At 35.0% G+C, this 140699-nt stretch overlaps 4 protein-coding genes across 14 annotated transcripts; 1 reads left to right on the top strand and 3 right to left on the bottom strand.

The window, feature by feature from the left end:
* The first annotated feature begins 689 nt into the window (after positions 1-689).
* On the top strand, positions 690-26323 carry LOC143228939 (protein PALS2-like). Its single transcript, XM_076460442.1, is given in 15 exon segments — positions 690-1305; positions 4312-4433; positions 5616-5768; positions 9186-9335; positions 10659-10734; positions 11487-11635; positions 12226-12357; positions 17593-17668; positions 17671-17700; positions 18208-18273; positions 19459-19620; positions 20843-21045; positions 21393-21524; positions 22295-22366; positions 22969-26323. Coding segments are annotated over 15 exon segments (1788 nt in total). The 5' UTR covers positions 690-1217; the 3' UTR covers positions 23146-26323.
* Positions 26324-31816: 5493 nt separating this feature from the next.
* Positions 31817-46354, bottom strand: LOC143228942 (uncharacterized). Its single transcript, XM_076460443.1, has 2 exons — positions 46156-46354; positions 31817-34189 (listed from the first exon to the last, which is right to left on the bottom strand). The coding sequence occupies exon 2, from the start codon at positions 34158-34160 to the stop codon at positions 33717-33719; it is 444 nt and encodes a 147-aa protein (XP_076316558.1). The 5' UTR covers positions 34161-34189; positions 46156-46354; the 3' UTR covers positions 31817-33716.
* An 8473-nt stretch (positions 46355-54827) lies between these two features.
* Positions 54828-60793, bottom strand: LOC143228943 (uncharacterized). Of its 2 annotated transcripts, none has more exons than XM_076460445.1 (2): positions 60543-60793; positions 54828-57308 (listed from the first exon to the last, which is right to left on the bottom strand). In XM_076460445.1, exon 2 carries the CDS (start codon positions 57208-57210, stop codon positions 56656-56658), a length of 555 nt encoding a protein of 184 aa, XP_076316560.1. In that variant the 5' UTR covers positions 57211-57308; positions 60543-60793; the 3' UTR covers positions 54828-56655. The 2 variants fall into 2 exon arrangements, with proteins under 2 accessions (XP_076316560.1, XP_076316559.1); XM_076460444.1 differs by lacking the exon at positions 60543-60793 and adding an exon at positions 57922-58440.
* A 10954-nt stretch (positions 60794-71747) lies between these two features.
* On the bottom strand, positions 71748-121992 carry LOC143228944 (uncharacterized). 10 transcript variants are annotated; one of them, XM_076460450.1, is made up of 5 exons: positions 121548-121710; positions 95897-96078; positions 91243-91440; positions 83231-84084; positions 71748-78660 (listed from the first exon to the last, which is right to left on the bottom strand). In XM_076460450.1, the coding sequence occupies exons 4-5, from the start codon at positions 84010-84012 to the stop codon at positions 78264-78266; spliced, it is 1179 nt and encodes a 392-aa protein (XP_076316565.1). In that variant the 5' UTR covers positions 84013-84084; positions 91243-91440; positions 95897-96078; positions 121548-121710; the 3' UTR covers positions 71748-78263. The 10 variants fall into 10 exon arrangements, with proteins under 10 accessions (XP_076316565.1, XP_076316564.1, XP_076316569.1 ...); XM_076460449.1 differs by lacking the exon at positions 121548-121710 and adding an exon at positions 108317-108579; XM_076460454.1 differs by lacking the exons at positions 95897-96078; positions 121548-121710 and adding an exon at positions 121857-121992.
* Between the last annotated feature and the right edge of the window lie 18707 nt (positions 121993-140699).

Below are 140699 nucleotides of genomic sequence, written 5' to 3' on the forward strand. Positions count from 1 at the left end.
TGCGAGGTCGTGGGCCTATATGTCACTAAAGTTTGAGAACCGCTAATGAATAGTGTTTGAGGCACATCATTTCGAACAGTTACAAGACGTAAATAATCCATCAAGGAGAAATATTAAAATAAATTTCCACAGCTTTATTATAATTAAATAACGGATGTTAAATGACGTTGTTAACTTTGTTTATGTCTGAATTATATTTATGTATTTTAATTTAAAAAAACAACAACATGCATACAAATTGTGTAAATTGTACAGTTTTAACACGTTGCATACACGCTGTTAAATTAGTAACAAAATGTACTTCCCTTAAATGGAATGAAATCTTAAAGGACGTCACAGACACACGTGATTGCTTTGTGATTATTGAATATTTTCCCTCATATCTTTCCGAGTAAAAAAATGCATAAGACATTGTAACTAAATGGAAAAGAAATTTTTTGTGTCTATATCTTTATTCATTATATTCTAACTTAAGATATTTTGAAAATGTGCGAGACACTCTTGACAAAATCTCACTCTGTATTGACGAGTTTGTGTGATTAAAAAAACAACAACAAAGTTTAGTTATCGCCTGAGGTCAGGTATATACATTTTGAATTAGAACGTTCAACCAATGAACGCCAACTTCAAGTTGTCGATCGGCCAGTGAAATGCTCATCTTTGTCTCTACGTCCTAGAACGTAAACGAAAGAACGAAATTAGTTGTGAGCGGTTAGAAGCTGTTATAAGTTAACGAAGAAAAGCGCTATCTCTTATTTTCTAGTTAGTACATGTAAACTGTAAGTTTTGATTAAAGTATTCGGTTTAGTGGTAAGTTGTAGGTGTAGTATTTTTGTTTTTCGACACTTGCTTGTAAGTTGTATGCGTGACGTAAAGCAGGTGTCCATAATATGAAAGCTTTCAGTCAAGCAAGGCGCGCGCAGGTAGTGGCCACAACCCATCTGTTCGTATAGCTTGATCTTGTGTAGCATATCGTAAGCACTGTTTTACGCTTCTACTGATGTTATTGGATAGATGGTACTGTTGAGTCTTGTGACAAAAAACTAATACACTGTTGTGACATTAGAAATTGTATAGATTCTGCAATGCTCTCGCAGCTTAAATATATTTCTTTCTCTTGAGAACTCAGAACTACAGGCCAAGGGCGTTGACGCTGTTTGCAAGAGCTGTAGCATTATTTCGCCCACTTCTAGTTTTAGGTATAAAATTGCGTTACCATGGTGATCTGTGGTAGTCGACATAACGAAGATGATGGACGGATATTGCTGAAAAGCACGGAACAACTGAATAATGAAAAACAAGGAAGTAAGTGGGATTCGAAATGTTGGATAAATATGTAAACCGATTTTCTTGTTCGATAAAATCAACTTCTTTACCAAACACAGTAGAACGGGAAGGTATTTAAAAAGAATTGTGGCAATTCCTAATTCTAGACATTAATAAAATATCTAAAACAGCAATATTTTTTAAGGTCCTTTGAGTCTTTTCTAACTTTGAACTTTTGGTTTCTCAAATACTTTTTCAATAAATATAATAAACTTATATTTTTATATCAAACTTCTTTCAGCTTCAGAAAACATAATATTGAATTACATAAAGTACATTGGTTTATTTATGTACAATTATAAATATAACACGTTAGGCCCAAATGTACTCCTACTAGGTTATTTTTTGATATGTCTATTTTACAGCTAATAAGTGTGTGGCATAATTATATAAATCTTTCAAAGATAGACCTGCATATTTCAATCTTTTTAAAATAAATCACCTTTGAGTGATGTGAGAGAAAAAAAAAACACCTTAATTTTTCACTAAGGAGGATTTGCCACTCTTAACATTTCAACAGAAATGTCATAGGATGTGTTCTTGTAGAATGCCTAGCAAACAGCTTTCTTTTCTGTTGAATTAAATGAATATGGTGAAATGAATAGTTGTATATTTTTAACAAGATTTAAATGAACTAGTCATTGTGATGCATTAAGCAAAATAAGTTACATTTACAGATTTGAACATGAACTCCAAGAAATATGAAGCAGTATTTCTCTAATAAATGTATCAAGGAGTGAACCTTGGGTAGTGATTAGAACTAAAGTAACAAAGTACAAACACTCATGCGCAGTAATCTAGTTCAGTGGTTCTCAAACGTATTGTTTGTAGAGCAGACCACCTGTATTATGTATCTTGACAGGCCACAGTAGAATCTATACTCTGTCACTGCCTTTTTCTGTAACTGTGCAACTATTCCATTGAACACCAGTATTCTGCAGCCTACAAATTAAGAACCACTGAACTAGGTGTTAAACATTTTCTGAAGCTCTTTTCCAGATGTAGTGTATATGTATATACAATCCCATTTTTTTTTGAGGTAATAATTAAAATATGTACAATGATTATTAAAAATATTAAATTTATTTTGCATCATACAGGACAAGTTTTAATTGGTGGATAGCAGGTTTATTGACTTGCACCAGGAAGGATTAATGCTGTGTTTTTGTTGCATGAAGTGCATGACCAAATTTGGCATGATTTGTATAAGGTAAACTGTTTTACAGGAAGTGTTAGTTGCAGTTTTACTGTTGAATCGTTGATCAAGTTGAAACTTTTATATAATACTACCTCTCTTAAAGTTTGAGTTTGTGAATGACTGTTGCTAGCTGAAGTTAATTTGTTATGCTCTGTGAAGCATGTTTTGTTATATTATGTAATTAGTAAAGACAAGACAGCTACCTTGGGTATGATTTTAAATGTGTGTGTGTTAGTTTCTATGTGAAAAATGTTTTTTATTAAAATGAAATTGTTTTGTGAAGCTGTCGATACACGGATCATCAAATACTCTTAAGATAAAAATATATTACTCATAAAATAAAATGTACATGAAAATGTTTAATTACAGCAATTTAATACTGAGTTACTTATACACATTAGTCACAAATCTAATATTTTAATAAGCTATAGCTCAAAATGCTACACGGTGTTCAATTGTTGTAAATTGCTGGATAGTTGTTCGTGGCAGTCTTTGGAGCTTTTGTAAAATCTTGTGTAGCAGAGTTTTCAATTATAAATATATAAATTCAGTTTTATAAATAATGAAAATTAAAAATGATTTTGACAGAATTCTTGGTGTTTATTCATAAACAGTGGCACAAACGTTTAATCAGTGGGATAGCAGTTAGTCTTTGGAATCAAAACACTAGATACCCATGGTGAGCACAACAGAGATAGCCCATTGTATAGCTTTTTGCTTAAGAGCAGACTGACTTTTACAATAGGCTTATACTTTTATATTTTTTGTAACATTTATGTTTATGGATGGTGTGCACTATGGAAATACATGATGAAATTAGTCAATTATGATTGTTCATTAATATTGACAGAATTTAACCAAAGAGATAAAAATGTTTTATTTTTATTAGTAATATTCATTCTTCAAACAAGTTATATGCAAAAGAAAATGGTTGTTCTGTGTAACATTAGAGAACAGTGGTATACTCTATAACCAATTTGTGTACGTGCTGTATGGGTCATTTTCACACGTTAACTGTTAGCAGTATATTATTTAGTAGTAGTAATATTTGTATGGTAATTTTTAAAACTTCTTTGTCTTTAAATATGTATTTTCAGATATAATTTATATTCTTGTACTTGTACCTGACCACGCCTCATAATGGCTTTGTGACCCCTTTTCTCACAATTTGCATACCATGACTGTAGTAAAATGCAGTGTGATAGGAAATTGCGATAGATACAGACATGAGTGTTTTTCTTCAGTATGCAAAGTTGGACCTTTTTTTTTTTATCATTCTTGGGGAAGAAATTCTGTTTATGGTATGAAATTGGAAAAAGTAAAATAGATGTGACACGAATTATGTTCTTTTCATCCTCCTGATGTACCCTATCTATGATTAGCCAATTATCAGAATATCCTGTAGTTCTTTCCATTCTCATGATGTACCATATCTGTGATTAGCCAATTGTCAGAACATCCTGTAGTTCTTTCCATCCTCATGATGTACCATATCTGTGATTAGCCAATTGTCAGAACATCCTGTAGTTCTTTCTGTCCTCATGATGTACCACATTTATGATAAGCTAGTTGTCAGAATATCCAACTAGCAAGAAATGATTTTAGGTTTTGGTAGTTGAGTGTCAGTAAAATGACATTTGAATGTCTTTTCTTTCCCCACATGCCCATTCTCATGCCTGCACATAAAAATGTTGTCACTGTTCCTCTACTTCAAGAAGATTGATGGACATTTCTGTGTTACTTCATTTTCTTCACTAACTGACTAAAAGCATTCAATTTTCTTTCAGCTGCTTTTCAACATATCTGAGATAATATTGAAGACTTGAATGGAAGAGTTGGAGCTTGCGATACTGATTTGATATTTCTGAAAGGACTTATGGATTCACCAGTCATGAGCTCCTTGATAAAGGTAAAGCTATACTACATCGGAATTTTATTCAGATATGTAAACAAGTACTCAACATTTACAGGTATAAATATTTAACAGGTTGCTGCATTGTTGTGTAATTTCATATCTATTTCAAAGTCTTGGCTATTGTAATCATTAATTATTTAAGAATGACTCTGCAATTTAAATTAGAATCTATCTTAAAATCAAGGATATCTTGTAGGTGTTTGTGTTGAACTCCTAGTTTGTTTAAAGATAACATTTGGACTTCAAGGATTAATTCAACTTTATAAGGTCCAGATGTGGCTCAGGAAAATTATGAATATATAATGTAATTTCAACTTTTAGGTGCTTGTGATATGGGAGAAATTTTGTGTTTGTTGTGATGAAATGTGTTTTTACCATGTTTTAAGTCCAGAACCCAGTAGACTTCTGTAGATGTAAGTTCACTATAGGTGTGAAACATTAAAATTGAAAAAAACATTCTAAGTGTCCTGGTTAACTGTGTCGCCTACAAGACAGTTTTTATTATGGAATGCAATTTATATGAAGGGGTAATAGCTATTTAATGCTCTCATTTGGAATGATATGCAAAAATACATATTACTATTTATAGCAATTGCTATGGATTACTAGGTCAGCATAGTTACATTTTATTTCAGATAAGTTAGTTTGTTCTGATACTGTTATAACAGTTACTGAGCATGCTTTTTATAATTACTGAATAATATGAAATGGACTTGTGAGGTATCATAATATTTATTTTATGTGTAAATATTTTCAAGATAAAAATAGATAATTTCATCTTTAAATTATTCATTAATTTCTAGATTATGCTAAGATTGCTTTTGAGAGTTAATTCATTTGAAATGTGTAATAAACTTTTGAGTAGATAATTTAATTTTGTTTTTAAAGGTTTTGCTTGTAGTAGTTTTAAGCTCTAAGCATCTAATTTGAATGTTTAGGAAGTAACTATGAAAACAAAAATAATTTTTTGAGTGATGTTTTAACTTGTTACTGTTTGAAAGACATAGTACTGACTTGGAGATACTTGAACATATTAAGTGAACTGGGTGGGACTTTTTTCACTCTTTTTAGGTTCTCAACATTTTGATTATATAACTTAGCACTTACATATATTTTTACGTGATATTGATTTTATATAACATCAGATATTGTGTCATAATTTTTAATTTTTTACAGGTACAGGACAGACTAGAAGAAAGTAATGGTGCTATCAAGCCAATGGGATCCAACACCTCAGAATTACTCCTCAGCGTTAGGAGTATGTGCAGACATGGGGATAACAAGGTTGCTCATGAGTTAGCAGAAGTTCTTGAGAATCCTCACATTCAGGTGTGGATAATACAAATTTGTACATTAAAGTACTTTGTTAGGAATATTAAGCAGACACTAAAACTTGGAGATCTCAGCGCTCACCTGTAAGGGTAAAGTCTTTATATTTCTTCTCCAGAGGTCATTCTTTCATTTAATATGTACTGTTTTGTTTTTAGTGGAAACTTGAGGTTTATTATGGTTATTTTAAAAAGGAGTAGGAATCTTACTGTAAAGATGATCATTTTATGTTAGCATCCATCACTTGGAGTTGGTTGGTTTGACTACTTTTTTTCTTTATTGTTGTTGTTTATTTATATTACTGGAATACTATCTGATGGTGCATGTGGTTGTTTTAAAACGTCTTCCTGAGAAGACCTAAAAAAGCACTTTTTTTATTAGTTTGAATTTAATGGTACAAATACTTAAGTTATATGAATTTGTTATTACCTTCCACAAAGCAGTGTAGATGTTAACTTCATTATCCTTTTTACAGTTTTTGTTTCATTGATATATAACAATTATATATTAATATAAAGTATATTAGCAATTTTAAAGTTCTTCATTACTTACTGAAGTGTAGGCGATTCGTTTTCTGAAAATAAAGGATGTTATTCTTGAGAATGCTGTTTAATTTTATATTATTTGTGATGTGCATATGTTGAACAGTAACAGTGTGATGAAATTCCGTATGCAACTGAATTAGAATACTTGATAAATTTTTACATAAGAACAGTACTGAATAAAGGTGGTGGTTATATATTGTGGTTGTTTAACCTTTTAAGTACCAGATGTGTGTTTTGTCTTTTGATTATTGAATGTTTCAGAAAAGAGGCTGTTAAATGTAAATAGTTGACTGTAAGTTTTAAAACCTGGTACACACCCTTTGTCTGTAGACAACAGCAGAAGAAATAGGTTTGCAATTTTAACATAGGATTTCTTTTTATTTTTTAATTAACAATCTTTCTTTGGAATGTGTGTTCTTTCTATCATTAGATAATGTTTTCTTCTTTAAGGTTTTAAATTTACTGTGTTTCTAAAATCTTCTAAATGTGGAAAAAAAGAAAAAACAACACCAACAAAACACTACATTTTTTATCTTTCTCATTTGTTCTTGGTTGAGTTACTGTTCTGTATACAAACTAGCGATTCATTCACTTCTAAGCTATTACACCCTATGCTTACACCAATGGTGTACTGAACACAAGCCAGTAATTTTATTAAATACAATCTGGTAATGTATTGAACACAAACTAGTAATTCATTAAACATAAACCAGTGATGTACTGAACACAAGCCAGTGATTTTACTAAACACAATCTGGTAATGTATTGAACACAAACTCGTAATTCATTAAACATAAACCAGTGATGTACTGAACACAAGCCAGTGATTTTACTAAACACAATCTGGTAATGTATTGAACACAAAGTAGTAATTCATTAAACAAAAACCAGTGATGTACTGAACACAAGCCAGTGATTTTACTGAACACAATCTGGTAATGTATTGAACACAAACTCGTAATTCATTAAACATAAACCAGTGATGTACTGAACACAAGCCAGTGATTTTACTAAACACAATCTGGTAATGTATTGAACACAAACTCGTAATTCATTAAACATAAACCAGTGATGTACTGAACACAAGCCAGTGATTTTACTAAACACAATCTGGTAATGTATTGAACACAAACTCGTAATTCATTAAACATAAACCAGTGATGTACTGAACACAAGCCAGTGATTTTACTAAACACAATCTGGTAATGTATTGAACACAAACTCGTAATTCATTAAACATAAACCAGTGATGTACTGAACACAAGCCAGTGATTTTACTAAACACAATCTGGTAATGTATTGAACACAAACTCAGTAATTCATTAAACATAAACCAGTGATGTACTGAACACAAGCCAGTGATTTTACTAAACACAATCTGGTAATGTATTGAACACAAACTGTAATTCATTAAACATAAACCAGTGATGTACTGAACACAAGCCAGTGATTTTACTAAACACAATCTGGTAATGTATTGAACACAAACTCGTAATTCATTAAACATAAACCAGTGATGTACTGAACACAAGCCAGTGATTTTACTAAACACAATCTGGTAATGTATTGAACACAAAGTAGTAATTCATTAAACAAAAACCAGTGATGTACTGAACACAAGCCAGTGATTTTACTAAACACAATCTGGTAATGTATTGAACACAAACTCGTAATTCATTAAACATAAACCAGTGATGTACTGAACACAAGCCAGTGATTTTACTAAACACAATCTGGTAATGTATTGAACACAAAGTAGTAATTCATTAAACAAAAACCAGTGATGTACTGAACACAAGCCAGTGATTTTACTGAACACAATCTGGTAATGTATTGAACACAAACTCGTAATTCATTAAACATAAACCAGTGATGTACTGAACACAAGCCAGTGATTTTACTAAACACAATCTGGTAATGTATTGAACACAAACTCGTAATTCATTAAACATAAACCAGTGATGTACTGAACACAAGCCAGTGATTTTACTAAACACAATCTGATAATGTATAAAATAGAAACGTGTTAAAAGTTGAGAATAAAATCACTGAAATAACTTTTTTTCTATTATTGCTCACAGTGTTTTATTTGGTTTAGGTACACGTTTTTAGCTTGTTTAATGCATGTGTTATTTATATCGGATATTCTTCACTACCGGGTGATTAGCTCTTGTACAGTATATCGATATACTGTGACTTAGAGTATAATCCTACTTGTTTATTTGAACTGTTTTCTATTTGTAGCTTAAAGAGTATTAGAAAAACAGACCATAACTGATATATTAGGTTTTCCTAATTTTTGCAAATTAATGTAATTCTAACATTATTTGGAAAAGTAAACCTGTATGGAATATGGAGTTTCAGATAGGAAATTGAATTGTTTTAGGTCTGAATTCTAGATGTTTTTTATAGTAATGCATCCTTACAATATGTGGTTTGTATGTGTGTGTGTGCCCGTAATGTGGGGTTCTTCCATGAGAAGTGAAAATGTTTGCTTTTGGTTACGTCTTAAAGGGTACTTGTTTTTACTTAGTGTTTCATGACATAAAATGTACACTTGTTGTACAAAATATTAAAATAATCAAATTTGTTTTGTAGTATTACAGTAAACACTTGTTTTTCATAGTATTATGGATATTTAATATATTCAGTTGTGTGTGTACACCCTAATCTTAACAGTTTTTATTTCTTTCATAATCATAATAAAATTATCAAAGGTTTTAAAGCATTATCGTTTTATGTTTGTTTTATGATGTTTAACATCGTTGAAAATACATTAAAAATCTTTAATGCTAATTCTACATACATGGTTATTTTTGTTTTTCCTTTATGCATCTTACCCATGCAATAATGTGTATTGTTTCTTTTGTAGGCCTTATTGGAAGCCCATGATTTAGTTGCTGTCAAACAGTATCAAGTACCTGAAATGTCAGAATCTCCTTCTCCTGAGCCCTCTCCAACTGACGCTTTAACAGATGCTGTTAGAATGGTTGGAATTCGTAAAAATGACGAAGATCCCCTGGTATATAAAAATGCAATAGACATTTTATTTGTGTACACACACACACACACACACACACACACACTTATTTATTTACTATTGTAAAAGTAAACAATATGTGAGTGATATTTTCCAAATACTGAACTAGTTTATTTTACATTACAAGTATTCAATTGATTGGTTTGTTATTTATCTATAAATTAATTTTACCTCTTAAGAATAACTTGTATTATCTTTTCAAACTAAATTTACAGCTTCATTGTAGTAATGCAAGTAGAACATTTACTACTTAGTGTTTCAATCTTATAACACTGACAGCAATAAATAGGTAAATGATTTAGCTTTTGTTGTGTACTGAAACCATTTCAAAAGTGGGAACCAAGTTCTATATGTGATCTGTTACGAGGTGGCAGTAATTAAACAAGTTGCATAGACTTGTTTTTGGAAATTTTGTAACTTGAAATTAGATCAAAATATACTTAACTAATACATTTTTTTTTTTTTTGGAATTATCTGTTTTGTATCTTTGGAAAGTTAATAAACAATTCTGAAAAAAAAAAAAAAGATTTTTAGTGTTTCCCACTCAACTTGTAGTATTTTAAACAGTACTTCAGATATACTGTGTAATTGTGTGTTGTGAAGCAGCAAAATCTGGTCATGATTTAAAAACCAGTAGGTGGAGGGTGGAACAAAAAACATTCATTTCTGTTTAGATATCCTTGTTGTTGTTTTCATTGCTGACAAGAGAAGTAATTAGTTATGTCTTTGATGTTAGTGCTTTGAACTTTTTATGTATTAAAGATACTGAAAAATAAAAACTTCGTTATGTGGATGTACTGTTTATAGAGATAATATCTAGATGGTAAATTATAGGTAAAAACAAGTTCCACTACAATCTTTTGTCTTAAGTTTTCCATTTTCTGATCTTATCTGGCTACACTCCAACCTTTTCTGTTTCTGTAGTCTAGCCAGTAAATTCTGTAATTTTCTGATTTGAAGTTTGTGTTCTGAATTTAACATCTTTAGTTTTGTGATTCTTAGTTTAATTACTTTATCTTTTGTTGTAGAGACATCCCAACATTTTGCTTTGTTCAGGATTGAAAATTAAATATTCTTGGTTTAAGTAGTTCTTTAGACACATTTCTCGGATTATTTTATGCCTATTCTAAATTTGTTGATGCTTAAAGGTGGTTAATATCAATTGTTTTCAAGTGCCTTGGGTAAGAGGAGTTTCAGAAACTTGTAGTGTTATCAAAATGTTTAACAAGAGAGATATTAATACACTAATAAAACTTTTGTTTGCTTTCAAAATAAAGTGGTAAAACATTTTACACTCAATCTTAGGGGATTACTGTTAAAAATGAAGAAGACAATTTAGTGATAGCGAGGATCCTAGCAGGTGGAATTATTGATAGACAAGGTGAGCAAAAAGATGCTTTAACTGGTAAAATCATTTGGTTGCAGCAAATTTTAACTTTTTAAAACAGTTCTTCACATTAAGCAGTGTCAGTATTCAGAAGTTTCTTATTAAAAGATAATGAATTATTTTTGCTAATTGCTCAAATTGGTGCTTTTAAATAAATTTACATATGTTGGAATAAGTGTAGGTTTATTATGTACAGAGTCACAGTGAATTTGTAATTAAAACAGTAATAATAAAATGTGACATTGGTGATAATGCATGAATCAGACATTTAAATTTTATGCCCTATTTGCATAAGTTTCTTTAGTGTTAGATTCATTACTATTCTTGATTGAAGTAATTAATCATTTATTTATTTTTTTTGCCTGAAGATTATTTTGTATTGAATTTAATTCAGAAGTAGCTTATGTTACTTAAACTCATTGAACTTCACAAACTGTTATTGGATTTACAGCCGATAATGTTGAGGGTACCCAAGTGATGACTAAAGACTTTATAATCATTATATAAGATTTTATTTTATAGCATTGCACATCCATAGTTAGACTGGTCTATTAATTTAGCTACATTTTATTTCTGGTCTATATATGTATCTTGTTTTGATCATAAGTTACTGATAGCATGAATATTTTTCTTAGCCATGATGAATTGTTAATAAAATATAAAAGAGGAATCTGACCATCAACCTGATATACCATACAATCATCTATATGCTGTGAACTTGAAAGAGAATGATTTTACAATTGCAGGCCTTTTACATGTGGGTGACATGATCATGGAGGTTAATGGTGTGGAAGTACACTCACCAGAACAGTTACAAAAACAACTACAGAGAGCATCTGGAAGCATCAATTTCAAAATCATGTCTGCCTACCAGGACTCGATACCTTCTTCACGTGTATGTTTAGTTTATATTATTATGCTCTTTTACTGGTAATTTCTTATTGACTTGCTTGTTTGTCAGTCTAATTTTCAATATTTGTAGATCATGTTTTTACTTTTGGTTAGATTACCAATTTTGTGTGTGTGTGTATAATGTTTTACACACACAAATTACCACCTATTTACTGAAAATTAGAAAGCTTGCAAAACTTTAAATTTAAACAGTTTATAAAGATTTATATGATGTGTATGTAAGCTGACAGTGTGTAATCTGCAAGTTACAATTTATGTGATATGTGGCATTTGGTTTTAAACTGTACATTTACTTTATTTTATTTTACACAGACTACACATTTATTGTCATTTATATCCTTGTTAACAAGTGACAAATGGAACTTTGAAATGCATTAAATGTGGATGTCACAGAGAGTGCCAGAAAACTACTGACTGTAAAACTGGTATTTCATGTTGAATGTGTGACTTTTACCACTGAAACCAGTTTTTTTCTTTATTTCTGATGAAAATATTTCTTCTTAACAAAATAATCATAAGTTTATAAGATTATTTGTTTCTTATGATGATGGTGATGTTTAATGTTTCTCTCAGTTCTATGTCAAAACACTCTACTCGTATGATCCAAGCAAAGACAGCTTACTTCCCTGTAAAGAGATAGGCCTATCTTTTAAACAAGGTGAAATACTGCAGATTCTCAACCAAGAAGATCCTAACTGGTGGCAGGTGAGAGTATGAATGTTTTGTAACCACTAAATTTGTGTCATGTTTAATATAAGGGGTTTTCAAACAACATGTCTTGTTATAAGCAATTGGTTTCCTTAATGTTGCAAAGATTGTTAGAGAGAATTTTCCACAGTGTATCAATTTGGTGCTTGATAGCAGAGAGAGAGTTTTCATTTATTACAAGCTAACAATTTGCTGCTATTGAGTATCAGATCAGTGTGGTAATAGAGAGAGTTTTCATTTATTACAAGCTAACAATTTGCTGCTATTGAGTATCAGATCAGTGTGGTAATAGAGTTTTCATTTATTACAAGCTAACAATTTGCTGCTATTGAGTATCAAATCAGTGTGGTAATAGAGAGAACTTTCCAATTTGTACCTCATCACAGAGAAAGAGTGAGCTTTCCATTCGTTGGATGGTAAGAGAGAGAGAGAATTTTATCACAGAGAATAAGTAAGCATTCCATTCATTGGATGGTAAGAGAGAGAGAGAAAGAATTTTATCACAGAGAATGAGTAAGCATTCCATTCATTGGATGGTAAGAGAGAGAGAGAATTTTATCACAGAGAATGAGTAAGTATTCCATTCATTGGATGGTAAGAGAGAGAGAATTTTATCACAGAGAATGAGTAAGCATTCCATTCATTGGATGGTAAGAGAGAGAGAGAATTTTATCACAGAGAATGAGTAAGCATTCCATTCATTGGATGGTAAGAGAGAGAAACAGAATTTTATCACAGAGAATGAGTGAGCATTCCATTCATTGGATGGTAAGAGAGAGAAACAGAATTTTATCACAGAGAAAGAGTGAGCATTCCATTCATTGGATGGTAAGAGAGAGAAACAGAATTTTATCACAGAGAAAGAGTGAACATTCCATTCATTGGATGGTAAGAGAGATAGAGAATTTTATCACAGAGAATGAGTGAGTATTCCATTCATTGGATGGTAAGAGAGAGAGAATTTTATCACAGAAAATGAGTAAGCATTCCATTCATTGGATGGTAAGAGAGAGACAGAATTTTATCATAGAGAATGAGTGAGCATTCTATTCATTGGATGGTAAGAGAGAGAGAGAATTTTATCACAGAGAATGAGTGAGCATTCCATTCATTGGATGGTAAGAGAGAGAGAGAATTTTATCACAGAGAATGAGTAAGCATTCCATTCATTGGATGGTAAGAGAGAGAGAATTTTATCACAGAGAATGAGTGAGCATTCCATTCATTGGATGGTAGAGAGAGAGAGAATTTTATCACAGAGAATGAGTAAGCATTCCATTCATTGGATGGTAAGAGAGAGACAGAATTTTATCACAGAGAAAGAGTGAGTGTTCCATTCATTGGATGGTAAGAGAGAGACAGAATTTTATCACAGAGAAAGAGTGAGTGTTCCATTCATTGGATGGTAAGAGAGGGAGAATTTTATCACAGAGAATGAGTGAGCTTTCTGTTCATTGGATGGTAAGAGAGGGAGAATTTTATCACAGAGAATGAGTGAGCTTTCTGTTCATTGGATGGTAAGAGAGAGAGAATTTTATCACAGAGAATGAGTGAGCTTTCTGTTCATTGGATGGTAAGACAGAGAAACAGAATTTTATCACAGAGAATGAGTGAGCGTTCCATTCATTGGATGGTAAGACAGAGAAACAGAATTTTATCACAGAGAAAGAGTGAGCGTTCCATTCATTGGATGGTAAGAGAGAGAAACAGAATTTTATCACAGAGAAAGAGTGAACATTCCATTCATTGGATGGTAAGAGAGATAGAGAATTTTATCACAGAGAATGAGTGAGCATTCCATTCATTGGATGGTAAGAGAGAGAGACAATTTTATCACAAAGAAAGAGTGAGCATTCCATTCATTGGATGGTAAGAGAGAGAGAGAATTTTACCACAAAGAAAGAGTGAGCATTCCATTCATTGGATGGTAAGAGAGAGAGAGAATTTTACCACAAAGAAAGAGTGAGCATTCCATTCATTGGATGGTAAGAGAGAGAGAGAATTTTATCACAAAGAAAGAGTGAGCATTCCATTCATTGGATGGTAAGAGAGAGAGAATTTTATCACAAAGAAAGAGTGAGCATTCCATTCATTGGATGGTAAGAGAGAGAGACAATTTTATCACAAAGAAAGAGTGAGCATTCCATTCATTGGATGGTAAGAGAGAGAGGCAATTTTATCACAAAGAAAGAGTGAGCATTCCATTCATTGGATGGCAAGAGAGAGAGAGACAATTTTATCACAAAGAAAGAGTGGGCATTCCATTCATTGGATGGTAAGAGAGAGAGACAGAATTTTATCACAGAGAAAGAGTGAGCATTCCATTCATTGGATGGTAAGAGAGAGAGAGAATTTTATCACAGAGAATGAGTGAGCATTCCATTCATTGGATGGTAAGAGAGAGAAACAGAATTTTATCACAGAGAATGAGTGAGCATTCCATTCATTGGATGGTAAGAGAGAAACAGAATTTTATTGCAGAGAAAGAGTGAGCATTCCATTCATTGGATGGTAAGAGAGAGAGAGAATTTTATCACAGAGAATGAGTAAGCATTCCATTCATTGGATGGTAAGAGAGAGACAGAATTTTATCACAGAGAAAGAGTGAGCATTCCATTCATTGGATGGTAAGAGAGAGACAGAATTTTATCACAGAGAATGAGTGAGCATTCCATTCATTGGATGGTAAGAGAGAGACATAATTTTATCACAGAGAATGAGTGAGCATTCCATTCATTGGATGGTAAGAGAGAGAAACAGAATTTTATCACAGAGAATGAGTGAGCATTCCATTCATTGGATGGTAAGAGAGAGAAACAGAATTTTATCACAGAGAAAGAGTGAGCATTCCATTTATTGGATGGTAAGAGAGAGAAACAGAATTTTATCACAGAGAAAGAGTGAGCATTCCATTCATTGGATGGTAAGAGAGAGAAACAGAATTTTATCACAGAGAAAGAGTGAGCATTCCATTCATTGGATGATAAGAGAGAGAGAGAATTTTATCACAGAGAAAGAGTGAGCATTCCATTCATTGGATGATAAGAGAGAGAGAGAATTTTATCACAGAGAAAGAGTGAGCATTCCATTCATTGGATGGTAAGAGAGAGAGACAGAATTTTATCACAGAGAAAGAGTGAGCATTCCATTCATTGGATGGTAAGAGAGAGAGAGAATTTTATCACAGAGAAAGAGTCAGTATGGTTCATGGTAAGAGTTTCATATTAGTGTCAGTGTGTGGTGTTTTGTGATTAATATCTTGGGTAACATTCCTTCCAAACAGTATTTATTTAATGAACATATGAATGATTTGTAGTCTCTTGATAGAAATATTAAAATATGCATACGTGCTCAGATTGAACATTTAACCACCATGTAACCATGAAAATATACGTATTATAACTTTGAACCTAAACAATATTTAGCAAGATTTTAACAAACATTACAGACCTAGTGGAAAGAAAAAGAAAAAAAAATTTAATTTTTTTAACTGAGCATTTGTCTGGATTTACAAAACCTATAGTGAATCAATCTGAGTGGATGTTGATTTTCATATTAAAAATTAAAAATGTTTTCTCTCAGTTTTCACATTTCATTTGAATAACTTCTGAAGAATCCTGAATGAAAATCAAAATATTTGTAATATAACTTTATTTTTGATTTTCTCTACCTCAACATTCACCTGTAGCTAACTAAACAATGTATGGAAAAATAAGTAGAAAATTGTCAGAATCCACTTTTCTCATTAGGACAACTTTGTATAAACATGGCTAATTAGAAGTATGCCACAGTCATATTGCTCATTTGTGTTTTGTAATGAGCACACACTGTGATAGATAGAGAACAAGTATTTTTTAATTCAATTTATTTAACCTAACAAGTTTCTAATTTTAAAATTTTAGTTATTTTCTTAAATAAAAATTATATATTTATAGAAAAAAAAACACAAGAAGTTAGTACTTGAGTCTGGGCTCTTTTTTGTTTGTCCTTAGATGAGCTGTAATCCTGCTTTCTACAAATAATTATTATTTCAAATATACAGCTTTAATTACAAAATATTGTTAATGCACAAAAAATATAATGCCATATGGCTCTCTTACATAAGACGTGTTTACAAGATTCTTTTAACTGGTCATGTTAAACAACACAATGGCAAACAATGAAACTGATGTCAAATATTTTAACTGTTTTTCTGATTGACCTAGCCTCATGATGAAATCGGAGAAGGAAGATATTCGTTTTCTATTGGTTATAAATAATCTAGTAGTAAGTATCAGAAGGAATTATTGACTTTTTTGAAAGACAGGATGTGATGGAATAGGCTAACATGTAGGTTTAAATTTTTTATTTATATCTCAGTAAAACAAGGGCATTGGAGGTTATACATTTTTGTTTTGGCTTAGTGACATCTATATTATAAGTTTGTAATTTATGAGAAACCTGGAAGATGTATAGTTGTAGAAAGGAAAATTTAAAATTGGCAATCAGAACAAAGAAGTTCTGTGGTACAGAGAAGTGAAGATTTAGAACTTTAGATATCTCATTTTGATATTGAGAAGTTAAATCTTAAGTTCTGTGGTACAGAGAAGTGAAGATTTAGAACTTTAGATATCTCATTTTGATATTGAGAAGTTAAATCTTAAGTTCTGTGGTACAGAGGAGTGAAGATTTAGAACTTGTTTAGATATTTCATTTTGATATTGAGAAGTTAAATCTTAAGTTCTGTGGTACAGAGGAGTGAAGATTTAGAACTTGTTTAGATATCTCATTTTGATATTGAGAAGTTAAATCTTAAGTTCTGTGGTACAGAGGAGTGAAGAGTTAGAACTTGTTTAGATATTTCATTTTGATATTGAGAAGTTAAATCTTATATAACATTGAAAATTGTTTTTATGCCAAGTTTATATGTTAATCAGTAATAAAGTGGTTTAATCAAGTTTTGAATGTAACTGTAGAAACAGTCATGGCATGCACATTTTGATCTAGGGCTTTATTTTATGACTTTCAGTTATTTTATAATGTATTGTAATTTATTTTTGTTGTTGTTGTTGTGATGAATTAAAAATGTGATATATGTTGAAAGTTATTCTAGAAAGACAAAGCACTATATATATATATATATATATAGTGTATAAATTGTCTGTTGAAACTTTCTCAAGATGGATCAATTGCATACTTTTTCTTGATGTTTTACTTTCTACTACACACTCTTTATTTTTTTGCATATTTCAGGCTCGTAAAGTTGATTCTCTTGGTCTAACTGGACTTGTTCCATCCCAGGAATTGGAAGAGCGAAGACGTGCTTTTTGTGCCCAGAATATGACTATGCTACAAAATCAAGTGAGCAGTGGGGTTTTTATACATATGATTTATAAGATTTATATTGATGAAACTTTGTAGAATGGATGGCAACTGCCTGTTGTGGAGACACAAGTGTAGAGGACAACGCTTCGAAAGTCTTTCTCCTTTCGTCTTTAAGAAACGTCGTCCTCTACACTTGTGTCTCCACAACAGGCAGCTGCCATCCATTCTACAAAGTTTCATCATAAATACTCTGTCCAAACAATCTATCAAAGAAAGATTTATATTATAACAAAATCTGCATGCTGTTTTACATTTTCAACAGAATTTTGTTAAGGCATGAGGATAAATGAGGATAGCCATGTATGTGGTTGATTTAAAAAAAAAAAGTTCAATTTCAATTTGAAGTTTACTGGGAATGATTCTAATTCATCATTAAAGATAATTTCATGAGTTAAAGATGATGTCTTGAATGATTTTTTTTGTGAGTCAGGAAGTGAGATTCTAATTAAAAAACAAAATAGATATTTAAGTTATTTCTTTCAGCAATGTGTGGGACAAAGATTACAAAGAAGAAACGAAAAACCATGTATCACACTAAAGGAAATGCTGGTAAGTGATTTTTTCCTTCAATATAATATGCAAATACAAAAATTTAGAGGACTTCACAGGATGTCTTTCATAAAATTACATTGATTGGTAAATGTAAATGTAGTAATAGTTGGAGTAAAAACATTTATAGATAACATGTAAACAGTAAAGAAATGTAAAGCTTCAACTGTAGAAGTTGGATTTCAAGTAAAGCCTGGTGATATGCTTGAAAGTTTTTCCAGAGCCAAAGGTTATGTGCTGTACACTGAACATATCTACTGGTTTAGTTTAAAATAGAACTTGTCTGTGTTAGAGTATAAAGGTCTTTAGTTATGTACTTTCTCAGCTCTTTCTTTGCCAGCTAAAGTAAACATCCTTAAGAGAACATCACCTGTTCTTCCAAATCAAATGATAAATTATGAAATCCAACATCTTACCATTTGAAGCTTTTCCTGGCTAAAAATATTAGTACACTTGTACAGTAGCAAAAATATCTTAATGTTAATAAAGTTATGATTAATCCATTATTTAGAGTAACAGTTCATGTTTTTTCTTATTTTTTCTAACTGTATTTTTCCAGTCTTCGTTAGAACCTCTGTGAGATTGTGAACAAATTCATACATGTTTTCAAATTTGTTCTGGTTATATCTTTAAATGTTAAGTTTTTTTATGTGTAGAGGTTCAAACTAATAGGTTAATGACCTACTAAGATTCAGAATATTAAACATAAAGTTTGTAAAGTATTCTGAATTTATGAACTAGGCCCCAACATGTCAAGGTGGTTAAGGCACTCAACTCGTAATCCAAGGGTTGCAGGTTTGAATCCCCATCACACCAAACATGCTCACCCTTTCAGCTGTGGGGGCATTATAATGTGACAGTCAACTCCACTATTCGTCAGTGAAAGAGTAGCCCAAGATTTGATGGTGGGTGGTGATGACTAGCTGCCTTCCCTCTAGTCTATATTACAAAATTAAGGACAGTTGGCACAGATGGCCCTCATGTAGCTTTGTGCAAAATTAGAAAAACATTAAACAATTATGAACTAGATTTGAGTTAATTTTTGTATATTTATTACCTAGGGTTGTGCTCTCACTCTCTTTATGGAAACATTATACAGAATATACAGCAGGTAATATTATATTGTGTTTGAAATTTCATTAGCTAAAGGGATTGTTTCATAATGAAATACATGTATCATTTTAGAATATGACAAAGCAGAACTGACTCTATATGAAGAAGTTGCTCGAATGCCCCCATTTGAACGGAAGAGTATTATTCTGATTGGTGCTCAAGGAGTAGGAAGACGATCTCTAAAAAATAGATTGATAAGTTCTAATCCCTCACGCTTTGCTTCCCCCTTGCCTCGTAAGTATTTTCTTTCCCACATATTTCTATGCAAAATTAATGTTTGACATGCTATGTGCTTGGAACTTGTAAATTTGGAAAGGATTGTTGTTGTTCTCTGTAACTGTTATTTATTTTCTGTGATGTAATAAATAATTCATAGTAAAGATCTCGGAAGCAAGATATTCATAGCAACAATCTCGGTAACAAGTGATTCATAGTAAGGAAGTTTGTGATAGGAGAGCAAAGTTGACCAATTTCTTGTGTTAGGTGGGTTATGGCTTTTTTTTTTTTTTAATTCATTTCTAGAAATTAGATAAACCAGTTAAAGGGTTTGAATAATATTGCTGTTGTGATATCAACGATGCACATTTAGAACAGTTGTAATGATAGAAAACAAAATAGAATGGTGTTCATGTTTTACATCATTCTGTCTTACATTCAGCTTTGTCCACTTTAGTAAAGCATTTGTTAAAAGAATTATTTTCTGTAACTTGTTACTAATTTTGACGAGGATACCAGAAGACTGAAGACAATTACATTGTAAATACTGGAAGAGCTGTTAGAATATATTAAATAAATATCTACTGTAATTAACTTATTCTTAAATTTTCCAAAGTGGTGGTAATGTTAAACAGAGTCTAATTAACAGTTCTGTCAGTATTTGTTGAAGTAGATGGTTCTTGTGATACAGAAATGATTAAGTTTGAACATTTTATTGTATTGTATGTGTTCATTTATATCATTTCAATATCCTGTTAATAATAAAGTGTGTATTTCATGATGCTATCACTATAAAATACCTATATGTTCAAGTATTAGTCATATTATTAACTGTTGCCAAACATCAAATCATATTTTAATATCTAATACTTGAGCATATATATTAAGTTATATTATTGGCTGTTGCCAAACATCAAATTGTATATGAATATCTTAATATGCATGCTCAAGTATTAGTTATATTATTGGCTGTTGTTAAACATCAAGTTGTATTTTAATATCTGTGCTTGTTTTGTTTCTTTTTTGTGCCAAACAGTCAAGAAACCGACTTAGCATTTACTGGAAATTCAAGGAAAAATTAGAAATGTTCATCTTCATTAGTCATTTTTAAATCTGTCACTATTTTTGCAGCCAAATGTCTTTTAACAGAGTTGCTTGTTGCTAATTTTTAGTTAAGTAAAATTAATTTTATTAGACGTCATAGGGAAATTTATACACAATTTAAATGATTATTTAATAGATACCTCTCGACCTAAGAGAGATGGAGAGCAAGATGGAAAAAATTATTTTTTTGTATCCAGAGAAGTCATAGAGGCCGATATAGCCGAAAATAGGTACTTAGAGTGGGGAGAATATGGAGAACATATCTATGGAACTAAACTCGATTCCATCCGTGCAATTATTCGTTCAGGAAAAATGTGTATAATGGATTGCAACCCCCAGGTATTGCCTTCATTGCAGAATGTGTAAATCTAGTAACACATCTTGCTTGGTGTTCATGTCATTTGTTGTGTTAATAGTAAAGTTTTTCCTTTCTCTGAATTCATAAATTTCATGGTTAATGTGTTATACACACTTTATTTACTGTTTAAGGGTAATACTGATATACAAGTGCATTGTTTTAGCATGAAATGGAAACTGTTCTGGTTTTTGTTACTTCTTGCATGGTACAATTTACAAAATAAATTGAAATTTTAAAAAAAATATTTTTTATAGTTTTAGTTCTAGTTATTTTCTAAAACTTAAACATGGATAATTCGTTAAGGTTTAATGGCTGTGTTTTTTATTAGTCTCTGAAACTACTGAAAACACCTGAGTTTATGCCATATATCATATTCATCTCAGCACCTCATGCCGAACTTTTGAAGCAAATGCATTTCTATGGACGTAACCATGGCTACACAAGTAACAGGAGTCTTACAGTAAGTGATTTTGTGTGTTAATGGTCAGATAATAATGTTGTGAAATAGTCCTCAACTTAAAGGTTAGTGTAAACTTCTCAACATCATAAAATGTTATGAAACTAACAGTGTAACGTTTTTATGATGCCTCTTTCATTCAATAATTTTCACGCCAAGTAAAAGGCAATGATACAAGTTTTTGAAACTTGTAAATGGAGAAAGGATACTGGATGTGAAAATAAGGATAAGGAAAAAATAATTTTGGGGACCTTTTTCTATGAATAATTAGCATTTATATTTTACAAAATATTTTAAATGTTTTGTTTGAATCCTGTAACAAAAATCTCAACTCTGCAGTAATTTGTGCTTTGTACTACTACCTTACAAATGAAAATAGTCTCTTATTAGAACAGAGTACGAAAGTCAGCTAATAATTTTCTGTGCTGTTCAAACAAGTATGTTCATGTCCTTGTTGTCATTATTCTGATATAGTGGAGTTTGACACTTGTGACATTTTTGTGTGTATACCTGTAAAATAAAACTATGGAAAAACTTAATGTTCACAGTTCATTGTCATCAAAGAACTAGCTGTTGAGGTTTTTAGTGAGTTAGGATCAAATACTGGATATATATTTTAAAAACTAAAGGTACAGTGAACAAATTTAATCTTGGTTTTTACTGTCATCTGTTATTAAAACTTGTGCTGACGTAGACATTCATATAATACTGTTTTACAATACTCCATTCGGACTGGATAATTATTTATCTTCATGTGCTTTGCCGTTCTGTAGTTTGATCGGGCTATGGGTCGCCACGGATCTCGTCGAGCAAGGACTTTGGAGAGTTTAGCTTCCCTATATGAGGTATGGAAATAAATATGTTAATCCTATCTAAATCGAGACACCAATGTGTATAAAATGTCAGACTTAAGTTAAAACTTTATACACTTGGATTTTTTAACCTCAGATAAACTATACAAATTATACTAGGTGTTTATTTTATAGACCATACAAACTACACTGTTTTGTTGATAAGATGAAAGAGATTGTTATTACTTTGTCATTCGAATTTGAGGAAGCTTTATTAATTCAAAAGTACGTTGTAATAATATTTCAATATATTTCTGTTTTTCATAATCCCCTCAAAACCAATAATATATTTGATGGTAGACTTGTAGATATTTTAACCACAGTTCAAGTTTGTTTTCAGAGTAAATATTTTTGAAGAAACTTAACAGGAGTATTTAAGTTTTAAAAATGTAGGCTCAGTTGAATGAGACAGGTATTTCTGTGGAGCAGTTATTTCTTTAAAGCTTGTACTGATTTCATTCATTTTTCCCAGTGAAAAATAAACTTGAGAGAAATTTATATTTGAACTTCCTTCAAAAAGCAGTTTGAGTTTTTCTGAGTGAATCTTTAACTTTCCTATTGAAAGAGAAAGAGATTCAATTGTATTTTCTTTATAGGATGAAGACCTAAAAAACACCATTGAAGAGAGTAGTAGACTCCAGAGAGCCTATGAGAAACACTTTGATTTAACTTTGGTGAATAACAACTTTGACAAAACCTATGAACAGCTCAGAGAAGCCATCGATACACTGAGCACCAGCTATCAGTGGGTACCTGTATCATGGGTGTATTAGTACGTGTATCAACTGGACGTGTTATCCCTTGTCAGTTTCCAGTTGGAATAAGTAGCAATCTCTATTTTGTTGCCTGGTGAAAATAAACTTAACTCTCACTGCACTTATAACTGAGCAAGACATGCAACCCTAAATAACCCTTTATATATAGTAAAACTAATTTACTTTTTTCTGTACGTTTTAAGCCTTCACTGTTTTTTTGATATTATGCCATTGCTGTCTTCATCATTTGAGCTGCTCAGACCAGCAAAAGTGTTCTTACTTGTTAGATCACAGCATCTTCTCATAGTCAGTTTTGTAATGTGATGGAAAGACCCATCATGATGCAGCTATGTTCTTGTATCCCAACTGCAGGAAGAGTTAGGCTTAGACAGATGTAATCAAAACAGTTATGTAGGAAAGTTAACCATTATTTATGGCTTTAACTTTGATAACGAATATATTTTTCACATATATACACCAGTTTTTTATGATGTTTTGTGATATTATAATAATGGTTGTATTTGTTCAAATGATACCCTGTATGTACTTGTGTATTCTGTGATGTGTGATACTGTTGGCAAAGAAGAGTCATACTAAACATCTCTCCATTTATTTAAAGATTTTTAAAGCATTTTATTTAAATTTTCATTTTTTAACATTATTTATCATAGCTTGTAAATCTGTTCTAACATGTACTTGGATAATATCACTTGCATTCTTTTCATTATCCATTCTGTTTATTATTTTTTTCCAAAAACAAAACAAAAAAAGTAGATTTGATTAATCTGCTTTAACTATAGTACAATTTTTATTAATTAAATAAAGCAATATTTTATGTAAGGGTTATAAAATAACATATTGTCATGAGGGTATATTTCTTAACACTTGCATGGTTAACCATATACTGTCTTGTTTTTCAAATGTTATTAAAGTTGCAAGTAACATTAATTTTAAGCCATGTTTTATGCATTCCATTTGTGATTTTATCTTGTACTGTAGTTTTTTTAATAACACTTTACTAGTTCAGCAGACATTCCTTGACATAATGCTGTTTGGATCTGTCAGTATTTTAACGTTGCAAATAGATAGCTACGTGGTGTGACGTTACCAAGTTTATTTTTCATAGTTCTATTAAACCTTTCCAATTTTGTTTGGATTAGTTTTTTAAAAATGCTATCATTTATTTTATAATATTAATTTGGACTTATTGAAAATATTAACCCAGTCTAAAGTGATATATAAAATTTGAGTATGAAATGAGTAGGTTTTTTTCCAGAAGGTACCATCAATGTAGTTGAATTTTCACAACCTTTTTATATCCTAGTTTGTACATCACATATAAAGATGTAATATTCCCAAACAAGTTTTATATTATGGTGGTATTAGATGTTATTTTTATTCATTCTAATATTGAAAGTTATTTTGATTCAGGCATTGAAAGTGGATTAGAAAAAAGTGCCTTCCTTCACTGTAGAACAGTTTTTTTATTTAAAGTTAGGGTTATGCAGTCATTCCGAACCATTTTTATGTTTTACATATCAACTATTGTATTAACTATATTTTTAACGTGGAATCATTTAGAAACATTTAAAGTGTATTTCATAGAATCCTATTATTTAGTGTAATTCAACTAACCTTTTTTTCCTGTTACACAAGCAGTTTGTATTGTGGGAAACTCTTGAATTATGCACATTATTTCCTCGGTGTTACTTTTAATTTAAGGAGTCCTGTTTCCTGTTGATGGAAGCACTGCTTCAGGATACGCTATAAATATTTAGCTTCATTAATGTTTTTGCTGCAAATAGTGATGATTAGCTACGAACAGCTTTTGATAAACGTAGAATTTTTTTTCTCTGGGTGTGACAAAGTAAAATGTTTTAGATATAAATATTGTGGTTAACAGTTAAAAAGTTAGGGTGATAAAAAAGATCCTAAAGGGAACTTTATTAGATATTTTAATATTGCGTATAAAAATAACAGACGATGACTTTTTTCGTCTTTTTATCATTTTTTCCCCATAGGAAATAATACATCAGAACAGATTTGAAATATTTCATGGAACACGAGAGGTCTGAGTTTTTTTTATGATACCTGGATCTATACAAGACTGAATTCAGATAAAATGCACCTACATAATTTCGATTGGTTGTGATAATTATACATTAAAAGAAAATGATTATTTTGACACTAAATGAACTTCAATATTAATAATCGGGAATTTTTTTACCATAGTCCATTTGTGTTCGTACTGTCCACAATTTGCTCTATATGAATTAAAAAATATTTTTATATCGTCTGAAAATTTGTATCTTTTATAAGGAGTAAGATAAGTGTTAGTGTATTCTTTCTGTACTGAATCAGTATGTTAGATAAAATTATTAAACAATTATTATAGTTGACGAATAGAGTAAATAGAACATAGCACCCTCATACACAGTATTCAGTGGATACATAATTTGAATATCACAGTCCTTAAAAACTAGTGAGTGAAGTTGGTCTTGCTGCACGTTAAAGCAACTATAAACTGTGTTTTTTATTTATTTTTATAGACGAAGTTTACGCAAACGTATTCAGAGAAAAATAATGTTAAGTCATGGGATGATACCGAATGTTTTATAATTATTGCATAGTTTAAAATTTATTTCAAAATATATCGAGGAGATTGTTTGGTTTTATATACAGACCAAATAAGGGATGATGGAAAAGAACACTTAAGTAATCTAGCTAAGATTATATGCAATTTAACTGTGTTAAGTTTTTTTTTGGTTTTATATGTTTAGAATCTCAGATTGTACCCTTTTCAAATGTTTATGACACTAATTATTTTGTTGATGGTGAATTTGTTTTAAAACTAAACATTCCAAACGTTTTTGTTAGTTGATCTAATTTGAATATACATTGTTTCGAAAACTTTTTACTTCGGTTTTAGGGATTTATGTCGCTTTTATTCTCATACTATTGAAGTAGTATATATATACATATACAGGTTTGTATTGAAAAAAAAAAAATTTAATTATTCAGGTATTAACAACCCGTCTGTTAAAGGCAGATTTGCACATTCGTATTGCAATGTGAAAAAATATTTTATGAAGAGTATGTTTGTTTTTTCGTTTATAATATTTTTTTCAAGACTGACCAACTAAAGTATCTATAAAAAAAATGTAATAAGTTTAACAGAAATAAATGTACGTTTACACTTATTGTTTCCTAGCCTTATTTCATTTGTAACAAATCTTTGCTGCAATTATATGGCATCAGAATAATTAATTTTGTATTGTAATCGACGGAAAAAAACATGCTACTAGCTTCATTCTTTCCTGTTTCGCTAAACGGGCAGTATAATCCGTCTTAACGGGCAAAACGTTGGATAATTTTTTTCCCAAAGTAAAATTGTAAATCTGAATTTGCTTAACAACAATACACAACTTTGGCATTTAAAATCTATAATAGAACTGCAAGATGGTAACAGTGTGAGAGATTCAGAAGATGAACAAAATGGAAGATATAGTGAGGAAATAGAAATCCCTACTTCATCGCAAGTGTTAAGTTATATTAACGCTATCAAATTGTATTCAAAAATGAACTTCATGAAAAGGTCGTAGAACTAGCCTTCTCTTTTTAACTGCATGAGAAAGCCCATTAAAAAAACGAAACGGTTGAAATTGGACACTTTTTTCAAATAAATTTAAGATTTTGTGTACTTGTGTATATTTTTAATGTCTATTTTTGTTCTTAGCCTAATAAATATAGCGTAAACAGTATAATAACTTTAATCACAAATTATATATAATTAAGGAAATGCCAGAAAACCTGCTTAAGCCGGAAATTTTATTTGGTCCCATGCGATTCCTCCTTAGACAGGTTTTACTGTGTGTCCAGTCCTAACATTTTGAAACAACAAACACGAATTCTAGTATTATAAGGCCTGGCATAGCCAGGTGGTTAAAGCACTACTTGTAATTCGAAAGTTCGAATCCTCGTCACACTTATTAGCTGTGCAAGCATTATAGTGTTGTGGTCAATCCCACTATTCGTTAGTAATAAAATAGCCCAAGAGTTGGCGGTGGGTGGTGATGACTAACTGCCTTCCTTCTAGTATTACACTGCTAATTTAGGGACGTCTAGCGCAGATACCCTTCGTGTAGTTTTGCGCGAAATGCAGAAACAAACAATTCTAGTATTATTGTTTAATTTCTTTAAAAACATACGATTTTTAAAAATATTCTTTGAGTTAAGAACTGGGCTTTGTTATACATGTTTTGTATGATGCGAGTTTCAGTGTGGAAAGATGTATTGGTTTTGTGTAATACTAAAATAGAAATACGTTACTGAGAGTGCCTTCCACTTTATCACAATTATATGTAAATACTGTAACATTTATACTTTATCTGTCTGGTTCGTAAATAATAGAAAAAATATTTTGTTGACTTTTTTTTTGTTTCAAAGCTGGATTCTGAAAGGTTATTTTTGAAACTAGATAACTCTGCTGTATTAGATTATAGTCATTAAGTAACAAAAATATAATTAGTAATGTTTTTGTTTTTTATTTTATGGAATCGTAGAGTTCGTGGACTGTATGTAGAGATGTTCAAGGTACTCAGTAGACATAATACAAATATTCAAGCTAAAATTAAACAATGACCGAGTTTTATTTTAAAGAGGATTGCCACTCAATTTCATTTCTTTTTCTACCAAACATGGCAGGAAGCCATCGCTCGAACACCAAACTAAAAAGTGACCAACCCATAAATTGTTTACCTTTCTAATTATTATTATTTTAATCGAGATCCTTACAACTAATTATTAATAACGTCAGTGTCGGGGCAGTGCAGGATTGTTTGAATTTCGCGCAAAGCTACACGAGGGTTATCTGTGCTAACCGTCCCCAATTTAACAGTATGTAAGACAAGAGGGAAGGCAGCTAGTCATTACCACACACCGCCAACTCTTGGGGTACTCTTTTACCAATGAATAGTGGTATTGACCGTACATTATAACGACCCCACGGCTGAAAGGGCGAGCATGTTTGGTGCGACGAGGATTAGAATCCGTGACCCTCAGATTACGAGTAGAACGCCTTAACCCACCTGGCCATGCTGGGCCACAATGCAGGATGCCATTGCTTCGTTTAGTCTTAATAACTAGTAGTAATTAAAAAATAAATTAATAATTTTTGTGTAAACGATATAATCATTACCCTTTTTAGTTAATTTCTGTTTTGTTTTTTTGAAACAACAATATGGTGCTCCTTTAAAAAGGTCAAGTACGAGATTAAACAGGAATTGTCAGTCAATACTGAATATTAGATGACTGTAACATGTTGAATATGTAATGCTTTGTACATTATACAATTGGTGTCTCTAAGGAGCCAATATCTATATTATGTACAAAGTGAAGAAGTAAAAAATAAATTTAAATAATATCCAGTTTTATTACACACATTCACATAATACACTCACTTTTAATCGGGGGAAAGAACGTTACAAAACAATATTTTATAAATGTAAAATTATATAGGGACGGTAGTGCCTAAAAGAATGCAAGTAAGAATATAGGGATTATACAGGTATATGTAGATCATCACTACAAAATTTTTAATATTAAAATTTAATGTTACATTGTAAAATGCATATTTAACTTTAATATTACTGTAATTGGAAGTTATATACTCTTGACTACTGTTATGCAGTTTATTTATCATAATATCATTGTAGTGACAGGGTAGGGATCAATGTGATACAACTAAGAGCCTAGAACTTGCGTACAGTGTAAAGCATGTGGAGTCAAAATTTGTTCTTATTGTTATAGACTCTAACTATGAGGTTGGTATATTTGACCGACCCCGTTACAATTTTGTACTTAGGCATTTCACAGTATATGGTTATTTTTAAATAGCAATTAGATGTCCAACGTAGAGCTAGATAGTCTTCCATTTTGGTAAATAGTTTAGAATGTAGTTAAATAAATTTTCATTCTTCTGTTATTAAACTTTATATACGTTCTAATGAATAAATGAAGTAAAGAAAGTTTACATTGATAGTTTTTTAGATATTCATACTCCTGTTCTACAATGTGCCAATAAGATACTGCCAGTGTGTGCTGATGCTAGATAGACAAACTATAGGATCATCTTGCTCGTCACTGGTAACGTTTAGGAGACTTATTTGATGACTTCTCTATCAATCACTGTGGAGGGGGAAGACGTGTAAAAAGAATATATATATGTGTGTGTGTGTGTTTTTAACAAAATTCCTAGCTCTTACTTATCCATGAAACGAATGAAATCATAAATAACTTTTTATGGTGTAGTATCATGAGACTACAGAGACTTAAAAATAAACCAAAATATTTTTGTATGGTAAAGGAAATCGATTTCAAGTAACGTGAGATCCTCTATTTTATTACAGCGAATTGAGTAAACAATTGAGAGGAAATGGGAAGTATAATTCAAGTAAATATAAGAATGTAATTTTTTAGAAGAGGTGGGGTTAATTTGGAGGATCTCACTTGGGAGAAGGATTTTGTAATTAATTTATCGTAAAGTAAAATCATGTACGTTGGGGAAGAAATCAGTTGGTATTAAATTGCATCATTTACTGCTGAATTAAAGGAGATGAACAAAACATACATTAGGTTACATCAATAGATGTCGTCCATTGCAAAAACAATTTGTATTTTTAACGACAATTGATCCTTAAATAAAGGTAAAGTTGTCTTAAACGAAACTGTTACCATTCTGAGTAAAATCACTAACTTGAATATTACTTGATTGTCATTCAATGTACAAGTACCAGACTCACGACTGCTCTAAAAGATTTCCAATTCTTCAAACAGCAGGATTTGTTCTTTCATGTTTAACCGAACCATCATTGAAAATTGATCGTTGTTCGAAAGAGCTCGATAATGTTGTTAAGCAGACGTTTGATATCCATCGTTAGCTAGTTGATCTATTCAAGCTTGGTATACAGAAGTAAAGGTAACACAGAGAGACAATGACTTGATCGATGAAAGAACATTTACCAAACAGATTATTGCTGTTACTTCCTCCTTTTCGTTTTTCCTTGATAAAGATCTACCATAAAATTTGCACTTGAATTTCTGAAAGTAAAAGTTGATGTGGCTTTTTTTCTTTAGATCATTACTTATTAAACAGTGAACTTTTACTGTAGGAGTTTAAGCCTAATGAAATCCTTAAGATACATCTCTTACATCATTTCAGTATATTTCAGAATATTATTATTTTTTCTCTTGTATGATAATGTACAAGATAAACGGAAAGAAAAATGGCGGAACAATTTCTTATCCGAAAAATATATGAAGAAATATTGTGACTTACGATGTTATGTTTTAACTACGTGTTTTGTGTGTGTGAGATATAAGCTGTTTCTGTTGAAGTATTTTTTAAAATTTTGTTTAAACAAGTTATTCCATACAACGTCTCTGCTCATGTCTATCTCTAGATTCTCTACTTTTTCGAATTTGTCCAAGCAAAAGACTTGCATTCTAACGTATTTCTAAAGCCTGCTTTGCTATCTGTGTTGTTAATCATTGAATATAATCATGTTTAAAAGTAACATATTTCATTAAGTGGGTGTAAGGTTATAATACGTTCTAACAATACATAACTTAAAATTTTATTAACCATTGTTAGAAAGTAACTTACTGATCGTTTCTAACCTAATAGTTCTCGATTAAACCATTGTTTAACACAGCGTAATTTTGGAAAGTTCTTTGATAAATTCATATGCTGGTTATTATACGTTTAGTTAGAGCTAAACTTGAAATAGCTTTTACTCATTTCACTCAAGTGTTCAGAACTAATACAAATATGTCAACTTTGCCATCTTGTTGCGTGAAAATATATTAGTAATGCATACAACAAGATATCTCACACTTAGAATTCAAACTAATACTTTGTCCAATAATATATATTTAATCTTCGAGCACAGTATATCTTTATTGTGAGTCCGTCTTAAATAGTTTTTGTTTTCACAACATGAGTGTTTGGACGCTGCAAAAAAGTTTTATAAAATCTTAAGATTTCTCCCTCTAGGTGTTTCGTTAGTTGTCACACTTAACCAAAAACACAATAAAATAGTCCTAATAATATTTGAAATACCACTAATTTCTGTTTTCCACTAAATAATCAAATACTATACCATATATATTTTTATGTTGTTTTTCTAGTACTTTAAGTTTTGGAAGGTTTTTTTTTGTTTGAGTTAACGAATTACACCTCAAGTGTAAAACCCTAAGATCGAGAACGATCAACATAAATGTATATTGAAATTATTAATTAATAGTACCATATATTTAGTAATATTTTTCATACTTTTGTGAGGGTTAGTTTAGGTTAAAATACTGCCGACCTCGAACATTAAAACGATAGAGGATAAGTAGATTGGCTTTGGTGTTTTGATGAATTTCGTGCAAAGCTACAGAATGAGTAGTAATGCATCATCTACGTATTTAATTCTTTACAAACAATCCACAATACCACCTTTAGCTCTAGCGATATGCTTTTGATTTTAGAGACCTTATATTGTATTTTAGCTAAATAGCCAAAACCTGGGGTTCATTCGTTGTGTTTTACTACCACCACCTTAGAGAGCACACAAAGAAAAACAACAGATAATTACACACTTCATATTTTTACATTATTTAATGATATTTTTGAATTAAAATCGAACATTTTTTTTACATTTACACGTATAAGGACAGTGATCCAATATATAAACGGTTTATTATTAGAAAAAGTGGAAAATATTTAGTTAAATATATATCTTAAAATCTGTCATTAACTATCAACAATATGCGAAACCACAAATGACGACACGAAAAATTCGTTTTAAGGAAATATATATATACACAAGGAAAAAGCAAACTACATCAGTTTTGTGCTAAGAGTTATTTACCAGTAACGACACTTAATAGATTTGCCTTAATTAAGTCCAAAACTTAGCATACTTGAATCTCCATTACGATAAATGAAACAGGTACTGTTTTAATAATTTACGTTGACTAAAAGCCTTAAAGTTTATTTATGACTTACAATATATATTGATGCCACGTTACTACAGGAAAACCCCCTTCTAGAGGCAGAGGTTCCGATATCAAAACATATGATCCATTCAGATATCTGTAGTGTGTATTGCTCTTATAAAATATTAAACTTTTTGTATGCCTTATCCAGCGCCATTGCTTTGACATATTTCTTTTAATTAATTATACTGTTGAATTAAATATTGAAATGTTTCTCACAACATCCTTTTCTGGTTGTTGTGGTAAACACCAACACTTTTACTATGACTAATTGCTAACCGATACATTTCTCCTAATTTATTATGAGGTTGTACTAAAGCCAAAACGTTTTCTATGACATATTATTATTAGCTATGGGATCATACCAAACATTTAAGATACCTAAACGTTCTTCAAGGGGACTAAGAAAGCTTACGTCAGACAATAGTTACAGAAGTTTAGTCTAGTAGCTAATCCAACCATTAAGGAAAAAAAAAAAGTACAAGCACAATATCAAAAGATATGTCATTCTGTATGCCATGTTGTGTCAGAAGATTAGAGGCACAGTGGTATGCCTGCAAACTTATACTTCTAGAAACCGGGTTTCGATACCCGTGGCGGATAAAGCCCAGATAAGCCCTTTTATTTATGCTTAACAACAAACAAACAAAACAAAATCAGAAAATCAACGTTATTGGTTAAAACGCCCTCTGGAGTGGTTACATGATTCCTATAGAATTAATATTTTGTGGGCTATTGTAAAACAAAGGGAAAGCTCGCTTCTGATGCCACCCACCATCATTCTCAACTGGTTCCGTGGTTAGAATTTTTAAAAAATACCAAAATATTAAAATCTGTGTAATCCATTAGTCCCATTAACTTCCTCATTTTTCATTATCAATTAGGAAATATGCGAGAAGATGACATACGTAGCGAAGTGCTCAAAGTTTTCTCGAGATTCTAAATCTTGAGATGATTCTTAAAGAATTTTCAATGGTAACACATCAAAAGTATCCTTGAATTAAATTCTTTAAATTGTTTTCCAGACAAATGGACTGTAGAAACCCTGCACACCTATTGAGTCAATGTGCGTTTTTCTAATAGCAAAGCCACATCGGGATATCTACTGTGTCCATCGAGGGGAATAGAACCCCTGATTTTATCGTTGTAAATCCGTAGACTTACCGTTGTCCCAGTGGGGGACTATTGACTCAGACCTCTCCGGATTCATTTGCTAAGTTTTCGACAGTTGGTTGTCCTTAGAGCAGTGAACTGCTGAAGTGATGGTCTAACTCATTACGTTTTATTAAAACACTGATATTAATAATTGAAAGGAATGTATTCCTAATTATTTGGCAGCATAACCTAATTTAAATCAGCCGTGAAGAAAATCCTAGTATTGGTCAAATTGTTTTATTTACGTTTCAGTCATTAGTTTTATTTAAAGTTTGCTAAACTAACAGCTTAATTGTCTTATCCCTCTTTTATGTCCCAGAAATAATAAACAAAAACTATTACGGCCTGTGACGTTGTCAAATGGATCAATGTTTTTGATATCAAAATTTGTCTTAAGTTTCGACCACCGCTGGTGGTGCCATCTGTTGGATGGGAGGGGGTAGATTATTTGATTCCTGATGGTAAGGGGACCAGGCCTGAATGTGTCCAGATGGTGGCTGATACATGAATGGAGGAGGAGCTACTGCTGTATGGAAAGGAGTAATTGGTTGTGAAGGTAAAATCTTCCTGTCTTCAACTGGATGGACAGCTGCTTCGTTTGAAGTTTCCGCCAGGTGGCAACAGAATCCAAACGCACATCCTAAGAATCCTAGTGTCAGACAAAGAAACCCAGCTGCCAAAACACCTACAAGGAACCACCAGCTATTGTGGTCTGTAACAGTAGTTGATCGGAAAATAGATAAGACCATCGCTATCACTCCAGCAGCGACCACCAAGATCCCAGTGAGCGTAGCCGCACAGGAGGCTCCATAACACCCTCGTATTCCCGGTTTCATTACAGTGCTTCAACTGTCAGTTAGCTGCTCTATTAAAAAAAAATAAAATTGCCAAATCTGTAAAAAGTCACGGAGAAAAACGTGAAGAAATATGGAAGATGCATGTTGTATGTCAAAAGAGCATTTCCGAAATAGTTTTTACTTCAACCATATTCTGCTATAAAACCTAGATATTAACAAAAACTGAAATTGTCCTCAGAATTGGACAGAAAACTATGTGGTCAATAAAAATTGGGGTAGTCCTTAAGGCTTAATGGGAAACTTTAGCATTAGCAAAATAAGAAGCTGTTTTAAGATTTAATAGATAATTATAAGGTTGATTAAAACTTGACGTTATCCTTAGTGGAAAATGTGTGTGTGTTTTTCGTATAGCAAAGCCACATCGGGTTATCTGCTGAGCCCACCGAGGGGAATCGAACCCCTGATTTTAGGGTTGTAAATCCGTAGACGACTTACCGCTGTACTAGCGGGAGGCTTATTGGAAAATACTAACGTAATTAAACAACAACAACGAAAGTTGTCCTTAGAATTTAATAAAAGGCACTAGTATTAATAAGATCTGGACCTGCAGGTTGGAACAAACGACTAAAATCTACGGGTCACAGGATAGAAATCAGAGCCCTTTCAGCTGCTAGGGCGTTAGATGCGACTTTCAAATTCCAGTTTTCGTTGGCAAAGAACATATATAGCCCAAAAGTTGGCCATGGATGTTGTTAATCACATCAAATCTAGAGTAACTTTATGTAGAATTAAAAAACAAGACAAAAAAACCCTTTAAAATTCGCGGTTGTCTTTAAGACTAAACGGAAAATACAAGGGTGTTAAAAACTAAATTTTCACCTTCAGAGTTGACGGCAAACAAACACCAGGTTCACCAAGAAAAACAAAGTTGGAAAATTCTAATGCTGAAAAACAAAACAAACGAACAAAGTTCTCCTTACGACATAATGGATTTGAAAATTTAAAACTATTTCATTAAAGATTAACTGAAAGTTTTGTGGTAGCAACGAACGTAACGCCGTTCTCAGGCATACAATGGAAATATAGAGTCGTATTAAATGCCATAACAAGTTCCCGAAAGTCTCTGGAACAAGAGTTTCTTGCGACTTTCTCACATCTATACACATTATCCTTTCTTACAAAATGTCAAAAGACAGAATAGTTTCCCAATTTTTCCTTTTTATTCTCAGTTCCTTCCCCCTGTCTCCAAATTATCTATATCAAAATATTTTTAAACAAATGGTTTGAGAATTTTAGGGTCAAGACTGACACAAAGGATCCATGGTTCACGACTTGTTCAAAAACGCATTTTAGAGCTACAAATGAGCTTTGACAGTGACTTTCACATTTAAATTTCTGGTCAGAGAAGAGTATCCAAAGAGTTGACGGTAGGTGCTACTGACTAACTGCCTTTTTCCTAGTTAATCAGTTTAAAATTAGAGTGGCTGTGTAAATATGTCGTGTGGAGTTTTTAAGGAAAATTCTTAAAATAAAACTATAAAAATCTTCGATAATTTAAAAATTACTGCAATCTCTTAATGATTATGGCCTGGCATGGCCAAGCGCGTAAGGAGTGCGACTCATAATCCGAGGGTCGCGGGTTCGCGCCCGCGTCGCGCTAAACATGCTCGCCCTCCCGGCCGTGGGGGCGTATAATGTGACGGTCAATCCCACTATTCGTTGGTAAAAGAGTAGCCCAAGAGTTGGCGGTGGGTGGTGATGACCAGCTGCCTTCCCTCTAGTCTCACACTGCTAAATTAGGGACGGCTCGGTGCAGCGGGCTAACAACCTGCTCACTTAAATACCTGTTGAAGAATCCGCAAGCGATTGCGGCCCTACGTTCCTTGATGGAATCTAATGGTGATAACTAACTAACTTAATGATTAAGGCTACTGTTACCCGAGCTGTTTCTTGAGTGTCTTTTCAAAAACCAAGTAGTGATTCCTAAATCCTTACGAAACGTTGCAAAATTCATAATACGGCAGAATTAATTGTAAGATATTAAATTTTTAATCATATTTTTATATTTCGTTTTTTTTGTTTGTTTGTTTTGAATTTCGCGCAAAGCTACATGAAGGTAATCCCTAATTTAGCAGTGTAAAAGTAGATGGAAGTCGGCTGGTCATCACCACCCACCACAAACTCTTGGGCTACTTTTTTACCAACTAATAATTACCTTCCTAAGGCGTCTTCAAGCGCTTCAGTTTATAAGACACGATTATTTGGGGTTATAAGACATAACTCTGGGTTATAAAATATAATTCCATTGTGGATATTATTATTTTTAGAAACAAGGCATGTATCTAATTAACATATACGAAAACATATTGATAGTTTTATGCAACAGCTTATAAGGGCATATTGTTGACCAATGTCATAAAAGCACGAAGATTTGATGTTTTGATTTTGTTTATTCGTTGCTAAGGGACGAGCGTGTAGCAGGAACAATAGAGCGCGTGATGCTTGAAGATTATGATACATGTATTTTTATTTTTAATACTACGTCACTAGGTCTGTACTTCGTGCATTTATCGTATAATCACGACATGAGATTAAAGAGTATTACATACGTTATTAAATTCTTTATGGATTTCTGGAACTTTCTTATAAGACTAATGATAATTTAAAAAAATTGCACACGTGCCTCAATTTTACCAAATTAATTTTTTTTTAAATATTCGTGTACTACAATTAGCTGAATATTTTGGCTTATATTGAGTTTCAGTGTTTTTTTCTTAAATTTTCTTACTTCAAAAGACATCTTTCTTTTCCACAATAACTGTATTTGCAAACCAAAAATATATTTTAACGTTTAGATTACTTAGATCGGTTTCCCCGCTGGTACAGCGGTAAGTCTACGGATTTACAACGCTAAAATCAGGTGTTCGATTCTCCTTAGTGGACTGAGCAGAAAGCCTGATGTGGCTTTACTATAAGAAAACACACACACACTTTGAGCGGGAGATTAAACACAAAGTGATAGCTTGTAAAAAAATATAATAATAAGATAAAAACTTTAACATGAATTAGTAAACATGTGGAATTCTCATGTTACAAAACAACAACAACAAAAGTTGCACTCGTGCAAAGGGAATCTTATTTCACAGTTAAAAAAGATTTGTTTAGCATTTATGGTAAAGCTGCTAAGGGTATCTATTACTCTCCTTCATTTTGAATTATGGACTAGAAATAAGAGCTAATCGTTACCATCCGCCATTTACGCTAACAAATCGACTGTCGGGCGACTTCATTTGGAATAGCATGAATGTAAGTTTCATTCTTCAGTTCCTTGAGGCTGCTGCAGAAGATGCTGTGGATAAATTTATCTCTGTGACCTATACCTTATTGATTTCATTTCCAGACAGAGATCCTTTTTGATTATGCTACCTACTGTTGCCTAAATCATTAGGACAACTTTTGCAACTAATCTGTGCATTCATAGATTCTTATCTGTTACAATATGCCGCACTTTGCTTACTACGGCTGAAGTACGACTTATTGCAGGTCTTTCTCTAGATAGTTCTGACGTCTCACGTTGATCTTTCTTTGTCCTAGTGCTGTTAATTGCAAGGGAGATTCCCATTTTGGACACACTTCTGTGATTTGAATTTATGGATATTTTAAGACAAACTTTGTGTTCGGAAGCTCTGAACACATTAACGTTTTATAACTGACACATTGTATAAATGTTCTTGCACTAAAATGTATCTAATTCTACTATTAATTAACATGAACTACTGTCTAAAGCAAAATATGTAATTGAATTGAAAAAAAGAAAACAAAATCAGATGGACAAAGAGTAAGACATAAGCACACCGTTCTTACGTCCTGCTTATAAAAATATGTACTATTTTATCAGTTGAGTATTCTCGTTAATAATGGTATTTTCGGCCGTAAACTTAATAATTTATCACGAGGTAAAGGTAAGCTTAGGAGATTTAGGCTAGTTTTAAACCAATATAATAAATAAGCGAAGCAAATAATCTTTAAAAACGTAATGGTATTAAACATTTCTACCAATATTGTTAACGAAAGCAGCACTAAAGAAATAACAGTGTTGACCTTCTGTGTAAATCATATAAAAATATTTGTAAACGTATGTATTAAGCTAGCAATGCAAAATAATCTTATTAACGAGCCTGATAGCCTCTCAGTGACACAGTGGTATATCTGACATAGGGTTTCGATACCCGCGGTGGGCAAAGCATAGATAGCTAATTGTGTAGCTTTGCGACTAACGGCCCGGGATGGCCTAGCGCGTAAGGCGTGCGACTCGTAATCCGAGGGTCGCGGGTTCGCGCCCGCGTCGCGCTAAACCAGCCGTGGGGATGTATAATGTGACGGTCAATCCCACTATTCGTTGGTAAAGAGTAGCCCAAGAGTTGGCGGTGGGTGGTGATGACTAGCTGCCTTTCCTCTAGTCTTACACTGCTAAATTAGGGACGGCTAGCACAGATAGCCCTCGAGTAGCTTTGTGCGAAATTTCCAAACAAACAAATTGCGACTAACTTCAAACAAACAAACAATAAGCCTAATGCCTTCCAGTGACACAGTGGTATGTTTGCGGACTTGCAGCACTAGAAACAAAGTACAAAGCTTCACAATCAAGAAAATATAACAAAAACTGTTTTGTATTCCAACTCACATTGCGAGCTAGAGCAACTGTTAAAAGAAAGAATAGGGTAAAAAACGCTTTTAAAGAATATGACGTATTGGCCAACAGGTTATAGATGTATGAAACATGCATTAAATTTTCTCCTGACGTCAAAATATTTCGTCAATCAACAAAGCAGTCAACTGTATATTAGGCATCTTTAATTGTACACAGATTAGTTTATTTCAAAAGAAATACTTTCTTAACTGTTCCTTATTTGATTTCAGAACGCACTAAACGGTGCTCTCTTCAAGTGGCGACTTCCACTGATATTAAAAGTAACCAAATTTCCAGTACACATACACACAAAACATTCTACTTTATTTAGATTTCTAAAAAAATGAAAAAAAAAATTGAAATATAAAATATTTATACGCACTGTTTATATTGTTTTTTTTTAACAGGATTATTCAAGCCACTTGAAGTTTAACAACGTAATAAATAACACAGCTGTTAAGAATCAGAAGTTTGATGGCGTGATAATTAAAGTGCTTAATAAGAGTCTTACCAATATAACTGGCCCGACATGGCCAGGCGCTTAAAGCACTCGACTCGTAATCTGAGGGTTAGGGGGTTCGAATCCCTGTCACACCGAACATGCTAACCCCTTCAGCCGTGGGGGGAATTATGATTTGACGGTCAATTTCACTATTCGTTGGTAAAAGAGTGGCTCAAGAGTTGGCGGTGGGTGGTGATGACTAGCTGCATTCCCTCTAGTCTTACACTGTCAAATTAGGGACGGCTAGCACAGATAGCCCTCGAGTAACTTTGCGCGAAATTCAAACAAACCAATACAACTCAGCGAGCTAAACTTCTAGCTCCATTAGTAGTGTGCTGAAGTAATAATAACAACAATAAATGGATTATTTTATGATCATATGACTAAGTTTAATTAAATTCGTTATTTTTATAAAACCGAATGAACAAGTATAAAAACTTGACACGGTAGTGTTACAACATTCTTAAGCCTTCCCTCAGGGGTACAGCGACATGTCTGCGGACCTACAACGCTAGAATCCGGGTTTCGATACCTCTGGTGGGCAGAGAACAGATATACGTTGTGTAGCCTGGTGATTAATTACAAACATTTTTAAATTTCTTGAAAATTTCTTATTTTGACACATAAAACAGCAATTTTTATGTTACAGTGGAACCCTTCTAAGCGGTCACCCCTTGAAAGCGGTCATTCAATCACAGTCCCTTTTTTTGTTTACATAATTCCTAATTATGTACAGTGGAACCCCTCTAATCAGGCCAGTTTGTCTCAGTCCCGAAGGTGGCTGCTATAGAGGGCTTCCACTGGATTTTTCAAAAGTAAAATTAAAATAAAATATTTCTGTGATATTTCTGATATTGTACAAATAATATTAAACGTTTAAAAGGTAAGTTCACAAAGTAACTTACACATAAGGTTAATTATTTTTTGCTATACTGAGTCTATTATTATTTAATAACTTCTGAACACACTGGGATTTTTTTGTTTGTTTGTTTCTGAATTTCTCGCAATGTTACACGAGGGCTATCTGCGTTGGCCGTTCCCAATTTTGCAAGAGGGAGAACAGCTAGTCATCACCACTCACTGTCAACTCTTGGACTACTCTTTTACCAATGAATAGTGGGTTTGACCGTAACATTATAAGGTCCCTAGGCTAAAAGGGCGAACATATTTGGTGTGACGGGGATTTTAACTCGCGACCCTCATATTACGAGTCGAGTGCGTTAACCATCTGGTCATGGCGGGCCTAATTAAACACTTGATATTATTGTAAAGTTTGTTAGCACATTACGTTGCGTGTTTAAAATAATTATTGTTATTAAATAGACTGCGAGTATTCTGCGTGTAGGTGTAACTAAAGAATTAGTTACTTAGCAGTCCGCGAGAATTATACAGAAGGTGTAGTTAAATAACTATCGTTATCTAACACTAAACGAAGATATTCTGTTGAGCACAGTTGCATAATAATTATTTTTATGAGTCTACAAAATTATATTTTGTGAGCCTACAATGTAAGGTGTCGTTTAAAAAAATATTTGACACACTGTGACAGTTAGGTGTAGTTAAACAGGCGTTATTATGTAACAGTCTGCGACTGTACTATGTAGGGTGTACTACTCAATTATGGTTACTTCATTCACGAATGTACTGTGAAAGGTTAAACAACGACTTAACAATACACAAAATATGATAAGGCTAAAAATAATTAAATAATAGAGTGTACTGTTGCTGTTACGTAACATAGTTGATGTCGTATCACTAAAGTTCCAATTAACTTGAATTTAATTAAATTACTTTAACGTTCGAAATTTTTTAATTAAGTAACATCACGCTGTAACACAGCTAAGGCTTACCGTGTTAATAAAATGAGTCCTAAGTCAGCTGTTTGTCATATTTTTTATCATCTACATAACAGAACGGAATCTAATGATTTCTGGCATTTTGGAAACGTGAACGTTATTTCCTTTGGTCGAACTAAAATTTGACCAACAGTTTACACTTATAACGTTTCAGAAATGAATGTGTCATAATAAGAAGTATTGAGAAAAATAACCAAAGGTTGATTTATTTTTTTTAGTTTAGAAATAACATTTAGCGTCACTTGGGATTAATTATTGGAAAGATAAATACAACATAGCACTCACTTCTAAAACAAAATATTTACTGAGATTGGTTCATTGAACATTAGATACTTGCTTGATTGAAGGACTAGACGTGGTGAACTGTAGGTTGGGTCATACTGTGCCTAATCGCACTTCATACTTTCGAACCGTGAGTGTTATAAAAGTGACAGTCAAACCACACTATTCGATTAAAGTACTTCAAAAGGTTACAGTGTATGATTAGAGGACCTCAAGTGATAACACTATTTGATTACAGTGTTGCAAGAATTGGCGGAGGGTGTTCCTGGCTAGCTGCTTTCCATTGAGTCTATAGTTACAAATTAAGGATGGCTAGGGCAGATTATCCTTGCCTAGTTTTGCGCAAATGTTCAAAACAAATTTGTATTGATAAGTAGAGCATGTCGATAAAACATTATTTGTTATTTTCAACAACTAAATATTAACACTACTGGGGTTTAACGAACAGGTTCGCAACTACTACGTTCAGACCAGATTCAAGACTGCTATCAAGGGAGAAGACAGCAAGAGCCGCTGCCTATACGGTTAATCAATGAAATAGAAGGATTGATCTACTGATGTTTTTAAAATCTCTCTCTCTTGACCCGGCATGGCTAGGTGGTTAGGACGCTGAACTCCTAATCTGAGATTAGCGGGTTCAAATCGCCGTCACGCCAAATATGCTCGCCCTTTCAGCCCTTTCCTGCAAAGCTACACGAGGGATATCTGCGCTAACCTTCCCTAATACTAGAGAGAAGGCAGCTAGTCGTCACCACCCACCGTCAACTCTTGGGCTACTCCTTTACCAACGAATAGTGAGATTGACCGTGACATTATAACGCCCCCACGGCTGAAAGTGCAAGCATGTTTGGTGTGACAGGGATTCGAACCTGCGACAGTCAGATTGCGAGTCGAATTTTTTTCTCTTTGTTCATGTTAGTTATTGGAATACCCAATTCAAACTGCAAGTTTTACTAAACTATTTGTGTATAAAAGTCATATTACATAACTAGGGTTTCTCATTTTCGGTTTGAACAGACAAACTGTTAAAACACTTGCCGATACAAAAAAACAACAACAAAATGAAATCGTTTTTTCTCTCCAATAAACATCGGAAAAAGAAATTGGAAATGGACATTTAGATATGACATCTGTGGTTATTTTTATGACGACTGCATTGCTTTGGAATAACTAACCTGAAGGAAAAAACAAAACGAAAAACATTTTGTCCGTTTGTGGTAAGTTTGTATTTATAGTTTCATATAAAATATTAGCTGCTCTTAGAAAGATTTAACATAAATAAAACTATACTCTTCAAAAAAAGAAACGCAAAAGGCAAAACATGAGACAAATTTTTAACAAGTTTATTCCGGGTAGTTTTGTATAACATGTGTGAAACTTTGCACATTCACTGCTGAACATCCAAAGTCTGCAAAGGCGAAGTTCACGCTCACTAGTTAATGTTTAACGTCACTCAACGTCAATAATGAGTATGCCCCCCGTCAGCATCAATAACTGCTTGACATCTCCTGCCCATGGAAGCGATGAGATGACGAATCACATCCTGTGGAATGCAAAGCTGCTGCAAGCTGAGGTAGAGTCTGCGGTTGAGGTTGTCGCCGTCGCAGACGTCGGTCCAACTCGTCCCAAAGATGTTCGATGGGGTTTAAATCTGGTGATCTGGAGGGCCATGGAAGAACGTTGATGTTGTGGTGTCTCAAGAAGACAGTGGTGAGTCGGGCTGTGTGAAGATGGGCGTTGTCATGTCGAAAAACGTCGTTGACGTACACAATGATGGGTTGCACATGGGGCCTAAGAATCTCGTAGACGGTTGCGTACTGTCTGATCGGAAATCCTACGCAGCCTTGGTATGGTTGAGGCAGTAGACGTCGCAGTGGTGGTCCTATCCCGAAGGTGACGTAACAGGATGTTGCGATCTTGCGCGGGCGTGGTCACACGAGGTCTGTCAGATCGTGGACGGTCACGAGTTGATCCATGTTGTTGGTGACGATTCCATAGCCTTGTGATGGTGCTTGGGTGGACATTCACAGCTCTGGCAACATCTGATCGAGATTCGCCTGCTTCCAAGCGACCAATGGCGTTGTTGCGTTGTGCTTCAGTCAGTCTTGGCGTAACTATATTGCGTGTCGGTGGTTTAACACTGAGCTATGGAAACCGAGAACCCGTCACTTTTATAGGGATTTTGCACATGTTGCACTTGCAGAAAATGCAGATCTCTCAAACAGATTTATTGGACACGAATGCGTTTTGGTGAAAATCCGATGTTTTCCTCCGTTTTCAAAGTGCACAACTTTTATTGTCATTTTGGTCTGACAATCAGTGCCTTAACACGTGTAACATCACATACTCTGAGCTTGTAACGTTATTACATATATTTCTCTTTAAAATAACAAAAATATCCCTTTTGCGTTTCTTGTTTTGAAGAGTATATGTTTTGAACCTGTTATTATTTCCATAAGGAAAATTAGCGTGCAGAGAATATGTAATGTGTTAGTATATTAAATTACAGATTAAAAGCGGAAACTCCGCAAAACAGATTTTAAAGGTATCTACATAAAATTAAAATGAAACCCTGAAAAACACAAAATTTTAAGATATTTAAGTAAAACTATAAAAAGTTAAAAATAAACAATAAAAACAGAAGCCGTATTTATAAAAGTATAATAAATTTAAATTTTATCAGGCAAATCACTGTAATTATCTAAGCTGAGCCACAGAAGAAAAGAATTTTTAAAAATCTTAAGCGACTCGGGTTTTGTAGTTTTGAGTTTCTTTATTTAGTATTTTTTTGTTTGTTTGTTTTTTTGAATTTCGCACAAAGCTACTCGAGGGCTATCTGTACTTAACACGCTTGGCCATGTCGGGCCAGTATGTTTTGTATCATTAAAACTTTATATATTACTATATAGCTAGCTAGGCTACGTATATATTGATTCCTACTTGTCTTTACACGAAATATAAAAATATTTTTATCATACTTGTGCGTTTTATTTTTGTTAGATATATTTTATGTCCATTAATATGAAGTATGGTATACTGGGTTCGGTCTTATCACCCATCAGGATCTCTACCAATCTACCCTCAAATCTAATTATACGTCTAAAGTAGCGCATATATATATATATATATACACACACATACTAGTATCATTTTCAATAAAAGAAAAGAACCATCGCAACCACAAACTGTAGAGTACTATGAAAGGATTAGAGTCATAAGGTTCGTTTTGTATTAAATACAACTGTATTTAATGATAACTGAATTGTAAGGATAAAATAAATAGTGTAAAATATAAATCATAGGTTATAACTGTTAATACAAATGGAAACAAGCAGGAAAATCATAAAAAATATGTATTGTAGGAGTAATAAATTTCGTGTTTTATTGTTTTCGTTATAACCAATTATAACAGTACATATTCTTCCGGCTACATCTAATGGTAGAAGTTTCCACTTCTTAAGTTTCTCGGTCCAGCATGGCCAGGTGAGTTCAGACGTGCAACTCGTAATCTGAGGGTCGCGGGTTCGCATCCCCGTCGCACCAAACATGCTCGCTTTTTCAGCCGTGGGGGCGTTATAATGTTACGGTCAATCCCCCTATTCGTTGGTAAAAGCGTAGCCCAAGAGTTGGCGGTGGGTGGTGATGACTAGCTGCCTTCCCTCTGGTCTTACACTACTAAATTAGGGACGGCTAGCGCAGGCAGTCCTCGAGTAGTTTTGCGCGAAATTTAAAAAAACCCAACAAATCTTGAGTTTCTTTCCTCATAGCAAAATTCCTTATATATGTATAGATCAGTTAGATTTTTTAGTTCGTTTGATGGATAGCGTAATATTGATTTCTGTTGACATGCTTATTATTCGTTCGAGCACGTCCTCAAATCGATTATCTGTCCACCTGTGTCCGACTACGTGTAAGGTGACATCGTTACTATCATTTGAGAAGCTTTCTATCTCTTTATCCCAGTGACGCACAACGCTAGAAACCGGGTTTCGATACCATTTGTGTAGCTTTGTGCTTGCTTACAACCAAGCTTTCTGAAAGGTAGTTTGTATGTAGACCCATATAACCCATGTGCTCATCTATCCTGAAATTATGAACATATTTTTATGCCGGCGATTAATCTAGTTTGGTTTGTTTTGAATTTTACGCGTAGCTACAACAGGACTATTTTCACTAACCATCTCTAATTTAGTAGTGTAAGACTAGCGGAAAGGCAGCCAGTCATCACCACCCACCGCCAACTTTTGGGCTACATTTTTACCAATGAATAGTAGGATTGATCGTCACTTATAACGCCCCCACAGCTGAAAGGGCGAGCATGTTTGGTGCGACGGGGATTCGAACCCGCAACCCTCGGATTACGAGTCAAGTGCCTTAACCACCTGGCCATGCCGGGTCTAATTTGGTTTGAATGACTCGTGATACAGACGACAAGAACCACACTCGCAGATGACGTAAAAAATGAAACGTACCCAATTTAATAATTTTAAACTGAATGTCAAACTAGTTTTTGACTCTTTGAAGGAAAGCGGACATACTGAGGAATGATGGGTAATTCATTTAATTTCTTAAGACTTAAAGAAATGTATTGATTTTCCCTTTAACATGCAATCAGCACTGTCAAAGTTGGTAAGAGCTGTTCGCATCAGGTTGGTTTGATACACGTAACATATACAGACAAAAATCATAAAACGAACGCCTTACCTTTATTGAGCTCAACCTTTTGCTACTGCTCTATTTTATGACAGCTAAGTAAGTCGAAAATAAAAGCAGTTCTGAAAATTGCTGTTGCACGAAGTTTGTCACTATTTCAGAATATCAGAGCGCCCTCTAACAGAGTACTTTGACACTAATGCATGATGTCATGAGCGAGAACCAGCTTCGAAGTTCGTAAAAGCGCCACGACACTTACCGGAGACTAGCAGTTAACTTTTATACTTATACATTTACCGACTTCTTGAGTATGACGTACAACGTCTTACCAGTTGTTATTATTAATTAACGAATATAGTTAAAAAAAAATCAAAATTCTTTGAAAGAATCATCTCAGCGTCGTGAAAGTAAGAAACAGCTGCAGATTTGTTACCATGACAACACAATAATAAACAGACGTCAACAATGGCTATGAAATGGTTTTATCAGGTTTCGGCGTTTAAACTGTAACTTGGAAGAAAGAAGCGAGCAGAAGATATTTTCTCAATTTTTGGTTTTATTGTTAACTGGAATATTTTTCGACACATTTATGACGAAGATGTAAAAACAGTATCTTACCGAACATTTTATTTTTTCTCTACACGTATGTAGGTGAGCGGGAAGGGGTAAAATAAAAAAGAAACATTACACATTTAAATCTTACTGTTATTTGACACTTATGTTCCTTTTAGTGGCTCAACAGTACGTTTGAAAACTTGTGCGAAAAATTCGGTTTTCGATATCCGCATTGTGTAGCTTTGTGCTTTAAAAGAAACAAATTTTTAGCGTTCATACGAAAATAATTTATGGTAAAACTCACAAAGTTTCGTTTGATAATATATGGAAACATTTATTTCCATATCATTTTTTATTTCCAGACTTTTTTGTGTCTGAGAGATACAAAATTGAAGCAATTTTTATTTTCCTATGCGAAATGCATAACAAAACGTATTTCAACTGCTTTTCTCCAAAACACGAATGACCTTGATGCCTAACTGGCTACGTTCTCTCTACACTCGAAAACCAGACCTTGAATTACCTCATGTTCCTCATTTATACTCAAGTACCAACTTGAAAAACAAATTAACTGTGCCATCTTTTTAAAAACTAGTCAGTTCTCTTGTAAAAAAAGGATGTGCACGAGTCTCAAAAGCGTCAGACTATAAGGTAATTAACGCTATCCACGATTCTTGCTGGTTATTAATAATGTCACTATTTTCAACTCGAATATTATCTAATACATCAAACGGGTCAAATGGCTAGGTAAAAGGGCTCCTGAGGCTCAGACCTAATTTAAAGCTTCTATCCCAATGAAGGGCGTCTAGTCAGTGGCACTCAATGCCTAAGGGATTACTCTTAACCGAATAGTTGAATTCTTTATTATATATGTAAGCCCCCACAGATAAAGTGAAGGATATTGCGTTTCGACTTAACGATAAATAGGTGTTTCTATGCGTTTAGTACCAACTTTTCGATTTACACTATCCACCTAAGTTTCTGTTAACATATATTGTCTTTTTTGATGACGAGAAACTCACTTGAAATAAAAATGTATCTTAGAACGGCTGGTATGGGTACTAACACTTTTATTGATAAGGAGAGAACAACGTTTCGACCTTTCTAGGTCATATTCATGTTCTCTCCTTATCAATAAAAGTATTAATATCCATACCAGCCGTTCTGAGATACAGATATTGCCTTTCTTTATATAATACAGCGGCCAACTGCTATTATTTTTATTCATTTTGTTTGTTTGTTGTCAAAGTTACACAATGGATTGTTTGTGGTCTGCTCACTACTAGTATCGAATCCCGGTTTTTAGTGTTATAAGCCACCCAACTTATCACTGAGCCTGGCCCGGCATGGCCAGATGGTTAAGGCACTCTACTTGTAATTCGAGGGACACAGATTCGAATCCCCGTCGCACCAAACACGTTCATTCTTTCATTCGTGGGGGCTTTACAATGTGACGGTCAATCTCACTATTCGTTGGTAAAAGAGTAGCCCAAGACTAGCTGCCTTCCCTCTGGTCTTACACTGCTAAATTAAGGACGGCTAATGCAGATAGCCATGGTGTAGCTTTGCGTGAAATTCAAAAGAAACCAAACTAAATGAATAATTTGATTTGATAAACAGAAATAAACCTGAGATCAAAGAGAAAACAAATGCACATACAATAAAGTATCTGTTATTCTAAAATACAATTGTATACAAAAGGAAAATACATCCATCCAATAATAAAATAAGAAGAAATAATAACCAATTATAGAAACTATCATGAATACAAATTAAGAAAGTAAAACTTGTCATTTCCAACAATCAGTGGCGACTAAATAAAAACAAACCGATCTTAGTTCTGGTTGTGAACTTGGAAAGCTTCCAAACGGATAAGGAAAGGTAAATTTTCCAAGCTTGGAAATTTGTCATTAGTTTGATTATCGACGCGCTACTACACTGAAAGACTCTCGCTAACATTTTCCGCCATCTGGTAGGAAATCAAAGGTTTGCTGCATACCAGAGAGCAGTGAGGGCATGTACTAGGGTGGGTGAATTTGTAAGACTGACATGTTTTAGTGCTCTTAAAAATTCTTATACAACTTTTGCTCTTCATAAAGTCCACCATGGGCCATGGTAGTCGGCGTTCTTGGTGTTTTCTGTTATCTCATTGCCCACTTTGGAAACAGGGTCGAAAAAGCAGGCTTCTAGCGAAGTTGTTTTGTTGTTGTTTTTTTAATCACATTTGCCTCATTACAGGGGCGTAAGATACCAACTGCAACTAAAATACCCCCTGTAAATATCGACACGACCCCTACAAGCAGAAAAGCAACCCAACGGATTCGATCGCTTCAAGGTGTGAAGCTCGTATTGGTTGATATCAACCCGACTCCTCCACAAATTAAGGTGGCTCCTATCAAATAACATGTCAGAACCAAAAACGGAATGATTTCCATTGCTAGTCAACAGTTCCAACGAAGCCTACGATGTGATAAAAACATATATATACACACACATTTAAGTGATTCTGAGCAAAAGCTGCCTTATTCTATCACTAAAACAGAAGAGGTGAACATGTGTTGTTTTAAAAATGAATGTTCATAAGTTTAAGATGTTCTTTGATGTGCACGAATATTGTACAATCTTGTCTGCTTTTTGAGTTTTCAAATAATCTAAAATGGTTCTATTAGTTTTTCATCAATCTTAATTTCTTTGATTGTAACACATCCCAACACTAACCTACCTTCTTCAGTGATAATATGACACAAATAATGTTTTGAAAGGACCGTATTTTCCTGCAAGTACAGTTAAGTTTCATTTTAAAAGTTCCAAATCCCTTCTCCTCCCTATGAATCACTTGTAAGTTTACGAACTTATAACGCTAAAAAAAAAATATATAAAAATTGAGGGTTGAGCTCTAGTGGTGGACAGAGTGCAATGATTCGTTGTATAACTTTGTACTAACAATGATATAGTTAGAGCCCCTTGCGGAGGGTGCTGAATCGATAATCTATTTTCAAATCTTTACAGTTAACAAATTACTAGGACAAACATGCTAAAGTTTTGTTTCACAAGTTTTACTTTATAAATATATTTCTCTTCCTGTAAATGGCGTGTATATAATGTTACAGAGACCTGAAATAAGCAAATAAAGCAGGTAAAAACACAACTATTTTTCTGACACATGTCTGGTAATCTAGTCGAACTGAAAGACTTCTAGAAATTTCTTTTAAACATTGTAACTGAAAGACACTAAGTAGACATTTTCTATACTTTAAAAATTGTCAGTGCTTTTGAAGACAAGACGATTAACGTAATTGTCTCTGAACAACCAGTCTCTTAAAACAATAATTGCGGAAAACCTAGAAGGGTGAACAGGAGACGTATTAAATCATGAACTTAATTTATAAAACATTGGTCGTTGAAAACTGGAAAGTCATTCCATCAAATAATTAAGAATGTTGTAGAAAAATGGATAGTCTTTGAAAGGCAAAGATAATTATGATGTCAATATGTCGGTCAAGGAACCTAATTATTTCTCTAGGTCTTTATGTTGGTTATTTAATTTTTCCCTATTAGCGGTCTTAACCATTTATTTATACCTTTAGTTTCACTATTATACTTGCAATGTTTATAACAATGATATATTTATTTAATACTAGCTGGAGTACCTGTCCCCTATATGGAAGTTAAGCAAATTCATGATTAATAAAACGTCATACTAGGTCAGGATTTTTTTTTTTTTTTTATAATTACATGTAAGAGAAACAAACTGCAAAACGCAGACTGAAATTTTCCCATTGAAACGCCATACAAATTTTGGTAAAGATCCATCCACACTCTGCGAAACAGTTACATGGACAGATAACAAATAGTACTATTATATTTATACAGAGGAAGCAGTTAGTAAACAACATTCTTTGACATGTTATTACAATTCACAGCTTTAACAGTAAGCAAGATTAGTTTTTAGGACATGTATGACGAAAAGTTAGTTTTAAAAACTAACCTTTTTTACTGTAAAAGCTGTTAATTGTAATAAAATATATTTTATCAATAAGTAAAGTCAAAATGAGACTATTAATTATTTCATATTGTTTAAAGTTTTTATAATTAATCTGCAACTGTATTTTTGGCATTGTTGCTAGTTGTAACAATTTTGACCCATGTAGTGTTCACGTAACGCTGTCCCTTGATAGTGTTGTCGGCTGTAACAAATTTAACCATGTAGATAAAAGGTGTAGAAAAAAAAAAGCCTATACGTTACAGATACATTTATACGTAAATGATATTTTAAATATTTTAACCAACGTTTCGCTTCTACAGCTCCGTTAGGGTTAATACACACAACTGTTTTATATTAAAATATTTATTAAATTATAAAACTACTTATGTAGGTAACGTGTCGCACCATTCACTTTGCTTTTATCATTTTTAATATAACGAGAGAAAAGAAGTCTGTTTACGAACAGTATAGGCCTCGATATATTCCAATATTTTAATGTGTTGGTCATGTTAACTTCATAAAATAAACTTTACCATTTTATAATAAGCAAAAACAGGCAATGTCATTACATTAAAAGTTCAAATTAACTTCACATGAATAAATTACTAGGTAGAATGTTTAAACTAAGCTGAAAAGCTGTTAAGCATAACTTTATATTGAAACTATAGTTATTAAAACTTTTATTTGCTAATAAATATTAAATTGTGAAAGACATGCTTTATAAAACCATTTATAATAACGTATCTAACCAGTAGATTCACTTGTAGTTTTTACCCGTCTAGATCTAGATTTGTCTAGATCAAATGATTCGAATTAGCGTGGTTACACAAATTAGATAAGAAAGTTATTCACACAGAAGTAGCAACACAACAAAATTTCACATTATTGAGAATAAAGTGATTCATCGTTTAAAGTTTCGAGTACTTGTTTTTCGTATTTAAGACACTTTAAAACAATGCTCTATATAAGAAACATATATTTTTGGAGTTTATTATGTATGCACAACTTATTATACATTATTGAAAATCAACACATTCCACAGAAATGTTTGTTTTTGTTTTCGGAAATTTCGCACAAAGCTACTCGAGGGCTATCTGTGCTAGCCGTCCCTAATTTAGCAGTGTAAGACTAGAGGGAAGGCAGCTAGTCATCACCACACACCGCCAACTCTTGGGCGACTCTTTACCAACGAATAGTGGGATTGACCGTCACATTATACACCCCCACGGCTGGGAGGGCGAGCATGTTTAGCGCGACGCGGGCGCGAACCCGCGAATTACGAGTCGCACGCCTTACGCGCTTGGCCATGCCAGGCCAAATTAAGGTTATAATAATTTATTAACACTTCGGAAACCGAAGGCGAATTTAACTAAGTTATGCTAGTTGAGAGACGTGAAGAATTTAAAAGGTAAGAACCATTTCCCTCCCCTCAAAAAACAAACAAAACAACAACAAAAATATTAATTGTAAGAAAATTTTGATGAGAACTCTATTTTGAAATATGATATTAATTAAAAACTTAAGAAAGATAAACTTTGTTTCATGAAAATAATTTTTTATATTATATTGCTTTTTGTTAATGGTAAAGTAAATTATATAACAAAGTTATTCAAATAGATTTTTATAGGGAAGTGCTAGTTGTGCCCCGCTGATTCAGCGGTAAGTCTACGGATTTATAATGCTACAATTAGGGGTTCGATTCCTCTCTATGAACTCAGCAGATCGTCCAATGTGGCTTTGCTATAAATAAAACACACACTCAAGTGCTAGTTGTTTTAAACAATTTTATTGTGTATTCAGTATATATATATATATTTATAAATATGGATATATATTTATTTATATGGAAATCTTAAGTGTTTAAAAATAAAATTCGGTTTTGAATTGTTATTTTTCTGATTTTTTTTTTTAGAACTGAGAGGTTTTCAGTGAAGATTTGAAAACTAAAGGAACAAGAATTGAAGGTTTATTTCATATATGTTTTTAATTACTTTTTCTGAGAGAAGATGGCGCAGCCAAGTAAATAACGTACCTGAACTCAAGCTCCGAGGGTTCATGGTTCGACACCCATTATCATGAAATCAATCCCTTCACTTTTGGATAGTGGCCAGGTTTGACTAGGGTTTTTTTTTCTGGATTTGTAGTAATAGAAGTTACCACTTCCTGTGTATTTTCTTTGGCACGTTGAACAGTTTGTTGAAATATTGCTTACTTTGCTGCATGTTTAGTTGCTTTGCAGTTTACTTTACGGTGACCAAACGTTCCACATGCAAAGTAGATATTTTGTTTTTCTCTTTCATAACCTGGAAGAACGGTCAGCATCAAATAAACAATAGAAGGAGTAGTACAGCTCTGCCTGCTCACTGGATGCTTGTGCTACATTGCTAGGACATGTGCGAGGCTGGTCAGTTCTTCGTATGGCTGAACTCTGTTGTGATGGAGGTTCCTATGCATGATGGCCTGCATGAAGTACAGCAGGTTTCTTCCTCTCCTCTGAATAGTTTGAAACTATCACTACATGTCTTGTCGCAACAGAAACTTTCTTTATTAATGTGTTTCCGCAGAACGTTCCCGAATAAATTTATCCACCAAGATGTCTTTTCGATCCAAAAACAGGTATGCCTTCACATGCAAATGCTACATGTCGTCATTACAACGAAATAGGCCTCCGATGATGCGCTTCTTCAAAACTTTGAACTCAGCCTCATGAATTGCCCAAGTATCAGTAAAAATGAGTAATGACTGTCTCACAGATTCACAGTTGTATCCCACTGAGGTGCTTAACTGATTCTAGGTTTGTAATGTCCAAACTTCAGATCGGTCTTTGGGCAGCCTGTACTAGAGACGAACCATTTCAGAGAGTTATCTGCCTGAAACACTTCAGGAAACAATTAGGATCTCCTTTTACTATACCACCCAAAGCCGTGCACGTAATTTCTCTTTCTTAATTCGTAGAAAGCCCATGGTTATGACCAAAGCTTCTCCTCCACGAATTCTAGGCCAACACCTCGCTAAGGTATTATCGACATCACGAGTACAAGTGTGCTGGGCGTCCTCAGGGTCCTGGCCCTTAGATAAGTGGTCAAATTCTGGTCTCACATGGCCAAATGATGAGTTACTCTCGACATCTCATCCATCGTTTTTGCTTGAGCCAGTGATCATTGACCATACTAGCAGTTTACCTCCTTGCTTGAGAAGCTCTATATGTTACTATTCTTATAATTAACTCTACTCTAACTCACGTTCCAGTGAAGTAAATCTTATTGGCGAACACAATCCACAAACTGCACATCCACTTTTCTATCATCGTGCATTTTTGGCCAGGACTAAAGTCAGGCTACTTGAGTTAGTGAAAGTATGGGGACCATAGAGACTAACCCATCCAGTCTCCCACTTATCAAGCAGCATACAATTGCGATGACTCTCAGTCATTTATACATCCTTGGTACTAAAGCCATTCTTTATAGGAAAAGTTTGGTCGTCTGATCAGAGTTCACCAGACACTGTTTGCTCTCCTTTTTAAGTCACTGGCCACAATGAGAAGAAAAAGTAATGGACCCTTGCAGCATCGGTCAAATATTCGAGACATGATAGTTATCTTGCACAAAATATTTTTTCTCTCTGACTAACTTATTTATATCTCTTGTTCATGAGTTCTTTAGTATGGAAGCAGTTAAACCTAAATACACTAGAGTTTATACATATACATGGAAGACGAGACACAAAAACACTAAAATAAGATATCTCGTAGTTATGACCCCAACATTTTCTCCTTCCTATTTGATTGATTGTTTGGAATAAAGCACAAAACTACACAATGGGCTATCTGTGTTCTGCCCATCATAGGTATTGAAACTCGGTTTCTAGCAGTGTGAGTCTGAGGACATACCGCTGTGCAACTAGAGGGCGCTTCCTATCTACTCTGTGGTATTTTCAGATAGAACTGATTTCCTCCTTACTAAATTCATCAAGATATTTACTATGAAATAATACTGTACTCTCTTAACTGACTTAGAAATAATACTGTACTCTCTTAACTGATTTAGAAATAATACTGTACTCTCTTAACTGATTTAGAAATAATACTGTACTCTCTTAACTGATTTAAAAATAATACTGTACTCTCTTAACTGATTTAGAAATAATACTGTACTCTCTTAACTGATTTAGAAAGACAACTGCACAATCAGAAACCCAATATTTATTTAAATAAATACAGTGAAAATATACTTTATTTGCCATAATGAACAATCACATTTCTGATGAGTTAGATATGAAGTTGTTCTAACATTTTCAGAGGATTTCATTACCAAGATTAATTTTGTTGATGTCGTGTTCAACATTGGACAAATCTCACGTTACTCACCTGTTTAACGTAGGATTAGCTCAGACCGATTAGCATTACCCACGTGATCGGATGTTCCCAATGAAACATAATAAAATATTTGTTTGCTTTGTTTGTTTTGAATTTCGCACTAAGCTACTCGAGGGCTATCTGTGCTAGCCGTCCCTAATTTAGTACTGTAACACTAGAGGGAAGGCAGCTAGTTATCACCACCCACCGTCAACTCTTGGGCTACTCTTTTACAAACTAATAGTGGGATTGACCGTCACATTATAACGCACCCACGGCTGAAAGGGCGAGCATGTTTGGTGCGACCGGGATTCGAACCCGCGACCCTCGGATTACGAGTCGAACGCCTTAACAACTTTGGCCATGCCAAGCCAAACATAATAAAATTCATTATCTTAAAATATAGCGTGACGGTCAGTAGAAATAATAAATGCCTAACTTTACTGTGCGTTCAATGTGTTATGTGGAATCTACATCCATAAATAATAAAATTTGAACATATTCTATAAGATATAAGCAGATAGAAAACAGTATATACCACACAGATCTGCCTCCCATTTTGATAACCAGAAACTTAAAAAGTTAATTACTACTAACTTGTGCCTATTACTTTCTTTATCCTTTGTTTTCACTTATGTTTCCAAATAGTTCTCATTATATCACAAAAGGAAAATAGATATCCTTACCACAATTTTCATCTTTAATTCCGACTAAAAAGTAGTGTCAAAAACGTAACTTTCGTTAAACGGTTTTACTAAACATCGTTCACTGTAATAAAGACGTCGGCCGAGAGCACATATAAACATCTATGACAATTTTTTTTCTTTTTTTTGGAATTTCGCACAAAGCTACTCGAGGGCTATCTGTGCTAGCCGTCCCTAATTTAGCAGTGTAAGACTAGAGGGAAGGCAGCTAGTCATTACCACCCACCGCCAACTCTTGGGCTACTCTTTTAGCAACTAAAAGTGGGATTGACCGTCACATTATAACGCCCCCACGGCTGGGAGGGCGAGCATGTTTAGCGCGACGCGGGCGCGAACCCGCGACTCTCGTATTACGAGTCGCGCGCCTTACGCGCTTGGCCATGCCGGGCCCGTTTATGACAAATTCTGGTATTGAATGAACAGTGTCTTAGTTACTAAAACGTAGCAAACGAAGGATAGATCTGAAATACGTGCACACCTCTGATTTATACCTAATTAAGCGGAATGTCAAGAAACGTATCTACAGTCTAATGTGATTTTTATTACACTGATGTAAGTTAAGCGTATTAATTGCAATATCTTTCGAGCTTTTAGTGCTTAGAACCGTAAAATAAGAGGAAATCCTGTACATCCAAGAATAAGGTCTATGAAAATATCGCGCACTATGTATAGGATGACATTACAGTGAGGTTAACTGAGAGGTTCATATGCATTATGTGACTGTTTTTAAAAGTCACGTAGTGCAGGCAAAAATCATTCGTGTCAGGAAGAGACAAAATAAGTGGAATGAAACATACACAGTGTTTACTGTGCTTATAGTACAGCACGCGTTAACAGATTTACATGTTGATTATAGGCTAAAGTTTTCTTAAATTTAGGAAACAATTGGATTTTCTCCCTACTTTCACCAGTTTGTATTTCATCAAAAGTTTTTTATATTAGCGTATTAAAGCTTACAGAAACTGTTCCTGTGGTGTTTCTATGTCAACACAAATGTCTTCAAGTGCTGTCTGACGACACTGCTCTTCTTTTGCTATATTCTCAGCAACTGGATTTTCTGGTTCCTTTCCGTTTTCATGATAAACACTAACGTTGTTCAAGGGTGAATCCGGATCAACAGTCTCTGTTAAGTAAGGAGCTAAGGAAACGGCGAAGTTTATTGTTGACATCACAGATGCTACCAAGGTTTCTAGAGACTGTCTTTTCTGGTCAGCACTCAACTTCTCCTTTTTTAGTAACTGGACCAGTTTTTTATCTAAAGTGCCGTTCAAAAAGTCTGGTTGAACTGTAATTTCTTCTTGTTTCGTGTTAGCCTCCACTTCTGGTTGTTCTTTACCAGATGGCTGCTCCTGTGCAGTCAGTTTGGGTTTTTGACGACTGTATTCTTTTTCACGCTTGTCTGTTTTGGGCGCACCGTGCAGACAACAGGCCCAAATAATCACGGCAAACAAAATTGAGAAAATAGCGGCGAGAATCAGAACAATAAATATACCTTCTACGTCAGCCATTACAGTCTTTCATATTTTAACGCGCGTAAACACTTGGTATTAACAACTTGAAATTCAAGCGTTATCCAGTGTGTATCCAATTTTTACTGCACAGCTCTCTGAAAATAAAACAAGAATATTTTAAAGTATTCTAATATATATATATATAAACGTATTATTATGAACATATTAAAAGTTATGACGATACATACATAGCCTTTTGTGTATTCAAAGAGACATTGAAACAGCGAAAAATATTAAATTTCAATAACTTATGTGAATAAAGAGGGTTGAAATTATAAAACGTTGACGTTCTCTTATAGCAAAGCTATATCGGGCTATACGTTGCGTCCATAGAGAATAGAACCCCCTGATTTCAGCGTTGTAAACCTGCGAATATTATAATTATAAAAAAATGAACAAACAATAAATAATTTGTTTTATTTCATTTACACGAAGTAAAAAAGTATAGGATAAAACGTTATAAGCTTGCCACGAACAAAAACTATGCACTTCTTCAAAGCGTTATTCAAGGTATCATTTCGAATTCATATAACCCTATCTAGAAAACTGTTTTACCTGTTCCAGAATATCGTATGTCTTAATTCTAAATCATTGATATTTTAGCGGAAAGATATTGCTATAAACTTAAGATTTTCCTAACTTTTCATTGGTTTAAACAACTGCTCAATACGTTAATGTGTGATTAAATAACTATGTATTTTGTCTCACCTGCTTTAAGATTTTTGACCAACATGGAATTACCAGTAAACGATACAAATAGGACGAGATAAATGGCAAAACGGACACCTCAGCGCGTGACTGTTTTCGTTATGTTAAATGTTATTGCCACAACATTTCGAAAAGGACGTGTCTTTAGTGACGCATGACATTGTTTCCGTTCTTTACTGAAACCAATAAAATACTGCTATTTTGCAAAATGTTTTATTTGCTGGTCTGTCGATATCCGCTAAAGTATAAAAAAAGTGTTTGTATCTTTCACACAGTAGTATAACAAGGACTTCGAATGTTAGATGAGGATTAGTAAATACATGTGAGTGGGTGAGGATTAAATAGGGATTGTTTCTTTCTTTGAAGTTTGTTTGAATTTGGTTTGAATTTCGCGCAAAGCTACGCGAGGGTTATCTACGCTAGCCGTCCCTAATTCAGCAATGTAAAATAATGTAACAGGGAAGGCAGCTAGTCATCATCACCTACCGTCAACTCTTGAACTACTCTTTTACCAACGAATAGTGGAATTGATCGTCACATTATAACGCCCCCACGTCTGAAAGGGCGAGCATATTTGATGCGACAGAGATTCAAACCTGCGAACCTCAGACTATCGAACGTCTTAACCCCCCTGGCCATGCCAGGCCCATTATAATACTTCGAGCTTATTGCTGGAACACCATCGAGACTGGAAAATCTTAGATTTAGTGTGCATATAAATTAATAATTAAGTAAGTTTGTTTGAAGTTAAGCTCAAAGCTACACAATGGGTTATCCGTGTTCTGTCCACCACGGGTATCGAAATCCGGTTTCTAGCGTTGTAAATCTTCAGACATGCCGCTGTGCCACTGGGGGAAAATAAGTAAGTATTTTGAAAGAATAATAAAACTATAAATATTTCACCATGTTATTGTATAACATAAAAAACAAGAAAAAACTATTTTATACATTCCAAGAATAACATTTCAAAATTACAGTGTAAAAAACAACAAAGCAACAACTTATAGTAAAAAGGAAATACAACCAGGTGTTACTTAATCTGGAACAAAGATATTAATTGTTAATATTTTCCAAGAGTGATATCTTTGGTCTCTGAAACTATTTCAAGATCTTGATTAGGGCTAATGAGTGATCTATCCTTTACGTTATCCAGCTCTGTGTTCTAACTCTTCGTCAGAGAAACACTCTTTGAGTTACTGGGTGTGCTATAAGAGTGATGATCTGAACACACAAGCGTTGTCCAAGAGCTGTCTTCCCTCTTGCAACAGAATGTTGAATAACACATACTGATTATGCTCCATCAAGTCTTTGTCTGCTTGATCCTGGACTGTGCAGTGCTGATGATCAGTTTTAGTGCTCCATGATTAGATAAGGTTGAAAAGGTACAAAACAATCTGTTTCAAACTGGATGTATCTCTTCAGTCCTCATCAGGGACGTATTATACGTCACAATCTTCATCATCGTTAGAGAACACCAACAATATGTAGAAACATAATTTTTAGTCTAAGGTCTTGCTGTGTAAAGACCATACATTCCGTTAATACTGTCGATGTCCTTTTTCAATTGAGACATTCCAGCTCCACAGCGATCTTACGAGACATCAGCCAAACAAAGCAATGGTTCCTCAACTGTCGAACCTCACTGGTACAGTGATATGCCTACGGAATTACAACCCTAAAAACCGGGTTTCGATACCCATGGTTGACAGAGCACGAATAGCCCATTGTGAAGCTTTGTGCTTGATTTAAAACAAGAAAAATCCTCAAGAGACAGTCATGATTGGAGACATGTTATACAGTCACCACCGATATCATTCATCAATACCAGATCTCAGAAGGAATACACATTTGTTGCTACTAGGATCTGTGAAGATTAGTCTGGTCAGAAAATGTAGGGATTGGGTAAATAAAGTGTGAAAGCAAAGGAAGAGCAGTATTTCAGACCATTATGACCAGTCACTCACGATTCCTGCACCAAAGATAGCAAAAAAGCTGGTTCGGCAATTTAATTTCTCATAGAACAGTAACATTCTGCATAAAGCCAGCGGAACATTCAAGCTTCCTAAAAGCAGACAAAAAATGGAGTTAGAAATCGTAAAAGAAATGAACCAAAAAATGAATAATGGCAGCTAATATTGTATGAACAAAGAAACTTTACTACTATGATGTGTAGTTACAAGAAGCAAAAGATGGCTAATCAAAAGGGTGGTTTCAAGTATAAAATTACTGGTAACATCAGTGAGGCCCCGGTATGGCCAAGCGTGTTAAGGCGAGCGACTCGTAATCTGAGGGTTACGTGTTCGCATCCCCGTCGCGCCAAACATGCTCGCCCTTTCAGCCGTGGGGACGTTATAATGTGACGGTCAATCCCACTATTCGTTAGTAAAAAAGTAGCTCAAGAGTTGGCGGTGAGTGGTGATGACTAACTGCCTTCCCTCTAGTCTTACACTACTAAATTAGGGACGGCTAGCAAAGATAGCCCTCGAGTAGCTTTGCACGAAATTCAAAAAACAAAACAAACAAACATCAGTGAGGAAACTATCTCATATCTACATGTCAGTATATGCTGGAACCACGCTTGGTTTCAGTGTGGAGGAGTACTGTCCTGTTGGAAGTCATACCTTGTTTAAAGTCTTCCAACTGAAGCACGGTTTATTTTTCTGGGTTTCAGTGTGGAGGAGTACCGTCCTGTTGGAAGCGATACCTTGTTGAAAGTCTTCCAACTGAAGCACTATTTATTTTTCTGGGTTTCAGTGTGAAGGAGTACCGCCCTGTTGGAAGTCTTCCAACTGAAGCACTGTTTATTTTTCTGGGTTTCAGTGTGAAGGAGTACCGCCCTGTTGGAAGTCTTCCAACTGAAGCACTGTTTATTTTTTCTGAGTTTCAGTGTGGAGGAGTACAGTCCTGTTGGAAGTCATACCTTGTTGAAAGTCTTCCAACTGAAGCACTGTTTATTTTTCTGGGTTTCAGTGTGAAGGAGTACCGCCCTGTTGGAAGTCTTCCAACTGAAGCACTGTTTATTTTTCTGGGTTTCAGTGTGAAGGAGTACCGCCCTGTTGAAAGTCTTCCAACTGAAGCACTGTTTATTTTCTGGGTTTCAGTGTGAAGGAGTACCGCCCTGTTGAAAGTCTTCCAACTGAAGCACTGTTTATTTTTCTGGGTTTCAGTGTGAAGGAGTACCGCCCTGTTGAAAGTCTTCCAACTGAAGCACTGTTTATTTTTCTGAGTTTCAGTGTGAAGGAGTACCGCCCTGTTGAAAGTCTTCCAACTGAAGCACTGTTTATTTTTCTGGGTTTCAGTGTGAAGGAGTACCGCCCTGTTGGAAGTCTTCCAACTGAAGCACTGTTTATTTTTCTGAGTTTCAGTGTGGAGGAGTACATTCCTGTTGGAAGCGATACCTTGTTGAAAGTCTTCCAACTGAAGCACTATTTATTTTTCTGGGTTTCAGTGTGAAGGAGTACCGCCCTGTTGGAAGTCTTCCAACTGAAGCACTGTTTATTTTTCTGGGTTTCAGTGTGAAGGAGTACCGCCCTGTTGGAAGTCTTCCAACTGAAGCACTGTTTATTTTTCTGGGTTTCAGTGTGAAGGAGTACCGCCCTGTTGAAAGTCTTCCAACTGAAGCACTGTTTATTTTTCTGGGTTTCAGTGTGAAGGAGTACCGCCCTGTTGGAAGTCTTCCAACTGAAGCACTGTTTATTTTTCTGAGTTTCAGTGTGGAGGAGTACCGTCCTGTTGGAAGCGATACCTTGTTGAAAGTCTTCCAACTGAAGCACTATTTATTTTTCTGGGTTTCAGTGTGAAGGAGTACCGCCCTGTTGGAAGTCTTCCAACTGAAGCACTGTTTATTTTTCTGGGTTTCAGTGTGAAGGAGTACCGCCCTGTTGGAAGTCTTCCAACTGAAGCACTGTTTATTTTTCTGAGTTTCAGTGTGGAGGAGTACAGTCCTGTTGGAAGTCACACCTTGTTGAAAGTCTTCCAACTGAAGCACTGTTTATTTTTCTGGGTTTCAGTGTGGAGGAGTACAGTCCTGTTGGAAGTCATACCTTGTTGAAAGTCTTCCAACTGAAGCACTGTTTATTTTTCTGGGTTTCAGTGTGGAGGAGTACAGTCCTGTTGGAAGTCATATCTTGTTGAAAGTCTTCCAACTGAAGCACTGTTTATTTTTCTGGGTTTCAGTGTGGAGGAGTACAGTCCTGTTGGAAGTCATACCTTCTTGAAAGTCTTTTAACTGAAGCACTGTTTATTTTTCTGGGTTTCAGTTTGGAAGAGTACAGTTCTGTTGGAAGTCATACCTTGTTGAAAGTCTTCCAACTGAAGCACTGTTTATTTTTCTGGGTTTCATTGTGGAGGAGTACAGTCCTGTTGGAAGTCATACCTTGTTGAAAGTCTTCCAACTGAAGCACTGTTTATTTTTCTGGGTTTCAGTTTGGAGTAGTACCATCCTGTTGGGAAACATAACTGGTTGCAAGTCCTCCGAGTTAGAACAACTTGCTGGAGTCCACATAATGTTTACCCTTACAATCTTTACAGCCAAAGAAGAAGGTTCCAACAACCTTGACATACCGTGCCATATGTTCACTTTTAGACTCCATTTCGATGTCTTTTTAATAACACCTGAATTTTAGGCAGTTGTATCGAACACACGTGGAAAGTCGTTTCAATGGAAAGCGTGGCTTTGCATGAGGAAGACGTAGTGCTTCAACACGTCAGAAGCAAATGTTTATCGTGTTGGTTTGTTTGTGAGTTCAGGTAGTTGTACCAGTCGAAGTGCGGAGGCATACTAGCGCAATCATTCGTGCATTACATTTTGCAATGCCGTACGTGGTATCTACAGGTCTGTACTGGCTCAGTGTTTTATGGCCTCGTGAATACACACCACGTCATCTTCTCTGGTATGGGGCCTCCTTTTAAAGACGCTACGGGTTTCCTTGAATTACTTAACCTATTTCACAAATAAGTTAAAATAAGGCGCGTCCATGACAAGTACCGTACAGAGGTCTATTAAACATACACAACGGATCTGCTTTCAGCATACAAGAACATGTACAGAACCTTTTCCTTCGGGGTCGCCATCCTTGGCCGACGATGGCGCTAAGTAAAAATATGACGTTGGAAAGTCGAATAGCTACCACCACCAATAAGGTTTCAAAAAAGTTATTGTGAGCTTCTTGCGTTTTAAACGTCACGCAGCTGCAACCAATAAGTAAAAGCAAAAGAAAGAAACGTTATTGTTACCTTTTATACTAGGTAAAAAAAAATTCATGTTAGTTTTCGAGTTTGTTCAATTTCGCGTGAAACTACTTGAGGCCTCTCTTTACTAGAATTTTCCTAATTTTGAAATAACACACCAGATGAAAGGTAACTAATCAACACAATACACCGCCAACTTCGTGAACTACTATAATCGAATACTGTTACTTGTGGCTCCAAAGTGCAGAAAACGACTTTTTAACAAATTTATTTAATTTTTGGCGGTATCTGGGTAAGAATTATGGAAGTTCGAACTCATAGTTCGGCACGCTAGCCAGTGATTAGTCCTATTAACTGTCGATCAACAGTGTCTTTTATTCACTCCTGGTAAGGAAAAGGTATTATAAATATGTAAATAGCACTGTTAGAACCATTTCTCGAATAGTAAAGATAAAACGTAATTCGTGTATACGTTATACATTTGATATAGTTGGTTTTATACGGTGGGTACTAAAATGATCTGAGGGTCGCGAGCTCGAAACCCCATCACACCAAGCATGCTCGCCCTTTCAGCCGTGGGGGCGTTATAATGTGGCGGTCAATACCACTATTCGTTGATAAAAGAGTAGCCCAAGAGTTGGCGGTGGGTGTTGATGACTAGCTGCCTTCCCTCTAGTCTTACACTGCTAAATTAGGGATGGTTAGCGCAGATAGCTCTCGTGTAGCTTTGCGCGAAAAAGAAACAAACAGACTAAAATGATCACGAAGACAGTTAAAATCAATTTACCTATTGTTTATTTCAAACGGTAAACACGGTTTACAAATTAAACGCTGTTCTAACCGATACAACTGTACAGTCACTTTATATTTAAATTGATCACGTGACATACTTCCACCTGTTGCTGCGTCTTTACCAAAGGTATTGATAACACGAAAAATTCAATATTGAATTTCAATGAATGAACCATTAAATTACTTAATGCATACTTCATTTGTTATCGAATTGTACGAAAATTAGACATTGTAAAATGTCACAACAGTCGTGGGTCTGGGCATGGCCAGGTGGTTAGGGCGTTCGACTCCCAGTCTGTGAGTCGTGGGTACTAATCCCCATTCCACCAGACATGTTGGCCCTTTCAGCCGTGAGGGCGTTATAATGTGACGGCCAATCTCACTGTTTGTTGATAAAAGGATAACCCAAGAATCTCTAGGAACGGCTAACGCAGATAACCTTCGTGTAGCCTTGCGCTAATTTCCAACCAAACTCAACACACGCATGTTTATACATATCTGTTAGTTGGCTTTCCAGAAACAAAAAAAAGTGAGACACACACACACAAAATAAGCATTATAAATTGTCAAAACTCGAAGGTAGCAAAAATGAACTCAATTCTGAATTTGACTGTTAAAATAATGTGAAAACTACCTATTAGAAACATTGAGACTAAAATAATTTTTGCTATGTGTGCGTGAGATGAAAACTTAATTATTTTTGGACCATGTACATGGTGAAAACCACTCATATAAAACTGTTGAAAACCATTTAACAAAATCGAAACCTCTGCAGATGATGGGAACCACGTGCGCAGCGTCCTCATACGGTTATTTCCGTATTATCAGGACTTGATTGGCAACAAACTATATTTCACAAGAAAGCTGACATAGAGTTAACAGTTTAAACTCGTTTCCGTGTCTTCTACAGTCTGTAGGAAAATATGATAAAATATGAGTAATTAAACAGGTCAAGTCAATTTACCGAAACTATGGTATTATTGTAGAAGTATTTAGATAGATTCGAATTTGTTCCAAACGTACAGCCATCTTCCTTATTTTCTTCTTTCAAGAAGGTTCTACACAGAATCTGAAACACTTCGCTCGAGTCGTCTGCTGTAAATGATTCAAATTGCAAAACTTTAGAAATAGTGAAACTAAATTAACAGTTTGAGAATTACGTTCATCACATGTAACGACAACAACAAAATTACTGAATAAGTGATATAAAACAACAACAAAACTACTGAACTTTATGTGAATAAGTGATGTAAAAACAACGACAAAACTACTAAACTTTATGTGAATAAGTGATGTAAAAAACAACAAAACTACTGAACTTCATGTGAATAAGTGATGTAAAAACAACGACAAAACTACTGAACTTTATGGGAATAAGTGATGTAAAAAACAACAGTAAAACTACTGAACTTTATGTGAATAAGTGATGTAACAACAACAACAAAATTATTTAACTTTATGTGAATAAGTTATTTACGTATTTTAATACCGATTAAAGTCGCTGAGTGATGACGAATTGTTGGAAAGCCAGCCTAAGATTACGTGTTCTCACAACAATAGGAGTTACAAAATCGTTCCGGTAATAACGGAAACTGTAGATGTTATTACAAGCGTTATTTAAAGAGGCGTCATATCGAACGTTTCGCAACACGATGCAATCAGTTTCGTTTTTACGTATATGGATACGTTTAGTATTTAAGTATATTCTGATTTTATCGTAAAATTTTCATTTTCATTTATTATCACATGTTTCAATTGATTGAGCAACAGTGACACAGGTGGCGCTCGCTTCTCAGAGGGTCTGTTTCTTTGAAGTTAAGTACAAACTACGCAATGGCCTATTTGTGCTCTAGCCACCACGGGTATCGAAACCTAGCATGTAAATTTGCAGGCGCACCGCTGCGTCACTTGAAAGGATTCTTATAGAGACAGTATTATGGAAGTTGATATATATTGCTGTGACCTATTGGACATAACTCTCTCTCAAGTTCAATCCTAAAATGTAATAAATATATTTTACAAATTCTTAATAAATCTTGAAGATGGCCCGGCATGGCCAAGCGTGTTAAGGCGTGCGACTCGTAATCTGAGGGTCGCGGGTTCGCAACCTCTTCGAGCCAAACATGCTCGTCCTTTCAGCTGTGGGGACGTTATAATGTGACGGTCAATCCCACTATTCGTTGGTAAAAGAGTAGTCCAAGAATTGGCGGTGGGTAGTGATGACTAACTGTCTTCCCTCTAGTCTTACACTGCTAAATTAGGGACAGCTAGCACAGATAGCCCTCGAGTAGCTTTGTGCGAAATTCGAAAAAAACAAAAACAAACAAACAATTTTGAAGATAATTTAGCATTCACCAGGATTATCGTCATCTATACACAACATGCATGTGCTTATTAGGGTCATCATCAGCTAGACACAACACGTATGTGCTTATTAGGGTCATCATAATTTAGACACAACACGCATGGTTTTTTTAGGGTTATTATAATGTAGACACAATATACATGTGTTATTAGGATTATCATAATTTAGACATAACATGCAAGTGTTATTAGGGTTATCATCATTTAGACACAACGAGCATGTGTTCATAAGAATTATAATTAATTTGTAAATAGTGAACAATTTAAAACACGTCTTAAACTGTGACCATTCTTAAACCGTAAACAAACAAGTTAAGTGATGTAAGTATAAAAGAGATCTGTTATTGTACAATTGCTTCAATTTAAACTCTGTGATATTCAACACTTTTGGTCTTTTAAAGGGAATTTCTTTAGATAAGTGGTAACAAGCAATCTATATGATGAAATACATTCACGTAACTTTACATAAAAAAGGCTTCTAATGAAGTAATGAATATATTTCAGGATTTGTACTTTTTAATTAAACAACAAATGGTCAGAAATTAATTTTCGGTAGGGGAGATGATTAACAAAGAAATAATTAATATAAAAATTGCTGTCCCTTTTCAAATTTAAGAAATAGGTTTAACTGAATTGGGGTATTAAAGTTACCTGAGTAAAGATTTCTTTCATCAAAGTAGGTTACACTGTACAGATTTTCTCGCCTGTGAATTAGTGGAAGCAGCACTTTAGGATAAATTTATTTATAACATTCAACTACATGATGGCGATGCATGTGATTAAATTCGGGGTCACATGAAGACTTGTTAACTGGTTAAGAGTTCATAAGCCTCATTCAGACGACAAGTCTACTCCGGAAAACATCTCTGTCTACTTGCAACTAGGACAGAAAGTCACTTGAAAACATAAAAAATGGCCTTTATTGGTGAGGCCTCGTAACTTGTCCAAGTGACTTGTCGATACGTTACAAAAGAGTATGACTATACAGGGGACGCTCTCCCAGTTTTTTGGTGTGTTTTTTTTCAATTATGGAAACATCTACAGTAATTCAGGGATTTGAGGGCCAGCTAGGCCTTTATTGAGTTCCCAAGGGGAAAGATTCCTTCTAGAAGTTAGAGCATTTCATGTTTATTGAACAATGAAAAGATGGAATTACTACCACCTGAAACGCGTATTTCATAATCCTTGTTGTTTTCAGAAAGGAACATCCACCAGGTACTTATTGATAAAGAGAAGGCTTAGGATATAACTTTGCAAGGTTTTGCTTTTCTCAGTTGGCTTAATTAACTACTTGAATGTTTAGATACTAATACATTGTAAGTCATATTGCTTGACAAAGATAACTTATATTGTGTAATCCAAGATATATTATTTCCTTGGATTTTGCAAGCACTTTACTTCAATATTTACATTATATAGTCGGAAATTGTCACGATGTTCTGATATTGTTACAAAGATTCCAAAAGTGTCTCCCACTTTGTATTTCTGATTGGATCCAGCGATGAAAATCATAAGACGTGTAAAATGTACATATCCAGCTTATGATCACACAGTATAACACCTGCTCTCAAACGTCACCTGTACATATACATATACACACCCTCATTTAAAATGCACAGTATATATGTATTTCACGTGCGATTATAAAGTAATCTATCACACGCTAAAAAAGCATTGAAGACAACCTGTATTATTATGTGATTCTGACGTCATTCAACAAACAGAAACGTGTACCACTATTACGTAGAATAATTTGATCAATCATCAAAACCTCACTATACTGTAACACAACTTGTGGACCAGTCTTTGGGTGCATTACAACAAGTAAGACTAGCGATTTCTGGTTCTGAAAATGGATTGGTGTTTTGCATATTTTCATAGCAAAACAGCTGTGAACACCGATAACTTTTACTTGGATGAAAATAATTTCCCGGTGTTCAAAACATCGCTGATAACTAATATCCTTCTTACAGCCTCCAATACTCTATATTCGATTCTCTTGGAAGATACGGTACATGTAGCTTAAAAGTTGAGATATCTAGTTCGAAATCATATCGTAATTTGTTATGTAACAGTAGTTACACACGACAGAATATCACTCTTATGCCCTTGTCCATGAGCCTGCAATTCACAAATATTCGAACCAAATGTTTCTTTGAGTCCATTGCTGAGTATGAGTTGAAAGAATACATAAACCAAGTTATAATGTATTGCACTTTTAGCCACCAGGTATCACTCTGTTTACTGCAGATAAAAACACTGACTAACAACTAAGAAGGGTTATAGCTCATGGAAAATTAAACACCTCCTTGAAACTCCTCCGCTATATTTGTCTTACGTACGTAAACGATAAAACTTTACGTTTTTAGATTCAAATAACGTTTAATTTGAAATGTTCTAAACATTTAGAAAACAATAAAAACTACCACAAAAACACAGTTTAATAATTTTATCAATTTATTTATTACACAGATAATAATCGATGAAAATGAGGCTTGGATTATGAATATATTTTCATGATATTTTCAAATAACGTTTCTTGACATTTCTAGTCTCTTGTAGTCATTTTTAATCTGATTAATTAAATTTCAATGGCTTCTTCTATGAGCAACAATGAACGCCACTACTGCAAATTTCAGTAAAACCATTTTCTCGAAAACAGTGCAATTAAAGCAACTAAATCTACCCCGCCCCCTTCGTTGGCATGACGGTACATCTGCAGACTTACTACACTACAAATCGGGTTTCAATACTCGTGATTGGTAGAGCACAGATAGTGCCGCTTTGTATTTAATTACAAACAAGCCAACTAAACAATCGAGTGATAGATCTTTATTTATCAATATTGTTGGTTTTTGGTAATTATTCTAAGATCTTATGGGACAAGTTCGGAACCGGAAGTGAGCAAAGAGCCTCGAGAAGGTGCACGAGGACACTGTAATTTTCATAAATAATTTGAAATATATAGTCTACTCCTTAATAATTATTTTCATAATATACGTTGAACTAGTTATGTGTCGTGCGAAGACAGCTACTTAGGTAGGTGGAGATCAGCAAAGTTTTTACTCTTACCAGAACTCAAACCATTGACGGCCCGGCATGGCCAGGTGGTTAAGACGTTCAACTCGTAATCTGAGAGTTACGGGTTCGAATCCATATCGCACTAAACATACTCGCCCTTTCAATCGTGGGGGTATTATAATGTGACGGCCAATCCCACTATTCATTGGTAAAATAGTAGCCCAAGAGTTGGCGGTGGGTGGTGATGGCTAGTTACCCTCTCTCTAGTCTTACACTGCTAAATTAGGGACGGCTAACATAGATAGTCTTCGTGTAGCTCTGTGCGAAATTCGAAACAAACAAACAGTTGACAGTCAGCTAGAGTTAAATTGTTCTAAAACGAAGCGTTCCCGAACTCCACCTCTTTCAAAATCTCATCTTAGCCATTGATAGCTAGTCGTTTATAAGCTGTACGTTTTGTAACAAAGAGACTACTTTGATAAGAAAACTGCTGAGGAAACGTTTCGACCAAATCTCATGTTATACAGAGTTAGAGAAATAAAATTACTAGAGGTTCTATAAATGCGGACAGGAACTTTAATGAAAAACAGTGGTTGACCTGACTAGCTAATGTCCTCTGTATCCATTTGCTGCAGAATGGTTATGAGATCAAACACTTCATCTAATAAAGGAAAGTGTAGTCGGCAGAGAAAGTAATCAAAGAGAAATAAGATGTAAATGTGAAGAATTGTTCAGACTACTAGATGTAAATGTGAAGAAGTGTTCAGACTACTAGATGTAAATGTAAAGAAGTGTTCAGACTACTAGATGTAAATGTAAAGAAGTGTTCAGACCACTAGATGTAAATGTAAAGAAGTGTTCAGACTACTAGATGTAAATGTAAAGAAGTGTTCAGACCACTAGATGTAAATGTAAAGAAGTGTTCAGACCACTAGATGTAAATGTAAAGAAGTGTTCAGACCACTAGATGTAAATGTAAAGAAGTGTTCAGACTACTAGATGTAAATGTAAAGAAGTGTTCAGACTACTAGATGCAAATGTGAAGAAGTGTTCAGACTACTAGATGTAAATGTGAAGAAGTTTTCAGACCACTAGATGTAAATGTGAAGAAGTTTTCAGACTACTAGATGTAAATGTGAAGAAGTGTTCAGACTACTAGATGCAAATGTGAAGAAGTTTTCAGACCACTAGATGTAAATGTGAAGAAGTTTTCAGACCACTAGATGTAAATGTGAAGAAGTTTTCAGACTACTAGATGTAAATGTGAAGAAGTGTTCAGACTACTAGATGTAAATGTGAAGAAGTTTTCAGACCACTAGATGTTCAAATGTTTGTAAACTGACAGATAAATTTGGTCAAATAACATTTGTTTTCATATGAAGGGAACTCATCGAAATAACAGTCCCTTACATAACCCCGCTGTATCTGTTACTAAAAAATAAACCTATACAATAGTGCTTATACCATCGGGATTAGACTATTACTCAACGGGAGTATGTGATGAGGTCAGTTGAATCACACTTTACATTGTTATGCACTGTTCTGCAGTGATGGTAGATTTAGAGACTGAACATTACCATGGATCCATCCTGTAAAGTCTCTATTGTACAAGTGGTGTACTGTGTACTGTCACGAGGATCATTTTCTTGGCACGGATTAGGCGCACTGATTCTTCTCAAGTTTCACTTCTCTGTTTGGGAACACTTGCAACCCTAACTGATCACGCGCTCCTCTCCGTAATGCTCTACTTTTATCCAAGTAAAGATGGTTCCTTGCAGGACAATGATACCATCAGCCATACAGTTCAAATTATCCACGATTGATGCAGAACAATAATAATATCAAATCGAGCCTGATTGGTTCACTAACCTTGGTATAAATTTACATCATCAACTCTATCCTCTACAATGTTTTCATCTTAACATCACCGAGAATCTTTGGAAGTTTGGCTTATCAGGGTACATATTACATTACCGTCAGCTATACTTGAATTTAAGACCATACTTTTTCTGATATTAGTGCATGTATATACGTTTAAGTGGATGCTAACGATACATTTTCAAAATGATAGTTTAATTGGCCATCGATCAAATGTTGTTAATAATAGTTTTTATTGAGTTATTACATAGGGATAAATTTATCAACAAGAGAACGTTCTGATTTTTAAGTAACCTAAGTACGTATTGTTCAGATCTTGCTATAGCATACTTTTATTTGTGGAAAGCGCCATCTCTTGGTTAAAAATGTAAAAATATGGATTACAATATTTTCGTATTCTTCTTGACAATCCAAGACCACACCGATGGGTTATTAGTTTTAATCAAATATTTCAGTTGTGACTTTCGAAACCAAAAAAATGTTCCCACAGTTAAAAATAAAAATAAATTCTACAATTTTACTTAATCTACGATTGTTAACACATCAAGACAAACGCCGACCAACATAAAACAGTGAACATACCTACATATATCACTTTATTAACGTTTTTGCACAAGACAGATTACGTATTTACATTAGACGTTCTTATACGGTAACACTGGTGAAACATTATACACTGTATAATAAAAACACTTAAACACGCAAAGTTGCTTTTCAAAAATTCATAAAACCACGTATTCGTCGACTTGTTTCTTTATCAGTATTTTATTTTCAATGAAATACAGGACCCACCACAATTTACAGATAAGAGTAAGCAATTATAAAGCACTGTAAGATATTGTTTTTTTCAAATACATGAGCGTGGAATTAATTTTCACCTTGAGGAGCGTGTTTTGGCACTCACTAGCGAAATAACATAAGTGTTTAAAGGTCTATGAGACTTGGTTTGTTTGCCTCAAGTGTTCAAAGCCTATAAGATTTGATTTGTTTTCTACAAGTGTTTATGACCTATGAGATTTGATTTGTTTGCAACAAATGTTTAACGCCTGTAAGATTTGATTTGTTTTCCACAAGTGTTTATGACCTATAAGATTTGATTTATTTGCAACAAGTGTTTAACGCCTGTAAGATTTGATTTGTTTTCCACAAGTGTTTATGACCTATAAGATTTGGTTTGTTTGCCAGTTTAATTAAGGGTTTTCCATTACGAGACTAGGTTCACGTTTTCAACAAATTCATTACTTTAAATGAAAATACAAATAATAAGGGTCGTGGAGTATTTCTTTGTTTCTAATTGATGTGTTGTGTGCAAAAACGAACGACATTTAACGCCAGCCACACATGATTGTATACATATTTAAAGTAAATTCAAATGTGAAGTTTTATTTGTTTGTTTTAGAATTTTCGTGCGAAGCTATAAAAGAGCTATCTGCATACATGTCGTTCCCTACTTTTGAATTGATGGGCTAGAGGGAAGACCTTAAGTAAATAGCATCCATCGCCAGCTGTTGGATTAACCTAATTTAATCAAATAGTGGGATTTGATTATCACTCTCGCACTGCATCCATCAAGCTAAAATGTTGAGAACAATGGGACACCCCTGGATTCACAGTCCGGATACACTAACCACTGGACTGGTGTCAGTCTACTTAGTTTTTCCTAGATTTACAGTCCGGATAAACTAACCACTGGACTAGTGTCAGTCTACTTAATTTGTCCTGGATTCACAGTCCGTATACACTAACCACTGGACTAGTCTCAGTCTACTTAATTTTTCCTGGATTCACAGTCCGGATAAACTAACCACTGGACTATTGTCAGTCTACTTAATTTGTCCTGTATTCACAGTCCGGATAAACTAACCACTGGACTATTGTCAGTCTACTTAATTTGTCCTGGATTCACAGTCCGTATACACTAACCACTGGACTAGTCTCAGTCTACTTAATTTTTCCTGGATTCACAGTTTAGATTAACTAACCACTGGACTAGTGTCAGTCTACTTAATTTGTCCTGGATTCACAGTCCGTATACACTAACCACTGGACTAGTCTCAGTCTACTTAATTTTTCCTAGATTCACAGTCCGGATAAACTAACCACTGGACTAGTGTCAGTCTACTTAATTTTCCATGGATTCACAGTCCGTATACACTAACCACTGGACTAGTCTCAGTCTACTTAATTTTTCCTGGATTCACAGTTTGAATAAACTAACCACTGGACTAGTGTCAGTTTACTTAATTTTTCCTGGATTCACACTCCGGATACACTAACCACTGGACTAGTGTCAGTCTACTTAATTTGTCCTGGATTCACAGTCCGTATACACTAACCCTGGACTAGTGTCAGTTTACATAATTTTTCCTGGATTCACACTCCGGATACACTAACCACTGGACTAGTGTCAGTCTACTTAATTTGTCCTGGATTCACAGTCCGTATACACTAACCACTGGACTAGTCTCAGTCTACTTAATTTTTCCTAGATTCACAGTCCTGATAAACTAACCACTGGACTAGTGTCAGTCTACTTAATTTTCCATGGATTCACAGTCCGTATACACTAACCACTGGACTAGTCTCAGTCTACTTAATTTTTCCTGGATTCACAGTTTGGATAAACTAACCACTGGACTAGTGTCAGTTTACTTAATTTTTCCTGGATTCACACTCCGGGTACACTAACCACTGGACTAGTGTCAGTCTACTTAATTTGTCCTGGATTCACAGTCCATATACACTAACCACTGGACTAGTCTCAGTCTACTTAATTTTTCCTAGATTCACAGTTCGGATAAACTAACCACTGGACTAGTGTCAGTCTACTTAATTTTCCATGGATTCACAGTCCGTATACACTAACCACTGGACTAGTGTCAGTCTACTTAATTTGTCCTGGATTCACAGTCCGTATACACTAACCACTGGACTAGTCTCAGTCTACTTAATTTTCCTGGATTCACAGTTTAGATTAACTAACCACTGGACTAGTGTCAGTCTACTTAATTTGTCCTGGATTCACAGTCCGTATACACTAACCACTGGACTAGTCTCAGTCTACTTAATTTTTCCTGGATTCACAGTCCGGATAAACTAACCACTGGACTAGTGTCAGTCTACTTAATTTTCCATGGATTCACAGTCCGTATACACTAACCACTGGACTAGTCTCAGTCTACTTAATTTTTCCTGGATTCACAGTTTGAATAAACTAACCACTGGACTAGTGTCAGTTTACTTAATTTTTCCTGGATTCACACTCCGGATACACTAACCACTGGACTAGTGTCAGTCTACTTAATTTGTCCTGGATTCACAGTCCGTATACACTAACCCTGGACTAGTGTCAGTTTACATAATTTTTCCTGGATTCACACTCCGGATACACTAACCACTGGACTAGTCTCAGTCTACTTAATTTTTCCTGGATTCACAGTTTGGATAAACTAACCACTGGACTAGTGTCAGTTTACTTAATTTTTCCTGGATTCACACTCCGGGTACACTAACCACTGGACTAGTGTCAGTCTACTTAATTTGTCCTGGATTCACAGTCCGTATACACTAACCACTGGACTAGTCTCAGTCTACTTAATTTTTCCTAGATTCACAGTTCGGATAAACTAACCACTGGACTAGTGTCAGTCTACTTAATTTTCCATGGATTCACAGTCCGTATACACTAACCACTGGACTAGTGTCAGTCTACTTAATTTGTCCTGGATTCACAGTCCGTATACACTAACCACTGGACTAGTCTCAGTCTACTTAATTTTTCCTGGATTCACAGTTTAGATTAACTAACCACTGGACTAGTGTCAGTCTACTTAATTTGTCCTGGATTCACAGTCCGTATACACTAACCACTGGACTAGTCTCAGTCTACTTAATTTTTCCTAGATTCACAGTCTGGATAAACAAACCACTGGACTAGTGTCAGTCTACTTAATTTTCCATGGATTCACAGTCCGTATACACTAACCACTGGACTAGTCTCAGTCTACTTAATTTTTCCTGGATTCACAGTTTGAATAAACTAACCACTGGACTAGTGTCAGTTTACTTAATTTTTCCTGGATTCACACTCCGGATACACTAACCACTGGACTAGTGTCAGTCTACTTAATTTGTCCTGGATTCACAGTCCGTATACACTAACCCTGGACTAGTGTCAGTTTACATAATTTTTCCTGGATTCACACTCCGGATACACTAACCACTGGACTAGTCTCAGTCTACTTAATTTTTCCTGGATTCACAGTTTGGATAAACTAACCACTGGACTAGTGTCAGTTTACTTAATTTTTCCTGGATTCACACTCCGGGTACACTAACCACTGGACTAGTGTCAGTCTACTTAATTTGTCCTGGATTCACAGTCCGTATACACTAACCACTGGACTAGTCTCAGTCTACTTAATTTTTCCTAGATTCACAGTTCGGATAAACTAACCACTGGACTAGTGTCAGTCTACTTAATTTTCCATGGATTCACAGTCCGTATACACTAACCACTGGACTAGTGTCAGTCTACTTAATTTGTCCTGGATTCACAGTCCGTATACACTAACCCTGGACTAGTCTCAGTCTACTTAATTTTTCCTGGATTCACAGTTTGAATAAACTAACCACTGGACTAGTGTCAGTTTACTTAATTTTTCCTGGATTCACACTCCGGATACACTAACCACTGGACTAGTGTCAGTTTACTTAATTTTTCCTGGATTCACACTCTGGATACACTAACCACTGGACTAGTGTCAGTCTACTTAATTTGTCCTGGATTCACAGTCCGTATACACTAACCCTGGACTAGTCTCAGTCTACTTAAATTTTCCTGGATTCACAGTTTGGATAAACTAACCACTGGACTAATGTCAGTTTACTTAATTTTTCCTGGATTCACACTCCGGATACACTAACCACTGGACTAGTGTCAGTTTACTTAATTTTTCCTGGATTCACACTCCGGATACACTAACCACTGGACTAGTGTCAGTTTACTTAAATTTTCCTGGATTCACAGTTTGGATAAACTAACCACTGGACTAATGTCAGTTTACTTAATTTTTCCTGGATTCACACTCCGGATACACTAACCACTGGACTAGTGTCAGTTTACTTAATTTTTCCTGGATTCACACTCCGGATACACTAACCACTGGACTAGTGTCAGTTTACTTAATTTTTCCTGGATTCACAGTTTAGATTAACTAACCACTGGACTAGTGTCAGTTTACTTAATTTGTCCTGGATTCACAGTCCGTATACACTAACCCTGGACTAGTCTCAGTCTACTTAAATTTTCCTGGATTCACAGTTTGGATAAACTAACCACTGGACTAATGTCAGTTTACTTAATTTTTCCTGGATTCACACTCCGGATACACTAACCACTGGACTAGTGTCAGTTTACTTAATTTTTCCTGGATTCACACTCCGAATACACTAACCACTGGACTAGTGTCAGTTTACTTAATTTTTCCTGGATTCACACTCCGGATACACTAACCACTGGACTAGTGTCAGTTTACTTAATTTTTCCTGGATTCACACTCCGGATACACTAACCACTGGACTAGTGTCAGTTTACTTAATTTTTCCTGGATTCACAGTCCGGATACACTAACCACTGGACTAGTGTCAGTCCACTTAATTTTTATATTCGCCTAATTTGAATCAAGGAAGGGCTCGTTTTGATGTGACCTAATACGTCACAAACAATTGGCACACATTCTAAGCGTTCTTTTTAACGAGTTGTAGACTGCAAACAGAATTTTATGTATAAAAATTGCGATTAGCAGTAAAAGCCATAATTATTACAACACATGATTATTACCAGGCAGTTACGTCGCTACAAGTGTAAAGGGAGTTTTTTTTTTACCAACTCAAACTTTCTCTCTCCTCCAATTTTAATTCTACACACATGTAGCAAATGCAATGCTTATAACAACAAAAACAAACAAAAACGACTACACGCGCACGACCGTTTTACGATAAGTTTTTTGTTCTCGGATACTAGAAGCCAACCAAATATATACCACAACAACAAGTATTCCCTTTAACCCAACTTTTCATACAAATGACATTTCTGCACTAAATAATTGTTTATTTAATTAAATAATGCTCGAAAGAATATTATTAATCAATTCTATTTTGAAGGAACTTGTTACCCCTCCCATCTACTCCCAAAACTGTTAGATATTATAATAAAAAACCTTCTGATCCTTTCTAAGCTCTGAAGGTATGTGAATACTGTGGGGTTTCAAAATTTCAAACAAAGTACTTTTTGAAACGCAATGTTTAAAATTTCTGGGTAGGAGAATAATAAGTTCCTTTAAAATTTAGCTTAATCATGTCTTGTTTTGTCTTCCCCAAAAAACAAATTGACTTGTCCTTCCTTCCTCAACTGTGTTTTGGGTGCTGGTGCCTCAATTGTTACCAGGGGAAATATGGCATCACAGGGTATCTATCACAAAACAGAGACGAACAGAGTCAATAACAAACTCCGTAAAGTAGTGCCTTATCCTGAAGTTCGGCTAGCGTATCTAACACTCATTGTTATGTTTAGTCTTTGTGTGAATGAAACTTTTGGTATATTGTTTCAGTTACGTCCTCTATATCAAATAATTAATACGTCACAAATATTTCGCTGATTATTTTTTATTACAAGTGTTAAAAATAATTCGTCTCACAATTAACTCTGGTCAGGAAACCACGTTGTAGTTGTGCTTTATCTTTATCAGCTTTCTGGGACCCTTGGATCTTTTACCATTACTTACACAACCGAAACTAACACAATCAATATTCTACGTATAATTAATTATATGGTATAGAATTATGAGAAACAAGGAAACTATTAAACTGCCCTGAACAATAAAAAAGAAAAATTAGGAACAAAATTCCTTTCTAGTGGTTTTGATATGAAAAAAATCTTGACGTTAGAGCTCACAGCTTTGTTTGCTTTTGTTAAGCATGTTATTTGTGCTGTGCCTACATTGGGAATCGAGCTCCGAAACTCAGCGTTATTAGCTCTCGAGCTACTTGATGAGACACTAGAGACAGGTTTTATAGCGCTTGGTAACGAATTAGTTTTACACAGTTTCTATGTGCTTAGACTGGTTCTTCTGAGATTTGTTTTTCTCAGAAGAGAAATTCCAACCCCAGTAGTAAGGCTTTGGACCTTTCCCACAGTGTAACATGACCCGCCACCTGCCGGTTTGCCTATCGAAATACCAATAAAAGTTACCTATTATGCAGCCGATAAAGAGAAACACAAAAGAGACGAACACACAAAGCAACATAATGAGTTTAAACGTATCTTGATCAGGATTCGACACAACATAGGACGGAATTGAAAGCCATGGTGCCAACGAAGATAAAATGATGAAACCCGCAAAAAATATTATAGAAAAAGATTCCGAAATGCATTGTTTCCGTCTTCTTTTCTTCTCGATTGATAGCGAAGCTATCGAAGAGTCCTCTGGATATCTAAAAAATAAAAAAGAAAACTTTAAAGTTAGATTGAATACTATTGAATAAATAAAAAAATAAAATGTGGTAAAAATACGAAACCATCAAACCAATAAATAGAAAGACTTCTATTCAAATACACTGGTTTTACCGAATTTTTTCATCGAAAGTAAAACGTTATAAAGTAGAAATAATTTTAATGTAATAGCGTCTGAATTACCTTGTGTACAGTTACGTCTCCACACCTACTGTTGCGAGTACAGCAGGGGGCATAGTGATAGAACACGCGCCATACTTTCGCATTTGGCGTAAATGATCAAACATTATGCTTCACTTCATGGCTGTTGTTGAGGCGACTGGCCTACCACCTGATTTGTCACTTTGAGCTAATATACTACTTTTATTATTTTAAGACATTTTACTGGGGACGAAAAGTGTTACCTCATCCTGTATTTTTATAAACTAGACTTGCTAGTTTCACTTCAGAGACTGAACAACTGGGGGACGTTTTAGTGGACAGCTTCTGTTTTGAATTTTATGAAAAACACTTAACCATCAAAATCGACATAATCAACAACAACCAAGACAGAAATTGTCAATAATAAAACTCCAACCTTACTGTGTCCATTCTGTGTAAAACTAGAAGGTAACCAAATATAAATAGTAATAATAATATATGCTAACAAATCTATAACTATTTTTGTTCTTCCGAATGATTCGCATTTGCAATTCGGTAAACGAGTCTTACCTATTTAGCTTCAGACATTAATTCATACATTTTGATATCGAACATCAAGCGTGAAAAAAATTGTGTTGATTCTTGTTATTACCGAGAAGTTTACAGATTTTATACGTTTCAAGATATATAAATACGAGTTGTTACAATTATGATATTGGTGTCTCGTGCAGAAAAAGTACTATTCATAATCATAACACATTGTGTGGTAAGCAGGTGAAGACACCTTCCGAATTTTATGTTGTCATAATGAATATACTGGAACTCTCGTGCGAACTCCAGAAGCGTTCGATACAGTCGCATGCCCTTAATTTCTGTGACGTCATCTAGGCCTAGAACAACGTTTAAACATATGGAACTCTTGTCTCTATTCCGTAATAATTTAGCCTTCAGGCAATGTGATCTATTTTTACAGGCCTCAAAATGAAATATTCACTGGCACAATATATGCCAAAAATTTTCTCAACCCAAACGAGCCGTTTTTACATATATATTTTTTTCCACAAGTGGGTTTTCTCGACATCACTGATTCACTGGCACAATTCTGTAGGAAACAAAATATGCAAAGCTTGACCATATTACAAGAGGGAAACTTCAATAGCCGCAGAATTTGAAATTCTTTTAGGCAGGAATAGAGTAAATTAATCTATAAGATCTTTTTTTTCTTTCCTTTTTATCAGATATATTGTGCGCCAGAAATACCAAGCATGGAGCGCGCGGCGCGTACACCTGGTTCGATTTTATTATTCAATAAAATCTTTACAAGCCTACTCTGAAATTGAAATTATTTTTAAGCAGAATTAAAGTAAATTAATCTCTGAGATCTTGGGCATGAGCAAATACGTCAGTTGAAAGGGTTTGATCTCCTGAGTCCAAAACTCTAATTATATCTTAAATCGGTCAATATATGACAGAGATAAGCTGTGAACTAAAAGTTTGCACTTGGAGAAAAACCCTACAAAAACAAGAACAAACTCAGAGCCATTCTATAAACCGGTAAACTTGCTTCATTTCATTCGTTAATTAGTTAGCTTGTTTTAATTTAGCATAAAACTACATGAGGGCTATCTGAGCTAGCAATCACTAGCTCAGTAGAGTAAGACTGCCAAGAGGGAAGGCAGATAGTCATCAAGTCTTGGCTACTCTTTCACCAACGAATAGTGGGTTTGACTGTCACATTATAACGGTCTCAGGGTTAAAATGGCGATATGTTTGGTGTGACGAGGATTCGAACCCGCGATCCTCAGATAAGGAGTCGAGGGTCCTATCCACCTAGCTTTGCTGTGCCGTTGCATTTAGTTATACGAATCAAAACGCCAACCAAAATCGGAAATGAAAATAGTTTTAAAATCTGTCCAACTAGTATCGTTTTATTTATTTGTCCATGGAATGGACACAACATCTATAAACTTTTGGTATACTTGTATCCCTTATAGCTATAACTTTTATATGAATTAAAACCGGAATCACAATTTGTAAAGTGTAATCATTATTTCAGCATACAGATAAGTGTATAAAGCAGCAAAGTATGGATTAAATTATATACATTTGTGACTGTGGTATTAATTCCTGCTTCGTTTCAAAACTTATAATTTTTAATACTTTTGTTTGTATACTTTCACCTTTAAAGGCCCGGCATGGCCTAGCGCGTAAGGCGTGCGACTCGTAATCCGAGGGTCGCGGGTTCGCGCCCGCGTCGCGCTAAACATGCTCGCCCTCCCAGCCGTGGGGGTGTATAATGTGACGGTCAATCCCACTATTCGTTGGTAAAGAGTAGCCCAAGAGTTGGCGGTGGGTGGTGATGTCTAGCTGCCTTCCCTCTAGTCTTACACTGCTAAATTAGGGACGGCTAGCACAGATAGCCCTCGAGTAGCTTTGTGCGAAATTTCCAAACAAACAAACAAACAAATTCACCTTTAAAAACTACGATTGCCTACAGTGAATGTGTAACGCCATCTATTGGGATGAATTGTAGTTAACATTTATTTAATTAATGGTATGTTTACCATTTATAATAAAAAATAAAATATCTGTATATGTATTTTATTTAACGAAATATTAAAAGTGGATACCCACAGACCAGCCAAGTAACTGTAGTGATAGTCCAAGCCTTCTAACAGCTAGTCCTGTTGACATGACAAAGTAGACAGATGGTATACGAAAATTTTTAATTGTTATACCGGAAGTGTTAGGCTTTTTTGTTGTTTTGTAGAGTGTTATTATTAGTGTTATGCGCATAATATAAAGTAACTGATACTCTGAACGGTCGATTTATCGTTTACGAATTCGGATGTTCTTTTTTGTGCGTGAATTATTTGGATACCTGGGTGATACCTACTATTATGTATCTATGATTTGCAATGAATAACTTATTAGTAACATTCATTAGAGAAGAAACTGTAACACCTTTTAGTGCTCTGAGAAGAGAAAGTTGCGATCTCAAACTGTGCTCTAAATATCTGCACAGCCTTAACACAAGATAATATTCTTCTGATGAATAAATAAATAGAACCAATAAACCAAAATTTGCCACACAATCCAAATGTCCTTATTATAACCATGAGAGTTTGTTAATCAGATAACCTATTTAATCAAATATATCAGACAGTGTCATTGACATGATACTACACTATTCTTTACTTTCACTGATAAATTCTTATAAAAATTTTCATACAGAAAACAATATTGATTTTGTCAGCCCGAAACACTAGTCATTTCCCCTTCCTTGGTGGTTTAGGATAAGGGTTTGTAATAACAAACTAGGACTCTTAGTTGTTTCTGTGAGTACAGAACTACATCGTATAGCTTTTCGCTGCAAAAGATAAGACTGAAACACTATTTATACGAATTTGTATTCAGATAAAGTTTAGAAGAACGAAATTCTAGTTTGTTTGGATTGATCGTATATAATCACATCTAGGGTATAATAACACATTACGTCATTAATATTCGATACTTGTACTTTTATTTTGCTTCGGAGTTTACTAAAAAATATTGAATGAAAACAAAAATCAAGTGACAGGAGCTGTAAGGTGGTGGGAGAGAGGTCCTGAATCTGCTTCTGAGTTAACATTGAGGAAGGGGAGGGGGTAACTGTTACGAAGGCTCATTTATTACTATCATTGTTATCCGCCTAATTTGTTTGTTTTAAATTTGGTGCAAAGCTACACGAGGGCTATTTGCGCTAGTTGTCCATAATTTAGCAGTATAAGACTAGAGAGAAGGCAGCTAGTCATTACCACCCACCGCCAACTCTTGGATTACTCTTTTAACAACGAATAGTAGAATTGACCGTCACATTGTAACGCACCTATTGCTGAGAGGACGAGCATGTATGGTGTGACGGGGATTCAAACCCGCGACCCTAACCACCTGGCCATGCCGGGCCACCTTCCATCTAGCGAAATTATACTTTTTAATTTTCACTCACAGCTTCAAAATGGAAGGATGGGAGAAGTAAACTGAACATAATACGAACTTGTATTGTAGATGTCTAATAATAACAGTTATTTATAAACATATATGTATAATTATAGCCAAAGTGTGATATAATAATAATAATAATAATAAAAAGGCAAACTTTAATTTATTTGGATTCTCAAAATTTTCATAAAGAAAGCAGAACAAGCAATAAACTTATGTTTTCTGCAAGAACGCGATATGGGAAGACATTTTAAAGTATTAGAATACACTCATTCAATAGTTAACATATATGTATTTACAAAAAGGTGAAATAATAAGACATCAATAAAGACAAACGGAAGAAAATATATTGTAATGTGTATAAGAATGAATCATTGAAGAAATAGATACAGGATCTTGAATAATTTGTTTAAACTCAACTGTTCGTACCTTTCTGGGTTTTCGCTTCCACGACCTGAGACGACCATTTCATTTTCTCTTTGTTTGGATACGTCGGCTTCGTCGTCAGAATGAACAGAAGAAATGACCACCCTTTGACCCCCAATGGTGAAGATATTGTCCTCCGTGTCCCCTAAGCTAGCTCCATTTACATGGTCATCCTCTTCATTGGACATTTTACCAAGACTCTCAGGAAAAGATGATTCTCTTTGATATCGGTGATAGTTGTACGCATTAATTTCATTTGAACTTTCTAATTCATACTGTTTCAAAATGGCGGATCGGGTTAAACAAGGAACGTAACTATTTTGCTTTTTGCTGACATCAGCGCTTTTAATTCTCTCATGAGAATTGTTCAAATCTTTATCTGACTTGTGATAACCGTGAAAGGATTTGCTTAACTGATAATGAACGTCGGCTACTTTCTCACTTTGAGTAGGCTGAAGGTGGGCATTGGTGAGCTTTAGAGAAGTGAATCTTTGATTGTAACAAAACCCTATAGCATTTTCTGTTGAGTAATTGCATTTATCAGAATCGCTGTTGGCGGGTTTCTCGAGTTCTTCATCGCTTTCTTCCACACACTGTAAGTGAGGATGATTAGAACCGTAGGTGTTCCTATGGCTGAATCTGGTGTGTTGGCTGTGCCTTAAAAGACTGCCATAATTTCCTTCTCGGGAAGGAAGAGGACTTAGAGTTTCGTTTGAGTCTTGTGGACAACTTAGAGCAGTGTTTGTAGCCATGCCAGTCGTTAATTTTGTCAGCTCACTTTTCATCGTCCTTTGTACCACTAAATAAGAACACTTTTAATCATAAAAACTTCAGTTATTCTACTCCATTAGTCAAATCTGTGAGAAAAAAAAATGTTCCTATATGAACATCATAAGTACAACACTATAAGATAAGATATAAAACTCAATTTATCAGTACCAAACCAATTTTATAGATAGCTTTAGATACATCGTAAATGGCAAAGACAACAAAACAACAAACAAATAAAATAACTCTGATGAAAATTGGACACTGTTTCGTTTGTTTTAAATTTCTCGAAAAGCTTTTGTTTGTTTTTGAATTTCGCACAAAGCTACTCGAGGGCTATCTGTGCTAGCCGTCCCTAATTTAGGAGTGTAAGACTAGAGGGAAGGCAGCTAGTCATCACCACCCACCGCCAACTCTTGGGCTACTCTTTTACCAACGAATAGTGGGATTGACCGTAACATATAACGCCCCCACAGCTGAAAGGGCGAGCATGTTTGGCGCGACCGGGATGCGAACCCGCGACCCTCAGATTACGAGTCGCACGCCTTAACACGCTTGGCCATGCCGGGCCTCTCGAAAAGCTACAGGTTTATCTGCGCTAGCCGTCCCTAACTTAACAGTGTAGGACTAGAGGGAAGGCAGCTAGTCATCACCACCCACCGCCAACTCTTGAGCTACTCTTTTACCAACGAATAGTGGGAATGACCGTCACATTATCCAACGGCTGGAAGGGCAAGCATATTTGGTGCGACCGGGATTCGAACTCGCGATCCTCGGATTATGAGTCGAACACCTTAACACGCTTGGCCATGCCGGGCCCATTTTAATTGCCCTTCAGAGTGGCACAACGCTATGTCTACGGACTTATACCTCTAGAAACCAAATTTCTATACCCATGTTGAGCTGAGTACAGATAGTCCTTTGTGTAGCTTTGTGGTTAATAACGGACAACAACTATTTTAATTATTATTTTAGATGACAAATATATCAGAGAATAATAGAAATAGAAATAGAGAGGCGGGAAAAGTACCCACAAGTACTGGAAATAATTTTCTTCACATTAGAAAAATAATTCTTTTTAGCGCATAGTTACAAAATGGAGTATCTGTGTTTTGGAATCGAACTCCTAATTTTATCGTTGTATGTTCATGAGCGTATCACTGACCCTTCGGTTGGACCAGCGAAACAAGGTATGGTGTAGTAACATGTCATGCTGGCAACTCGATCGCAAGCCCATTATGTCATTTCAGCTACATAGGTGGGATACAATAGTGGGATTGACAGTAACATTATAACGTTCCCACGGCTCAAAGGGCGAGCATGTTTGGTGCGACAGGGTTTCGATGTATTCTTGAGCCTAACACTGACTTCCAACACTTTTCAACTGTAGCACGTATTATTGAATCACTCATTGATTTCTTGTACACCTCAACTGAAACTCATACGTTCTTGAGATCTGGAGATTAAAACTTTGAACCAATCGGCCACACCCAAAGTTTGATTATTAATTGAAACTAACAATTAAAAAATCTAAACAAAATCTAACATTCTATGTATCAATGGTTTTGAGAAGTGTGGAAAGATAAAGTTAAAAATGTATCTCTCAAAAAAGGCCCGGCATGGCCAAGCGTGTTAAGGCGTGCGACTCGTAATTTGAGGGTCGCGGGTTCGCATTCTGGTCGCGCCAAACATGCTCGCCCTTTCAGCCGTGGAGGCGTTATAAAGTGATGGTCAATCCCACTATTCGTTGGTAAAAGAGTAGCCAAAGAGTTGGCGGTGGGTGGTGATGACTAGCTGCCTTCCCTCTAGTCTTACACTGCTAAATTAGGGACGGCTAGCACAGATAGCCCTCGAGTAGGTTTGTGCGAAATTCCAAAACAAACAAACAAATCTTTCAAAAAATGGTTCATGTTTTCACCAGACCAGAGCTACACACACACACCAATCAAACAACATGTTTACGTGGTTGGTCAGTTTACATTGTTGAATACGTAATGTTGATAATGATGTCCATACCGTTTCAATTAACTTCAGAGAAAGAAATATAGAGCAGGTCGAAACATTAGTCTGTGGTAGGTCAGCGGTAAGTTTATGAACTTACAACGTTAAAATCTAGTGTTCGATCCCCTGTAATGGACAAAAAAGAGAGTCCAATACAGTTGTGCACTAAAAACAAAGAAAAACCTCGACATTGTGAGCTAAATTGTTCAAGAACTTTATGTTGTTGTTGTTTTGAATTAAGCTACACAATGGGCTATCTGTGCTCTGCCCACCACGGGTACCGAAACCCGGATTTTAGCGTTGTAAGTCTGCAGACATGCCACTGGGGGCTCATTGTTCCAGTTTCTACATTGCAAACCTCGTCATTGATTGCTACACAGTGAGTAAGACCAGAGAGTCGATCAACTGTTCTGATTATTACAAGTAATCTTTCTTCTACGTAACCTAAATGCATAGGGCACTAATAGTTATTTGACGGAAGATTTAGAATAAAGTTTGTTTTTCTTTCCCATTTAATTCGAAACGTAAGTCGTTAAAGAATAAAAAAATTTCACGATTGAACCTGTATATTAAAATAATCAATAATGAAATATTAAAAGCAGCATGCAAACAGATACCATATAATGTCACTGATATTGTGGTAAATAAATGTCCAATAGCTATACAACTATATTAGATGTCATCTAGTACTATTGTCACACACACACGACTCACCGAATCAATATACAAAGCTTACAACAACAATCAAGTAACCATCGGGGTATTCCTAGATGTCAAAAAAGCATTCGACAGCGTTTGGCACAATGCCATCATATACAAACTAAACCACCTACAAATAAATCCTACGATAGTCAAATGGATTTCAAATTTTTTAACCAATAGAACAGCACAAGTAAAAGTCAATAAAACCATATCCAAATTATTTAATATAACGGCAGGAGTGCCCCAAGGATCAGTCCTCTCTCCACTTCTTTACATAATTTTCGTCAGTGACATACCTTTTCCAAATCTAACATACACACAATTCACAATACGCAGACGACATCGCAATCTGGAGCACCTCCAGAAACCCAGTAATGGCCATGTCTCGCGTACAAGAATCACTAAACAACGTCTCAACATGGAGCAACAAGTGGAGGGTCGTGTTAAATCCGACAAAAACACAAGCAATCACCTTCTATAGAAAACTAAAGAAGCAAAGAAAAATCTAGAAAAATAAATCTATCACTTGGAAACACAACCATCAACATGAGCAAAAAACATCACATTCCTTGGCGTCACTTTCGACACAAAACTAACATGGAAAAAACACATAAACAATATACACTCATCAATAAGAAAAGGATTTCATATCTAAAGACTATAACTGGTAAACAATCAAAATGCGCACCGAACACCATTATACAAATATACAGGCTTACATCCGTCCACTAATAGAGTACGGATGTCAAGTAACATACAACATGTCAAACAACACACTCCAAAAAATCCAAGTACAACAAAACAAAATATTAAAATCTGCATTCAGTTTACCATCTTTTACACCAACAAATTATCTACACCAAATTAGTAATTTACCAACTATAAGAGATAGAATAACAGAACTTTCTATGAAATATTATCGAAAAGCAGAAAACAGAAACAAACTAACGGCATCACTACACAAATTATCAAGTGCACCAACAAAATACATATCACCATACAACATATTTCAAGAATCACAATCCACTCAACAAAGAGTTTAAATACATAAAAACTATGTTATTAACATGAATTCCTTTTTTTTTCAGGTACAGGGCACACGACAGGCAAAACTTTCGGCGCCTGTCGTGAAAGTGGGTTTTCTCGGGGTACTCCTGTTTCCCCACATCAAAATCTTCAGGCATTGGATTTCTAGATCCCAGCCCAGGCAACCTTTTTGCCAGACCCAGAATCGGGCCGTTTGATTTGATCTGAACTTGAATGAATTACATTCATGTTCACATCTACCCAAACTTTTTCTTTTCGAGACAGGTCCCGACCTTTCCTTCTTTCCACTGCTACCTTTGCCTCCACCCAAAAGACCATTTAGTGAGACATTCCCCACCCAAAAAGTCAAGAATAATAACGATAATTAATTTATTAAAATAATAAAAAAAAAAAATCACCACTTAATCCTAATAACAATCCACGAAAGGGGACGAAGAGGAACTACAAAGTTCCTGAACACCCCAGTTGGAGAGAGAACTCTTCGGATTTCTCTCTCTCTAAACTGAACCCCTGCCACGTTAGTTTAGTTTAGTTTATTGTCACACATGATAGCGATGCCACTTAAAAATACTAGTACCCAACAAATACCATTAAACAAAATAATGGTAAACCAAATCATGTTAACAATGCCGGTATCCAACAAATACCATTAAATAAAATAATAGTAAACCAAATCAAGCTAACACTACCGGTATCCAACAAATACCGTTAAACAAAACAACAGAAAAGCAAGGTAAAGACCATGTCCAATAAGAATGTGATAGGCAGACAGCGTTCAACAAAATGGCGTCAATAAACGATGGCAACCAGATATCATTGAACAAGTTTGTGGCATATAGATGTCGCTGAACATAATGGCCGTAAATAGAATATCGCTCACGTGATTTATCCTGTGCTCAAAGCAACAGATTAAACAAACTTTTTTTTTTTTAAAAAAAAAGAAGTTATTTACATTTCAAAAGATTAACAGGGCGTCCTTCTAAATGCTGGCATTTCTGTTTTTACTAGCTATTAACAAACAAAAAAGTTGCGCGACTTCGAGTTAAAGTCAAAGACGAAGAGTAGTTTGTGTTAAACTGCACGTAATGTTTTACCGTTACATAATTCGATTAGTTCTAAGCCTACTTTTTAAAACAGACATTTCCTATTTAACGAGAAGAGCAGCAGAAAACGTGTGTTTTATCTACGGTGTCAGTGACCTCTGCAAACAACAATTATTCTCCCTCCTAATACGTCGCCAAGTGCTTTTTGTCGTCAGTATACTGACACACTTTCTTGGGTAGCCATGTTGTTTTTGCTGTATATAGCGTTATATGGCGGGTGGAGCCTTTTCTCCATAATAATGTGATCTGAGACATATAATGAATCGTAATAATGTGATCTAAGACATATAATGAATCATAATAATGTGATCTGAGACATATAATGAATCATAATAATGTGATCTGAGACATATAATGAATCATAATAATGTGATCTGAGACATATAATGAATCATAATAATGTGATCTGAGACATATAATGAATCATAATAATGTGATCTGAGACATATAATGAATCATAATAATGTGATCTGAGACATATAATGAATTGTTAAGAGAATGTAAAATGTAAAACATTTATTTAACAAAAGTAACTGCAAATAAAAACCCTCGCGCTGCGCAACTGTTGCACAAACAGTGAGAAATCAAAGGAAGTGTTTATCATGTGTTATATAAATAGAACACGTACGTGCATAACCTTTGTTTTATGTGTGCATAACTGTGTTGATAAAGATGTGCAAAGTTGGCATCACACTTACTTAAGTAGATACGTTCATGTTATTTAACTAGACATTACACGTGTTTATAAACAATAACACATTTAGTAAATTGACAAACAACAATTTAGAAGCCTAATGAAGTATATTTTATATAAAGAACTTCATGAAATAATTATAATTATGTCGCTAAAACAGTGAGTCTGGATAACGCTAAAAACCAGGTTTTTGACACGCGTGTTAGGCACAACGCAGACACTCCATTGTGTCGTTCGGTGCTTAACAACAAAAATGAAAACATCATTAACAACAAACATTGAACTTCGTATCCACTCAGGTGGCACTGAACACAGACACTCTACTGACACATGGATTAGCACAACCATTATGTTTTAGGACTTTGTTTATCGATGTACTGGTGTATTAACGTAACAACATTCTGTATACAAGTATCGGAATATACGTGTCTATAAACATATACTTAAAAAAAGGCCCGGCATGGCCAGGTGGTTAAGGCACTCGGCTCGTAATTCGAATCCCCGCCACACCAAACATGCCCTCCCTTTTAGCCGTGGGGGCGTTATAATGTGACGGTTAAGCCCAAGAGTTGGCGGTGTGTGGTGTTGACTATCTGCCTTCCCTCTAGTCTTACACTGCTAAATTAGGGACGGCTAGCGCAGATAGCCCTCGAGTAGCTTTGCGCGAAATTCAAAAAACAAAAAACAAACAAGCTAGTGCAGATAGCCCTCGTGTGGCTTTGCGCAAAATTAAACAAACAAACATATACTTAAATATACACATACATATGTTAGTAAACAGTAAATATGAATATAAGTCATCAGTAATTAGTCACAACAACTACGTCATCCTATTTCTAAAGCCAATTTTGATAAGGTGGTAATGGTGAACCTCGTCTTGGTTCCTGGAATGAATGGCCTAAAGAAATTTATTTTCAGAACTTGTAATGGCACACATGTCATATTGTAGAACTCTGCCACGACACACATGTCATATTGACTCATGAAGTTTCATCATGAGGAGCAAGAACCTTGGTCTATGTCTCAAGTTTACGTACCTGGAGCAATAGGACATGTACGTTCTTTGTGTCATGGGAACTAAACCCCTATAATAAGTGCCGAACACAACTATTCTAATTAAACTTTGATGGATACAGGTATCTTGGTTTCAGTTTTGTTTCTAATTGATAAAATTGGTATGTAGAATTTGAGCCTCAAACCCTCCTTCAGAATGGGTCTATCAATACAAGTAACGCTAGTAATAGATAGTCAATAAACGTTGTTCCGTAATGAATTAACCCTATTCATTTCAAGCTCTGTGGCAGAGTAAATTCAGCAAGTGTACAACTACAGTAAAAAAACAAAACGTACAGGTATATGAAAGGGAGATTGGGTTTATGTTACCAGAATATGTTAGTTTACAAACAACAACAACAACAACAAAAGTTAGCAACACGAGGGTTTTCTTATGCACATCTGGCCAGTTTTCATATCCTGAAAAATGTGTTATATACGTATCTTTATTTCACAACACTCTCACCAGTTTGTGATTTATTTTATTACCATACAATTAGCACAGAAAATTTAATAGCAAGTAAATAACTACATCACGTGGCTGTAAAAAACTATGATACCATATGTAACTAAATTATTACTTTAAGTTTAAATTTCTCGTCTTACAACACTATTCTAGTTTTCTCACATTACATTACTTAACGTACCTTTTATTTTCTTCAAATGTTTAAATGAATATGTCAGAAAACTGTGTAATTCTCCATATTTTCTGGTCCCTCAAGACAGAGAAGTAGAAAATCTCATCGCTACCAAGGAGGCGTGTGTTTCTTCAGAGGAAATGTTAGATACATTTGTTTTGTTTCTGATACTCCTGCGAAGCTGGGTACTATCTGGTTTAGTCGTCCCTAATTTAGAAACGATAGAAGACAGTTAGTTAAAAACACCCAGTGTCTACCTTTTGACGTCTTTCATCGAATAATGAAATCTGACAGTTCCTCTCATAACGCACCCATAATCCCAAAGTGCGGAGGGTGATTTTGTGGCGACGAGACACGAATCATTACGCCATTATCAGCCCCGGTGGAAGGGAACATTTGAGTTTCATAACTGTTAACATAACTGAGCAAGCAGAAAGAACGAATACTGGAAAGAGAATGAACGCTAATATTAAACGAGTCTATGGTCCAATGTCGAGGCCCCGCTGTAATGGAAGTCGAAGACCTCATGCCCTACTTTAACTATACCGTCTTGTTTTTACCTACGAGTTCCTTGTAGCGTCCCCATCGCGCGTTGTCTGGGGGGAGGGGAGTTTGGTTTCGAACTTTAAAATTTGTGTATGCTTGTTTGTATACAACGTGTTTCTACGACATTTTTAGAAGGCTTTAGATGCGTGCTTCTGTGAATAACACATTCAGGTGTGATACGTGCGTTTTAGAGATAACTTAAACTGAACAACGACCGTGCTCATTTTATGGCACGTGGAGTTTTATCACGTGCGTGTTGAAAGCTCATTGCACCTTTGGAACGTTTCTGATTTAGATATACTTTACTTGCAATTAGAAACGTCAGACGACAGCAACCCTCATATTCGTTTAGTATTACCATGACACTTTTAGTACACAGAAGGAATGTTTGTAATCATGTAATATTACCACAGCACTTCTAGTAGACAAACACTTTCATTCTCTTGTAAATTATCATGTAATATTACCACAGCACTTCTAGTAGACAAACACTTTCATTCTCTTGTAAATTACCATGTAATATTACCACAGCACTTCTAGTAGACAAACACTTTCATTCTCTTGTAAATTACCATGTAATATTACCACAGCACTTCTAGTAGACAAACACTTTCATTCTCTTGTAAATTACCATGTAATATTACCACAGCACTTCTAGTAGACAAACACTTTCATTCTCTTGTAAATTATCATGTAATATTACCACAGCACTTCCAGTAGACAAACACTTTCATTCTCTTGTAAATTATCATGTAATATTACCACAGCACTTCTAGTAGACAAACACTTTCATTCTCTTGTAAATTATCATGTAATATTACCACAGCACTTCCAGTAGACAGACACTTTCATTCTCTTGTAAATTATCATGTAATATTACCACAGCACTTCTAGTAGACAGACACTTTCATTCTCTTGTAAATTACCATGTAATATTACCACAGCACTTCCAGTAGACAAACACTTTCATTCTCTTGTAAATTATCATGTAATATTACCACAGCACTTCCAGTAGACAAACACTTTCATTCTCTTGTAAATTACCATGTAATATTACCACAGCACTTCCAGTAGACAAACACTTTCATTCTCTTGTAAATTATCATGTAATATTACCACAGCACTTCCAGTAGACAAACACTTTCATTCTCTTGTAAATTATCATGTAATATTACCACAGCACTTCCAGTAGACAAACACTTTCATTCTCTTGTAAATTATCATGTAATATTACCACAGCACTTCTAGTAGACAGACACTTTCATTCTCTTGTAAATTACCATGTAATATTACCACAGCACTTCTAGTAGACAAACACTTTCATTCTCTTGTAAATTATCATGTAATATTACCAAGCACTTCTAGTAGACAAACACTTTCATTCTCTTGTAAATTACCATAATACCATGTGATTAACGGCTATTGATCGAAAAACTAGAGAATTTGTCTAGGAGCGTGTGTAGGTTTCGAACGTTCAATTTCAATGAATTATTAATTTCGGACGTTAGTACGTCTACGAGGACATTAACTGTATACATTAGTAAAAGTCAACTCATAAGCTGCGTTAGACCAACCGAACCATCTGGCTTAAACGAGGTGTGACAATATCAACTTGTTTGTTTGTTTGTTTTAATTTCGCGCAAGGCTACACGAGGTCTATCTGCAGTAGCCGTCCCTAATTTAGCAGTGTAATACGAGAGGGAAGGCAGCTAGTCATCACCACCCACCGCCAACTCGTGGGCTACTCTTTTACCAACTAATAGTGCGATTGACCGTTACATTATAACGCCCCCACGGCTGAAAGGGCGAGCATATTTGGTGCGATGGGGATTCGAACCCACGACCCTCGGATTACCAGTCGAGTGCCTTAACCACCTGGCCATGCCGGGGCCAATATTAACTTAGAATTAATTTTCTCGTCGTGAAGTTGGATCGTTGATAAAATATTCAGTTCTAGACCGAGAAAAAAATCAGTGTTGTTGGTAAGTTTGTAAAACTGTTCTATATAAACCATCATTTGTAAAACTGTTCTATATAAACCAACATTTGTAAAACTGTTTTATATAAACCATCATTTGTAAAACTATTAGTAATAACCGTTATTATAAATTTTATTGTATTTATTTATATTTGTATATTAAAATACATTTGTGCTAAAAAAGAAAATTGTTTTATATCAATCTTGTTGACAAATAACATAAATTTAAAATATATTAACATTTAATTAGCTACAAAGCGCAGATTAAAATTCCGGTTGTTTGAAGTATTAATACGTAATGTACATAACATAATAAATCGGAGACTCATCCGAAATAAATTATGATACGTAATAATAATTACTATAACACTTAAAGCCATTGCTTAGAAGGACACGGGTCTCACGCTGGTAGAGCGGTAAGTCTACGGATTTACAACCCTCCAATCAGGGGTTCAATTCCCCTCTGTGGACTCAGCATGTGGCTTTGCTATACAAGAACATAGAGGGTTTGAAGTGTATGATTATGGTCTATCCCTATCTGTGTAATTCGTTGTTTTTTTTCCTCTTGTAATTTCTATAACAATAATCCGTTCCTTGTTATAAAACGTCATGTTTGGTTGTTAACCCTAGAGAGAGAGAGACAGAAAGTTTTACTAATATTCATTATTAATTAATTTATTTCAATAATACAACCTTCAGTTAGGAAAACTATGATTGGAGGTTCTTGTATGACGACAAACTTATATATCGACGCGTTTTAACGTGTCATCCTGACACAGTTATTTCCAGATAAAGGACAGTTGTTACCTTTCTTCACATACTATCTGAAATTATGTCACTTTCTAGTAACAATTCACATGTAGCAAGTATATCTCTCATTCAAAACTCCGAACATGCAATTTCATTGAATGTGTTTGAATAGGTAACAATTTGTTTTCTTACTGCAAGAAAAACATATTTTGGTGATAAATGTTTATCAAGGGTTATGAAGAATCGTGCTTAACACAGTTTTTATTCTAAGAAAAGAAGTTTAGATCAAAACACCGTCACTTGTTTTTACCATATTAGATTGTAAGTAAATCTAATAGAGAACACTGTCACTTGAAGGAATTTTTACCATATTAGATTGTAAGTAAACCTGATCACTTGAAGGACTTTTTGTCATATTAGAATGTGAGTAAATGTGAAAGAGAACACCGTCTCTTGAAGGGCATTTTGCCATATTAGAATGTGAGTAAACCTGATAGAGAACACTGTCACTTGAAGGACTTTTTGCCATATTAGAATGTGAGTAAATCTGATAGAGAACACTATCACTTGAAGGACTTTTTGCCATATTAGAATGTGAGTAAATCTGATAGAGAACATCATTACTTGAAGGACCTGTTAACGTATTAAGTTGTAAGAAAATTTGGAAGAGAACATTGTCATTTGCAAGACTTTTAACAATAGAAACAGTTGGATCATAAACTTACCATCGAGATGTCTTAGCTACGTGATAAAGTCGTCTGTAAACAACTGAATCTTGTACCTGGAACAACTAATCAACAATATAATCAGGACCTCCAGTGGTTCAGCGGTAAAGCTGAAGGCTTATGGTGCGAAAAATTGGGTTTCGATACCCGTGGAAGGTACAGAACAGAAAGCCAATTACGTGGCTTTGTGCACAGCAACAAAAGCCTAATTTATGAAAGTAAGGAGTCAACGAATTTTTGCATAAACAAAAACAACAACAAGTTAAAATGTACGTTTTTGGAGAACAAAAAAGTGAAAGATAATTTGTTTGTGGAGGTAAATAATTATTACATTCACTTATCTGGGAGGTTGTTTAATCACCCCGCATCTCCAAGGTTTTATATATATAGATGCACACCGAACTGTTAAGAAAATATATTCTTCTGATCTGAATGACACCTCCCCCTTTTTACTATGTCTGCAAAGTTAGAATTTTAATGGCGAAAAAATTTGCTACATCCTTATTATAATTTTTCATTAAAAACAGAAATGACGAACGGTCTACTTTGTTTCTGAACACCAGAAAATACTGATGCGAGGCGTTGAAGAGTACTTGGTCTACAGTAAAGAAGTGCAACCATCATCAAGTCTTAAACTAGGCTTAGGTCATGAAAGCCTCCTTACCTGTGTTACCAGCTTGATTCAGAACAAAACAGGTGCGATTGTCAGTTAACGATGTGGAGCTCACTAAATAAGTGTTCCCAGCCGAGCCGTGTTTAACTAGTGTGTTACTGGGTTCGAGATTAAGCTGCAGGGCAGACGACCAGTTCTTTATCCCTTTTTGCAAGATTGGTAGTTCTTGATGCCTTTCAGAACAGAACAACAGTTGACGAACTTAGACTTGCTGCTTCCGTAAGGCCGAGATAATTACAAGGTTTTTTAGCATATTACTTTTTTTACGGAAAACCCAAACATCATCCGATTATGGACGATTCGTGTATAAAACGAACTATTTTTTCTCGAGAGATTGCGGCTACCGCTAACTCTGAACACGTTGTAGGCTTTCCGTGAGAGATAAGTGTTGTTGGCATCAAAAAACTGAACTAGAAACCTGATGTAGGTCGAGACACATTAATCTGTCACTTCTTGTCGAATGTATTACAAGAACACATGAAGTTTAGTCTAGAAATATCGTAGTAAAACAAATAAAACCACGCTTTGAAAATCAGCGCGTATGAAATCATGGTAAATACCGACAAAACTCAGTCATAACGAAAACCATTTTATTTCTATAAATCTCAGGTTTTGTTTGTTTGTTTAGAATTTTTAAACACAAAGCTACACAATGGGCCATCTGTGCTCTGCACACCACGGGTATGGAAACGCGGTTTTTAATTGTGTGAACCCGTAGACATAACGCTATGCCACTGAGGGGACACGTCTCAGGTAATTCACCAAAGTGCTTCGCACACTAATAGAGCTGTGTGTCTATTTTTGTCACGTTGCGTTTCAACAATGTTCGAGAAAGACGAGCAAACAATTTAGATAAATATTTTATTGTTGTTTTATCATCATTGTTTTTACCGTACCCGAGTTTCGGTTAACGTTTTTCCCTGAAAATAATAGAACGTCACAGATTACAAAAGCGATTTTAAATCATAAAAGGCGTGTAACTCTACAATAATATAATAGAAAGATGCACAGCACAGCGCGATAAAAATTGTTAAACTAGTTACAATTAGTTTAGAAATATAAATAATATAAATTAAACATAATTAATGAATTTCTAATTATTGTGATTATGTATTTAATAAGGAATTAATTAACAGTTAATTAAATAGTTAATACGAGTAAATAGAAACAATAATTAATTAAACATAATATGAAATAATATTTTACAGTGGGGCAGCAGTAAGTCTATGGGCTTATAACGATAAAATAAGGACTGTTTGTTTGTTTGTTTTGAATTTCGCACGAAGCTACTCGAGGGCTATCTGTGCTAGCCGTCCCTAATTTAGCAGTGTAAGAATAGAGGGAAGGCAACTAGTCATCACCACCCACCACCAACTCTTGGGCTACTCTTTTACCAACGAATAGTGGGATTGACCGTCACATTATAACGCCCCCACGGCTGAAAGGGCGTGCATGTTTGGCGCGACCGGGATGCGAACCCGCGACCCTCAGATTACGAGTCGCACGCCTTAACACGCTTGGCTATGCTGGGCCACAATAAGGACTGATTTCTCTTAGTTGATACAGCAGATAGCCTGATGTGGTTTTGCTATAAACATACACACGTATATTTTTTATAAATAAACTTATCAGAACGTTTAATAATGTTTTGATGATAAAAAAATGATCACTTAGGATTTTCTGTTTATCTTTTTTTTAGTGAATAAACTGTTTGATGCAAAATATCCATATAACAGTATGTACAGATTTTGGAAATTATGTTAACAACATTGTTTTTCAGACAACGCAGGGTTTGATCCCTCGCTATAAGATACTTTGTTGTGTAACCTCCATAACGGGGGGTAGCGTAGTGTGGAAAGAGTGAACTCAAGAGTTTCACAGATTTCGATATATAAATGCTAATAACATTTTGAGCCTAACTTTCAGACTATAGCTAGCCCTGATCGTCAACGGTTTAAGAGACCTTGACTTGTCCAAGTCGAACGTCAGCGCAACGTTATGTTCTCGTCCTTCATCGCCTTGGTAACAAAAGTTGCTTTGAATTCCCCCAAAGCTATACGCTCTAACCGTTCCTAATTTTGTAGTGATAGACTAGAAGGACGGAAGCTAGTTAACACCATCAACTATTAGGCTACGCTTTCACCAACGAATAGTGTGATTGACCTTCACGAAATAGCGCCCCCACGGCTGGGAGGGTGGGCATGTTTGGTGATGTGGTTTGAACCTCAAGACGCACAGATTGCGAGACGATCACCCTAACCACCAGCTCATACGAGATTACGAATTAAGATTTAGATCGGTACCCCTAGAAACGTTAGAAAAATACCGCTTTCAGTCTCTAATTACAATGGAAAATTTGACGTTTCGAATACAGATCAGGCGAAATCATATTCTGAGCCATATAGCTGTAATGACAGATAGTCATACTTAAGACTTACTAATATTTCTAGTCCATTCTTAGCCATCAAGCTGTTTGGATATTGACAGATAGCATAATGTAACAAAATTTTGACTTTTTATTGTTCCTGGACAGAAAGTGTTATTTTCCAATTGCTCATACCTAAAGTGAATCGAAATGACCTAATTTTCTCTTCAAACTTTGCTTTTGTGACCTGGGTAATGAAATTTTCAAATTTACTCATTTTCCAGAACATTCCAGGTAGATTCAGTGCTGAGACAATTGGAATTGCCTGTAACCCGAATGAGTGGCGCCTCTTTATTAATAGCTCATCCAGAAGCCTCATAGCTGTGCTGCTCCATAACGGGAATAAGTATCCGTCTCTTACCCTGGCTCATTCGGTGCACCTCAAAGAGAAATACAACAGCGTCAAGACCTTGCTAGAAGCCTTGAAGTATGATAAGTATGGCTGGGAGTTTATCGGAGACTTCAAAATGGTGGCATTCCTGTTGGGTCTCCAAGGAGATTTTACCAAGTTTCCATGTTATCTTTACCTTTGGGACAGCAGGGACACAGCAGCGTACTACAACAGAAAGCACTGGCCACAACGGACCGAGTTCTCTGTGGGGAAGCACAATATCAAGTGTGAGCCACTGATGGACCTCCAGAAGGTGTTGTTCCCACCATTGCACATAAAATTGGGTCTTATGAAACAATTTTCACAGCTCTTGATAAGGAGTCTACAGCCTTCAAGTACCTTCGAGACTTCTTTCCTGAGCTGTCTCAGGCAAAGGTCAAAGCCGGTGTCTTTGTTGGACCACAAATAAAGAAGATCCTGGAGTACACAGAATTCCTCAAGAAGCTCGTAGGAAGGAAATAAAGCTTGGGGCAGCTTTGTCGCAGTAATTCGGGGCTTCTTTGGCAATCACAAGGCCGAAAATTATGTGGAACTGGTTGAGGCTCTGGTAAAGAACTACGGCAAAATGGGCTGCAGGATGTCCCTGAAAGTCCATATCCTTGACGCTCATTTTGATAAATTCAAGGAGAACATGGGAGCATACTCAGAGGAGCACGGCGAGCGTTTCCACCAAGATATACTGGACTTTGAATGCCGCTTTCAAGGAGAGTATAATGAAAACATGATATATGAGACTATGAGACTATATTTGGGGGCTGATACGTGAAAGTGATTTACATTACACTCGCAAATGTCGAAAAACTACTCACTTCTAAACATTTTTGTATAACTTTAATATCAATACATGTACATTTTGATTCATGTGTTGTTTTATTCAAACCTTATGTAAATGAAAATATGCAAATTTGCCCGTTTTTGCACAGAAAATAGGTTAATTTCTAAATTTCATTATCCAGGTCCCAAAAGCAAAGTTTGAAGGGAATAATGGTCATTTTCTGTACTTTTACAACATAAGCAATTAAGAAATAACATAAACTATCCAGGAACAAAATTTGTGTCACCTAGTGTAGTTACGTTTAAGGACTAATTAACATCTTTAGCCCAGAATACAGCTTGTTTAAAATCTCCAGATTTCAACCATCCTTGCTGTTTATCCATTCATCAGATGGTAAATTACTTCATTAAAAATATTGGAAAAGTGTTCTTTTTTTAAATTTCATCTTTTTTAATTTAACACCATTCACTAATTGCTTCTTTTTTCCAGAATTTTCACTAAAAGATGTTTCTTTTAACTCCTAAAAATATATATATGCTGTAAACAAGTCCAAGGCAACTGAATTTAATTCTAAAAGGCGTGTTGCAACACTTGTTTGTATAAGATGAAAGCAGCTGAGAAATATCTAAAAGTCGTCTGCTGTGTTTCTCGTCTCTACGTAAATTTAGCCATCATGAATCCTAAGTGTTTTGGCGTTCTGTGATCTTAATTTCCTCGTGAAACTTTAAAAATTAGCATTTTGGATTCTAAGGCTCTCTATGTTCTAAGATAAATTGACTCTTTAATCGGAAACTCGACTCGGAATCTGAATGGTCGCGGGTTCGAATCCCCGTCGCACCAAACATGCTCGCCCTTTCAGCCGTGGGGGCGTTATTATGTGACGATCAATCCCATTATTTGTTGGTAAAAGAGTAGCCCAAGAGTTGGCGGTGAGTGGTGATGACTAGCTGTCTTCCCTCTAGTCTTAAACTGCTAAATTAGGGACGGCTAGCGCAGATAGCCCTCGTGTAGCTTTGCCCGAAATTAAAACAAACAATTAATCGGTAACAGTGCTTAATTCCTCAGGACCTCTCCGGCTCTGAGATTTGGAATATATTTTATGTATATACATATATTCAGTTACACTAACGGTTCAAATTGTAAACTTTAATATCGCTCGTGCTGCTTTGCGAACTGGTGTTTGAATTATGTACTCAAGCGCATTACTCTATTCCACTTTCATCCCAAACATGGCCCCTCCCAATGGCACAGTCTGTAGACTCTCAACGCTAAAAACTGGGTTTCGTTACGCGTGATGGGCAGTGCACAAATAGCCTATTGTGTAGCTTTGTGCTTGACGTCAAATAATCTTCATAATTTCTGTTATCCAAAGCCCCAAACATCTCTAACCCCGCATCAATAGGCAGTGGCATTTTTAGATAGGAGCTAGAGTGACTCAGCTCCAGGGCCCATGGTCTTAATGGGGACCCATTTATAATTTTTTCTATAGAAAATTAAATGGGATGTAGAGCCCACAAAAATTATTAGTCCCTGGACCCACACAACCTTAAATACACCACTGTCAGTTGAGCGACAGAACTGCTCTTTCTAGAAGGTAAACCATTGGCCAAATAGATAATTATATTCGCTTGAGGATAATAATTACGACATACATATCCACCTGTTATAAAGAACATCGTTTATGTCAATTCCGATGTCATACACGATCTAAACTAGAAAATGTTAATTAAAACAAGACTCAATACAATAATTTGTTTCTTTAATGAATTTTGCGCAAAGCTACACGAGGGCTATCTGAGCTAGCTACTCTTTTACCAACAAATAGTGGAATTGACCATCACATTATAACGTTCCATGGCTGAAAGGGTGAGCATGCTTGGTGCGACGGGAATTCGAATCCGCAGACTACGAGTCAAATTACTTAACTCATTTGGCCATGCTGGGCCCAATACAATAATTAACTAATCAGAATGCAAGTGATAGTTTACGTAAACCATCTTTAATTACGTACGTTACATATTCTAAGCAGCAGGGTTTCAACGAAAAATGGATTCAACATTTGTAAAACTTCTAATTATTAGTAAACTATATCCTGTCTATTGTGGCCAGGTGACCCATGAACTTTCTACCATTCGTGGTTTTTGTACTAAGGTTTATGTAATACTATGTTTCTTTTTATAAGTGCATTTTGCACCTTCATATAATCTCGTAACGAATAAAATTAGACTGGGAATTCTATAATATTAAACCATTCAAACGTAGCAATACTTTGTAGGAGGATGCACGAGCTGTTTTCTTATGTAAGAATGGATTACTTACTGAAGAAGATAGTAGGATTATTGTTGGAATTGAAAAATGATCTAATGACTTAAGTTATGCGTGACCCAGTGATTAAGTGATTTGCTTTCTGGACCGTAAACCCTAGGAATCGTGAATCGCGTTTGGTTTCTTCACAATCATGCTACGCACGTTGGGGTCGTGAGTGTATTATCACAGTGCCGGTTAAATCCCACTATTTCAGTACCACAAACTAGTAGTTAGGGGGTGGGTACCTAGAATAACAACTGCTAACAGTTTACCTGTGGGTAAAGTTTCCCATACAGTTGGGGTAGATTATTCTGAAATTTCAGTCTGCCCATCCATTTGTCACTTTCAGGAATATAAAGTTAGGGTTAACTTGATGTTTTATTTGGTCGTTTTGTCAAAGTTACACATTCAAATAAATATATTCGAAGACATACACACATATCTGTAGAATGACACAGAGCTACTTTGATCATAACAATGTATCTCACAGTAGGAGTTTGTTCAAAACTACCACCAGGACAATCATGTAGCGAAACTAACAATAAATGCAATTGGCGCAGGAATAGATGAGACAAGTGGGGTAATCACCCCAGCACGCAATCGTACGAGGCTCCCTAAAGCATATACCTATGTTAAGATTAAGGAATTGCTCGAATGAGACAATGAACTGAAAATATTAAAATAAATATACTTAATCCAAACGAGCCAATCCAAATAATATTTGTTTTATAATAAGGCATTCCTGAGAAGTTGAAAGTAAAGCTAACTATTACCGTTATTAAAATGCAAATAATTTTAACATTCTCAAATAATTTGTTACTAAAATAATACGCTGGTGTTAGATGTCGTTCTGACAGAGGAAAGAGTAGGAAATAAATGAAGGAAATTATGTCATTGTAGAAAAAAGACGAGAGGTAGAGGAGAGAAGGAAAATCTCTGACCAATACATACACAATATATACAATACATACACAATACATACCAATACATACAATACATACACAATACATACCAATACATACACAATATATACCAATATATACACAATATATACAATACATACACAATATATACAATACATACACAATATATACCAATACATACACAATACATACACAATACATACCAATACATACAATACATACCAATACATACAATACATACCAATACATACACAATATATACCAATACATACACAATATATACCAATACATACACAATATATACCAATACATACCAATACATACACAATACATACCAATACATACAATATATACCAATACATACACAATATATACAATACACACACAATGCATACCAATACATACCAATACATACACATGCACATAACAATACATATACAATACATACAAATACACAATACATACACAATACATACAATACACACCAATACATACACAATATGTACAATACATACACAATACATACACAATACATACCAATACATACAATACATACCAATACATACACAATATGTACAATACATACACAATACATACCAATACATACACAATATGTACAATACATACACAATAGATACACAATACATACCAATACATACACAATATGTACAATACATACACAATACATACCAATACATACACAATACATACACAATACATACCAATACATACCAATACATACACAATACATACACAATACATACAATACATACCAATACATACCAATACATACACAATACATACCAATACATACACAATACATACCAATACATACAATACATACACGATACATACCAATACATACACAATACCGAATTAGAAGACACCTGAAAAGCAGAAAACATTTAAATAACTTTACTTACAACAGAAACTGTCAGAACGATCCGAGATTATTTCTGAATTTTCTTTGAACGAGGAAGAAGGAAAAACCAGTTCGTTATGACGACATCGTACGATGTTGACAGACGATATAATTTTGACATTAGAGGCTCTTCAGTTGACACGTAAGCACGAGTCTAGAACCACCCGGTTTTCTTGACCTTTACGAGAATGCTTATATCTCGCACGTAGCAAGAAAGATTTTCTTTAGTTTTTATCATGGCGGCTTCTTTGGTTATTCGGCAGAACTCTCGTAGTTTCATGTTACTAAATAGTAACTTATTAGGAACTATCATTCTGCCCTATAGATGTAGGTTTCAGTTTTCATAACCATAGATGCTATTACAACTATAAGTTATGAAACTGCAGAGCCGAAAATCTCTCTAACAACGAGAGTAGCAAACTTATGAATGAATGTATTAACTTATTATTATTATGTTTTAAACTTATGATAATGTTTACTGATAATTAGAACCGTACGCTTGAATTAGATGCATAATTTACTGGGTTAATCTTCAGCTGTGATCTATGTAAGTGGCTTTGATCATAAGTCATTGATAATGACTAGTTAATTCACAGCAGCAGTTTGTATCTCAAGATGGCTCGTATGGGTATTTACACTTTTACTAATAGAGCAGAGACCAACATTTCGACCTTCATAGGTTAACAAAGAAGGTCTAAACGTTGTTCTTTGCTCTAGTATTAAAAGTGTTAATACCAGCCGTCTTGAGATACATTTTTACCTCAAGTTGGTTTCTCGTCATCAGTAACAGTAGCAGTTTATTCAAAACCACCACTAAAATTGCCATGTAGCAACACGAGGTGTCTGTGCTCTTAAGTTAACCGAATCTAATTTAGGCTAACCTCACACGAAGAGTGCCGTTTAGCATTATAGGTTTTCTCTAGAGGGCAGTGAAAACCTAAAACAGAGGGCGACCTTGACACGTCGTTCAGTGTCCAGTGAAGCCTTCAAGACCTGTCTTTGTCTGGGTCAATACACTGTTGTGAACCGTGAAGGTGAGTAAAATAGAAAATACGAACGCGGACTGAGAATGGAAACACGGATAAGTGAGCATGAAGGCGTCACTTGAATATCGAAGTTAGAGACAATAAAACCGATTAGTAAAGCGGAAACAAAGTAAAGAATGTTTTAAAGTCTTACTTATTATTTTGCCGCTTGGTTGGTTAACATTAAATCTTTGTATAACCGCACATAAATAACGTCACTCACTTGAAACAAAAAATAACTTTCAGTTAAAGATGTCAAACCAAGCGACTGTAAACAGAATAAATAAACCTCATCTGAAGATGTGAAACTTTGAGTTATATTAGACAGTAAAACGAAACAAGTAGAATAATAAACGCTCATGTATATATTTTGTATTGGGACACCCTTTTCAGAACTGTGAAATAAACCTGCACAGCTTTCTTGTGATTGGCTACGTCAGCTGATTAGGTTTATTTAAAGAGACTGAGTAAGTAGTGTAATGACGTTTTGTTATTCAGAGCTGAAACAGATTCACTGAGTAACTCCATCATGCATGACCATTTATTCTTCTTTTAATTAGAACGTAGCTCTGTTTCAGGATATACACTTCGTCAGGGAGCGGTTACTTGGCTTCCAGAAAGGCAACAGATTACTGTACAATTCTCCATAAAGTATTAATAACTGCTTTCAGAAATATATATACGTCCCCGAAGTTTCATTCACGAGTGCATCAAAGAAAAACGGATCTGTCTATCTCAGAATGTCATAAGTTTATTACGGTTTGGAAACTTTTAAAATCTTTTCATAATTAAAAAGGAAAATAAATGATTCTTAATTAAATTATGAGTAATAGTTGTAGCAGTACGTGGAATAAATTTCAGATGTTCGAGTCTCTTAAAACTTCCACAGATAATTTACAAAATGCTGTTATGTAACTTGCAGTTGATTGAGCAAATAAAAAAACCGTGTCTTTACCTTTCAAAGAGGTGAATTGAATCCTATATCTCTGGATGATAAATATTTTTTTAAGAATTGGTATTTCGAACTCATATAAACAACCAGTTCGTCCGCTCGAATTAAAATCAAAACTACTTTTAAACAGGCATATGGTTAGTTGTCATCACACTTCTTTTGATCGATCATACGGAACCATGAAAAAGTTCTACTTTAAGAAATAGTATAGGGTCATTTTTAGTGAAAAACAAAAAAGAATTATTCTATTAAAATAACTATTAGCGAAACGTTTCTTTTAAATTCGTATTTACTAGATAGTATAGGACACGCCCCTCAGTGGCTCAGCAGTATGTCTGCGGACTTACAACGCTAAAAACTGGGTTTCGATACTCGTTGTGGGCAGAGCACAGATAGCCCATTGTGCAGCTTTGTGCTTAATTCAAAACAACAACTATAGGACATTAGTTTTATTATTTTTCACGGATAATAAATGATGTGATAACAATATCAGACATTGCAGACAAGCAAAGAGACAGGCGTTAATCGTGCCTTCATATTTACAGAAAACGTTGGAAATGAAGGGCATTTGAACCGACTGGTAACTGTGATCACAACGCAATTTATAGACATTGTTAGCACTGTTGGATTAAATAGTACCAGCAACAATGTAACCATCCACCAATGAACAGGGTAATAATACATCTATTATAGAACCACTAGCAGTATGATATTAATGTATATAACATTTTGAATTATATAATTATAATTAATTATTATTATTAATATGAAACAGCACGTGGGAAAACAATATACAGTAACTGAAAAACATGACGCAGCTGTAGAGTGAAGATATATTTAATGTACTGCCTCCCTTACTTGAAATCGAATAAATGTAACTGAAACTGAATTATGTCTGTATTGCAATAGGGGCATTGTAAGTGGCATACGTATTTTAGTTGTGTTCCATATAAACTTTTATTGCACAAAATTTTAAACTATAGTTTCGTTTTCAGTTTACTTACTGGTAGAATATTTTAAAATTATGTTATTAATAAGAACTCATTAAGCGTATGATTATTGGTCATTGTATTCCTATAAAAATTATAATAATTTTAAATCAATTGAGTTATGTAATTGTAACACTTACTCAGGGAAAATATACTGAACACTTATTGACATGAGATACAAAATAAAAAATATAATTAAAAGAGACAATGGTATGTAATTTCATTAAAGAGCTTAATCAGATCAAAGCGATTACGATGCTGCACGTGGGATAAAGGAATGGGGAACCCAAATTTGTAAAGGAAACTGTAATTAAGGATATCGATGGTTTATTACAGATGAAAATATTGTGAACTTTCTGTGTTTAGAATGTTTTTTTATGTGTGATGGATACATATTAAGAGGTTTAAAATTATCTGTTTTTCAAGTTTTTTTCGGTGATTATTATGTTAAATGTTTATTGATGACCTGAATGAAACTTGTAATATAATAGTTTGGTTGTTTCAAGAGAAATAAGCCTGGCATGGCCAGGTAGTTAAGGAATTCGACTCGTAATCCGAAGGTCGCGGGTTCGAATCCCCATCACACCAAACATACTTGCCCTTTCAGCCGTGGGGTGTTATAATGTGACGGTCAATCCCACTATTTGTTGGTGAAAGAGTAGCCCAAGAGTGGGTGGTGGTGGTCTTACACTGTTAAATTAGGGACGGCTAGGACAGATAATTCTCGTGTAGCTTTGCGCGAAATTAAAACAAACAAACAAACAAATCAAAAGAAATAATTCAAACTACACTTCGAAAACTGATTATGAATAAAGTAAACCTTGATTGACTTTGTGAACAAAACAAAGAAAACATTAACTGCTCTAAATTTTAAACGCGTGCGATAACGTACCGTTTACTTATATGTGTTTTTAAGGAGCTGTCTACGTTATGTCTCATCACGGGTATCGAAAATGGCTTTTCAGTGTTAAAAGTCCTCAGATTTACCACTGTACTTTGGCGATTAATTATTTTTATTTACTAATATTGCTATAATGGTAACCTATAATAGTGTAATAGATGGTATATTTTCAGTTGTTTAAATAACTGTTTTTTTTTTTCTTTTAGGTTGAGTGTCAAGCTTCTAACAACGGTTTTGTTAAACAAAAATATATAAAATAATACATATATATACACAGACACACGCATATATATATATATATATATATATATACACACACACACACATATACATACACACACACACATATATATACATACACACACACACACATATACATACATACAGACAAACACACATATACATACAGACACACACACACACATATACATACAGACACACACACACACACACATATATATATTTTCTACTCACGTGTTGTAGTTAAATTTCACATATCTAATTTTTTTTATTTTCATTGAAACAAATTTTCACCAAACAAATGCAAACAACACATACGTTTAATCATAAAAAAATTCAGTAGCGGATTGAGGGTTTACATCCTATAAAGACACTGAATTGTTAAAAACTGCCACCCTAACATATTCTTTAAAGAGGCATAGAGCTGTGATCAGTGACGTATTTGTTCCTTTTCAAAGTGAAAGTTATAGCATAAAATAGCGCGTAAAGAACAAAGAAACTCGTGATCATATCTGATTTCATCACAGAATTCAGTTGACTGAATTTGATTAACTAACTTACTTGATGGAACATAACTTATACGACACGCAACTGCCTGAGTGTGATAGTCCAGATTTCACAAGGTTCAACTCCAGCTGGGAATTTCCAGTTCTCTTGTTCAATGGTGGGACAAACTCAGAGAAAAGGCAGTTCTTGGGGTTGTTCATATAAGCTAGGCGGCCAATTTACTTAATTCTTCAAGCAAGTCTGTATAAGTAATATTAATACATGCCAGCACCCCTGGAGAAACGAGTCCATAAAAAAAAGTAGGTCAGGCAGGTGCATCAGGGGTCCACCAACACTGCTAACGTATTTCACACGTGCACTTAGTATCCTCGTGCTTGACCTTTTTTTTTTTTTTTATCCCTAGAGGGCCAGTAAGAAAAGTCAATTATTTGAGCAAAATATTGAGGAATGTGTATAAGTCAGGCATAAGAAATTCGGTATAGGTCTTACTACGAAGATGAACTAGTGTTTTATCCATGCTTGTAGTGCCTGCAATTATATACAAACTAGTGTTTTATCCATGTTTGTAATGCCTCCAATTATATACAAACTAGTGTTTTATCCATGTTTGTAATGCCTCCAATTATATACAAACTAGTGTTTTATCCATGCTTGTAATGCCTCCAATTATATACAAACTAGTGTTTTATCCATGCTTGTAATGCCTCCAATTATATACAAGAACAAAATGATCTCGTGTAAATTCTGACTCTTCGTGATGACGAGAAACCCACTCGAAGTAAAAATGTATATCTCTCTCTTTATTAACCTGAATATGACTTAAGAAGAGTCGCGGGTTTGAATCCCAGTCACACCAAACATGCTAGGCCTTTCAACCGTGGGAGCGTTATAATATTACGATCAATCCCACTATTCATTGGTAAAAGAGTAGTCCAAGAGTTGGCGGTAGGTGGTGATGACTAGTTGCCTTCCCTCTAGTCTTACACTGCTAAATTAGGGACGACTGGCGCAGATATGCCTTGTGTAGCTTTGCGCGAAATTAAAAAAACAAGCAAAACAAAACAGACCTAAGAAGGTCGAAACGTTGTTCTCTGCTTTTGTAGTAAAAGTGTTAATACCCATACCAGCCGTTCTGTGATAGATATTCAGACTCTTTTCGTGTCACTCTCTAAGTATATTTTTGTACCCGGGGAAAATTTTTCAACTTCCTTCTATGCAGTTTATGTTTTTTTTTTTAAAGAGTAGCCCAAGAGTTGGCGGTGGGTGGTGATGACTAGCTACCTTCCCTCTAGTCTTACACTGCTAAATTAGGGATGTCTAGCGCAGATAGCCCTCGAGTAGGTTTGCGCGAAATTCAAAACATTTCGTTTTTTTTTAAATGAATCATAAACTTTCGCACAGACACAAAAATGTATTTGGAGAACAACACTTGTATCACGAAATCGGTTACCAAGAGAGGAATATTTCATTAAGACGCTTCAAATAGAGATGGATTTTTATATAAGAAAAACCTTTTTGTTTTCTTTATATTGTATACTTGTTTGTACTGACTTAATATTTATTATTTACAATAAATACATCGTTACGTATGCGAATGAATGCATGAAAATCTTGACGTACTCCTTTAAACGTTTTGTACCTTTTTGAGACAATGGTAAGTTTTGGGAGTTACAAAGCTACAATCTGGTGTTCGATTCCCCGCGGTGGATACAGCATATAGCCCAATGTGGCTTTGCTCTAAAACAAACAAACGAATTTAAACCTTTACTCTACTAAAGAATCGTTATTTGAGATAAATTTATGTTTTCTACCAGCCATAAATTTCTATTTGTTTAAAATAATCTTGGCCTTAAAGTCTTTAGTGCTGTTAACTGTTTCAACACAACAGGATATACAGATCGTTAGGACTAAATCAGTGGTGCGTTTTTAAATAAAAAAAAATCAACAACAACATATACAGATCGTTAGGACTAAATCAGTGGTACGTTTTTAAATAAAAAAAATCAACAACAACATATACAGATCGTTAGGACTAAATCAGTGGTACGTTTTTAAATAAAAAAATCAATAACAACGCATACAGATCGTTAGGACTAAATCAGTGATACGTTTTTAAATAAAAAAATCAACAACAACATATACAGATCGTTAGGACTAAATCAGTGGTACGTTTTTAAATAAAAACTCAACAACAACATATACAGATCGTTAGGACTAAATCAGTGGCACTTTTTAAAAAATAAAAAATCAACAACATATACAGATCATTAGGACTAAATCAGTGGCACTTTTTTAAAATAAAAAATGAATAACAACATATACAGCTCGTTAGGACTAAATCAGTGGCACTTTTTTAAAATAAAAATAGTTTTGATTATAAATGGAATTCTGTATAAAGTTTAGGATTTAGGAGATACTAATAAAGATGGCGGCTTTGGAAATGTTATTAAAGCTGAAAATAATGGAGAATGTAATTCAACCTGAATGATTAGGTCATTTTTATTAACTTGCTGGGAACGATTTCTCTTAAATCTTAAGCATTTAAGTTGAAACAAATAATAATGTAACTAGTTTTTGGTATGCAAATGACTTTTATGGTCAAGCCAATCAAGATTTAAATATGTACTTAATGTTAGCTACCTACGTAGATCGCAACTTAAAATCAACACAATACCTATTTAAAGGTATTTCTGTTATTTATAACTATTGTTGTTTCGTCAGCGATATTTATGGCCGTGATCTCAACAATATCTTTGGATTTTCGGCCATCTTGAAACATTTATGTTAGTCCTAAATACGCAAACAAAGCTAACAATACAAATAATCTTTACCGTAAGACAATAACAATAAAACATGAAAAATGTAATCAAGTAGATGGAATTAGACTTTTTAAACAATATTTTAAATTTTTTTTGGTTTGTTTATACATGAGCGCATAGCTACAGAATGGCTATCTGTGGTGCGACCATCACAGCTGTCCAAAAACCGATTTTTAGCAGTATAACCTCACTGACTTTACTGTTAATTAAAGTCGCATTAGAAACATAATTAGAATATAATTTAAGGTGAAAATAAAATTCACTACTGATAAATTTACCTGATAAAAAAAAAAAAAAAGATGTCGTAATTGTATGGTTCGTAATTTTTTCATTATGAAATATTCTTGTAGTTTTACGGGTCTCTGTGTTCCCTAGAATGAAAGCCCTGAGAAAGTATTCCAAGTTCTAGCGTTTAATAATATATTGTTTTCAAACAACGCATGCTAGTAATAGGAATGCATGCATGGCTTACTCGCAATAGTTAATTGGACTGTTTGTTTGTTTTGAATTTTCGCGCAAAGCTACACCAGGATTATTTGCGCTAGCCGTCCCTAACCGGCCCAGCATGGCCAGGTGGCTAAGGCGCTCGGCTCGTAATCTGAGGGTTGCGGGTTCGAATCCCCGTCGCACAATACATGCTTTCTCTTTCATCCGTGGGTGCGTTATATTGGTAAAAGAGTAGCCCAAGATATGGCGGTGGGTGGTTATGACTAACTGCCTTCCCTCTAGCCTTAAACTGCTAAATTAGGGACGGCTAGCGCAGATAACCCTTGTCTAACTTTACGCGAAATTCAAAACCAAACCGTCATCGCCACCCACCGCCAACTCTTGGGCAGCTCTTTTACCAACAAATTTTGCGGTGATTGTTACATTATAGAGAGCGAACATGTTTGATGTGGAGGAGATTTGAGCCAGTGACCCTCTAGCTTAGTTAGTATACCACTCATGTGAGGTCCCGCGCAGTATAAAAACGTGCTTACCACAGTTGCTGGCTTTTCCCCGTCCCTGTGATAAACCTGTGCACAACCTATGTTTGTGAGGTCGACAGCCAAGTTTCTAGGCATAACTTTTCACAGTCACTTTACGTGGGCTGAATATTTCGAAAACATTCACAAATCCATAATCAAACGTTTCGCACATTTAAGTATAATTGCAGCCAAGAACAAATGTTGCAAACCACAAATTATAAAAACAACAACAAAATAAGTGATCAGTTTACATACGATCCTTAATATCACCTTCAGTATAGTTAAAAACAAGCTATAACTTAAACAGAACACAGTCCATAAACTAGCCTTAAGACTCCCAATATTTAGACCTACGAGTTTCTTACACAAGTCATGCACAATATTCAACAAATAAAATATTATCATTCTTAGCATTCAACTACTACAGTAAAACAGACAAAAACACCCAATTAACTGCTACCCTCCACACGATTACCAGCGCCCCCTACAAAACACCGTCATCATATGACAAATATTTTGCTGTAAAAGAAACGTAAATTCAAATAAAAGTTCTAACCATTCATATTCTTCTAATTTCAACTCTGGGTACCAGACAGGTAAATTATATTGTTCCTGTTTTGTGAAAGTGGGTTTTCTGGTGGTACTTCCGTCCCCGCCTCCCTCCACACAACAAATTCCCCAGCAGTTTTGGAATTTATGATCCCTGCCACTAGATGACACTGTTTGTGGAGATGTGCATTGTCGAGTGTTGTGTTCTCTCTACCTCCTGGGCTCCTGTTCATCTTTCAAACCTAAAATTTCTTTTAACCCCGTGACCTCAGCAAAATTTTCTTTTTCGCCAGCGGGGCAAACGGGAGTATTAATATCTCTGTACATCCCAGTTTAGGAAGGTTCATCTTTCTTTTAAAAACAAAACATCTACTATGTTTTTGTGTGTGTTTGTTTCTGTGAGTGAAGGGACTAGGATAGTAGCTTGAGCTGTCGAAGAATCATTTACTAGCAAATTCCAGTAGATAGGTCCTTTTCTCTGTAGCCAGCTTTGTGGTCATCATTCTCGGAACGTAAAGTCGCGAGTTCATGGCTATTATCAGTCGCAGCAAGAAAGTGTTCAACGCTTTGAGATCGTAAATTTATTGCAAAAGTGGCCATCAAGTCACACTATGCTGCCAGACAAGAGTAGCATGAGAATTGGCAGGATGTGGTGTTTACTACCTACCTTTCCTTTGGTCTACCAGTTCAAAAGTTAAGGATGAATATGCGTAAATAGCTCATGAGTAGCTTTGAGAAAATTTCTGAAAATAAAAACTTTAATTCTGTTGGTAGAACACTGGCATAACATATGAAAAAATCCAGTTTCAATTCCAGGTCGTCTTGTAAAGAGTTTGGCTACCACACATGCTAAAATGGGTTGGATGAATATTCAAAGAAGATTCTATAGAAGTGAACTAAATTTTATTTTTATTAGAAGTGTGTGTGTGTGTGTGTGTTTTTATAGCAAAGCTACATCGGGCTATCTGTTGTGTCCACCGAGGGAAATCGAACTCCTGATTTTAGCACTGTAAGTCCGAAAACTTACAGCTTTCCCAGAAGTAATTTTACACCAAGTAATAATTTAAAATATAATAATTCAAGTAAAGAGAGGAAATAACATAAACCACTATTCACTTTTGTTTTAACACCGTTATTATTGATTTCTTATCGCATTAATTTTGGAGAAGACCACATTACTATGATTGTTTTGTATTACTGACAATATATGTGATAATATAATAAATATCTAAAGCAAATCTATTCTTGCCAAAAGATATAATTTCGAAATATTGGAATTCTGATTGATCACCCATTAATTAAAAAAAAAAAACATTTTTTTTTTCAAAGAGCAGACATCTTTTTAAGGGAATGATGTTTATAATGATGTTTATAATGATGTTTATAACAGATTCGAAACGAGATAAAATTTCGTCTCAGATTCTTGCAAAATATATTTTTTATGTGTTTGTGTCCATAAAACTTTTCTCATTTACACACGGAATGCCCATAAAGGAGTCTCTGAATTAGTGACACAAGACAATCCCATAAAGGAGTCTCTGGATTAGTGACACAAGACAATCTCATAAAGGAGTCTCTGGATTAGTGACACAAGACAATCTCATAAAGGAGTCTCTGGAGTAGTGACACAAGACAATCTCATAAAGGAGTCTCTGGATTAGTGACACAAGACAATCTCATAAAGGAGTCTCTGGATTAGTGACACAAGACAATTTCATAAAGGAGTCTCTGGATTAGTGACACAAGACAATCCCATAAAGGAGTCTCTGGATTAGTGACACAAGACAATCCCATAAAGGAGTCTCTGGATTAGTGACACAAGACAATCTCATAAAGGAGTCTCTGGAGTAGTGACACAAGACAATCTCATAAAGGAGTCTCTGGATTAGTGACACAAGACAATCTCATAAAGGAGTCTCTGGATTAGTGACACAAGACAATCTCATAAAGGAGTCTCTGGATTAGTGACACAAGACAATCTCATAAAGGAGTCTCTGGATTAGTGACACAAGACAATCCCATAAAGGAGTCTCTGGATTAGTGACACAAGACAATCCCATAAAGGAGTCTCTGGATTAGTGACACAAGACAATCTCATAAAGGAGTCTCTGGATTAGTGACACAAGACAATCTCATAAAGGAGTCTCTGGATTAGTGACACAAGACAATCCCATAAAGGAGTCTCTGGATTAGTGACACAAGACAATCCCATAAAGAAGTCTCTGGATTAGTGACACAAGACAATCCCATAAAGGAGTCTCTGGATTAGTGACACAAGACAATCTCATAAAGGAGTCTCTGGATTAGTGACACAAGACAATCTCATAAAGGAGTCTCTGGATTAGTGACACAAGACAATCTCATAAAGGAGTCTCTGGATTAGTGACACAAGACAATCTCATAAAGGAGTCTCTGGATTAGTGACACAAGACAATCTCATAAAGGAGTCTCTGGATTAGTGACACAAGACAATCCCATAAAGGAGTCTCTGGATTAGTGACACAAGACAATCCCATAAAGGAGTCTCTGGATTAGTGACACAAGACAATCTCATAAAGGAGTCTCTGGATTAGTGACACAAGACAATTTCATAAAGGAGTCTCTGGATTAGTGACACAAGACAATCCCATAAAGGAGTCTCTGGAGTAGTGACACAAGACAATCCCATAAAGGAGTCTCTGGATTAGTGACACAAGACAATCCCATAAAGGAGTCTCTGGATTAGTGACACAAAATAATCCCATAAAGGAGTCTCTGGATTAGTGACACAAGACAATCTCATAAAGGAGTCTCTGGATTAGTGACACAAGACAATCTCATAAAGGAATCTCTGGATTAGTGACACAAGACAATCCCATAAAGGAGTCTCTGGATTAGTGACACAAGACAATCCCATAAAGGAGTCTCTGGATTAGTGACACAAGACAATCTCATAAAGGAGTCTCTGGATTAGTGACACAAGACAATCCCATAAAGGAGTCTCTGGATTAGTGACACAAGACAATCTCATTTCATATCTGGATTAGTGACACAAGATAATCTCATTTCATATTTCATAAAATTATTTTAAACACATGCCTTGAGAAATGGCGCTTGACTTAACATGCTAAGGAGAATACAGCAAAAACAAACAAAACAACAACCAGTTGCTACATTTGTAGTGTGAAATGGAACAACTAAGTTTTGCCTCATTTAATACTTGATTGAACGTGGGCACTTTCAGGCTACCTTGTACTTCTATTTAAGTTGCGCGACAATAAAACAAACAAACCTTACTGTATATTCAATGCGATAAAAATATTAATGTTGAGTTATAACTGTACAGATTAAAGAACGTTCTAGAAAATCAAGCAACACAACCCTGTTTACTTTAAATTATCAGCACAACCCAGTTTACTTTAAATTATATGATAAATTTCGATCTTGTCTTACGATTTGAATCCCGGTAGTTTTTCTCGATTAATTAAACAAACCTTTGGATTTGTAACGGATGTCGCTTATCAATCAATTGGTTGTTACACGAAATAACTTTTAAAATCAGAAATAGTACATTATCCAGTTAATAACTGTTCCAAACATGTAAGGACATTAGAATAAAAAAGGCCAAAAATAAACAACTGTAGGCAGAATTTAGTTGTTAGAAAATGCGAATGTTTAGAAAAGTTAAATTTGTCTACAGTGTACACGATAATTATTGGATTTACAGTAAGTTGAACACCCCCCCCCAGTGGCATAGCGCTATGTATACGGGCTTACAAAGCTAAAAACATGGTTTCGATACCCGTGGTGAACACAGCATAGGTAGTCTCTTGTACAGCTCTGTGCTTAAAAAACAAGTATATATATTTGAATCCAAAACAACACTGTTTCAGAAGTACTCTATGGATACTATAGATCCTAAAATCAAGAATTTTACTATAAAGATATTATGTGGAAAAGATAGGATTTGTTACTAGCGTATTGAGTATCAGTTTTAGTATTTTATTGTATATGTGGTATATACTTGGAAACCCAATCAGCTACTGTAAATAAAATATATAAAAAAACAATAAGTAGATCAGAAGTTCGTCCTCCTATGTAAGATAGTTCTTTCTTTTATTGCTGTTTTGTATAGTAGGACTAATTCTAAGTCTGAAGTTACTACACAGTTGCACAAAATACATTGTTTATAAGACATTGAACATGCATATTATACACATGTTGTTTGAAAACTTTTAGCAATAATAAGATAATGAAGTAAAAATTATTATAAAATAGACGAATATCATGTTCTCCACTATCCGTAGTTTGTATAGTGACATAATATGAGTTTTTGTTACTGACAATTTTTACACATACGAGCACTTCATAGTTTCTTACACTTGTTTAAATGTGTGTGCAAGATCATTTGTATCACCCACTAAGCCTAGGATTACCTTATAAAATAAAATAGAACATTATTATGTAAGCTTTATATTATCAAACAAGACTTGCATCACTTATAAACATTATCGTCAAGTAAGTCTTACATCACCTTATGAGTCTTGTATGATATAGGAAACCTTGAATCATCTTATAAGCTTTATAGTATCCAGTAAGCCTTTGTGTTATAGTAAGCATTGAATCATTATTTGGTAAGTTTTGTACAATGTAGTAAGCATTGAATCATTATCTGGTAAGTTTTGTACAATGTAGTAAGCATTGAATCATCTGATAATCATTACGTTCTCTAGTAAGCTTTCAATCTTGGTAAGCCTTAAATCATCTAATAAGTTTTGCATCATCCGGTAAGCCTCAAATCATCTAATAAGTTTTGCATCATCCGGTAAGCCTCAAATCATCTAATAAGTTTTGCATCATTCCGGTAAGCCTCAAATCATCTAATAAGTTTTGCATCATCCGGTAAGCCTCAAATCATCTAATAAGTTTTGCATCATCCGGTAAGCCTCAAATCATCTAATAAGTTTTGCATCATCCGGTAAGCCTCAAATCATCTAATAAGTTTTGCATCATCCGGTAAGCCTCAAATCATCTAATAAGTTTTGCATCATCCGGTAAGCCTCAAATCATCTAATAAGTTTTGCATCATTCGGTAAGCCTCAAATCATCTAATAAGTTTTGCATCATCCGGTAAGCCTCAAATCATCTAATAAGTTTTGCATCATCCGGTAAGCCTCAAATCATCTAATAAGTTTTGCATCATCCGGTAAGCTTTGTATCAAAAAATCTCAATCTTACCCCTTCTTTACACTCTTTTTTTCTATCTTTTAAGCTCACGTGAGAGCCATAAGTACTGTATCTTACCATATTTTCGCTATAAGCTCACATGGGAGCCATAAGTACTGTATCTTACCATATTTTCGCGATAAGCTCACATGGGAGCCTTAAGTACTGTATCTTACCATATTTTCGCTATAGGCTCACATGGGAGCCATAAGTATTGTATCTTACCATATTTTCGCGATAAGCTCACATGGGAGCCTTAAGTACTGTATCTTACCATATTTTCGCGATAAGCTCACATGGGAGCCATAAGTACTGTATCTTACCACATTTTCGCGATAAGCTCACATGGGAGCTCTAAGTACTGTATCTTACCATATTTTTGCGATAAGCTTACATGGGAGCCATAAGTACTGTATCTTACCATATTTTCGCGATAAGCTCACATGGAAGCTCTAAGTACTGTATCTTACCATATTTTCGCGATAAGCTCACATGGAAGCTCTAAGTACTGTATCTTACCATATTTTCGCGATTATCTGTTCTTTAAAAGACAGTTGCTGGTTCAATAAGTAAGTAATAGTGATGCAGAGTGCAGAAAAGCACTCAATCCAATTGAAATGGATTTTATACTGAAGAGAATGGCATTCCTGATGGTGTACCAATATTTGTTGTCAAGCAAAACGAAAACATTTCAATGAATTTTAGTTTTACGGGAACAGCTAAATTTTAGGTAAATTGTTTTTTAATTTGGCGCGCCCGGGCACGAGAGCACCCTCCTGCATTTCCCTCACTACGCTACTGGTTCAGGGATTGACGATCCAAGTCATTCATAGTGAATCACCTTTGGAAGTACGTCAGTAAAAGAACAGCCAATTGGGTAGCTCCAGAGAAACTCTTGTCAGCTGAAGCTGAATACCATGAGGAGCCTGGACTATCTATCGAAATTAATTTCAGAGGTCCATAAAGGCTGGAGTTACTAGTGGATTAACCTGACCACCTATTTTGGGAGAACTCCACCCTCTCCACCCCCCAGCACCATGATGGCTAATGATAAAGAGTGGCAAGGGAAATCAGTTCTCCCTACCGTGGGTCTATGAAAGGAAAACCACTAAAAAGACTTGACAAACGAACAATTTAGTGTTTTATTTTTGTATAAGGATTGTTTAAGGGATTTCAAAACCCAGGAGAAAAACGTGTTGTAAGCTATATTTTTAATGTTGTAATATATTTATTAGGGCATGTAACAGGCTTAGAAAATTCTAATTTGTTGTCAAGTTTTTACTCTTATATTCAAAGCTAGATTATAGATATGAAATAGAAGTGAAATATGTTTTCCTGACGTATTTGGATATGTGTTTCCTATCGCGTTTATCGAGTTACTTTTGTAATGAAGTTGAGTGTACGTTGGTATTCCAATAGTTAGAGGTCCCCGCTGGTACAGCGGCGAGTCTACGGATTTACAAAGCTAAAATCAGGAGTTCGATTCATCTCGGTGGACTCAGCAGACAGCCCGATGTGGCTTTGCTATAAGAAAACACACACCCTATTGTCAGAGAGGTTAGAACATTATTTTTAACGCATATCTATAAGAAACTACAACAATGTTCAAGTTATCAAATTTATAATAACGTTAAAGGTGGAAATTAAATTATTTATTTATTGTTAACTGGACACTGAATATCTTTTACCAGATGGTTTCAAAGAGCCCACCAACGAGAGAGCTGTTTATTTGTTTTGTTATTATTATGCACAAAGGTACATAAAGGGCTATCTGTACTCTGCCCATCACGGGTATCGAAACCCGGTATCTGGCAGAATAAGTCCGCAGATATGCCACTGTGCTACTGGTGGTCACCAACAAAAGAACACCGTCACACCATTATAATCAGATAAATACATCAACCTACAGAGTGTTAATACTTAAATAAAAATATTACACACAACCATAGAATCAAATAAAAAATATTACATACAGGCAAAGTCAAAGCTAGTTGGACCACATATAAAGAAACTCTGGAGTGCACAGAAATCCCCAAGACGCTCAGTTGGAAGGGAAAAAAACTTGGGGCAGCTTTGTCGCAGTGGTTCGGGGCTTCTTGGGCAATCACAAGGTCAAATATTATGTGGGAGAACTACGGGCAAAATGGGCTGCAGGATGTCCCTGAAAGTCTATATCCTTGACGCTCATCTTGAAAAATTCAAGGAGAACATAAGAACATACTCAGAGGAGCAAGGTGAGCACTTCTACCTAGATATACTGGATTTTGAACGCCGCTACCAAGGAACGTATAACGAAAACATGATGAGAGACTATATTTGGGGACTGACACGTGAAAGTGATTTACATTACAGTCGCAAATCTCGACAAACTACTCACTTCTAAACATTTTTGTTCATTTTTGTATAACTTTAGTATAAATATATCTAAATCTTAATTCATATGTTGTTTTATTCAGACCTTACGTAAATGAAAGTGTGCAAATTTGCCCGTTTTTACATAGAAAATAAGTTACTTTATAAATTTCATTATGTAGGTCACAAAATCAAAGTTTGAAGTAAATAATGGCCATTTTCTGTATTTTTACAACAAGCAATTAAGAAATAACACATGCTATCCAGGAACAAAATTTGTGTTACATATTGTAGTCGTTCTTAAATTTGAAGTGATAGATTAGATGGAAGACAGCTATTCAACATCGCCCACCGCCAACTCTTGAACTACTCTTTACCAACGAATAGTGAGTATTGACTGTCACATTATAACGCTCCCACAGATTTAAGGTCGAGCATATTTGGAGGAGATATTCGAACCCTCGACCCCCAGATTATGAGTTTAGTGCCCCAACCACTAGGCTAAGTCAAGCCGTTAATAAAAAGTGTCTCCTTACGTTGTAGGGAACTACAGATATTTCTTCATATATGTAAAAACGGCTCGTTTGGGTTGAGAAAATTTTTTTACGTAGAGGAGTGAACAACGTTTCGACCTTCTTCGGTCATCGTCTTTACGATGTTCACTCCTCTACGTAAAAATATTTTCTCAACCCAAACGAGCCGTTTTTACATATATATTTCTCTATAAGTGGGTTTTCTCGACATCACTGCATCACTGAGATATTTCTTCAGCATATTTAGATATGTCACAAGTGAAAACGTAAGTAATACTTTAACACTATTTCTTTTTACGCCTCTCTATGGCTCAATGGTAAGTTAAAGGGCATCTGACTGGAAAATTCTGGGTTCAATCACTCTGAAGCGGCACAGCTGAGAAAATTCACTCTGCAACTTTTCGCTAAGACAAAACAAAGTTAATTCCTACCTTTCATAATCAATACTTTTCCTTTCCAGTCCGCGGATTCGAATTTCTATCACATCACACATGCTCAACCGTGGGGGCGTTATAATGTTACGATTAATCCCACTATTCGTTGGTAAAAGAGTAGCCCAAGAGTTGTCGGTGGGTGGTGATGACTAGCTGCCTTCCCTCTAGTCTTACACTGCTAAATTAGGGGCGACTAGCACAGATAGTCCTCGTGTAGCTTTGCGCGAAATTTAAAACAAACCAAACCTTTGCAGTCTATACATAACGACCTCCACGAATGACAGTTTAAAGCGAGCAGCAATACAAGTAAAACATATGTGACTTTACGTGGATTTGCCAACCCCGTTAGGTTTAGCTATTTTGCTTCCAATGAATGAATGGAGGTTGTTTCTATATTCATGAACCAATTCTCTCCAAAGTCTTACCTCAGTTTTTGATTACACGATCCTCCACATAAATAAACAGTTGGCCTTTTTGTTGATTCATCTGCAACGATCAGTGACGTCAGGGACGGTGTAAAGGGTCTAATAAACGAGTTTACGCATATGTACATATTTATATACACGGACACCTTGTTTAGTACAACAGTAATGTGGGTACATGGGAGATATATGAGTACAACAGTGTTATCACCGTTTTCAAACAGATTCCTAAAGAAGTTTCTAAAGTGAAACTGAATTAGTATGCAGCTTGAAACACACCAACACTGATACTCTGTTCTCATTCTTTCTTACCTTCTTTGTAAGGGAAATGCCCCTCGTCAGGTTGCAGGTTGGTAATTGGGTCAAGTAGGCGTTGTGTGTTCTATATTTCAGATGTCCTACCCTTCCCCATCTATCTCGAACAAGATATGTATTTGTATACCCCAGCGGCATGTTTAGGTCATTTGTCCTCAGGGACTACTGTAGTAACAGCAATCAACTTCCCCATATGTTCGAGACGCACAGTTACGTCACACAGAAGGATCATCTTGAGTGTTTAATTCACTAGTGATACTTTGCCACAAACTGGTTTTGTTAAGTTTGCCAGGATGGCATTGGAGTAACTACTGTCATTGTAGTTGAGTTGTGCATGAAAACTTCCACAGGATATTATGTTAATATTATCATGTTGGAATAAGATCATGTGATTACGTGTAAAATAACAACAGAATGCTATAGATAAGTGAAAATTAAGCAAACACTTATAAAATAAATAAGTACTTTCTTTATCCAGCTAGACAATGGACAGCATGCTTCACAGAAGACACTTCAACTTGTTAGACTTGGACAGCAGGTTTTATACAAGACATTGGACAGCATGTTTCACAGAAGACACTTCAACTTGTTAGACTTGGACAGCAGGTTTCACTAGAAGACATTGGACAGCATGTTTCACAGAAGACACTTCAACTTGTTAGACTTAGACAGTAGGCTTGACACAAATCATTTCAACTAAATATACATTGGACAGCAGGTTTCACAGAAAACACTTCACCCAGTTAGACAGACAATGAACAACAAGTTTCATAGAAGACATTTCAGCTCGCTAGAGAGAATGGGCGCAAGATTTCCTAGAGTGTCACTTTAATATAGAAAATGAAAATCAGTTTTCCCAGAAGTCCTAGAGGTCATTTCACTCAGCTAAAACCAAACAGCAGTTGTAACATCAACTATAAAACTCTAAATGTTGGATATTGAGTTTAATTTCACATATATCTCACACACATGTCAGTAAGAAATTATCATTCTGAATATAATGTAGGTCATTACAATGTTAGCTACATTTTAGGAGAGCTGGAAAAACGTCCCCCGCTGGTACAGCGGTAAGTCTACGAATTTACAATGTTAAAATCAGGGGTTCAATTCACCTCTGTGGACTCAGCAGATAGCCCAATGTGGCTTTGCTATAAAAAAAATACACGGACACTGGAGAAATAATATTATAATTACGAACATTAAATCCTGTACATTTGGAGTTTTGTTCTCTATCAAGCCTGATTTCAACTTTCAAATAGAAATTTTAGTGTTAACACAGGTTAATTAAAAATTAACTTATCTTAAAATTAAACATTTTTATTATTACGTATAAAACTACATGAAGTACTATTTATGCTGTGCTCACCACTAGGTATCGAAACCCGATTTTTAGCGTCATAGGCTATCAGATTTATTTTTGAATCACTGTAGGCCGTTTTACTATAACAAAACTGTTCATTATTCCAAATATTTAACTTTCAATGAGCTAACTGAATTTACTTATTGAGCACTGTTTCATACATTTGTAACATCATTTCTATTAAATGTTGCCTGCACTCTACTAGTATCGTAAAATACGTCTGAAAGTTTCAAAATCCAAAAAACTTTACAGATGTCAAATAGTTGACCACTTTACAGATGTCGAATAGTTGACCACTCATCAGGTTAAAAAACTGCATATTAATGAGTTTGTTCCCAGTAATTTCGGCCCGGCATGGCCAGGTGGTTAAGGCATTCGACTCGTAATCCGAGGATCGCGGGTTTGGATCTCCGTCGCACCAAACATGCTCGCCCTTTCAACCGGTGGGGGTGTTATAATATGACGGTCAATCCCCCTATTCGTTGGCGTTGGGTAATGATGGCTAGTTGCCTTCCCTCTAGTCTTACACTGCTGAATTAGGGACGGCTAGCGCGGATAGGCTTCGTGTAGCTTTGCGCGAAATTCAAACCCAGTAATTTTCATAAAATCTGATGTTTAACTTCTTTTCGTCAAATATGACTTACTTTAAAAAGAAATGAACATATTCTTTAGATCAGTTAATTCTCAATATCTTTGAAGCGACAACAATTGCTAATCAGTTTGACAGCGATCCCTGAAAACAAAAGAAAACCAATAAAAATTAACACAAGTTTTGTTTTACGAGAGAGGAATTTATCACACGAACTAACTTGGACTTTTATCACACGAAAGTGTCTGTGAAATCAGACGTAGTAGAGAAAACGAAACCGCAGTAATTTGATTCGCAACGGTTCTTAACAACCCACACATTTTTTATGGGTGTTAGGACCTTGTACTTTCTCTTTTATGTTGACTGACTAGAAGTTCGTATATTTTAGAAAAAAAATTAAAGAAATAAACACCAATGTATTTTTTTAAACTTTGATAAATAGGAAATATTGAAATAACAATAAATATATATTCTTATGATACAATTCAGGCAATTATCATTCTACAATAAACAATAACTTTAAATGCTGTTCGTAACTACAACATTTATTAACGTTAAAGACAACACTCATTTCAATGAAACGAGATTATCTCCAGTAGCGTAGAGGTAAGTGTATAGATTTCCAATACTAGAATCCGGCGTTCGATTCTGGCTGTAAAATAGAGTGCAGTAGTTAGCTAACTGTACGAATAGAATATCAACAAAACAAAATTACTTATGGTGTCGCTGCCGCTACCTAACGGAACCACCAGGAGTTATCAAAATTTATAAATTACTTTTAAAAATATAATTACACGATAAGACAAATGACTGCTAGAATCTCCACATTACGTCTAAAGCTTCTAACGACAAAATCCTGGTTTTGATACCCGTGGTGCTTGTAAAGAAACTATCACGATCTAGTAATAGAAAGGTAGATAAATAAATAATACAACTGGGGGGTGACGTATTTGTTCAGTTGCTGACGAATTGTTTTCAAAGAATAACCAAAGCTTGAAAGTGTAAAGCACGATTTTGTTATGATCTGTGAAATCTCGGATTTACACTTCAAGTGTGCTAACCTCTAAGATCTAAACTACACCCAGCATGGGTGTCCAGTTAATAACACTGTATTCTACTATAAACACTTCAAGCTGGTTAAGAACACTGCATTCTACTATAAACACTTCAAGCTGGTTAAGAACACTGTATCCTACTATGAACACTTCAAGCTGGTTAAGAACACTGTATCCTACTATGAACACTTCAAGCTCGTTCAGAATACTGTATCCTACTATAAGCACTTTACGCTGGTTGAGAACACTGTATTCTACTATAAACACTTCATGCTGATTGAGAACACTGTATCCTACTATAAACACTTCAAGCTGGTTAAGAACACTGTATCCTACTATAAACACTTCAAGCTGGTTAAGAACACTGTATTCTACTATAAACACTTCAAGCTGGTTAAGAACACTATATTCTACTATAAATAATTTAAGCCGGTTGAGAACACTGTGTTCTATTACAAACACTTTAAGATGGTTAAGAACACTGTAATTCACTATAAACACTTTAAGCTGGTTAAGAACACTATATTCTACTATAAATAATTTAAGCCGGTTGAGAACACTGTGTTCTATTACAAACACTTTAAGATGGTTAAGAACACTGTAATTCACTATAAACACTTTAAGCTAATTGAGAACACTGTATTCTACTATAAACACTGTAATCTAGTTGAGAACACTGTATTTTACTATAAACAATTTGAGCTGTTTGAGAACACCGTATTTTACTACAAATACTTTAAGCCGGTTGAGAATCCTGTATTCTACTATAAATATTTTAAGCTGGTTAATAACACTGTATTCTACTATAAATATTTTAAACTGGTTAAAAACACTGTATCATACAAAAACAATTTAAAATGCTTAAGAACTTTACATTCTACAACAAACAATTCAAGTTGATTTAGAATCTTGTACAAAGCAGGTTAAATATATGGAACTTGACATGTTGGTAATTTGGTGGTAATCATAATTTTCGACATAGAACCATCTAAATCTCATCAAAAATTGCATCTAAAATATATGGAAACTTGTTGTTTATTACGTTTAGTTTAGGGCCCGGCATGGCCAAGCATGTTAAAGTGTTCGACTCGTAATCCGAGGGTCGCGGGTTTGAATCTCGGTCGTACCAAACATGCTCGCCCTTTCAGCCGTGGGGGCGTTATAATGTTACGGCCAATCCCATTATTCGTTGGTAAAAGAGTAGCTCAAGAGTTGGCGGTGAGTGATCTAGCTGCCTTCCCTCTAGTCTTACACTGCTAAATTAGGGACGGCTAGCGCAGATAGCCCTCGAGTGGCTTTGCGCGAAATTAAAAAACAAACAGACTTTCAGTTTAAAGTCGATAAAAGTAAGAAATTTAAATCTCGACACTTGTCAATTGAAATTTATTCCAAAGTGTTCATTATGGCTAGAGTGCCAGGGAGGCACTAGAAAATTAAAAAAAAAATCGAATCAAATAGATGTATAGAGATTTGTACTTTCGATAGAAAACTAGTCCTATGTATAACGTCAAATACAATCCGAACAAAATTTTCAAATGTTGAGTCACTTTAATTCGATGCATAGTGGCCACCACATCCAAAATGGCTGCTAAGAAATTTTTTAAATGCAGTAAAATACGCTGATAACAATATCTAATTCGGGTATAAAGTTACTTATGATGACAGAGATACTGATAATTCTTTTCAATTATAACGCCATCCGAATTCCATTTCAAAATGACTTGTTCCAGTATAAATTATATTGGGAAATGTTTTTATTTTTAATTCTCCAGGTCATAGTCTCTTTCGTACATTTACATCTTCTTCCACATCCATTTCGGTCTTTGCAACCACGCTCCAGAAGCTCGAGGCAGAACTCGACCACTTCTGTTTAAAGCGATGTGTGTCCCTTTTCAGCTTAAACTGCTTGGGCACGGCATCTCTGATGTTTTAATTAAGGACTGTCCGCAACGATATCCAGCTTGAATCGCCACTCATTTCACATACTGAAACTAACACTAGCAGGAGAAATACGTCTAACTGACTTTAGTTTCCTCGTGAGAAGATATTTCCAATCTGGTTTTTATTTTACATACACTAGTTGAACCATAAATTAAATCGAAAAAGATGTCAAGGCCAGGGATGATGCCAGAAAATATTGTTATCAGATGGAGAACATCTTAAAGATTGAAGAGTTTCCTTCATGTCAAGGTTCTCAAGCAGGTTTCTTTCATTGCTATTGAAAAACGAAACCTGGTTACGTCCAGCAAAAGCATACATCTTTGCCACATCTGATAAGTTGAACCAGATTCTGCTTTGCCCTATTCAATGCGAGATATCAGCTCTACCAAAGGGAAACTATGCAGCCGTCTTTGTTTATCATCGGGTATTTCTAATGAGGTTTTCTGGTTCCAATTTTTATAAAGTAAATTAAAACTTTTTAAATGACAAACAGCGTTTTGAAGAATCATATCACTTGTAGTAAAACCGTATCTTGTAAAACAGGAACATATTTCCTTACACGATCATTCTGGGCTTAATATCTTTTTTTGATTTTGAAATCATGAGATTTCTACAGCTACTTCAAAAACACTTCATTAATTTCAAAAGACACCTCAAAACTACACAGAGTTGTTTGATAACTAAGTATATGTTTCAGCGTTTATTTCATATATCCTGAGTATTGTGGGATAAATAAAGTGTTTTGAAACACGATTGGTATTCATTGACTGTTTAAGTCAATTGTCAATGTCCTTGTAAAGACATTAAGATAAACAAAATAAGTGTAAATTAGTATATGTGTGTTTAATACCACACTGTTGTATGCTGTAAAATGCTGCCATATACTGTATAATATAAAAATAAAATTCCAAAGTTAAGGATAGCCGATCACAAATACAAGTCTTAAATATTGAAAACTATGTGGTATCTGTCTCCTGTGACATATCTAGCAAAAATAGTGGTTGTGAAGAAGTTATATGAAAACTGCGTTCAGAAAAAGCCACATCAAAGAGGAACAACGGTTCCAGATTTACTTTAATACAAATATTTTGACATTATAAATTAAACAGAGAGTTTTCAAAGATGTAATCAAAGTTTAAAACTAATTATTGGTCGTTTATAAATATGCATACTCATTTCTAACTTTAAACAAATAGCTTCGTATCATAACTGCTCATTACACGTGACTATGGAGGCCATTTTGGATGACGTTTAGGTGGGCTCATATCCGAAAAATGAACTCCAAAAATTTATCTGACACTGTGCAAAGTTTCATACTTTTAACTCGATGTACACAGTCTTTTCGATGACTGCACCATACTGGTGGACTATTAAACTGGTTAAGGACACTGTATTCTACTATATCTCTTTCAATTCACTTTTGGAACACTATTTGCTACTAAGTCCTCCTTAAGCCTCTTAACATAACACTATAATCTGCTGCAAAAACCTTTAACTAATAGTAAGTAGTTCTACTTAAATTTCTGGTCAATAATAACGCATGGAAAATATTTTTTCTAAGCACATTTTTTTGCAAATAAAAGATAAATGAATTATTTTAAAATAATCATGAGCCCACGACTAATATGACTCCTAAATAGACAGAATAGATGAGACTGTCCATCTGAGGGATACTTTGTGGACAACAAAGAATGTTGACGTAGACTATATTTTATGTGGTTTGATTCTGAGGCAACATTTTGAGTTTCATGAAAACAAACAAATATCAAGTGAAAGGTTGAAATATATGTAATTAAGAAACTCCTAACATCTTTCGACAACGAATTTATACCGCCAGAAATCGGGTTTCGATACCTGCGGTGGCAGAGCACAGACGGCTCATTGTACAGCTTTGCGCTTAACTACAATCAAAGTTCAAAACCTTTCGAAAACATACACAGTACACTCTCGGAATGACTAATCGATCAACAGCACATCGTTACGCTATTAATAGATTATTCTGAAATAAATGATCTTTTGTAATGTCCCAGTTAACTTAATAATATCAGTTTGAAGCTATTAATAACAGAATTAAAAAAAAGAAACAGAAATCGACCAATAAGTAGATAAGATTAGAAGGGAATATGAAGTTTTCTATTATCGTTTTGTTCGTTTTGAATTTCGCGCACAGCTGGGGCCTGGCATGGCCTACCGCGTTAAGGCGTGCGCTTCGTAATCTGAGGGTCGCGGGTTCACGCCCGAGTCGCGCCAAACATGCTCGCCCTCCCAGCCGTGGGGGTGTTATAATGTGACGATCAATCCCACTTTTCGTTGGTAAAAGAGTAGCCCAAGAGTTGGCGGTGGGTGGTGATGACTAGTTGCCTTCCCTCTAGTCTTACACTGCTAAATTAGGGACGGCTAGCACAGATAACCCTCGAGTAGCTTTGTGCGAAATTCAAAACAAACAAACAAAAAAAACGCGCACAGCTCGCTACTCGAGTGTTATCTGCGCCAGCCGCCCCTAATTTAGAGGTGTAAGACTAGAGGGAAAGCACCTAGCCATCACCACCCACCGCCTACTCTTGGGCTATTCGTTTACCAACGAATAGTGGTATTAATCGTAACATTGTAACGCTCCCACGGTTGAGAAGGCGTGCATATTTGATGTGACGGGAATTCGAACCCGCGACCCTTAGCTTACGAGTCAAACGCCTTAATCCAACTGGCCATGCCAGGCCTGTCGTTTTTATACGTATAACAAAAATTCAAACTTTTTGCTCTGATATTTATAAACATTCCCAGAACTTGTGACTCAATCATTATACAGATATATATTATGGTATTTATGATATTTAAAATACTATTTCTATAAACAATCCAAGCCATCCCTACATAGGCAACAATACTGCGTAGCTGATAAAAGTATTTAGTTTAAATTGTATTATATACATAATTTGTTATTTTAACTCAAAAACAAATTAAACAAACACGCTGCATCGATCCCAGCACATTTTATAATCCCACGTTGTAACTTGTACGCTGGGATTTTTTCAGTTGATGCAACGTTTATTGTTTAATTTGTTTTTGAGTTAAAGTAACAAGTTATATGATTAGTCAGAGGTTTGAATTTGCTGTTTTTAACGCAGTCCTTCCTTATGATTTTACTTATTTTACTATATAACTTCATTAAAATATAATTATTTTCATTAATACATACACATATATATGTATATATATATATATAATAGAAATATTATTTTTTTTCTCCTTAATGACCAGCATGGCCAGGTGGTACTCGACTCGTAAGTTGAGGGTCACGAGTTTAAATCCCCGTTACACCAAACATGCTCACCCTTTCAGCCGTGGGGGCGTTATAATGTGACGATCAATTCCACTATTCGTTGGTAAAAGAGTAGCCCAAGAGTTGGCAGTGGGTGGTGATGAATAGCTGCCTTCCCGCTAGTCTTACACTGCTAAATTAGGGACGGCTCGAGCAGATAGCCCTCGTGTACCTTTGTGCGAAATTCAAAAACAAAACAAACAACAAATGAATTAAAATAAGCAGAAAATTGATATTTAAAAAAACGTAAGTTGCACTTGTCTGGATGACTTTTACAAATATTTTAGATTTTTCTTGGAAGACTGGGTTGAAGATCAGTGATATAATGTTCCTACTTGACTGGGAAAATATTTTTCCAACGTATATCGTGGGATGAAATACCGAACCGTATCCTGGGAACTTTATCTTATTAACCCTCAACTTTCTGCATGAAACAAAAACTGAAGAAATAGCGAATTTGTGTTGTGGTAACTAATACCTATAAACCTGTTCTTCAATTGTAATGTCTCAGTTTTTCTTGTTAATAATAATCTATAATAAACTTTATACAAAACCTGATAATACGATATTCATTAGTTTATGTCTGCCTGCAACACTAAATCATGTGATAATTATTACGTCACCAGACGAAAATTTTTATAATTGCAGAACTAATTAAATGTACAGCCTCAAGACTGACGAAAGTATTGTTCGCTCGAGGCATTGTTAAAATATTTTCTTTTCACGTGTTCTTTGGCGTCACTGACCATTATATAGGTAAGTACAGGCGAGGGTAAAAAAAGACTTATGAAAAGTTCTTAAATTGTCCAGTTACATCATTAGATTTGTACTTGTGACTTGTAAATCTGAAATAATATTTAAAATAACGAAACGAGTTATAACTTTGCATTTTTTTTTTAAATTTCTAACCTAGTCAGGTCAGTTCGAATGTACACTTATAATAGGTGTAGGTGTAATTATAAAGTTGAAATCTTCGGGATGTTTCTTATTATATGGACGTCAACAAATAATATGGAGAGAAACATTTCCAATTTCATTCCAAAAACCCTTTTGGACATGGCATCTGGAAATGTAATTTATTCAATGTATGTGACACTATAATGTGTTATTGTATCACAAGTGTCTGTTAACGTAAACCAGTGAATTTTAACTCCTAAAAATTGTTTGTTTATTTCTGTTTGAATTTCACGCAAAGCTACACGAGGGCTATCTGTGCGAACCGTCCCTAATTTAGCAGTGTAAGAATACAGGGAAGGCAGCTAATCATCTCCACCCACCGCCAACTCTTGGACTACTCTTTTACCAACGAATAGTGGGATTGACTGTAACATTATAACGCCCCACTGCTGAAAGGGCAGACATGTTTGGTGCGACAGGGGTTCGAACTCGCGACCTTCGGACTCGAATGACTGGAACGCCTTAACCCATCTGGCCATGCCGGACCTTTCTAAAAATTATATTAATGTTTTTAAAATCAACAAATTATGTGTTGTTTCCATAACTTGGTTGTTTTTATCTCAGGCCAGCCATCCAATCATCTGAGACAGTGAATCACGATGTGATTTTTCTTCAAGTTTTATATAATAATTTCTCATGGTTTTTTTGCAGTTTACAGATCATAACACAGTCACCTTTACCTTTGTTGATACTGAATCTCTGTTGGTGCAAAATGGCTTCAGGAGAAACACGAACTAAGACACAGAAACATATATGTGGAACTGTGTATACTTTAGTACCTGGTGTTCTTCCAACACAGATGAATGTTGTGGCGTGCCTGATGTATCTCATGCAGAAGGTCAGGGTTGGCAAGCAGCGGTGGACAATTATTGACGGCCCGGCATGGCCAAGCGTGTTGAGGCGTTCGACTCGTAATCCGAGGGTCGCGGGTTCGAATCCCGGTCGCACCAAACATGCTCGCCCTTTCAGCCGTGTGGGCGTTGTAATGTTACGGTCAATCCCACTATTCGTTGATAAAAGAGTAGCCTAAGAGTTGGCGGTGGGTGGTGAGGACTAGCTGTCGTCCCTCTAGTTTTACACCACTAAATTAGGGATAGCTAGCGCAGATAGCCTTTGAGTAGCTTTGCGCGAAATTAAAAAAACGAACAAACAAAAGCTTTCTCACGAAGAAGTGTCTTCTAGTCTCCCCCTGAATTATATACGTTGTACTCTATGCCTCCCCCTTCATCTGTTTTTAATACCATTATATCTCTTTATATCTGTTGTACTTTAGAGATATCGCAGAAGTGAATAAGAGAAAACATGTTTTATTCGCTTGTGAATGTTGCTCGTTCTAGTTAGATTCAATACGGTATCTGGTGTTGTTGTTTTTTTTAGTTATTATGTGAAAAATTCTATCTTTGTTTGCATTTAAGTACAAAACTACACAATGGAGTTCGTGTATCCTATCCAATACCGGTATAGAAACCCGGTTTATTGCGTGTTGAGTTCGTAGACATCCAGCTGTGCCACTGGTGGACCAAAGTTTCTATGACATCACAGATTTCCTTTTCAGGGTGCCCCGCCGGTACTGCGGTAAGTCTACGGATTTACAACGATAAAATCAGGGGTTCAATTCTCCTCGGTAGACTCAGCAGATAGCCCGATGTTGCTTTGATATAAGAAACACACACACACCCCTCTTTATTAGGGATTATTTAAGAGAAAGCCAAGTTTCCTTCGATGCTGCTGCTATCTGTTAACACGTTTTAAAACAATTTTTTTCTTAATCAAATTCAAAACTTTCGGTCTGATTTATGAACAATTAGACCCAGTATAAAACGACAAATATGTTTCACTTTTTTTTTTGGCAACAAAGCTCTGAAACTGTTTTCTGAAACACTTATTTTAGTACAGCTGTAAGAATTCACGTGAAGTTCACAACTCATAACTCTATATCAAACTAATCTTCTTTTTTAATCTAGTTTATCTTATAAAATAAGACAAATATTCGGTTCAAAAATATTATGTGAAATTGTATGTCTTAGAACATGTTCTGTGATTACGTATTTTATTTAATCTATATAAATGTAATAGTAGACTCTGTTATATGTCCATGTAACTACTTTGCAGGATATAGATGGATCTTCATGAGAAATGATTTGACGGTTCATTAGGCTCATGTGAGAGTGAATACAAATTCTGAGTTTTGCTGTTTTTGCCACTATTTCGCCCCCTGTAGATGGATCTTCACCAAATTTGGCATGAAAACTTGTTGGGCCCATGCGAATATACGTGCAAATTACATATAAGGGAAGCAATTTTTCATGTTCTAAGATAACGTTTCATTAATCATGAATTTAAATAACTTTCATCCAGGGGACGATTACTCCAGTTGGTGTATTAATATAATTTCAACGTAAGATAAGACTATGTACTAAATGAAGTAATTTATTATTGTAACAGTTCAAAACCTTAAAAAGGTAATATTTCGGTACGCTGTAAACAGTTTACGATACTATCACAATGGTATACAATAAATAGTTTTTCCCGATATATGAACAAAGTTAGCCAAATTATTAATACAGTAAAGATAAAATAGATTTAATGGGAAACTTTGGTTTCTATAAAATATCACGTGAATATAAAAAACAAACAAACAATAAACTTTGCGTAGAACAAACTAGAAGAAATTTAAAATTCAGGATAAATAAACACAAAAGAAATGTTGCCCCCTAGTGGCACAACGGTATGTCTGCGGATTCACACTGCTGAAAACCAAGTTCCGTGATGGGCAGAACACAGATGCCTGTTGTGTAGCTTTGTGCTCAATTCTAATCAATCAAGTAAATTAAATATTAAAAACAAAAATATTACTACCTCACCTGAAACCAAACACAAAATTCAATGGGGAAAAAACTGCTATTTTAGCACAATTCGGAATGTTATTTAGAATGAACGTACGTGAATGAATATATTGAGATAATTAAATGTTAAAAAAGTAAATTTAAATTTTGAAACTGATGAGAATGTTATTGGTAGATGGCGCGAAAAATTTAATATGTAAAGTATTAATTTGGCAATTGAATAAATACATGTTATTACTATTATTTTACAAAACATTACACTTCTGAGGATGAAAAAGTGATATACATCGAAACATGTAGACTATATGGGACTGCTTTCTAAGTCTCATGGCTTTTAATTTTATCAATGATCATCCTGTACAGTAAGTGTGTGTGTGTGTTTTCTTATAGCAAAGCCACATCGAGCTATCTGCTGAGCTCACCGAAGGGAATTGAACCTCTGATTTTAGCAATGTAAATTTGGAGACATAGCGCTGTACTAGCGGGAGGCTATGTACAGCAACTTATTTGTATTTTGTTGTAATTGTAAGATTGGAAACAATCTCATTTTTTGAATTGTATATAAAGTAATTATTGTTTAAAAAAGGACTTTTTTCTCAAATGGATTATGCATTTTGTATAAAAAAACTATCCCGGATGGAAGCCAGAGTTTTACAAAAATTATTACAGAGTGTAAGTAACGAAAAGCATATTCTTCCGAGAAAAAAAACAACCCAAAGTCTGAATAACTCTAACCTGAATGATTTACTGATACCATTGTGCTTATTTGCTCCAATAACAATAACAATAATGAATCTGAACTTTGCAGCTAGTCTTGAAATGTGAAAAGGTGCAAAGCACCTGTTCTTTTTCCAAGTTGATTTAATTTTCTGAGCACGCACACGTGTTTTAAAAATAACTACAGTGAGAGTTTATCGACGTGTTTTGTGCTACGACGCGTGTCAGTCCCATAACAATGGTAAACTTCAAAGCAAATATGCAGAAAACCAGCTGCTGAGATCTGGCTCCACATTGTATGCTCGATGTCAGCTTTTACATAATATATATATACCTGAAACTAAATATATTATACTCATGGAAGTGACTGATAAAATGAAACAAAATAAAAAGGTTTAAGCTATTTTTAAAACCATTTATTATTGTTGATCTGAAATAAATAAGAACACGCATGTATGAAGTATCAGATACTTACCTTTGAGGGTACTACCCTCAAGTTTCTAAAGTAAGACACTTTCTAGTAAGCCCTTCTTACAAATGACAAAGATTTCCTGTTGTTTTCTTTTACCTTATGGATTCATATGTCATTGAAACTTCTTTCCTGTGTTCGAATGTGTAACATTTAATGTAGTTTTGAAATTTACGAACAGGGACGTAGATCCTGGGGAGGATGGGGGTATACATCCCCCTTCATTTTAGGTAGGGGTATGTTGGATACAATCATTACCCCCTACAGTTTGGTCTGTTGAATTGTTTTATTGCATCATAAGCCTACAAATTGTGTGTTTATTCTTTTGATTCTCGTGTTCTTACCAATCGAATTACATAATTAGACCTAGATGTAGGCTTTTTCAGTAGCCAAAATGTACATCTTTAATATGGGCGTGCTTCTAAGCTTTTCGATCTAAGCGATAGTTCGTAAGTATCAGTCAGTAGGCTTAAGTATACATGCAAGTATCGTGGCAACAAGATTACTCTGTGACTGCATATTTACAGCTCTCAGGTTCACGTAATCAGAGATTACCAATTTGTAAATTAAACAGTCCACATAAGTGGTTGCAAAAATCATCCCCCTAATCGGATGTGAAAAATCTACGCCCCTGTTTACGAAAATAATTGTTGATAAGATAATCTCTTTTTTTCACTCCCAATAATATCAGAATGGAGATATGTAAAATTGATTCTTATACGTAAGTTCTCATGTTTCTCCAAATACATTTTTTCGCAACAAATACAAATTATACATTTTTAAAAGAGTTAGAGCGCGGCCTAGCGGTCAGCATAAGATGACCACAAATTCAAGATTTCACTGTTCGCATTCCGCTGCTACAAAATCACGCTAACCCCCTTTGAGATCGAAGGCATTCTACAAGGGCGACAGTCAAACCACACTGTTTGTTACGACGTAAAGAACAGGCTAAGAGTTGGTGGTGAATTTTTTTAAATAACTACGTTTATTTCTTGTCTATCTGTTGAAACTTAGTGACAGCTATGCCCGGATTGCCTTGCAAGAAAAATTAGAGAAATACACATCTCGAGAAGATGAGCCCAAAATGCGCATGCGCTTACTCAAATGCGACGACACCTATTAATTCATTATATTTCTACTCGAGATTTAAAATATCTTTATTTCAAATTTCAATGTGGATTAATATTTATGATTTTTTCTGGTAAAATTTATTTATATTTAAATTAATTTATTCGCTTATTCCTTCCTCTATTTTTTTATATTCATATATACATAGTTGTAAAGACTAACAACTTAGGTTTGGCTGTTCATGATCACATAAGTGCGTCTTTTATGCAGTTTTTGGAGCATGTTTTTATTAAGATTTTAAAATATAGAAGGTAGCAAGTGTATAAGAAACTAACGATAAGAATCTTCAATACAGTATCATACCTTGAACAAATCTCTTCTCTATACTGTTGTTTGTTATAGTGCAGATGTTATGGTTTCAAAACTTTGGTTAAAAAGCCAGAATATCTTTAGATGATGCTGCCATCTATTAATAAAACGTGAAAACAACTTGTTTGGTTAGACATAAATATATAAATGAATTTTTATTAGTATCTTTGAAACTTTAAACTTTTTAATTTTAAATATTGATTTAATCAAAAGTAAGAAAATGAATAAAAATGTCATATATGTCACGTTTCTACCCCTACTAGTACAATTACTATCTAAACCTTAGGAGCATACAAAATTCCAGCTATGCAGTTTTAAAAATGAAAAAGTGCAACGCAAAATAAGTCTGTTTATTAATCCAATAAATGGTGCGGCCATGTTAGGCGTTCGACTCGTAATCCGAGGGTCACTGGCTCGAATCTCGGTCGCGCCAAACATGCCCGTCCTTTCAGCCGTTGGGGCGTTATAATGTTACGGTCAATCCCTCTATTCGTTGGTAAAGAGTTGTTATGACTAGCTGCTTTCCCTCTGGTCTTACACTGCTAAATTAGGGACGACTAGTGCAGATAGCCCTCGAGTAGCTTTGCGCGAAATTCAAAAAAACAAAAACAAAGGAACAAACGTTTCGACCTTCTTCGGTCATCATCAGGTTCACAAAGAAAGAAAGAGGTAACTGACCGGAAGCTGACCACATGTTTGAAAGGGGTTGTGTAACTGAGTGTCGGAATGTAGAGAACGTTCTTAGATGTTTGAATATATAATTTTATATTATTTATTTTATTATTATTATTTTATAATATAGGTATAAAGGTGTTCCTTTGTATTGGTTTATTTTGGGCTTGAGTTGTTGTATAAGTAAGACTTTTTTAATTTTGCGTTTGTTTATGTTTGTTTCTTTCTCGACATCACTGATTAGGACACAATGTTCGGATTGTAATTACTATAATAAACTGATTGTTTTCGATAGTAAATGGTAAATTATTTAGAGGTTAAGTTAATAAAACAGTAGCGTGTTCTATGTCTAGGAATGGCATTTAAATATAAATCACTTATTCCCTAGAAAAATACGGAGAAACAGCTAATAGAAATCCCCTTCTTTAATACAGTTAGAATATGGTATGTTATTCTAACTTAATCGTTCTAGTGCTCCGAAACGTCATAATTGTCGAAAAATAAACACACACTTCGTACCTTTTGAAACGTTACTATTTTTTTGTTTTTAAAATGATCATTCTATGCCCAAGACTAACATTTAATTTAGTGATAACGTTATAATGCGTGTTTCCATTTCCATACTTGTACGTAATAAAAATAATCATAAGAATTACAGCAGTCTTCAGCTCAGTATTGCCATCTGTTGGGCAGAGAGTCAATCATTGAGAATCCCAGCAATGATAAATTCCTCTTCTTTGTTTGTAGTCGATGAGTGTCTTGTATTACACTTGTGACAGGAGAACAATGTTAGTTTAGGCTAATTAATTGCTTTTGTCATAAAACATCATATTAGACTTATTAATTTTTTTAATACTGCATTCGTAATCGTACGGAATTTCAAGAAATATGTGTTTGAAATAATAATAATCCAACCCCATTGTGTTTGTCATATCCATTGCGTACCACTCTTTGGTTAGTTTAAATTGTCATAACACATAGTCCTCAATATTCACTAAACTTTCTTTCTTGAAAATTTTAATATGTGTAAATATATGTATGAGTTTGTATATATTGTATTTTGACGTATTGTGCACGTGAATTTTTTTTATAATTGTAATTTATGATGGAATTTTTGTTAGTATGAAAAAATATTAGACACCTATAATTAATTAGTATTTTCTCTTAGATCTCCCAATTTGGATGGAAAGATGTTGTCCCTGAAAGCCAATAAACAGGTTTTATATTCATATTTTCGTGGCCTAAATAACGCTTGACCTCAAAGACGGTACAACTCTCCTAGTAGACCGTACAACAACTTACGTGATTTGTTTTGCAACGAAGTTCCTTCTCACAATAAAAAAAAATTTTATTCATAGAGTTAGGTTGTACTTTTACCGTTCTCATTTTTTGACATAGATACTCAAATAGGCTTAAGAATATTTTAGGGTAGAATGAAGGTCTTTCGAATGTTATATCTATTTAGTGGTTGGTGAAACCTTTTATATTGTGATATATCTTGAATTGTTTATTATAAACTTCGGCAGCCGTTAAAGAAATATTTTTGTTGTTTTTTAATTTCGCGCACAGCTACACGAGGGCTATCTGTGCTAGCCGTCCCTAATTTAGAAGTGTAAGACTAAGGGGAAGGCAGCTAGTCAACACCACTCACTGCTAACTCTTGGGCTACTCTTTTACCAACGAATAGTGGGATTGACTGACAGATATAAAGCCCCCACGGCTGAAAGGGCGAGTATGTTTGGTGTGACGGTGAATCAAATGCCACCCACCTGGCCATGTCGGTCCAAGAAATATTTAATTGTACATTTAGTGTATTTTTATCTGACACATTTTGAATGCGTTTGGAAACTGTCACTAAGCCACAGGAAAGTTAGCATTAACCATGGTCGTTCCAATAGACTAAAGAAAAAAAAATACAGTGAAAGTTAAACTTTAATCGTGTACATGTCAACGAGCTCATTTCAATGTATTTATCTACACTGAAATTAATATTTTTTATTGGTATTACATAAACGTGTCATTAAATACGAAGTCTCAGCTGTTATTGGTGATTGGTGGTAGGACAGGAGACCTGGGGGTGGAAATACGTCAGATAATAGTCATCTCAACGATTCTTCGTGCGCGGTAAAATTAGCTGATTAGGTGCAAGTAACACCTTCTAAAGGTCCAGCCGGTTATAATTAGAGATTTGTTGTATAAAAGGATAATTTTTTTTACGGATAGCATTTTACCTCATAATAATCAATTACATATTTTTTCTTCACAACTGACTATATGTAGAACGAAATAATCTATTTAACATTAAACTTTAACCCTTTCTAAGAAAGCTGGCTGAGACCACGTGCTTGTACGAAAGGAATTTTAAATTAAATGAGATTTTCAACATTAAAAAGTAACAAATGACCAGGTGGTTTAGGCACTCGACTCGTAATCTGTGGGTCGCGGGTTCGAATCCCTGTCACACCAAACATGCTCGCCCTTTCAGCCGTGAGGGCGTTATAATGTGACGGTCAATCCCACTATTCGTTGATAAAATAGTAGTTCAAGAGTTGACGGTGGGTGGTGATGACTAGCTGCCTTCCCTCTAGTCTTACACTGCTAAATTAGGGACGGCTAGCGCAGATAGTCCTCGTGTAGCTTTGCGCGAAATTCAAAAACAGACAATTCTGTGAAGGAGTTATTTTTCTTGTACAAAAGATTCCAATTCCGAGACTTCCAAAAATTGAAATGTGCTCCTTATAATTGTTTTAGATAACGTTTTGCTTTTAAGGTTTGAAGTTTTATTTATCTGTCTAAGGTGTAAGTGAGGATATCGAACTGAGTTCTGTGTTCAGGCCCTTACTAACCGAACACAAAGTATAGACCGACACATTGACTGCCATGAAACAAAAAACGGATGAGATTTTTTTCAAAATTAATACAATCTATTCTGCCTCAAACTCCTCAAAAAATTGTTTTGCTTTTATGTTTAAGACACATATTGTTTATTTAATTTAATAATTCAAAATCTAAACAAACATCGGCAGACAAAACTATGTTTATCGTGCAACAGTCCCCAGTTGATAAGTAACGAGTTTAAACGCTGAAACGTGCGGTTCCCAGCGGTGGACACAATGTAGGTAGACTATTGACTATTATGTGGTGTTGCGCTAATAAAAAACAACAAGAGTATTGTGCAATAATACCCATTCTACGGCTCTACAAACTAAGCGGCAAATTGTAAAACAATTTCTGTTATTCATTCTTCCTATAACTGACGAAACGGGTATGATATGTTATTTGTAAGAAACTTAAATGTGGTGTAGCCAGCTTCGGAAGGCTTTTTCTCACTCGTTTAGGTTGTTTGAAAACCGAGTTTCGACATTCGTGGTAATCAGAGCACAGATAATCCATTGCTTAGTTTTGTGCTTGACTTCAAATAATCATATGGCCCGACGGCTAGCACAGATAGCCCTCGAGTAGCTTTGTGCGAAATTTC

This window comes from Tachypleus tridentatus, chromosome 10 (genome assembly GCF_004210375.1).
Source record: "Tachypleus tridentatus isolate NWPU-2018 chromosome 10, ASM421037v1, whole genome shotgun sequence".
In the NCBI taxonomy this organism is placed as follows: domain Eukaryota; kingdom Metazoa; phylum Arthropoda; class Merostomata; order Xiphosura; family Limulidae; genus Tachypleus; species Tachypleus tridentatus.

Bases quoted from the DNA above. Each gene is read 5' to 3' on its own strand.
- LOC143228942 (XM_076460443.1), bottom strand. From the start codon at position 34,160: ATGAAACCGGGAATACGAGGGTGTTATGGAGCCTCCTGTGCGGCTACG.
- LOC143228943 (XM_076460445.1), bottom strand. From the start codon at position 57,210: ATGGCTGACGTAGAAGGTATATTTATTGTTCTGATTCTCGCCGCTATT.
- LOC143228944 (XM_076460454.1), bottom strand. From the start codon at position 84,012: ATGAAAAGTGAGCTGACAAAATTAACGACTGGCATGGCTACAAACACT. The intron at 78,661-83,230 runs GTACGAACAGTT...TTTATTTTTTAG, and splicing joins GGAAGCGAAAACCCAGAAAG to ATATCCAGAGGACTCTTCGA.